We start from the raw sequence: 121,896 nt of genomic DNA, 5'->3' as shown, positions 1-121,896 counted from the left end.
TTAAATGGTTAATATTTGATGAGTCTCAGGGAATGAATGGTACTTTACCCCCGCAGAGTAGCATGAACCTATGCATGAAGGTCTTAGCAGTACAATTATAGAGACATAAATTATTAATGAAGTTACATAAGAGGAAGCAACACATTTGGGGAGCACTTTTCCTGTGTGAGTGTTTGGTTGTGTTAGCATTTGGATATGTGTTAGTGTGAGTGTGTGGGCATGTTAGTGAGTTTATGGGTGTGTGTGCCAGTAGTGAATGTCTAGTTATGCTTGTGTGAGTGTTTGCTTGTGTGGCAGGATGGAGGTGAAGTAAATACTGGTGTAGGGGGTTGACAAGATAGAGGTGGGGTAAATGCATACTGATGGTTAGGTGTCAGGATAAAGGTGGGGGTAAATGCATACTGATGGGGAGGATAGAGGTGGGGTAAATGCATGCTGACGGGCAGGTGGCAGGACAGAGGTGGGGTAAATGCATAGTGATGGGGAGGACAGAGGTGGGGTAAATGCATAGTGATGGGGAGGACAGAGGTGGGGTAAATGCATACTGACGGCGGCAGTTAGGATTAGTGAACGGGACGCGGAGAGGGCAGTGTCTGCTGCAGGGCTCCCCCTGCCTGTGTGTGAGGGGCGGGCCGGGGGAGGAGTCCGGGCAGCAGATCCAGACAAACACAGTCACCGCCCGGGGCACCGCTCGCCTGCCTCCCTCCTCTCCGGCGCCTCTGCATTGCTCCAACCGCGGGGACCTGGCAGCCACCTGCCCATGAAGCGGACCCCTGCTGACCATGGCTCCGTCGGGCCCTAGCACCGTGAAGCGCCGGTGCAGGAGGTGTCTGTACTGGATCCCGGTGCTTTTTATCTCCATCATCGTCTGCTGGTCCTACTACGCCTATGTGATCCAGCTCTGCATAGGTGAGTGTGCAGGTGCAGAGCCCCCCCGCTGTATGCTTATACGTGTATTCATATTATAATCACTGGGGAATAACACTTGATGGGGACTCTACTATATGTCAGCATAGAAGTACACATAGTAATACCAAGTCCCTACTACAGCGTGTCAGCTTCTTACTCAGGAGTATTATTTAATATATATGTGTATCGGTCCATGGTATATACTAACACTTTCCTCACTTATACAGAGAAAGGACCACTTCTCATACATACATTCATCCTTACCCATACTGATGGCTTACTCAGGTACAGCTAAAATCCATAGGTTAAGGTGAGCAGCTACCTGCTGTGTGATTTTACACAACCAGGAAAGCAAAGGGTAAACTGTTCACTTAGCTATACAATGTTCCATCACATCACAGCTGAATGTACCGTTCTTCCGGTTGGCTAGTGTGGCTGGTATATATATATATATATATATATATATATATATATATATATATATATATATATATGCACAGTATGTAAACATATAAGTTATGTCCAACACATGCTGTGGGTGTTCTTTTGCATCCATGAACAAAATTTTATTAGTATTCAATCTATGCTACCAGCTTATATATGTTGACATGTAGGGTATTAAATAAAAGAAGCCCCTTCAGTTCATTAAGTAACCATCCTGAGTGTTATCAGCAGCGGGTATCTGTAACACGCTAACACACGGTATAAGCAGGGATTTGCCGATCTGCGTTGTTGATGTGTTTATTTGCTGTTTAGCGGCCGTTCTTTTTAATGCTACGAGCTGAGAGTCTACGTGAGGTTTGTTGGAGAAACGGGGATGTAAAACATTTGTTAAACCTTATTCTTCCTACCTGAAAAACGCCGGCATATTGCCCGATGCCTATTTATTGCTGTACATCTGTGGATGATCTTGTGGCAAAAGGTTAACAAGAACCGCTCACCAAATAGAAAGAGATTCTCATGCAGAGAACATATTTTTAGTCTCTGCAGAGCTTAAATGGGAAAAACAAGCATCCCCGCGCAGCATTGCCTAATGCATCGCCTAGTACAACCCCTGTGCAGCACCGCCTAGTGCATACCCGTATAGACTAATGCATTTCCCAATGCATCCTTGTGCAGCATCACCCAGTGCATCCTCATGCAGTTTAATGCATCACCTAAATTATCATGGTGCAATATCACCTAAAGCATCACCTAATTCGTCACGGGGCAATATCACCTAAAGCATCACCTAATTCGTCACGGGGCAATATCACCTAAAGCATCACCTAATTCGTCACGGGGCAATATCACCTAAAGGATTGTCTAATGCACACCTTCAGTGGCATCACCTAATGCATCACAGTGCAACATCATCTAAAAGCATTGCCTAATGCATCCCCACAGCAGCATTGCTTAATGCATTGCGTCCTAACATCCCTGCGCCGCATCGCCTAATGCATCCGCTTTCTCAGGTCTCAGTTCTGTGTGTGCTCCTATACACTTCACATATAATGTGTATCCAAACGTATACCTGATCGAGACGTCTCAGAGGGATTTCTGGCAGTGTCAGTGGGAAAGGACCTAAGTTGAGTGTGCCTCCTAACTCTCATCACATGGATGGTGACTGTTTGGTTTTCTGTGGGTAAGTGTGGCTCCGTCCCACCCAACAAGAAGCTGGGCCCATAGACTGCAGGGTCTCATGGTTCAATAGGTTTATTCACTAAAGTGAGAGTTTGCAGAACAGTTGAGGTTTCAATTCTCATTTACTGTTCAATACGAAGGGCCAACAAGAATCCTTGTGCAGCATCCCCGCTCAGCACCGCGTAATGTGGGGAACCGCTGTGAAGGGCTTTGAAAGTATGAGTAAGGATTCTGCAATGAATCTTAAAGTGCACAGGCAGCCAGTGAAGAGACTGACAGAGAGGAGAGGTGTTAGTAAAGCGATGGGAGAGGAAGATAAGTCTAGCAGCAGCGCTCAAAGTGAATTGTAGAGGGGTGAGAAAGGTATGAGGGACCCACTAAGACAGAGTTACAATAGTCAAGGCGGGAAATAAAGGCATGACCAAGTGCCTTTGTGGAATCTTGTGTTACAGGCAATGTTTTTAAGATGGAGACAGAAGTTTTTTGAAACAGAATGCATGTGGTGGTGGATGAAGGGTCAGAGTCAAGGCTGACAGCAAGACAGCAAGCGTGAGGGGATATGATTGCACCATTGACATTGAGGAAACCTTTTAAAGGAAGGTTAGCTTTGGAAGGAGGGAAGGTTAGTTTGCCAAGTAAAGCAGTGTAAAGTGAGAACAGAAGGGGTCCTAGAACTGAGCTTTGGGGTATCCCAATTTAGGAGGGAAGGGAGGGGAAGTGTTACTGGAGAGGGAGACACTGAACGTATGATCAGAAATGATGCAGAGAGCAGTGTCACGGAGACCAAGATTGTGAAGAGTTTAAAGGAGAAGATGGTCCCGTAGGATTAGAATAGAGTAGCACCCCTTGGATTCAGCAGTGAGTAGGTAATTACTAACTGAGAGTGTTGAGAGCGGCATCCAGATGCCGGGTCAAACTAACCTGATATTTTTTTTTGTTTTTGTAGCATTTTTGTTGCTGTCACCATGTTTTGTTAGTTTTCTATATATATTAGACTTGTGCATTCAGATTCGTACAAAGTCCCAGACAGCCTTCTGAACAAAAAACGCATATTAAATTACTTTCAAATATATTCATGAAAGCTACACAAAAAATATCTTGCCTTCAGGAGAGGCTGCAGTGAACAGATCCACAAGTGGGTCCACATTGACTTACATTCTCTCAAACTTCTACTTACCCTCTCACACTCTCCCTCACACTCTAAGTGTTTCTGCTGACCACTTCCGCATCTTCTATCTTCTGTATTCTCTATTCTATCTTTAATCCTTAATCTGCTATCTTCTTTCTTCGTCTGCATCTCCGCATACATAACCCAGCAGGACTTCCTCCAAAGTGGCAGAGCTGATCCTCCAATCTGAGAAGGGGATGTCACGAAAGAGTCAGCTGAGGGCAAAATGACGGAACTTGCGGTGACATCCTCTCCTCCGATTGGGGGATAGTCTAGCGCCTCCAGATGTGGAGGAAGAAAGAACATTGCAAATTAAGGACTGAAGATAGGAAGGAAGCAGTAACCTTGGCTGGGAAAGAGTTTCCTCACACAATGTACGAGCTCCACAGCGGTAAGCTGCGGGACTGCATTAGGTGGCTGTTGGGCCACATAGACATCCGCTCAGCCAACCACCGTGTACCCCTCATGACGAGTAGCACCCGGGACGGATTGCCAACCCTCCCTCCTTAGGTACGCTATTGACAACCAGTTATTAGGTTTAGGGGGCAACTACATTTTAACATGAGTGCTATGTTTTAAATAACTCTTTGATAAATTATTTGAATGATCTGAAACATTTAAATGTGACAAGTAAGCAAAAATAAATGACACCAGGAAGAGAGCAAATACTTTTTCACTACATTGTATTACTATGGAGAGGGAACTATTCAGTCTATAGTCTGAACATCATTTCTGCCGTGAAGTCCAAACCTTAATAAAAACAAAGAATTTGACAGCAGACAAACGTTGCATTGCTGCTGTTGCATTAGCATAATTAATAAGAACATATTTATTACAGAACAACAGAATATAAATAGCTGTAGCCCAGGTATGTGAATCGTAGACATCTTGCCAATGATTGTTTATTCTTAAAGTTAGCTAAAAAATTGGAAACAAATTATCTCAGGATTGTAGCAATACATTTCCTATGGTTCAGTTTAGGGCAGTTTAGGCATAATATGAAATCTTGCCCTTAATATCTGCAGCAAAGAGCGAGGCTACTATTCTCTGAGGTTTTTGACAGCTGCATTCTGCTGGGAAAAAAATCCTGTTTTAATTATATTTAATAATGTAATATAATTTTATTGATGTTAAAGAATAATGGGCAATTTTTAGTGCTTTATGTCATTTTTTTAATGGTGAGAGCAAATGACCTTAATATAACTTTGGTTAAGTTGTTAAAAAAAAAAAACTGATATTGGCTTATTAGTCCCAGAAGAGACAATTTGGTGAAGTAAGCGATACCTTTTAGTGGTCCACGATACAAGACAGAACATAAACTTTCAACACCTCGGATGTACTTAGCAACGTAGGAAATTGAAGGCCATCATTGTTGTAGCTTGATAAATTGCTTGACTTTCCTTGCTCAAGCTCCACACTGAGCTGATTCTTTATGGCAAAGCTAATGAACTCCTGCTTGAAATCTATTCCTCCATAGACTTTCATAGTCAGAGTTTTGCTTGGATTTTTTTGATTGCTCAGGGCAAAAAAAAGAGACAGGTGGTTTGTTTGAATGAAGTACAATACTTTAAAGGGACAGAGCAGAGAGAATTACCAACACGGCTCAAAGGACGCTGGGTCACTGTTGCAGAAATTCAATGTAGGAGGTGACCTGAAGCATATCGGAAAGCAGGCAAAGCTGGAAATAGACTCTCCACACCCAAATGTTACCTCTAGATATCACTTCTTTAATGCTCTTTACTTTTTAGTTGGTATTTAGATTTTTCTCTATTTGATTTTATGGCTCTACTGTTGAAGGCCATAGAATTCTGGTGTTATATGTAATAACTCTACAGACACATTGAGGACTACTCATTAAAAGGACTCTCCACTGTCCCAGACAGCCTCCCCAACAATGAACGCATACTAAATTACTTTAAAATGTATGAAAGCTACACAAAAAATCTCTTGCCTTCAGTAGAGGCTGCAGTGAACTGCCTTCTCCATTGTCTACCATTTCATGTCATTGATTGACATGATAAACCAATGTAAGTGCTACTATTTGTTAATGCACATGGTATTTTACTTTTTTGGTGTTTAATTTCAAAGAGTGAGGTTTTCTTTTTTTGTATCATTCTTTAATAGTTTTTTGTGCCCTTTTATTTCACTTTTGCAGCATATAATCACAATTTTTTTTTTATTTACCCCCTCGTTACTATTTAGCTTATACATTTGTCATTTGTATGTGTTCTAGCTCTGTTATCTTAGCCCAATGTACTAGACAAACACCTTGAATCCTTATCATCATACCTGGGAACTTTGTAAAGGAGCTCACCCTGAGACTCTTTAAATATTAACCCTTTAACATTCTAACATGCCGGTTCTAAGTAGTGACTCATCAAACCAACCAACTCTAATACCTGTCCTCGTGGTAACATTGACTTGTCGTGATTTAAAGATACACTTAATTCAGTTACATACATTTAAACAGGCATATCAACCATCGCATAGTAGTGGCTAAAGCACCATTTAGTATTGTTTAGACTTTGTTACATTTACTATTGGCATATATATTGGGGGGGAGGGGGGATAACATTTTTTATTTTTTTTTTGTTTTGTTTTTTATTTGTTTTTTACCATTATATTATGCGATGAGATCTATGAAAAATAGACAATATATCTATTTTTTTAATTTTTTTTCCGTTCACTATTTAATCATATATTTTTGCGCAAATATGATAAGATTAGGTAATTGATATGTTATTATCATAACGTTTGATGAATTTCTGTATTTATTTTATATTTATGCACCATTTTTTATTATATAGTATATATTTATATACATAATTGGTCATCAATATTGATATTGTTTTGCACCGTCGCTATTGCCTATGATTATAAATGCATTTATAATATTTTTTATTATTTTTTTATTTTTTTAGTCATAATTTTCACTCAATTTATTTATTACACATATGTTTATTTATCTATATGACCAATTGACTACTTGCACTGATATCAATTTTTGCACAACTATTTATTTACAAATATGTATTTCATAATAATTCATAGAAGTGATACATCTATTCTCATATATTAATGCACTTTAATATAACCTTTAACTTAGCACTACATGCACTTCATATTTATTCACTTGCAATAATTTTTATTTATGTAGTTATTTACTTTGGCATTATGGTTCGTTGAGAAATGAATGAAGGATCAGTTCCGTGCTGAATCCTAGTGCGCCGGCGCGGCGATGGACGCCCAGAGGTCCTGCTTTAGCCCGATGCTTTGACCTAGGTGCGCATGCTCGATGAATGCTTTCTCGAGCCTGCGCACTGTGGAAGAGACATCGGATGCGAGGCAGTGAATTGCTGGGCAGAGACACGGCATCGGCGCCAATTTGGTTTCAGCACGTAACTTCCTATGGGAGGGGTATATATACATCTACATGATAAGGCAATAACAGCAACCCCTTGAAAAAGGAGAACCGAAACGGCGTAGGGGAAGTGGAGGTTATAATTATGGGTAAGCATTATAGCACTTTATAGACATTTCATTGACTATTGGATTATTTGTGTATGTTTGTAACTTTACAAGGGTACAATATGTTATGGAATTAACGGGTACACTCCATAGTGAGTAATTGATAATACTGTTAAAGCGATAAAGCACCTTATTCTTTATTGATTGTCCATATGCACATAAGTCACTTTATATATATGTAATTATAGTTCCTCCTTATGCTCGGATTTGTTTTTAAGAGACCTCTGTTGTCCAACTTATGAAATGCTGTGTATGTTTTTATATTTTTTTGTATAATAAAACAATATAATTCTTATAATATAAGGGCTTGTTTAGAACTCTTTTTTTCTTGGTGTGCAATATATCTAGCTGGTAGATAAAAATATATATACTCTATTTATATAGGTTTTGCTGGGCAAGGGGGCAGTTGTCCATAGGCTGGTCTAAAATTCTTTAAACAACCAGTGGCCGAGAAACGCAACAGGGTCACCTAACTCGATGCTATGTCACCTGAGACCTCATGGTAATAAAGGGTCCACTCCAGGGCCGGCCCAAGACAAAATGCCGCCTGCGGCAAAGTTTAAAATGCCGCCCCCCCATTATCTACCCTTCCTCTCCCTGCCGCCCCCCCCATTATCTACCCTTCCCCCCCCCTGTACTTACCTTTCAGCAGTCCTGCGGTGAGTCTCCCTGCTCGGTCTCGGTGCCGGCTTGTAATGCTGAGCACCGGAAATGACGTCATCTTCCGGCGCTCAACATTACAAGCCGGCACCGAGACCGAGCTAGAGGGCTCGCAGAGGAGAGAGAGAGAGAGAGGGGCGCTGAGTGGGTACTGACAATTTGGTAAGTGAAAACCACTCGGCGCCCTCTCTCTCTTTTCGGTTTAAGAATAAATAAATAAATAAATAAAAAGGGCTTGGAGCGGCAAAGTGCCGCCCCTTCAAAAGTGCCGCCTGGAGCGGTTGCCCCACTCGGCTCCATTGTCGGGCCGGCCCTGGTCCACTCACATTGTGCGAGGTAAGATACATTCAGGAGGTTTTAGTGTGTTGTGTGCTAGTGCAGGTGACACAAGTGGCTGCAGCTAAGTAAAAAAAAATTGACCCCAGTATAGACCCCCGGCATTTAAAGGGTTAATAGAAAATCTGTTAAGCCCTCACCGCGCAGCCCCTTACTCTGTAGAGTGTTTGTGTGCGAAATGTTCTGTAGAGCTGCTTGGCTGCACTCAACTCGTGTTGATAGCTTAAACATTTATAACACACGACAAACAAAATACCAGCTAGATATCCCACAGAATGGCAAAAAATGCATTAAGAATGCAAACCAAGTATATTATTACAGAGAACAGCTGCATGTCTGGTACCAACAGTGGACTGGCAATCTGGGATTAAACTGTCCAAGTTTCATCAAAGCTTCCCTGTCTGCAGCCAGAAATACAAAAAACAAAGTCCCTCAAGCAACACTTTTACTTGAGTCTAAATTACATTACAAGACATTTGCATAGGTAAAGGGTAATATAAAAATGATTCTTAATACTCTTTGAAGAGCATACATGTATTTAATACAAGACGCTGGCCAGAGGGCACTTGCCACCCAGGTGGGCTCAATGGGGTCACGCAACACAGCATTATGAGACGCTCCTGTATTAGCACGGCTCAGGCTCCATGCAAGATAGGCGAGCATGTGTTTGGGGGATAGGCAGTGGTTGATTTAATATCTGGTCAGATCATATGAATGGATTTTGGGGCACATACTTCACATATAAAATAACAAGAAATGATATTTTAAACCTAGTCATATTTCAGACATTAGTTTTAATGAAGCTTTTATGAAGGACAGATTAAGTCACACAGTCTACACTAGATGTTATTTCATTCAGTGAATTAGACAACCGGGCAGCCAAGTCGCAAATTATTCTTGAATCTGAGAGAAATCAGATTGTTTCCCACTTTAGATGCGACTAGAAATTGTTTCAATGTGATGTTTTTGGGTTTTTTCTGGGTTAATACTAGGGTTGAATTGTATGGATTAGTGACTTTACTTTCTAACCGAAAAAAGAAAGTTATATATATTTTGCAAGACCTGATATATATATATATATATATATATATATATATATATATATATATAACTCAACAGAGGTTGCTCTAAAAGCAGGTCTGCAGGTGATAAGCTTATCAGTAAAAGTGAAACACATACTTGTGGAGTGTTAGAGGATAGACAGGACATTTCTGACTTGGACCTCAGTCCAGTAGATGCAGAGGTACTGCCACATGACACGACTGCCCTAAGTACCAATGCATTGTTAGAATGTAGCTTTTTTTGAGGGTTTTATTTTTTTATTTCAAACTGAACAGATATGAGTAATTCAACACACATAAAGTGCTTTCTAAACCGGGGAAAACAACCCAGCAATCAGTTCATTCTGAAAGTCTAGTAATTCATAGTACTTGTAACAAAAGCAAGGGGAAAGTAGAACCCTACCTTATGTGCTTCTTGCACATTTCTCCACTTAATCATAGGTAAGCCTGTGATTATGATTTAAAGCATGCAACATGTGTAAGGCAGCTTTCACTCTGCGAGGGCTAGAAACTTCCAAAAGCAAGAACACCAAAGAGAAAAATGGGATTGATCAGAGTCTTCTATAACATATATGGGTCATCTAGTTAAAAAGTTGTTATCAGTTGGCACTTGATACCAGCATCAACATAAAACTAGGTGTACTAGTCTCACAGATAATGCTTTTCATGCGCGTGACACATAAACGATATGATTCAGAAGACTGTGACCAATGCCAACTTTTCTTCGGAGTACAACTACAGAAAATCTTAACACATTTTAAAACTGTAGACAGTAGACACTACTTATAAACAAGATCTTATAGATTACAACCTTCAATTCTGATATAAGAGACATAAACCATTTTTTTAAAAAGCACTAGGGCTTCCCCAATAGGCTCCCCTATTCCCCAATTTTAGGTGAAATTATTCTAGAAAATCCTTGTTTGTTTGTTTTTTTAAAGACCTAAGTTTGGCGTCAGCGAAGTTTAAACTTCGCCCCAGGCGGCATTATGTCTTGGGCCGGCCCTGGGTCAGATAAACATTAAGTACCGAGACATCTTAAAGGAGTTCCATGGTTTCTATAGGGATAGACAAAATCATGTCATCCACGGCTGGAAGGGTGGTGATAAAAATAGGAGACTATGTCAACTGGAAACAAAATGGATTTTTGACAGAAATAAATCTTTTTATACTTGCTTCACTATTGTGGGTATTCCCCTTTCTTTTTATGACTTGTTTTATTTGATAACGCTTTTGAGTGAACGAGAGGGGGTCATCACCGAATGTTGCCATAGAGTGTTGTGATCCAAGGATCTTGTGTTGCCATCAAGGACGCATTGCTGCTGACGACCTGCAGCTTCAAACACACTGCCTAAGTTTGAGCGAAAGAGGACTGTTAGTGGATTTTTTGTTAATGATCTGGAGCAGATGATCACCACATAGAGGTTTCCTATGTATTTTATGTGTTTATTTTCGTTTTATATATATTATTATTATTATTTTTGTATTTGTAGCACATCTAATTTGAAGCTGACCCTTATTGGCGTTATTCGTATTCACTTTGTCAATAATTGTTTTCTAGTTGTGTGGGGTTATGGCATGGGGGTAGGAACCCCTAAAAATCTGGGGGGGGACAGCATTTTCCCCCATCAGATCCCCACATGCATGTATAGATTAACTGAATAAGACATACAAACCCTATATTTGCAGGTATATATAAATAATGTATGGAAACATAGCGTAGCAGATATGGATCAACAGAACAACACATAAAGCCAGCTTTGCAGGTATAAATCAACTGGAATTCACATATGAACTCAGCATTAATGATAGAAACCCCCTAAATTACAGGCATAGATCACAGGTTGCACACCCCAAAGGCCAGCCCTGGCGTCCACATTCCCCACATATAACCTGCCCAGCGCTCAGATTACACAAACAAATTACAGTCCAGAGTGAGCCAACTTTGTCCCCAAACAGCCCAGTGTGAGCCACCTTCGTCCCCAAACAGCCCAGTGTGTGACAACTTTGTCCTCAAACAGCCCAGCGTGAGACAACTTTGTCCCCAAACAGCCCAGAGTGAGCCAACTTTGCCCCCAAACAGCCCAGCTCACAAATAATTAAAGCAATTCATCCACACATTAATTCATTATTTCACTCATTCACACAATTCATCCACACGTGGATTAATTCATTCTCCTACTCATTCACACAATTCATCCACATATTAATTCATTCATTCTAACTCTTTATTTCAATATACTTACTACCCCCCTTTTGTTACTCTTATCCCCACTTCACCCCCTTCTCACAGTATCTACCCCCTCCTCATACTATCTACCCCCTCCCCACCCCCCTTCTCACACTATCTACCCCCTCCCTACCCCCCCTTCTCACACTATCTACCCCCCTTCTCACACTATCTACACTCTCCCTACCCCCCTTCTCACTAGCTACCCTCTCCCTGCCCCCTTTCCACTAGCTACCCTCTCCCCACCCTCTCTTCTCACTAGCTACCCTCTCCCCGCCCTCCCTTCTCACTAGCTACCCTCTCCCTGCCCCCCTTCTCACTAGCCACCCTCTCCCTGCCCCCCCTTCTCACAAGCCATCCTCTCCCTGCCCCCCCTTCTCACTAGCTACCCTCTTCCTACCCCCCCTTCTCGCTAGCTACCCTCTCCCTACCCCCCTTTGTAGGTTACTTACCGTGCAGTTGCTGAAAACGACCGCTCGGCACCCCTCTCTCTCCTCCTGCGACGTTTCTAGGGGGGGTTTCTTCATTAACGGTCCCCCCCGCATGAGTTACTGGGGGGGATCTGTCCCCCCCCGGTTCCTACGCCCATGGGTTATGGTGAAACTCACAAGAGGTTCTCCAGCAGATTACTTATATAATATCATTTTCTAGATTCCGAGCTCACTCCATTTGCTCTATATATTTTTCTTCAGAGTAGCCTTCCTTTTGGAATTTTTTAATAAGCTTTGCATACGCCAAAATGTGAGTGTAGCTCTAAAGAATTTGTGTCTTCAAGTGAATTTATTTGTTTATTATGTCTATGGCAGCCGCTTGCTATCGTTTTCATGTTATTTGGAGTGTTTTTATACTGCTTGGAGTTACGTTTGCTAACTTGTATTGTTGGTCTAGTGATCTTCCAATGTATATGTCACTTTATGACGATTATGAGACTCATGGAAGACCCCATAGACCAAATACATGTATTTTTTTGTATGTCTTGACTTGGTATGATAAAACATTAGGCATTACTTTTAGAGAGAAATTATGGGGTTAAATGGCAAATGCTGAGCAGCCACCAAAAGATATGGTACTTTTTTTTCATTAGGTTCCTATTGGTGTCCACTATGTTTCATAAAACTTGGTAAGAGGTCAGGTTAAAATTAAAATGTATTTTTTCACATATATATGAAATAATGTTTCTTTTGTCATTGCAAAAGTTGCTCAGCCATTGGTAAATTCAAATTCTTCACATAATGCAGATAGAGTAGTTTTTCTGAAATAGCCAAAGAAGTGCTGATAACTATTTGAATAATTTAAATGTACAAATGCTTGTAAACAGGTTTAATGGATAGTCAACCCAATTGTTTTAAAGGGAAGCTAAGCACTAAGTTTTTAGGCACTTAATGGGGAACGTTGATATATTAGTGTCACAACTGCTGTGACCCAGGAGCCACCACAGAAGTTCTTCACCCTCATACACTTAGCAAGGTTGAGCCCAAAGATAAGAGGACAGGGACTTTGATGATCCCAACAGTGTTGAGGCTCAGGTATAGGTACATGCATATGTAGGCGTATGTTGCAAAGCACTTGCTGGAAGTGTAGAATACCTGTATAGGTAGTGCCACAGCTAGATGCCCTGGGCAGGAGCCACAGGATGCCATGTCGGGTAGTAGGGAATGGTTTGGTACACCAAGTGGGTAGTCAGACAAAGCCAAGGTCGGTACACAGAACAGGTAGTCAGGATAGCCGGGTACACCGATTAGGTCAGCAAGGTACAAAATCCCAACGCAGAGAAAAGTCAGATAAGCCAGGAGTCAAAACAGAACCTTCAAGATCAGATTTGCCAGATACAAATAAGAGGACCACATTAGGGTGCTTCTGAATAGCAGTTCTGGGTTTTTTAATCCAGAGCCGAGCTTGCCGCTCCTTGTTTTGCATCAGAAATTGTCAAGCAGCCTTGTGCGACCACGCTGTAGATGGACATCGGGTAGGCGCAGGCAGAACAGAGACCTCGGTCTGCTTGGCCACTGGTAGCGGGTCTCTGCTTTGTGACAGTTAGTCCACATGCCAGTTAATGCCCCTATTCAGTAACAAAAGTGATGCTTCTAATTTCTTCACCTGATTATTTGAGTCAGATCATGCATGTGTCCAACATGCCAGATGCATGTAGTATACAGTATGAGGGTACTTTGTCAGGGAGATAGTCAAGGGTTTTTCTAATAGTAATTGCAGCAGATTGTACATAATATTTGGCTGTTTAAATCAATGTATTAGAGCTATTCACTATGCATTGCTGCATAAAATGTTTTTTGGGGTTCCATGTATTGGTCCATGTAATTAAGCCATTTATGGTGCATTGATTCTCCTTACCACAAATGCTGTGTGACATTTTGCTATATATTTTTGAGATTTCTGGAGATTTTTTACCATAATTATATGTTGAGCAGCATTGATGTGACTAATCCAACATTTGTCCTCAAAATGTCTTATTTGAATCGCAGCTGATGCATGAATCAGTGTTTTATAAGACATTTAGTTTTATTCTGTAATGTGAAAGTTTGTTCTACATCTTGTTTACATCTCCATACTTGTTATTTTTAATGCAGATACATGTTTTTTCCCCAATTGGTTTACGTACAAAATACAGTAATAAATGTATTCATACCTGGGAATTCAGTTTCTTCTTTCTGCAGGCAGTGGAGTGGTGTTTGGTCCACTGCCTGCCTGTTCCCCTCTCGCTGCGTGCCTGTTCCCCTCTCGCTGCGTGCCTGTTCCCCTCTCGCTGGCTGCCTGTTCCCCTCTCGCTGGCTGCCTGTTCCTCTCTCGCTGGCTGCCTGTTCCCCTCTCGCTGCCTGGCACTAACCCCACCTGTCATGTCAGGACTACTTGCCAAGCTGTGCCAGTGTGGAGGCCTCTAGATTTACTAACTTCAACCCGTTAACATATATATATATATTTATCAGACCACCCTGAGCAAACAGTATATATATCCTCCAGAAATTAGGAAATAACAAAGTGTTATCCTCTTTTAGGATATATGGATGCCCAAAGACAGATTTGAATAATTTATATTTTAATAACAAAAAGACAAATAAATGTTACATAGTGCCACAACTACAAAAAAGACATACAATAGAGTATAACAGGGGCGTCCAACATGATCGTGAGATCGGCAGCCAGGATCACAAGAGCCCTGCTGCTTACTTGTGGGAGGGTCTATTCTCTGCTCCAGTCCGGCCTCCTCTGTGGGGAGAACGAGGGAGGCCGCGCCCCCTGCTGAAGTCTGTGAGCGGCATCGAGAGCTGTAGAGCAGGTAAGGGGGTTTGGTAGGTTGTGTGAATGAGTATGCCTGATTGAGGGAATAAATCTGTGAATGAATGAATTTGTGTGTGTGTGTTAGCATGGATGTGTAAGTGCTGGAACCTAGGCATGATGGGACTGTGATTGCTGTTAGCAATCACACTCCAATCATGCCAAGTCAGCCAGTACATGCTGAAACCTGGCTAGCTGCCCCCCTTGTATATTGATGCTGCCAGCATTATAGGGTCTGCACTTACAGCCACCCTGTACCAGCACGTATTGGCTGACTTGGGATGATAGGAGTGTGCTTGCTAACAGCTAATAGCAATCTGCTAACAGCAATCACAGTCCCATCATGCCTAGGTTCCAGCATTTACTGGTTTCCTGGGTATAAAAATAGTTTGCTGTTAGCAATCACACTGCTATCATGCCAAGTCAGCCAGTACATGCTGAAACCTGACTAGCTGCCCCCCTTGTGTATTGATGCTGCCAGCAGTATGGGGTCTGCACTTACAGCCACCCTGTATCAGCATGTCTTGGCTGACTTGGGATGATAAGAGTGTGATTGCTAACAGCTAACAGCAATCTGCTAACAGCAATCACAGTCCCATCATGCCTAGGTTCCGGCATTCACTGGTTGCCTGGGTATAAAAAGAGTGTGTTTGCTGTTAGCAATCACACTCCTATCATGCCAAGTCATATTGTTGATTTGTTGGACAAAAAATACAATGCCCAGCCAACCAGTATATGCTGGAATCTGGGTATGCTTGAGATTGCTGTTAACAATCATAATATATAATTTTTTTGTACAATTTTGGTGTGTAACTTACTTTTATTAAAAGTGTGTGGGGGGGTCACCTTCAGTTTCGGCTAAGTGAACCCTGAATTTTCAGTTTTGGTCCAGAATTTTCATTTTAGTGCATCCCTAAAATAAATAGAACTATTTTATTTTTACTTATCCAGAATCCTAAATTTGTAGGCCCAGAAATCCCAGAAATCAGTGAGAGGAAAAGTAAAGGTTTTGTGTCATTTACTTTATTTTAATCTGCATATTTTATTAAAGGCCATATTTTCTCTCAGTGAAAAATGAGTGCGGCCCTCGCACGGATACAATTCTGATGAAGTGGCCCACTGCAGAAAAAACTTGGACACCCCTGGAGTATAAAGATAAACAAGGATAAAACACAGAAAATTTACATAAAACAAGTAAAATAATCTGTGGGAATTTTGATCCCAGGTTCCCATTATTATAGAACCCTTCTTACTTTTTCTCTGGGGGCCCAGCCATTTGGTGTCACCTGGGAAGGGTGAGAGTGTGTAGCCCGGGCACCTGCCTGATATTTTAATACCTCATATTTTGTGGTTATGGTACCGTATACGTTAATAACTCTGGGGTGATCTCGCCCGCCATGTTATTAGAAGAGTACAGGTACCAAACTCCCCCTACCAACCTGATAGCTAGGTGACCTATTCTTATTTCTCCTGTTTGATGTCATTCTGAAGGGACCGCTGTCAGCACACGGAACATCTTCGTGTCATGATTATACTATGGGAACCTAACCATATTTCTCAAATCATAACTCTGAAGATGCTTGGTGCTGTGTCACCTATAAGAGTTTATGGCATCCGGGACATGAAATCCGGTATCCTTTTGAAGATGCTTTTCCTGCCCCCTAATTTTATGGACTCCAGACAAGTATATATACATATTGAATAGCCTTTTTAGTTGCTTTTTATTTATTTCAAATATTGTGAAAATGGATCTTACCACATGTTCTGCTGAGCAATGGATTCGTATCTCCAGACCGGACATGAAGAAGAACTAATCCTGTAATATAGTTTAATTTAATGCATTAAGGGTTTTTTTCGGTGAAGAACATAAACAATGAAGCTCTGTGGTTCAAAGTAAACAACCCTTCTTTGTTCACTTAAGTAGGACATGTTTCAACACATGTGAATGGAAATCATGCGCACACTATGGCTAATTTACTAAGAACCAGGTTGCGGGGAAATTAATTCCCCTGCATTATTTATATAGTATGAATAGCACAGTATGCAGATAAACTTTCTGAGTCTCTTACTCGTCACCTAAGTAGCTTCTACAGTTTAAGAAAGTTTGTGAATTCCAAAAATGTATGGCCCCCTAGTCAAAATCTTTAGTAGTTAAAAATGTATTGGCATGTTTTGTTTTTTTTAATTCAAGGTTTTTCAAGCATTCAGTGCACATATTTTAAGCAGACGTATATCTTAGATTTTACAGAATGACTCATGGCTGTGTATGATCACTCTGTGTATACAGCTCCCTGGGCCAGTCAGGGGAGAGGATCACCCCAAAAGCGAGACAGTAGGCCAGGTACCAGAGACTGCGAGGCAGCCCCTGAAAATTGCGGAAAGGGTTAACAGAATAGTTTTTACTAAACATGCTGGTTTTTTTTTACAAGAGTTCTCTTATCACCTACACAACCTGTATTTGCAGTCAAGCTTTGCCACTGATATGATACAGCAATGCTGAATTCGTATCTGTAGGCTTGTTAAAGTTAGGGTTTTAAGTATATGAAAAGCGATATAATATTATATGAAATTATATAATAATGTACACACAGGTGTTATATATTTAAGCTTTTTAAAAGAGCCGCAGCAATATGGCTCAGACACATACAAGATGACTGGGACTGATAAAAGCAGCCTACGGCACACAATCATCACCCCCACTTAGTTTGCTTCTTAACCCTCAGCGCTGGAATTTTATGATGTCATGTAGTACCCCAGTGCTCTCATATTAAAAAAAAAAAAAGGCAAAAGAGATATGAATAGGATAAAGGTCTACGTCAGACCTCAATAGTGCCTTACAGACCTCTCGTCCCTGGTGGCTCTTGAAGGCCAAAGATAAGATTGAACCCAGGCAGCTGCCCTTTTTGCCCAACATTAAAGACATCCCAAGCACATAATACAACCGAGCACAAACATGGTTACATAAGTTAACATAGAAGAAACGAAAATATTAAGGTCCAAGCATATCAGGTCCAAGCTTACACGTTTACAAACAGTTTTACATTCTGTAACTTTGCTATTGCAACGTTTTCTGTTTTATTGAAGGGACAAGGCAAATGTTAACCGAGTAGGTAATGTAGGTCACAAAGGGTAAATGACGAATAGTAACTAGAATCCAGTAATACTGGTTCTCCATGGTCAGCGAGTATTAGCACATGCAGAACGAAATAGATATGCACATCAAGCAAGGAGTATGTGAGATGTTATCTGAATCAGCAAAAAATACCTTCCCTTCACAATGGGTAAGACGGGTGCTACTTGGACTGTGCCGATCACAATGACATATGCTGATAGGGGCTTTAGATCATTTTAGGGTTCTAATAATAATAATAAATAATTCTATGCTGTAGTATAGGAATAGTGTTTGAATGCATATGACCATTTTCTTTGGACATAAACCTTTATTCCAACACACTTGTTATGTACTTAAATGTGATTTCAAAATGTTAGCTTTGCGTCATCATGAACTATTATAGTCGGATAACAATATTCTGTAGGTTGCAATTTTCGGCTTATCGTTTCTATTACTTTCTCTTAATCACTGACACCTACTCTCTGTTCCAAGGCAGCGTTACTCACTAAACTCAAACCTTGTCCCGTATTCCAGTTTATTCTTCGTAAATAGAAACATTTTAAACTTTGTCAGTGGGTGATTTTATATATAAAGTTCTAGTTATAGTATATGCCGTTGTCTAAGGAACCAAGATTTGCAGCACCTTGTTCTTTTTATATAAAATGAGGAAAGGCACAATATCGGATTCATTAGAATTCTGGTATGTGTTGGCTGCCAAAATATCACAATTATAGAATCACAGTTGTGGGATTGTGTTCTTATTAATGAAAAACTTTTCAGTTTTGGAAAATTTTCTTCTAAATTCATTGGTGGCCAATTAGGATCCAGCTGTTGTTCCATGTCACGTATCGAGAGCGAAATTCTTAAAATAAAATGTCACTGATAATGAGGGGGCGCATGAACGACTTTGATCATTTAAAACTCAGTATGGGTTTAATCAAAGTTTTTACAATCAGTTTTCCTGCCTATACTAAACAAAAATGCCAACCAAAACGGTACTCAGTTGAAGAAAATGGTTATTCATTTCAACAGGAGTTTGCGAGTGAATTTGCTGGAGAGTTGAAGTCCTGACTTTCCTAATGCATTATAAAAAATCCATGTATGCCCTGTGTAATGTATAGTTAAATCAGACTTATTATACACAGCCGGCAGATACATTTTACCGGTGTTGGCACTTTATAGTTCACTGGACATGTTCTGTTTTGTATACTATAGGTATGTAACATCTCCTATTAACGTTGGACAAAATGTCCAAACATTGTTTCTAATTGAAACATAATTTACCCATGGGAGGAGAAATATACTAAATAACTATGCTTTTTTTGTTGTTACAGTATCCATGAACAATATTGGCGAGAAGGGTAAGTTTTTTCTGTCTGTTTACAGTGTGACTATTACTGGTGTTTTGTTGAGTAAACAGAGTTTATTGAACACGCAGAGGTCCCGGTTTTGGACACGCAGAGGTCCCGGTGAGTTTTCTGGGTACCGCTGACATTCTTATAGAGAGGAACTCCTGAGATGTGTAGAAAAAGATTCTCTTACACGCAATTGCATTTAAAATCCATTTGGTGTATTCGTTGAGTAATATAAATGTAATGGCTCTCTAACAGCAAACATCAAGCAGGTTGTGAGCGCAGTGTTTCCTATCCTCTTTTATATTGTACTAGACAAGCGAATAGATTCTACGTTACAGAACAGAGTTTCTCCTCTAAAGGGAAATATTTTATTATTATTATTTATGTAGCACCATCATATTCTGCTGCTTGCACAGTTGGTGAAAAGTAGTATTTTAAACAAAAGGTGAGGAGAGCCCTTCTCAAAGAGCTTACAATGCGAAATATCCTGGGGTATACCAGTAAATGAACCAACATCACAGAGTATAGCGCAGTATGTGAGACCAAGTAGACTGCGGAGGGGAAGACCTGCCACATGGGGCTAATCTCCAGGTCCGGATCGCCTCTTAAAAAGAAAAAGTGGTGTGGAGCCCCAAAATTAAGACTGCCCCGTGTGAATCAGGAACGTTTGGAGTTGTGCAGCTCAGGTCATAAATGGATAAGTACGGTATCTATTGTAATCCTTCTACTCAGTATGGCGAGTAGAATTAATTTACTAGTAGGTGTAACTTACTGTAGTTTGTGGGGTTCATGCAATCAGCGCAATGATGAGTATTAGCATTTTAGCCCAGAATCAAATCTGTCTACGCACCTACTGGTGAACTTCAAAATGATTTAACCCTTTAAAAGACTAATGGGTTGATTCTGTATCACCACTACTAACACATTTTGATTAGCAAACAGTTCTAATGTCTAGCCATGCATGGTCTGTACAGAGACTCGCAGTGTATCCTCATTCTCAGGTCTGACAATGAGAAGTTGTGTTAAAAAAAAAATTTTCTTTTCCTAACCATTATATTAGTCTGAGCTGTCCTAAATCAACAAAGGTAGAGCAACAAAATGCGTTTAAGTGTGTTACTGTGGGTGTGAGTGTTACGGTGTGTGTTTGTGTAAGTATGTTACTGTGTGTGTGGGTATGTTACGGTTTGTGTTTGTGTAAGTATGTTACTGTGTGTGTAAGTATGTTAATGTGTGTGTGGGTATGTTACGGTGTGTGTTTGTGTAAGTATGTTACTGTGTGTGAGAGTATATGTTACGGTGTGTGTTAGTGTAAGTATGTTACTGTGTGTGTGGGTATGTTACGGTGTGTGTTTGTGTAAGTATGTTACTGTGTGTGAGAGTATATGTTACGGTGTGTGTTTGTGTAAGTATGTTACTGTGTGTGAGAGTATATGTTACGGTGTGTGTTTGTGTAAGTATGTTACTGTGTGAGAGTATGTTACGGTGTGTGTTTGTGTAAGTATGTTACTGTGTGTGAGAGTATATGTTACGGTGTGTGTTTGTAAGTATGTTACTGTGGGTGTGGGTATGTTACGGTGTGTGTTTGTAAGTATGTTACTGTGTGTGTGTAAGTATGTTACTGTGGGTGTGAGAGTATGTTACTGTGTGTGTGTGGGTATGTTACGGTGTGTGTTTGTGTAAGTATGTTACTGTGTGTGGGTATGTTATGGTGTGTGTTTGTGTAAGTATGTTACTGTGTGTGTGGGTATGTTATGGTGTGTGTTTGTGTAAGTATGTTACTGTGTGTGTGGGTATGTTACGGTGTGTGTTTGTGTGAGTATGTTACTGTGGGTGAGAGTATGTGAGTGGTTAATATAAAGATGGTTAATCACATACCACCTTTTAGGTTATCTCGTGTCTTTAAGGGCCAGACATATGCCAGCGGAGTTTAATCCTGAACTGTTTGGGGTCTGTTCTGTAGTAGGGTTGTATTTCAAAAACATTATGAAAGTAAATCCCCAATAAACTTCTGTCGCAGGAAGAGCTTGTCAGGCCCAATATAATGTACACGTAAATCAGTGACATTTCTGTTCTCCCTTTAAATTATTCATTATACAGGGCCAGCTCAGCCATTCTTGCTGGCGAAACTTGCTGGTCCTTCTTAACTCCCTTTAGTGAATAAACCCCTTTGCTTTACTGATGACTGTAAAAAAATACATCACAACCCCTTTAATTTGATGATTCAGTGCTATCCGTTGTCATGCGTGTATTTGTATTAATAGCTTCTTTCTTCGGTTTATGCATTCAAATGTGTTTGGTTTGCTTTTTGGAGCTTTTTATATGCATCTATAAATAAATATTCAAGGATGTGTTTATAGCATGTTTGCTGCTTTTATTACTCCCTTCCATTTATTTTCCTACTGAACTGTTTGCCGTTTGAAACAATTTAATTTTGTCATGTTTAAGAAAAAGTAAAACAATGTGAAAATATGACTCAATTTAAATGCAATTCAGGGCTTTGATGGTTTTCTCTACCCAATTAGTGCCATTTATTCAAAGCGGAGTATTTCAGGCATGCTAATTTGAAGTACCATTTGCAACACGTGCTGCACAGCAATAGAGTTCTTCTTCTAAATGTATGTGTGTGTTCACAAAAACAGGGAGATGAATATACTAACCTCATGTACAGGCCCGGACTGGCCATCGGGCACACCGGGCATTTTCCCAGTGGGCCGGGCGGCCCAGGGCCGGATTGACTTAGGGGCTGATGGAGCTGCAGCTCCAGGCCCCTACCTTAAAATAAGCTCAGTCAGGAGCAACAACAAAAAAAACCCAGATGTTTTAATTTAAGCCCTGTGGGGCCGCGCACCCCTAAGGCCAGCCCTGGTGGGGGCTGCCCGGCCCCCTAGAGTGGCAGACCCGGTCGCAGTTGCTGCTTACTCTGGCAACAAGGTAAGTAGGATAAGGGAGGGGGGTGCAGTGAGAAGGGGGAGAGGGGTTAGATAGTGAGAGGGGGTACATATTGAGAAATGGGGAAGGGGGAACATAGTTAGAAGGGGCAGATAAGAAGGGGATGGGGAGAAGGGGTAGTGTGAATGCGTACAAGAAGGAATGAATAAATGTGTGGATGAATTGTGTGAATGCGTATGAGAATTAATGAATTAATTGTGTGGATGAATTGCTTGAATGATTTGTGAGACTGCATTAATGAGTATGTGTTAATGATTTGTGTGAATGAGTAAGTGTTTGTGTCTATCATGAATGTTTAAGTGATTTGGGGAAATGCAAAGATGGTACATGAAGGGTGGGCTTTAACAATAAATAAATATGTGCTGCTCAGTCTTAAATGCCCGGGTCTATTTTTTGTCCCAGTCCGGGCCTGCTCATGTACATATTTACGGGAAGGAATGCTAGTGCTATCGCATTAAGAAGTGCCTCTCCGTAGCAGCTATCCCGGGGGCCATATTGCCTATTTGAAATCCAATGTGCTGGATCTAAGAGGGCAACTGGCAACATGAGGCAATGATAATATGGATAGCAGCTTACTGGGCAGGCACTGGCTGGGGTCATTTAAATGTAAACCGACCCCTGTATGCGGCATTCACCCAAGCCAGAGCTGGATCTGACTGGGGGGGCAGTACGTCGTGTATTTGGCTGAATGCATCTCCTGCAGGGGATGTAGTTGAGGGGGGGGGGGGGCAGATGCATTTGGGAGGATTCTGCAGAATCCTAAAGTGCATGTGATGACTGGAGTGTCCCTTTTAACAGATTAGAATAAAATCCAATCGTTCCCAATATATTGCATTGAAAGCACAAGGTCAGCTTGTCAGTTTCACGTGGTATTGCTTCAAAAACAATGCATTCACACAGCTGCCATCTAATCCAATGAAAGAGAAACTATGCAGAAATACCTAAACACTGCTATAAATAATGGGTAGTTACATTTCAGGCTGAGAAGATGTCATCCTGTAGTGCGTAACAGCAATGAAGATTATATTGTCCAAAAGTTTATAAAAATTCCCTAATGGAGAAGAGGTTTGGGGAGTTAGCATTCCAATGATTCAAATCAGTAGACAAACCCAAATCTTAAAAAATAAAACCGAATCACCATCGTCAAACATATCATATAAACTAAGTATCTTTGGCCCAAAAGTCTGAGCTGTACCAGTGCTTTATGATTTCTCTAAGCAGCAGCCGGCATTGTGATTCGTGTTACAGTATGTTCTGGTTTTGATGTTTTGTTGCATTTTAAATGTGTATTGCTATTATAGATCACTGCTGAACCTTCCACTGGATACCAAAATTGAAAAATAGTTCTTGGACTATTATTGTTGTATAAATATATTGCCTGAGCTACTGCTGGATTAGGATTGATCCTCTGCAGGTTGTTCTTCACATACATATTCAGCAAAGTATGAAGAGGCTGAAGATGCTTTTATATTTATTAAAAAAGGCATGTCTGTTTTTCTAAAAGGAACCTGCTGTTTGCAAATGCTTAGATTACTAGATCTACCAAACTACTCAAATTGTACTTTCCTAGGAAATCACTTGGAACGTACAATTAAGGGCTGTACTATATGGACAAAAGTATTGGGACACACCCCAATTTATTGAGTTCAGGTGTTTTAATCAGACCCATTGCCACAGGGCAGTCTGCATCCACAAACATGGGGGGGGGAATGGATTGTTCTGAAAAGCTCACTGAATTCAGGCGTGATACTGTTGTAATAAGATGGCACCTTTGTGATAAGTCAGTTTGTGAAATTTCATCCCTGCTAATTATTCCAAAGCCAAGTGTAAGTGGTATTATTGGAAAGTGGAAACGTTTAGGAACAAAAGCAACTCGCCATGAAGCAGAAGGCCAGATAAAGTCACAGACCAGAGTCACCGAGTGCTGAGGTGCATGGTATGTAAAACTCACCTGCGCTCTGCTATAGCCGAGGAGTTCCAAACTTCCACTGGCATTAATATCGGCACAAATACTGACCTTCATGGAATGGGTTTCCACGGCAGAGGATCTGTATACAAGCCTCCTATCACCAAGTGCAATGCCCAGCGTCTGATCGAGCAGCGTAAAGCACACTTCAACTTGACTCTGGAGCCGTGGAAACGTGTTTTGTGGAGTGATGAATAGTGTTTCTCTGTTTGGCAGTCTGATGGGTGAATCTTAATGCTTCTGCAGACCAAGACATTTTGGACAATTCTTTGCTTTCAACTTTGTGGGAACAGTTTGGAGAAGGCCCTTTTCTGTTCCAGCATGATTGTCCCCCAGTGAACAAAGCAAGGTCCATAAAGAGATGGTTGGGTAAGTTTGGTGTGGAAGAAGCTGACTGGCCACACGTCCCTGACCTCAACCCCATCGAACACGTTTGGGATGAACTGGAATGGAGATTGCGAGCCAGGCCTTCTTGTCCAGCATCAGTCTCTGTCCTCACAAATGCTCTACTGGATGAATGGGCAAAAATTCCCACAGAAACGCTCCAAAATCTCTTCTCAGAAGAGTGGAAGCTGTTATAGCTGCAAAGGGAGGACAAGCTAAATATTTATGACATTGCATTCTAAATACATAGACATGAAGTCCCTGTTGGTGTAATGGTCACGTATCCCAATACTTTCGTCCATATAGTGTATATTTCCTGCTAGCTGCTTTTAAAACTCTCCTCAATGACTTAACTATGCATTATACAGGGCTTTGATATGAGTACTTATGAGTCAGTAATGTACCTTTTTATATAAAGATTACTATCTCTGCTTAGGGAAGTCATTAAAAAGATTTACAAAACTTTTTTTTGTCATACTAACAAACTATTCCAGTGGAAATTTATTTAGAGAACAGTTACTTTAAAGGGACCGTTCCACCCTCAAATAACATTAGTAGCACTTTTGTGTATGTTAAGCAAATAAACGTATATAGCATAAATTCCAATATTTCCTCTGAAGGCCTACCTCCCAACATATCAGGGAGTGTTGCCTGAGCCAGAGCGTTACTGATAACTTTTTACTTGACAGCGTATAGTGTTTATAAGAAGGATAGTGTGTTTGGTTTACACAATTTCATTATTTTTAGATTTTTATGGCTGTAGAACAATGTGTTAGATTATACCCACAGAACCCCACAGAAATGTCAGAGGAGGAAACAAAGTACTTTGAGTACCTAACAGGTACTAGCCGTCTTAAATAGGGTCACTTATGAGGTATTTGTGAAGCTTTTCAGTTTCTATGACAACAACTTTTTGCTTCCTGTTTTTGTGTTATATGACATGTGAGCCCAGCAAAATCATATGATCATGTGATCATGACCACCACATTTATAATATTTTTTTTTTTATAAATTTCACCTCTTTCAGGACCCATATTTTTCAGACGAGCATAAACCTTTGTTGCCCACTTACTTAGACTCCAAAGTGTATGACATGTATGTAACATTGTTTGAGCAGGGCCCTCTTCACCTGTTTTTTTTTTTGTTTGTTATATACTACTTGCTGTGTACTGTCTACCCATTGTACAACACTCTAGAATATGATGGCGCTATATAAAACAATAAATATTATTATTACCAAACAATCTAAACAGTGGGTACATAAGGTAAGACCTTGCGAGATTATTTCAAATGATTTATAAATTAAGTTTACAAAAAAAGTATAGTCCAGTGTTTTTTGTACTTATTGCTAAATAAAGAACAGTCTAATAACTAGACTCTATGAGATTTAAGGGATAAGTGCATTTCAGATTCCTCCACAATGAACACATTATCCTCTGTAAAATCAGAAATGAATTTGCGGCTTTTATCTGCACAGGGGATTTATTTTCTTTTTTTCTAATAATGTATCTGTGTGACATTCTGCTGCCTTGAAAGAGTCAGGCAATATTTATAAAGCGTGGGCAAATCACATTAAGCAAATCCATGAGCAAGCTGTCAATCAAGGAAATTAAATGATGCGCAGATCAAAACCAGAGGTGAGGGACACCAAAAAAATGTCCCTAGTTTTCTGGAAAATCTTTGTCTCCAGTGTCACACTAATATATATAATATATATATATATATATATAGTGAGCTGGGATCAGGTAACCACACAGTCTTAAGGTTTAAAATACCACATAAAGCTGAATTCTTTTTAGAAATTGTAGTCCTTTTTATTATAAGGTCTGCAAACAAACATAAATAAAACAAACAAAAAGAAAAGCCTTGCTCTCTGAGCACTTACTGGCAAACAGCCACTAACTCTCGTTGGACGGCTTACCCGCTACCAACAAAAAAACATTTAGCACAGACCTTTTCGTTTAGGAACCGTTCAGCCGATTCTTTAGGAGAAAATGCAGTCTCACTCACTGCTTGTGTTTCTCACCTGAATAACTTACAGGGCTCCTTTTTGAAGCAGCCCCCTGCTGCTCATTGGTAACAGGTGAGTAGATCTCTGAACCAGAACTCCTGGACTGGCTGCATCACCTGCTGCAAGTAAACTGTGGAGTGGAGCACTGGCCCTCCCTTCTCTCCAAATGCTCCACCCCAGGGACCCAAACGTAACTACAGTATTACCATTATTTTGTCGGTAACAAAACATTCTCCCTGGGGTTATCAAATACATTGCACTGCAGTATTTTGTGAGAAATATACATGTTATCCACCACCATGCCCTGTTCCCTGTCACAATATATATATATATATATATATATATATATATATCCGGATTCGTATGAATTGCAAATGTACCGAATTTCCGTGCCGTCATGTTGTCCTAACTTAGAGGGGAGAGGAAGTTCCCGCTGGGTTATGTCTGCGGAGATGCGGACAAAATAAAAGATTGCAGATTAAAGATAGAGAAGAGAAGAGGTGATAAAAGATAGGAGAGGAAGAAGACGCGAAAGTGGTCGGCAGAAGCGATAGTCGAGTAAGGAAACATTTATAGAGCTAGAGAGTGTGAACAGGAATGAGAGTGTGAATGTGGGCACCAGGCAACGAATTTCATTCCTGAATTAAAAATGCCCCCGAATTATTGGCCAAACCGAATAGACAGGGAATGCAATTAATGGGCCCAATACAAAGATAAAAATGTGTCAGAGTCATTTTTGGCCCGTTTGCACATGTTTAATAGAAATACTTACTGTGAAGTAAAAATGGACAAGTTTATTAGTTTATTTTTTATCATTTAACGACATGCAAAGTGAGTGAACAGAAGGAAAATCTTAATCAAATTTGGTGTGACCATCCTTTACTTCCAAACAACATCAATTCTTGCACACAGTTTTTAAGGTTGCTCCAAACATCTTGGAGAACAATCTAAGTGGATTTAGGAAGTCTCAGTTGCTTCTCTCTCTCTTCATTTAATCCCAGACAGACACGATGATGTTGAGACAAGGGCTCTATGGGGACCATACCTTGTTCTTTACGCTGAAGATCGTTCTTAATGACTTTGACTGTATGTTTGAGGTCATGGTCATGCTGCAGAATACATTTGGGCCAATCAGATGGTGGTATTGCATGATGGATACGTATCGGCCTGTACTTCTCAGCATTGAGGAAACCATTAATAACTCCATTTTGCTAAATGATAGAAAAAAAACTATTAACATGTCTATTTTTAAAAGCATTCTTACTTTATGCATTTTGTCTGTGTTTTGTCTTTAGTCTTGGTACAAGCTTTAAGATAAACATGGGAATCTATGTGGACTGAGTCCAGTCTCAGAAAATTATTTGATGTGCATAATTGTAGAAATTTCAACTGTTAATAACAGTAGTCACAAAAAAAAACACCCCACCTACTGCATTGATATTTATATATTCAAGATGCCTTTGTGCATTATATTTCATATTTGATAAACACACACACGTCCTTATCATACTGCATTGCAGTGAAGAATAGAATGTCTCGGCCCTACTGAAGAAAGCCTACCGGGGGAAGAACTTCATTAGTTAAGCAGGACTGAATAAACCTTGCTATTAGCATAGCCCGGTGTGGTTTCATATTAGAGAATGTTAGCAAAATATCACATGAATGCCTTCAGGCCTACAGATAAATATGGAAATAAAATGGAAAAAATCTGCTTTTGATTAATGCTACTGTATATTACTGTATGCAACACTGCATTTAATGCACCCAGAACACATCTTATCCCACCAAAGTGAACAATCTTTGTGCTTCAGCGAGTCCCTCTATAACCGTGCTCATTCCTGTGTGATTTTATACTAATTCTTGGACTATAAATATAAATTGACCCTGCTAATCCACATAAGCAGATGTTAAAAAGAATTTCAAATCATTTAGAATAGATCTTTTTCTGGGAATTTTGGCTTTCAATCATTTACATAGCTGCAAAAATGGCATTTCATTTGGAGAAAGTAGAAAACCTTGACACTTCTTGTCCTATTGTGCAAATCTTCCATATGCTAAGAGTTAAAAGTAGGTTTTTATTATATGGATGTTGGACAAGATCACGTACCTTTCATCTTCAGTTTACATTGGCGGATATTGCAACCCAAGATTATTTTTATTTATTTTTAAGTATTATTATGTTTACGACTGATTTGCGATCTTCACACTTTACTTAAAAATTGTGTACTTTAACCAGCCAGATAGTTAGGAAATGTAATATTGCCAGGGGAAATTCAATGGTCATCCATATAAATTTACTCTGGAGTGTAGCTTTTCATGGCTAGTCGAAAGCTATAAGCACAATGCATGTCACAGGTAAGCCCCAGCATCTTCTATGGTTCTGTGTATGTGTAAGATTATTCTTAATGTTCAACCCAATTTCACCTGCTTGCTTTCATACTATGTCAGTCTTTGGGTTCATTCGCTTAACTGTGAAGTTTGCAGGTGATTTGAAACATTTCAACTGATTCGTTTACTATGTTGTATTAATGTCCAACTCCACAGGCTTCTCCTACAATGTGTAGTTAAAGCTGTAAAATTACATTGTAAGATTGTAAGCTCTCCGGGCTCTCTTGTCTTCCAGTAGCAGTATGACTCACCATGTGTTAATATTATACTGTATATTGTTAATTTTTAATTTAATACTACTATTAATTTTCAGCACACCCCTGTTGTGATGGTGATGGTGCCCAATAAATGTAATTTGATCAAGTGTTGTAGTCACAGTTTATAGCATAAGTCCATTTATTCTTTCATTTCTTGTAACTGCTTTTTTTGCTTGTACTGTTTGTTAGTCAATTAGTGTAATTGTTTTGAGATTTAGTTTTAAAATTCACCTGATAGAAGCAGATATTGGGGCGGAGGAAGCATTATCTGATCAATTTCCCAAGCTGAAGGTCTCTTCTTTCTACTCTTCTCTGTACTTGCATCTATATACAGGGGAGTGCTGGCACCTTCTGGCATGAGGGAGGGGGGCAAGTACAGCTGAGCCCCCCCTCATCCCTTTGTCCCTTTCCCCCAACAATAGCATACACATTAACACATACACTTGCATATAACACATACTCACTCTAAAACACACTTACCCTAAAACATACACACTCCATCACATCCAACCCTTGTCTTGCTGGAGCTCTTCCTTCTGACTCCACTTCATACCTGCCTCAGCAAGTGGTATGGTCCAAGTCAGACTGGGCCTTTTTTAAGATTTTTTTTTGGACCACCCTAAGAGGCAATTGTCCCTGTGCCAGACAGACTCTATAACAAATAGCCACGATCACACATTTTTTGGTATTTCACGCAAGGCATCCACTATATACACACAGAAAGGCTGTCATAGAAGGGAAAACAGCTATCAGGTCAGCAACTCATCAGCAGCGTCTCCTGTACCAAACAATAAAAAGCTATGCTAGGTTTCCCTTTACTATAAAGTATGTATATATGTATATATATATATATATATACGTATATGTAATTATATATATATATATATATATAATTACATATACGTTTATCTCTAAAATGTAACTATAGCAAAACAACAAAAAATGGCCTTGCCTCCCAGGGGGGGAAAGTGTGTCATATTCTCTGCTGCTCATAGGGTTAAAAGAATCCAAACTTTTCTTTTCTCTCCGTTCTGCAGTGCTCTGCCTGGTAGCATATCACTTTTTCGTCCTTCTATTTGTATGGTCCTACTGGAAGACTATATTCACATTGCCAATGAATCCATCTAAAGAAGTAAGTTAAAGCCTGACTCGTATTCATACTTGTCATTTGTTGGTTGGTTATCGGGAAAACTGGGCAGACTACATGGGCCGCATTGTTCTTATCTGCCGTCAAATTCTATGTTTGGTTATCTTGATTGTTTGCTATGGGAACCTATAGCTTAAAAAAGCTGTGCTCACCCCGAACCTTTTAATTTGCCGTTTGATATAATTTTAGAAAAGAAAACCAAAATTGACATTGAACACAATGGCTAGACCTTGAACTTGTATTGAAAAAACAGTAGTAGTAATGGCTTTAATGGGATGCAGAGTATTAGCACAACTTTGTAGACTGTACAAAGAAACTATTTAAGATCCACAAGACCTGTGCAAAGAAATATAAAAACTATGCACCTTGGGATGCTGAAGTAAACACTGTGACTATATACAGGGGGGGGGGGGGGAGCAAAGTACAACCAGTGACAAATTGTCTGTCTTAATGCCAACACTTAGGCTGTAGCATAAAACCACGTCGTTACTAAATGGTGTGAATTTGTAGCTACAAGGTTTAAACAAAATGTAGCTGGTGGGATGAATTCTCACTCATTCTGTAGGACTCAGAGGACACAGCTGAGTCAGTGATGTCCGTTCTCCAAGTTGTATCCTCGCAATCCTGTCTGGCTGTCACGTATCATATCTGGAGCTGTATCCAGCTATCACTTGATCTAATGAATAGCCCAATATCATCTTTTCATTCTTCCATAAGAAACAGCCAATTATATAATAAACAACGACTAGAATTGGCGAATCAAGCCACATGGGTCATAAAAAGAAACGAATGTGTTATACAGTATATCACTGCTGGAAAATGAATTGTCCTTAGTGACAGGTTTGCTGTTCATACTGGTATTTAAAGAGGATGCAGCCAATTGAATTAAAACATGTCTAGCAGTGCTCCCACATCATTAAATATTTACACTGCTTGCTAAGTGGAAATCGGATGCCAGAAACGAAAACCACGCAGCTTCCAAGTCTTTGCTTTCTCCTGGATTTGCGTGCCAGCAAGAAGATAGATGCAATCATCTGAGTGCCATACAGCTCTTAAGAAATTGCTATGTAGGACTCTCAATAAGTCTTTTATTTTACATAATTTTCTTTTGTCAAAGGAACTATAATTCATAACCGTATGCCATTGCAGGAGATGCCGGAAGGAGTCCAGGGCCATCTGGATAAATATAATTATATATATATTCCTTGCTTACTGGATTACTTCAGTGTCTCCTTTTTGTAGGATTTTTTCCTTACAAAATACCAAAAATCAGCGGCTTAAAAACAGCGGTTTAAAATTATTTCAACATTGTTTGATATTAGTTGTAACTTTAAGGGAACAAGGAGAATTTAAGATGGTATATTTGTTTGGGGCTATGTTTTACATTTATATGCATTTTAATGTTTGCTGCTTTAGTTTCATTTGTCATATGCTGATAAAGAACTCCTGGAAAGGGAGCCAAGAGGGGAGTCCCAACAAGATGTATTGAGAAGACTAGCCAAGGACCTTCCGGTCTACACTAGGACAATGTCAGGAGGTATGGTTGTGTATTTCAATAATAAACTAATAAATCTGGACTAAATGTTGACTTCTCCATTTTGGCTTTATTTTTGTTGAATAAATCATGACACAGTATAATATGTCTTGTGGTGTTATTCATCTGAGGTTGTATTTACCTAACTTTTAGACCTGCTAAAGAACAGATGATTGTTATGCCCTGATATGCAAAACCATAACATTCAAAGAAGGTGTATGGTCTTTTTCACACGACTGTGTATATAATATATACTCATACATATATATATATATATACATACAAAAACATGCTTATATATTTCTTACAACCGGTTCTGTATACGTAATACTTAAGATGACAGTATTGTGGTTATTGAAGTTGATGAACATTAAGTTTTTGAGTGTTTGTTTATCCATGACCATTACTGGTGACATTGTTGGACACGTGAAGTTGGATGCACAGGCAGAAAAGTAATGCCAAAGTAAATAAAATACGATAAAGTCACGTGTGGTGTTTAAAATGTTCCGTATCTTGATTTTGCTACCAAATTGTATATCAGCCCACATGCATTATTTATTTCTTTACCCCACCAGCCATCAGATACTGTGACAGATGCCAGCTTGTGAAGCCGGACCGCTGTCATCATTGCTCAGTCTGTGATAAGTATGAAAACGTTCTCCCGTGATCATTCCTCCAAGATAGCAAGCCAACAAGATGTTAGCAAGTCGCAGGATCTTGGCCTACATAAATCATGTTTTTGTTTTAAGAGAGAGGTGTATTGACAGCTCGGCTCAATCTTGATGTTGATTCTCTTGAACTGAACGAAAGCCAGAGAAAAGTAATTAGTTGCAATCCGTAACTGGGTTATGGAAAGAAAAGATACATTTATGCGGAAAAAAAATATGGCATTTTGCCTGACTGACTAATTAGGAGTACTTCAAAGAGTCATGTAGAATATAAATCTAGGAGGATTGTTTTGTATATGTGTGTAAAAATCGATGGAGAGAGGAACAAAATGAACTGGTATTAATTGCATGAGTAATATGTTACAAATTTAGTCTCCAAACGATATTTACTTGGGCAGTTTTCCATTGCTTTTTTGTGTGTTTTTCCTATTCAGATGCATATTAAAAATGGATCATCATTGTCCTTGGTGAGTAGAAAGATGAAGTCCGTAAAGCCTCTTCCTATTGTAAAACCATACACATGTATTTGTGTGAAGCCCATTGATCAGATCTATCAAAGAAATGTAATGTAATGACAGTAGAGAATAGAACTCGGCAGTTATAGTATGTAAAATAATCTTAATATTTGTTGACTGTGAAAATGTAATTTCCTGAAATGAATGGAGAGGTGTTAATTAGGACAATGTGGTTATATCTAAAGCTGTTTTTGTCATGTTTTAGGGTGAACAACTGTGTTGGGTTCTCCAACTATAAGTTTTTCCTGCTTTTTTTGGCATATTCACTACTCTACTGCCTTTTTATTGTTGCCACGGACTTACAGTATTTTATCAAGTTCTGGACAGTAAGTTTTTAAAAAAATTATATATATATATATATATATATATATCTGTATTTACATAAAATATTTATATCTGTTATTTTATGGCCTAATTAGTTTTATCTTCTATAAAACATTAGCCTTATTTCTTTGTGACCATTTGCAAGAATGGAGCTTGAGTCTGGAGTTTATTCACTATACTCAGTTCAGGTGAGTCGACATGAGATAATATACTTAATTTCAGTTATTTAACTTCATTGCAAGAGAAGCTCAAATGGAAATACCCTCCATGGTGCAGAGTTAAGATGGACCTCCCAGTTTAATAAATAAGCTCCTATGTCTCTAACAAAATACATTATTTAATGTTTAACTCATTAATGATGTATTTGGCAGTGAACAACAGATTACATTGGCAAACTTTCCCTGAAAATGATCTGTTTTTATTCATTGTGAAACGATATACCTACAGTAAGATGGACCCTACAATGTTTAAAAGAGCTTTCATGCTGCGCCATGGCTTTAGACCTTCCTTTAAATATCTTCTACAAGAATACAACCTACTGGTGCGTCAGTGGGGTCATCAAAATATTGTGCCTGCCTTGGTGTGTATGTTACACTTTCATTTAAGAAATGTTTATTAACCAGATTTTAATGTATTTGGAAAATGAGCACATACGTGTAAATAACCTATTATTCATTCGTGCAGTATAGCACAATTCATACATCCTTATAGGAGGTGGATCTAGATATTCTAGATGGTTGTCCAGGTTGCATGTTGGGCAACAGAATTGCTTATCTGGCTCCTACACTTCTGTAGCTTTCTTGTCTCTGGCACGCCTTCTTGCTTCCAAACATAGGAGAGAATCCTGGATGGCACCTTAGGCATCTATTTAAGTTGTCAATAAGAAGGGAACAGCTTCTGGGACAAAGGCTTTGAATATTGTTTACTGGGGATTAAAATTGGCCCTGGCCAGGCTCTGATAAATAACGCACACCGTGTGTATCCAGTCGCCGGTTGCACACTATGCTCTTACACTTTTGGAGCGAGCGGCCATGTGTATCCGATGGGGGGGATTACACTAAGGGGTCAGCAGTAAAGGTACGGTAAGTGACCGGCGCTACTGGCCATTTGCCTATTTTACCAGCTAGGGCCTGCTGTCACGAGGATTGTCCACCTTGACAGCTACAGATGTACCTTTCTGATTGCTATTGCAGCCCAGAAATGCTGAATACTCAGAAGAAGGATCTAATTGGGTAACGTGTAACATTTACTAATGATGACCTTTCATTGCACAGCAGTCTCTCTTCCAGCTCGCTCCGTAGTTTAAAAAGGTCAGAACTCCTGAATAGATAAAGTATTTTTATGTTGCCCTTTATGTCTGATTATTTGAAATTCTTTTTATAATTTACAGAATGGTTTGCCTGACACTCAAGCCAAATTCCACATCATGTTTTTGTTCTTCGCTGCTGCTATGTTCTCTGTCAGCCTGTCCTCCCTCTTTGGATACCACTGTTGGCTTGTCTGCAAGAACAGATCTACGTTAGGTATGTAAAGAAATGACAATATTATTCTGCTCATTCGTGTGTATATGTGCTCAGATGAGTTCCCGTGAAACTTCCGCACAAAGTAATCCTGTGTTTTCATGAATACAGAGCTTCTCATGGGTTATATTTTGCCTACAGTAAATTCCACACAGAGAAAGTAATTGTAAATACTTCATGTGCTTCTCAGCTGATAAAAAACAATATCATCTTTGAGAGATCTGATCTACAAGGAGTTCCCCAGCGGTTTATTCAAGTAAAAAGTACACTGTGTGTGTGTGTGTGTGATAAGAATTTTGGAATTTGGTCAGATTGTTAATCTTTGCTCCAAGTTATCCCAAAGTACTTTAGATTGTTCGATTGCATAGCTTAATTGCATAGTCTCAAAAACTCCTTTTGTTAGTATTAATTAATTAAGATGGAGTGAGATGTGAGAACGTGGTGCTGACCACCATCTACTCCTTGTCATATGGATTGTAAGAAGTTGTTCATAAAATTTAAATACAAAAAAACAAAAAAACAATTACAGAATGTTATAAGAGAGAAGAAAAATAGACTGGCCTCGGAATTAGGGGAAACAATGAAGTCATGAAATATATGAGGGCAGAGAAGAACATATATTGATCCCAAAGAGCATTACATATACGTCAAACAGCTTGATATAGTATTAAAATCCATTTTTTCTCCGTGTTTTGCCTGGTGCCAAGTCATTGGCTTTAAAATGCATTGTTAGTATTTTCGTAAGGTTACTTTATCACACGCGTGATGTCTTTCTGCTAGAGGCCTTCAGAGCGCCTGTATTCCGGCACGGCGCAGACAAAAACGGCTTTAGCCTTGGGTTTAGCAAGAATTTGCGGCAAGTATTTGGCGATGAAAAGAAATACTGGTTGCTCCCTGTGTTCACAAGGTATGTCAAAAGATGGCTCCATTCATATAATTACTTGAATTCACTCTATATAAAGCATCATTTAGCATCATTTAGCATGGCTTGTCCGCCATTAGAAGGTTGCATTTCAAATAAATGTTTGTTGATCATCCTCCTGTTTTGATCATGGGCAATTATACATACCGGTAATTGTAAAAGGCATACTTACTGATGACCAACAAGGTTTTGTTAACTTGTAGCCTGGGAGATGGCTGTTCCTTCCCAACTTGCCTCGTGAATCAGGATCCTGAGCAGGCTTCCACACCTACTGGTTCCAATGTACCTGCAAAGAGGTAATGGTCTTTAATATTGGTGTAAATATCACCTGTATTCATGCATTATAGTGGCCAAAACTGCAGACAATAGTAGGAGGATTCGTCCAGTTGAACATTTTTCTGATTAAATTAGGCTTTTAAGGATATTGTGTGCTATTTGCTGAGGTCATTCTTACTAGAAGACCTTGTAGAGTTTGCACTGTGTGCCCAATATAATCTCAGGGGATTGTTTGGAAGTTTTTGGGGAATACAATTTTGTGTATGTATATTTTTACTCATGTAGATTTTTTCTAATGCTTCACAGTTTTTGGTATAATAAAGAGGAGGTACAATAACTGCAGTCATATAAGATGTTCAGTAGTTAAACACACTTTGATCAGGGTGCAATAGTTCAGAATACAACAGGAAAGGAGACCCCCCAGTCCCTAGTCTTTCTTTAAATCTCTGTGTATCCATGGCTTAGACGGACTTTGGGAGTTTTTGTGAAATAGCTAAAGGGCTATTCGTTGGCCACCCATGCTGTACATGTCCAGTTGCAAATGATTGTACCCAGACTTAATGGTTTTGAAATATTTTATTTATTTATTTTTTGCCAGCGTTGAAAATCATCCATTCCCAGCAAAGCCTCTTCGGGAATCTCAGAGCCACCTCCTGACTGATACCCAGTCATGGGCGGAAACCAATGGGAACAACGAGAAGGCAAAACTTGGTAAGATGCTTATTCAGTTATATTCCTTTATCAGCAACTGCCAGATAATATGATTCTAGAAATATAGGTCTTATTTCTTACTGTATAATATATTGTTTAATGTTGAGGAAGGCCCTCTGACGTATCCTCTGTTGGATCTTTCTTTATATGGTATCTATAAAGGGTGATGGTCTTTGTGGAGGTGAACAACCAATCTTGGTTCTCAAAGTATAAGCTAAACTTTTCAATGGCTATGAGTTTGAGTTTTAGAAGGATTCAGTATCACAGTCAGTGCAGAAGGTACTACTGATGGGACACTTTGGTCCATCCTACTGTTTCCTGCGTCAATAAACTTCTTAAAGTTCATAAGGATGCTCCAACAATCATGTAATACAAAAAGGTATTTTTAACTGGTAAAAGGGTATTTTAACTTGTACTGGAGTCATGCAGTGCCCTGTGCTTCCTCATCCACATCTACCTGGATTACATACAGTGGAGACAGGTTGAGCAGATCATCTCGTCCGGACTCGTGAAGCTGCCATCACAGCTATCCCTGTACCTCTACACTAAACCTTTATATGTGAAACCTACCTGTGTTTGCTCTGCTACTTCTGTCCCCCACATATTCTTCCCTATTCCTATCACTCTCAACCATCAAACTCAACCAACATGCTCAACCTAACCAATCTTATTCCTATCATCTCCAACCATAAACTCCCTCCCGTCTTTAACCGTGCCCTAACAAAGGCTCTCCTCCTCACTTATCACCTCTTCCTTTTCCCGTCTACAAGATTTCCCTCGGGCTGCCCCATATCGCCGGAATCTACTTCTACTGAACCTTCAGCATTCACCCTCCCTCCTGACATTCAAGAAACATCTCAAAACCCAGTTCTTCAGAGAAGCCGCACCATCTTAGCTGCTAGAACTTCCCTGTCATTGATAACAACCACCACACTACCTCTCACCCTTTCTCTGTGCCTTATGTTTGTCACCCCATTCCCTCAAGATTGTAAGCTTGCAAGCCGGGTTCTCTCCACCTAATGTATCGGTTTGTCTTGGTCTGTCAATTCTCTGTTTTGTGGTGGAATTTCAATAAGAATGCTACCAACACATTTATAAATATCTGATCGACACCACAGCAAATTTCAGTGTCTGCAATAGTGAGAACTAATATATTTTTGCATAATTTAAATTGTATTTAACGAGAATCGCCCACCAATAAATCACCATCTGTGATTTGTGTTGGGAGACATGTAAAATTATGTAAAAATAGTCCCCTTCAAAGTGGGCCAAACGCACCATCAGCACTACGAGAAGCTTCTGTGGACATGGCTGGGTCTACGTTGATCTCAGTAACAGAGGTAAAGTATAGAGATTTTACATGAAGTACAGTTTATTCCAAGTGCCTAGTGGTCCAGTGCCTGATGACGCCATCCAAAAGCCTGCATGACGTTTGCTTGGCAGGTCTTGTTCTCTAATATCTGCCGAGGTATAGGACAGCATATAACTCGGACCACTGCGGCCATAATCATAATGTTTGACTACTAGAGCAGTGATTCTCAGAGAAAAACTTTATTCAGCTCCCACTAGGAACAGACAGCGACCGCAAACCAATCAAGCAACTTGCTTTGCGGTCGGGGAGTAATACTAAAGTGCATGCCGGACCGGAGGCTCCCTGATGGCCCTGATTGTTGCGGCCGCGGTCCTGACAGCCTGCTGCTCGCGGATTGCCACTAGAATGTGTAAGGCAGCCCCAGGAAAGTGAAATTTTCCCGGTATGCCTCCAGTCCGGCCCTGACCCTCTGTGACCCAATGAAGACAGGGTCGCGACCCACTTTTGGGTCGCGACCCATGAGTTGAGAACCACTGTACTAGAGCATCCAAAATGGTACATTATAGATTTTTTAAGTAAAGCTTCTTTACTGACTGTGCAACGTTCAACGATTGCCTTTATTCCCCTTTTCTGTATTCCAGGTGCAGGTGCTTTGCGGTTGATTTCTAATGTTGATTACCCTGTCCTATCACAGACAACAGCTGACTGTATAATACATTATACTCGTTCATCCATATTTATATCCAAACCGCACAACGTTCTCAGTAGTCACCTTGGTTTAACGTTTAAATTCTGCAGTTGTGAATAATTTGTAAGAGAAAGGGTCTTTTAATATATATATATATATATATATATAAAAAAAAGGTACTCTAATACTTGGAAATGTCAGGAACAGCGTTTAAAAATGGTCTTACCCAGAATCACTTGTGTCTGGACAACCTCCCGCTGTTATAATCAGTCCTCTGGAACAGGCTGCACAAATCGGTCCCTGCAATTAACCAGAAGAGCTCACATATAGATTTGGCGGAAATAAACATATACCTTCTGTATGTAATGATGCTCAGCTGTGTGCTTAATAAGTGGTTAGATTTCCTTTGCTTTTCCTCTGAATAAATCGTTAATTTGCTATCCATCCTTTCCTAGGCTGATTATAGACTAATGCAGTCTTACTTTTCTTTCTATTTTTTGTTTAATATAGGGATGACTAATCCTGGATTAACTATAGAAAATGAAACCTAGGGCTTCTGGGTGCCGGCGATGGTAAAAGAAAGTAAGGACATGCTTTGGTATTCTTGGTCATTCTGTTGGCTTTGTATGTTTATTGTTATTCATTCGGTGGTAACATCTGGTAACTTTTAGATTTCATAGGCTTCCATAAATAAGTTGATGTAGGAGTTGAGTGAGGTTAGAGGTTTGCTGGAGGGACAGAGCCTTACCCAGAATTTTTATGTGACATTAACGCATGTTGTTAGCGGATTATGCATCTTGGTAAGGCCTTAGAGGAGCAATGCATTTTACTTCATTTATAACCATGATTCTGCAATGCATTCATACATTATAGTAACTTTATGGGCTGTAGAAGACATTCTGTGCTCCTAGGAACAAAAACCATAAGGGGCAAAGATATTTGGGCCTTCAAAAGGGACTGTCCCTCCTAATCAGGGACACTTGTGAGGAGTCAGAATTTAACTGATTTTAGGAAAATTACTAGTACCGGACTTGCGGAAACCAATGGATCCAATGAGAGAACTCCTCAAAATCAACATTCACAACAGTGATGGTAGTAGCATCAAGTAAAATATTCAATTGTCCATCGTACTTAAGATTAATGTCCATCAGTTGATTTGCTATTTTAATTCTACCCCGCAGGTTTGAAATCGGTCTCTAGGGACAAAGGCAAAGAAGATGTCACCCTCCCATTGGCTTATATTGCATCCGTACCATGGTGGATGTGATCACCAAAATTGGCAGCAGCGTCTGATTGGCTCTCTCCATTACTGCTTCAAACATGACTAACACTGAATCTAGTATTATATTAGCATCGGGAAACATGCACATGCCGAAATCCATCGTGGTTATTCAAGTACTATCATGTAAAGGAGAAGGCAGTCTCTATAGTACAAACAGTCCTGTGTTGTATACAATGTAAGGTTGTATTTTGACTGTGTTTTTATGAAATAGAGCACAAACATTATTGTGATTCCTCATCCAAGAATGAACATCCTTCTATATATTCTATTTATTGGGTGCAAATAGTGCAAAGTTTTGGAAAGGAAAATAATGACAACAAAGTATATGTAACAGCAGTATATATTGATGATACCCACTAACTGTTACTGATTATATCAATTATAAGATGATATCTGACAAATATAGAGTTTATATTTATTTTGTTTTTAAAAAAATCTGGATTATAATATATGAACAATGAACCAAAATATTGTTTAGAATGTATTGATCTATCCATTTTTAATCAGTATTCTGAAATATACGTAAAAATCTACAAAGCATATATATTTTTTTCCCTCTTAAGCAGTCGGCTTCTAGCTGAACAAGAAATCTGAGTTTAAAATCATTAAAACCATTAGTTTCCATGGAAGGTTACATTACATTTATTTATATAGCGCCAGCAGATTTCATAGCGCTGTTACAACAGAATCAGTAGAATCATTAAAAAAATACAGACAATATCAAACTGATAGAAAAGGAGAAGGTTTTTAGGAAGGATAATTTAATTTCCACTAAACCGCATGTTGCAGCATCTTCAGAAATGCCTGGGTTTTGAAGGAATGTAAGCAACATCTACTAATATCACAAATTCATATTGTAATTTTTTGTACATTATTCCCATTCCTACAGGACTGGTGAATAAGGTGGTGAAGACTGGGTTCAGAGCACAAATTGTAAATGTTTCTCAGCAAATGTAAATGATAGAATTGTTGCGTATTGGTGGACTGGTGGCTGGCTGTGTTGGGTTGATTTGAGCTATTCCTGGAACCATACTTTGCATGTTACAGATTTTACAATGCTTAGTGTTATGGAATTAAAGTATTAACAGTTGCACTGCTGAAACCCCCAGTGGTCAGTGAATATCATGATTCATCACCAATTCAGCATTAACCAGAGTCAATTCTTCAAAACAAAAAAAAGCACAAGACGACATCATACTATAACATGGGACATATAAAGCATGTCCCCAACATTGTGAATACAAACAATTCAATGCTTTTTTGCCATATAATGTGCTGTAACACTTTTAACCAATGGACCTGCATGGATCCGATACCCAGTTTTTGTATTTTTTCTTAATGAAAAGCTTTGCCTGGAAAATCTCATTCAAGACCATATAAAAGTGATTAGATAATCATCAGATATACTTATCTACTTATCGTCATCAGCAGAAGTAAAACATTCCGGCTACAGTTATGGGAATGATCATTCCTTATTTGATTTTAATAACAATGAACCAAAGAAGACACAAATGGAAGAAAAAACCCAGAAAAAACATGGAAAAAAACATACAATCTGTAGACAGTAAACAAATGGAATTTTCAACAGTGAATATAGCTTGTCTATAGTGGCCGAAGGTCCTTCTGGGTTTGTTCTGTCTCGGGGTTATGCCATACACTTTTAATACTACAAATTGAAATCAATTATTGTACAGGGTCATCTAATTTAGGTATTTTGGTCTATACGCAAGAACCCAAGGCTGTGATGACTTTACGATGGTCCCAGGAAGTTTTTCATTTCTGAAGACTGATCCATAAATTTAGCATATCAGCCTAGTTTTTACTTTTTCCGTCATACCCACTATGATTTACCTGAGTGGGTCCTGTGAAGATCTTCATTTATAGTAAATAATGTAAATTGCTCTCTTATTGTTCATTTTTTTAATGAACTTAGAAAAAAATAGGAATTCCATTACAATCCTAGAAAGAAAGACTGAGGAACGGTTACAGGAAAGATTTCATACACATTGTTAAATATTAAATATATTTTATTAGTATATAGATTGTGTTGTGCCAATCTAAATCAATGATCTAGACATCAGAAGATAATACAGAACATCCATGAAATTACATTCAGTTTTATGAAAAACTTTTACAATTTTCTTACAGAGATGATAGTATTTCCCCCCCAGAGTGTAAGCTGGAAATTCAGAAATTGTGTTATTAACTAACAGTTCTAAGAAAGGAAATACATCAGATCAAATAATCAGATCAGTCAAGAAGCTGAGGAATCTTCAAAGGAAACATCATTGTCTTACTCCATGGAATCCTTCAACTAAATAGCAACAATGGGAAATTGATGTGAACTAAAAAGAGGCTTTAATCTTAATACTTTTTCTCCTTTTTTATTTGCTCTTGGAAAAGGTCTGAACGTAAATGTAAGGTAGACGCCAAACTATTTTAAATGCTGTTTAAGATTGTTATCTTCAGTTTTGTTCATGAACGTGGACACTTGGCTTTCAGACTATTATCTATTAAAAATTAATAAATATTAAATATATCTAACAATTTTGTGGTCTGTTAAGTAATATTGTTGTGTGTTCTGATGTGATAAAAAGTAGAAATGTTGGGTTTATTCAGTATAAAAGATCAAGCTTTATATAATCCCTGCAGAGAATTACACCTTTTTTTTCAGATATGTTCTGTATTTGGCAATTTTAATTCCCCTTTTAATCTGTTAAAAGAAATTGAAAATAAATGCTACCCAAAATATTAAAAAGTTCTATTATCGTTTTATCTAAAAGCCATTTTATTATTTTGCTTTATACATTGCCTTTTTGCTTATTTTATTTTTGTAATTATGTCAATGTTTCTTGCATTATTCAAATATATTGTATTTTTTAAATCTTTTTTGTGTTAGTAAATCTTTAATTTAGTGACTGCTTGGAAAATTATATTTAGCAGTGATCTTATCACCATAGTAACCATTCAAACAGTGGAAAGTCTCCACTGATTGGGTCATTTCATTAGTTGCTATGGTGATAAGACCAGTTTTCACCATAGATACATCTATGGTGATAAATCTTCTTATTCCGCGAATATTCGCCTGTTCTCATGTTCTTTTTGGGCGAATGTTCGCGTACGTTCTTTTTTTTTTTTTTTAGCAGGGTTTAATATGGGGTTAACACAGTATAAAAATGCAGCAGCTTTCGTGCCAGGATTTTAAAACTCTGTAAGAGCTACTCTATTGGCTGCTTGCAGGGGGCTCCTCTGCCATGAACCAATGAAGGGCAACTGCTCTTCATCGTTGATGCCAGACGAGCCCCCGGTGGCGACCAATACAGTCGCTCTTATGGACCTTTAACTCATGACGCCGAAGCCATTAGTCCCCCTAGACAGAGTTGCTCCGAGCTCTACCTCCTCCTGCGCTTTGGCAGGTAGAGCTCGGAGCAACTTAGCTTGGGGAGACCATTGGTCTCCAGGAGTTTAAGGTCCATATGAACGACTCATTTGGTCGCTGGCAGGGTCCTCCTCTGGCATCAATACCGGTGACCAATAGAGTAGCACATTAAGACCTTTAACTTCTGATGCCGAAACTAAGCCTGGAGGGTTTCAAGAGTTGATCCCAAGGCCAAGTTTCAGCGTCAGGAGTTAAAAAGGAGTATAAACGACTACCCTTCATTGGCAGCTGCCCTTCATTGGGCAACCAACAGAGCCGCTCGTACGGACCTTTAACGCCTGGTGTGATCCTACGGATACCCATTCCCGTTTACCCCTGCGATGCTGCATAGAGAAGGTAGGCTAGAGGCAGTAGGAAGGGATCAGGGAGATTAGGTAAGAGATATTAACGAAGATGAACACGAAGATTCTTTATTGTGCTTCTTCATGTATGTTTACTCGCCGCCATATTAGTTTATTTGGTAGTCTGTTTGAACAACGAAAAAACACACTATTCGCGTTCGTTTTCATGTTCTCTTGATTAAGAATGCACAAGTCTACTTATTATGCCTGTTGCGTAACACCTTTGGTCTTTAAGAAATACGAGGCTGATGAGCAGGAAATATCGCAGAGTTGTTCTACACAGGAAGGGAAATACACAAAACATGTCATTCAAGTTTACTTGATATACTCTGAAAATCGGCAACAATATAAAACAGTCTTGTGTTTGTCTAAGTACAGGTAGGTTAACAAAGTTAAATATCAACTTTAAACATTATCTTTTATTTGAAAAATACACGGATCAGCCTTAACATTATGACAACCTGGCTAATATTGTGTAGGTCACCCTTTTGCTGCCAAAACAGCCCTGACTCGTTGGGGCATGGACTCCACTAGCTCTCTGAAGGTGTGGTGTGGTATCTGGCACCAAGACGTTAGCAGCAGATCCTTTAAGTCCTGTAAGTTGCAAGGGGGGGCCTCCATGGATGCATCCTGGTGCCATGTGTTCTAGGGGTAATCGACACACAGTTTTTATGTTCACATGCCCATTGTAGGCGCTTTTGGCAGTGAACAGTGTTCAGCATGGGCACCCTGACTGGTCTGCGGCTACGCAGCTCCATAAGCAACAAACTGCGATGCACTGTGTGTTCTGACACCTTTCTTTTAGAACCAGCATTTTCAGCAATTTGAGCTACAGTAGCTCACCTGTTAGAGTTGACCCCACAGGCCAGCCTTCGCCCTCCGTGTGCAGTGATGAGCCTTGGCCACCCATGACCCTGTCGCTGGTTCATGGCTTTTCCTTCCTTGGACCACTTTTGATAGGTACTGACCACTGCAGACCGGGAACAGCTGACGTTTTGGAGATGCTCTGACCCAATTGTCTAGCCATCACAATTTGGCCCTTGTCAAAGTCACTCAGATCCTTACGCTTTACCATGTTTCCTGCTTCTAACACCTTCTAACAACTTTAAGGACCAAATGTTCACTTGCTTCCTAATATATGCCCCCCACTGACAGGTGCCATGATAACTAGATTATCAGTGTCATTCACTTCACCTGTCAGTGTATATTTTAATTATAACGCTTCTTTTTCACCTACTCAATTAATAAAAACCTTTGAAAATGCGCTTATAATAAATAATTTATTTTCTTAAAGGAGAACTGTGCTCTCGGCTTTTAGCATAACCGATGTAATTTAATGCCTATAGCGTTCGACAATCAATGTAATTCTTGGTAAGATATTTACTTTAAAATCTACATCAGGGAAGCTGGATATGCAAACGTTCATCCTGAGAAGCAGCACAAAATTTCCAGTACAAAAGGCTTCCTTTCAAGCGCTTTATCAAAAAAGATATTTGTCATACTGAAACAGGAGAGGAACTTCTCCAAACTGTTGCCACAAAGTTTAAAGTGAAGAACTAATCTAAAATGTCATTGTATGTTATGGGGGCAGAATAACCAGATTTGGAAAAAAATGGTTTGGAAATAGCAAAACGCTACTTGTAACTATTGCCCTAGAACTTGCAAAAAATGGTGTATTTCTAAACTCAGGACAAATAGTAGATTCTATTTAGCAGGTTTTTCCATTAGCTTTTATAGAGGAGTAAAATATTTTCCTTTTTTCTAAATTCACCGTATTTTATAGTAAATTATATGATACAATCAAACAGCCATTCTTGTCCTGAAAAAAAACAGGTTATAACTTGCGTGTGTTCAGTAAATGAGAAAGAAGGAAATTACAGCTAAACACGAGCAGCCATTGTAACGAAGGGTACCAAAAAATAAAATCCGCCTTTGTCACGAAGGGGTTAAAGTCTTTCTCATACAGCGAGGTCTATGTATGAAGTGGATATAGAGACAAAAAGATGATCATTGTTAACCTTATTTGCATGCGCCTACCCAGAATCCATTGCTGTGGTGTCAGCACAAAAGGTTTAGGGGTTCCGGCTGGCGTGTAGATCAGTGCTTAATGCCTCTGCTACCCACTTCATTTCAAGCGAGGGTTTTTCTCATCACGTTTACCCCACCATAACTTATGTTGTGTGTCAAATACTTGGGGTTTTGTGCATTTATAGCAATATTTACCTGCTCTGCTTTTTGGTGTGTGTATGCATCAAATGATAGCAGTCCTGCGTTGTGAGTGGAGTGGTGTGATGATGCCTGACTTGGGGGGATTGGGTGTTAATTGAAGGGATCTATTTTACTGCTGACAAAAGTGAGCATGCTGTAGCTGGAAAATAAGAAACTGAGAAGTCTCTCTCTAGAGGGTACATTTGTATAGAATATTAGGTCAGGGTATGGGTAACATTGTTTATTCAGGAGGCTCAATGGATCATTCCTTTAAATACGAAATGCGGTATAAATGAGTTAACCATGTCTTTAATACTCTGGTTCCTCTTTCCCACCCGTCCTGTTTTTCTTTTGGCCGCACTCTTACTTGTATGATAGCCTTTGACTGCTCATGGGCAAGTGCTGGAGCAGCCATCAGCCATTTCTGTATACAACCGGCCTTCTAATCAACGATTCCTCCACTCAGTCCACTTTATGCGATACTCCAGGGGTTAATCTGGTATCTTCCTTTATTTCCTCTAGTATAGAGAACGAGTAATGATTTAACACTCTATAGTGACGTGTCATCTAGATCGAAAAAAGCATGGGGGGGGGGGATTATTTGGTTGCATCCCTAATTTACATACACATTTTCAATCGTTATAACTCCCAGAGTCACCACAACTGCATATTCACAGGGAATCTCGAGACGTATGTCTGGTGAGCGGCTCCGTTCCGCATATCCCTGCATAGTAACCGATTACATTATACATTTCAGCAGGGAAGGCATTTCAAACAGACGAAGTTAACAGGGATAGGTCGGGCGGTGGACATTTCATTGACATTCATGAGCACTGTGGCAATATAAAGGCGTCCTCAAAGGCATACCAAGAAAATCGCAGCAGATCCAGGCTAAGAGAGCAAAACCTGGAGCAATCTGTAGCGCTGATCAGTTGTTTTCTATGGTGAAGGACCGGCGTCATTGAAATGCATTGCGTGTATCGTCAAAGTAAGAAAACGTGAACACGGAAGAAAACTATTTCAGCCTTTATTTACAAAAAGCTTTAAAAACAAATAATATCCTTTTGTTTGCAAACATTGTTTTTCCATATGCTTTAAAAAAAGGACCGCTGTTACAATATTGTAACGTGAAAGAAAAAACAAAGATTTCAAAAGTATAAAGATTTGCTGGTATTTTCATAGATGGTGACAGTGTGTGGACAACACACACATTTTGGTTTTGGGAAAGATCAATTAGCCATTACGAAAAAAAAAATGTCTTGTACTACCAATTATCTTTGAAAAGAATGGCTAAAAATATACCTTACTGCAGTCTACACGGACAATATATAAAAAATATATTGAAAAGAAATTGTGAAAAACGTCATATTACGTGACAGCTGCAATACCGTCCAGCTACAACTTCCAACATTTTTGTTGTTACAACAAATAATTAACACATCTTTGTAGCAAATACAAAAAAGATATTGTGTATTGTTTTGTGTGAATCAGTACAGCGGAAATTTTGGATACTGTCTTTTTATTTTTGCATAATTCTGTTTTTGAATGAGGCTTTGCTTTTGTTTGTTTGGGGGTTTGTTTGTTTTTTGCTTTAGATGTTGGGTATTTTCAACAATGTATTTTTTTCTGAAAATCAAATACCTAGAATAAATATGATTCCTTAAAAAATAAAAATGGGGGTTATCTGCATAAACAAAAATTGGGATAAAAAAAGCATTTGACTCAGGGAGTGCATTTTATTATGGTAGAAAAGAGTCTACCAGGTCAAATTATCCCTTTAGCCTGAGAAACAAATTGTCACAGGCCAATCTGGAAACTAAAGGGTTCAACATGGAAGTTTTGCAGGGTCCATGTTCAGGATTTGTCATGGTCTCAGCCACTGTGTAAAAATGTTGTTCTGGAGGTTATGGAGACGTGTCTCCAGACATTCAATCCTTGAAAGCCAGAGAACTGAACACCAATGACCAACGAGTCATTCAACCCTCTGGTACCTAAAGAGGTCATCAGGCAAAACACTGGTGCCACTCCATTTGATGCACAGAAATTAAATTTCAAGCCTGAAGGAGATACGCATCAGCATTAAAAGACTAGGTTAACACAGCATCTGTGTAGTGAATCGGAAAAGAACTTGATGGTCCACGCTTGTAAGCTGCTGAACAGGGCTTGACGTTGCTTACTGCTACCAGTTCTGCCAAGTCATGAAAAAGAGAAGAAATTCGGACAACTTCTCTGTGTACCCCTTACTTAAGGATGAGATATCTCCTGATGCATCTAGAGGGAGCGAGAGTGTTGGATGACAGTTATGTAAGGCAAACAGAATACCGTGACACTGATTTAGGTAAAGGCCAGACAATTCCATGTTTGGATGAAGGCAGTGAGTGCCGAAAAGCAGTATTGTGGATGTCCGAGCAATTCAACCGGAGATAAAACATGTACAAAGTAGCTTGGCAATGAAAAAAGTGCTTATTGTTCCTCTGGATGTTACGATTGCTTGTTGGCTTCCTCTTCGTATGCATTCCCTGTCCCATTCTGTACATAAGACGCGCCGGATCCTAAACCATATAGATGGCCACAGTATTTAGCATCGTCTATGTGATCTTCAAAAAACATCTAAAGAAAGGTAAGAAAAAGAATATATACAACGTGTGGCAACTGTTCAAAGAGTTAAACAGAACTGTATAGCCACAAATAAGAGCTTTGATAATAAAAAATGTATGTATGTATGTATGTATGTATGTATGTATGTATGTATGTATGCACAACTGGCAGAAATATCTATTTACTATCCCTAAGTAGCCATAAGTCAAAGAATCTCAAGCACAACAAACTTCTCCAGGTTGGTAGACACAAATTATGACCAAGAACTAATTGAAAATCCATGGAATTCAACTGGCTCACAAAACTGCAACTGAATCCAGTCTGAGCTTGAGAAGAACTTGGTTGAGCATATGGTTTTCTCATTGCAGCCTCGTTTTTCTGAGGGCTGTAACCTACCAGCATCTAGTGTGGCATTCATATATGATACACATGTAATGAGAGACCCTGTCCCCTCCGATCCTACTGATACATAAAAGACAAGCATAAACGAGTGTCCTGGACATTCACATTTGTCCTCTGTTCCTTAAAAATGAATGTGAACAAGTAAAAATGAAAACGCTTGCTTTATAAGGTTTTCTTTTAGGGCACATTGTCCCAGGTAGAAAGGAATAACGGAGAAAATGTCAACTAGCAAAGCTCTACCTAGAATTCATACTAATGGCTTCTAACATGCAAAACCTACGTCTTCTGTGAGGTTTGTGAACAGTCTGGGGCTCTGACAAACTTCCCATGGAGTTTTAGTGTTTGTGTGCTATGCCTTTCACTAGATATCAACTACTTGGGTCATGTCATACTTCTCTCATTTTGAAGAAAGCCATTCCAGTCAGTAGCGAGTCCGAGCCAGCTTGATGCTGAGGTCCTATCCGCTCCAGTTCCAGCTGTTCTGCCACTTCTTGCAGCCCTCCCTGATGACAGCACATATTGAATTGTTACAATAAAAAACTACAGTTGCCCACTGTAAAATTATATATATATGTATATATATAAAAAATAGTATAATTACCCAAACCTCACTGCACACAAAAAAGAGCAGAATTGGAGACAGAACACAATAAAACAGGTATAGCATTAATAATGAATGTAACATTGCATTAATATGCAGCTGATAAACACTCTGTAAAGCAAATATAAACACCGACTTGATTTACCTAAAAGGAGGATACGGTATTTAATATCTAGAACAATAAAACGGCAAGAACCTAATAGAGATGGCAGTCCATGTGGCTGCCATTTTTTGGTGGCCAAGGACAGGAGACACGGAGTAGACTCCAACATTACTCCCGCTGTCTGATTCTCTCTCCCTTCCACTAAGACCTGCTCTGTAAAGTCACTTGAATTATATTTACTCATTAATAACCTACCTTTAGGTTTTTACAGCTTTTCATAAGATATTTGACATCATAAATCACAGGGAAAAAAAGCCGCAGGATTTCAAAGAAGTCAAGTTCTACCTCTGGCAGGTTTGAATTGGTCAGTATCTTTATTAGATAACCAAAGTCATAACCACTGCAACAGAAACAATACAGTAAGTATTAACAACCAGCAACACACAACGGGTTAAATTCACACTGGTCACAGAAGTCACCTGACCCATGATCTGTATATCTAAGCGGGTGCAATCTGGGATCCTAGATGCTGGAATTACATTGTTATCATGGTTTGGTGAAACTTTAATTTCTTCCTTGCTGGTTCATGTTTTGGTCTATAGAAGAGACCCTGGATATAAGAACACCAAGGAAGGGGGGGGGGGGGTCTTGCAATTAGTCTTGAAACAGATTTTATTTCTAACTTGCGTATGGCTATGAAGATGTCAGAAAGAGAATATTAGTTTCCAGGTCTCATCTTTTCCCACACCGATACTGTTACTGCCAACATCATCATCATTATTATCTTTTATTTATATAGCGCCGATTTACGCAGCGCTTCTTACAATACATATATTCAATGGGTCTGACAAGACGAGAACTGACAGACTAAGACAAACCGATACATTAGGTGGAGAGAGCCCGGCTCGCAAGCTTACAATGTTGAGGGAAATGGGGTGACAAACATAAGGCACAGAGAAAGGGTGAGAGGTAGTGTGAGGGTTATCAGCGACGGGTGAGAGGTAGTGTGGGGGTTATCAGTGACGGGTGAGAGGTAGTGTGGGGGTTATCAGTGACGGGTGAGAGGTAGTGTGGGGGTATCAGTGACGGGTGACAAGGAGGTTCCAGCAGCTAAGATGGTGCGGCTTCTCTGAAGAAGTGAGTTATGAGATGTTTCTTGAATGTCAGGAGGGAGGGTGAATAATGAAGGTTCAGTGGAAGTAGATTCCAGAGATATGGGGCAGCCTGAGTGAAATCTTGTAGACGGGAAATGGAAGGGGTAATAAGTGAGGAGGAGAGCCTTAGCCCATGGGCAGGACATAAGGATTGAGTTGGAGAGTATTTGCTTATGAGGGCAGAAATGTATGGAGGAGCCGTGTTATGGAGGGCCCTACATGTTAGTACCAGGATTTTAAATTTAACACTAATGGTAATTGGGAGCCAGTGGAGGATTTCACAGAGTGGGGATGCAGAAGAGGAGCGGCATCCAAGAAAGATAAGCCTAGCAGCAGCGTTTAGGACATCACAATAAACAGCAGGAGGTCACGTAGAACTTGCAGTCATGTAGTACGGCTGAACAGGTGTAAACAGGATTACAGACTTTTGGTTTTGTAATCTGTGATAATCCACTCAATCAGGCGAGACGGAACTGACAAGACCAAGCACGTGGAGGAGAAACCGCACGGAGTGAACACAACAGAGGTGACTTCTACTGATCGGGACTGTCCCAGGTTCTGGAGCTTCTTACAAACCAAAACATGGGCCTTAATAAATAGATGAACATCGCGGTGTTCAGCTCCAACTTGAGGCAGAAACAGATCATTTTCATTAACATTTGCCTGCTACAGATAAAGAAGTCGTATCGTTCTGCATGTCACCATTAGAACTGCAAAGTATTCTGCTAGGGTTTGTAGAACTGCAGAGACCTTGAAAACACACAGTCCTGCTCTGCTTCAGCTCCGAACCCATGAGAAACAAATAAGTATCACAAGTAATTGTAGCAGAACAGATCAGTACTCAATAATTCTACACAGCCCATAATGTCGGTATTTAGATAAGAGTGCACTAATGGCATATCTGTAAATCTATTGTGCTTCCTCTCATGTGGATCTATCAGATGGGAAGGGGTATAAAACTTGCTTTGGGAATCTGGACTACAAATTATATATGCAATAAAATGGTAACATTCCATTTTTTGTCATTTCCAGCATTGGTTTTTCACTTCTCTAAAGAGGAAAAGCAGACTCTGGTCATTAGAAATAGCCTGTTTTTCAGGACTGTATCGTGCAGGGAGTTCTGCAGGATCCTTTCCTCGCTCGGCTTTCTTTTGTCCTCACGCTGCATGGCTTTTGTCCCCCTTGCTATCAAAGCAAAATGAGTCTGCACAGTCTGCATGAAAGTGCACAGGGTTCATGCCTGCTGACCTATAACCTATTTATTTGGAGGGGCAATAAAAAAAAAAACATATGCTGTCCTAGTAATAGGCAAAGGGTGATCATTGTTGAACTTATTTGCATGCGCCTACCCAGAATCCCTTGCGGTTGTGGCAGCGCAATGAGATTTCTGAGGGAGAAACAAGCCTTCTGGCTTGTCTGGTGTCTGTAGATGAGTGTTTAATAATGCTTCTACTACCCCCTTAATTTTAAGTGGAAGGGTTTCCATCACCTTTACCCACCATAGCTTTGGTTATTGGTATTTCTAGTAATAGGAAAGCAGCAACGTTTCGTTTTTTCACACATGAAGGACCAGCCAGCCATTGCTCGATCTGAGCTGGGCTAAGTCAGACCACAGACTCAGCTCATAAACCCCCATACAAGCTGGGCTAGACTCACCAAAAATAAAGAAGAAGGCGGTTTTACCCGAGCGCGACTCTGACTAAAGTCCACAGAAGATGACAGGAGTTTTACAGTAATGTTTTAAACGCCTAAGGTTTCAGAACAAAAATGAAGTACTGATAAAACCTTAGGCAAGTTGTTGAATAATTTAAAAACACTTCTTATAAGACTAAAAAAAAACTAAAAAGCCATGCTTCAAACAGAGCAATACTTTTGTTTTGTAACCCTTAAAGGACAATGGGTTGTCCTTAAACCCATTAAAACAATGCATTGTGAGCCCGTACATGTACAGGCTTTGTCATTAAGGGGTTAAACATGTTAGGGAATACGAAAACACCCTTTGAGTAGAAGTTATACGGGAAAGTACAGTAGAGATACTTGTTCTAAGCAAATCAAGTGAGTAAAAAGCAGACCAATAAAATAATAATAATTGAAAACCACATAAAAATGAAAGCAGATTAGGATGGGCCAATCCTGATGAGACGCAGACAGAGTTATCTCAACCCAAAAAGCCCCAAAAATCTACAATACACACCTATGAAAAGAGAGCCACTTGACGCCTTCACACAGCACTACTCCTGAGGTCATAAACAACTCTGCAAAGTACTGCGTTTCGATGCCTTCATCTTCATGCTTCTTAAACTGGATCCCAGAGGTTGTGAGCAGCTCTATAGAATCCTGCGCGTACATGTCTTCCCTTAAATAGGAGGGAGAACGAGAAATGAAATTGTTAATAATAAAGTCTTTTGTTTTTGCGCACACCCACATTGCTATTCTAGAAAAATGCATTTCCTTTGTGGAAACAGCAGCAGAGAGAATACAGATAAATGGGAAAAATCTTCAAATAGAATAACGTCTTACTTATGTATCCAATGCACAGGTAAACCGGTGCCCCCTACAAGTTAATTACTAGCCATTTTAATATGGGTTTGAGTCAATTAAATTACTGGCATTATTTTAATAGAATTTGGCTATAATGGAATATTTTCTCCTATACAGGGGGTCAGCTATACTATGTATATATCACCCAAATGATGTCCTCGCTGGCACCAAAAATAATGTAATGGCAGGGAAGACCTCCCTAAAATTACAAATAAAGCCGCAATATATATTTTCCTGCCCAAAATTAAAATAAATCGTGAGATCCCAGATAAAATGTGTGGACAGGGAGAGCAAACTGTTGTGAAGTTGAAGCATTGTGACTTCAGGCCACAAGGGTCACAGAAATGACATTGTTTTTAATCTAAGTGTAATTATGCATTGGAAAAAAAATGTATAGCATTATATTTTAATAAAGAAAAAAATCTTGCATAGTTTTTATTTCTAAATTTTACGCCAAGTCTCCAGAAGTATTGTAAAGACTAAAAACTAAAATAACGGTTTTGTTTCCACATTCTGAAAATTCCCCAAAGCCCGGACTCACGTTAGATTAAATTTAAAATTAAACTGCCATGTTGAGGTTCCCGGCGGGTATTCTCCTTGTTCATTCATAAACGTCAGCCCCAGTTGGATGATCTTTAGTAAGTCTACGTTGCAGCGCAAAAGTTGGTATTGATAGTCAGCATTGCTCCTGAATTCCCCTATTGGTCTCGCAACAACCCCTGGAAACTCTGTGTCCTAGAAAAACAGAGACGGAAAAAAACAAAAATAAGAAAAACCTTCTGAAAGTAGCATATGCCATATGTCCAAGTACAAAAGGATTTTATATATAATATATACAGAGATATATATATATATATATACGGTATATATATATGCACACACACACACACTATCTGTATAAGAAATAAAAAGCATTTCCTCCGTGCACAGCACAATCTTTAAGTCTTATCTTGATCTGTACAAAACCATGTAACAATCAGGTTTAACTCATGAAAGGGAGAGCTGTCAGGAGAGCTGGCAGAAGGGTTGTGGTTATAACACATCCAGTTCACTTGCCATTAAAAAGAGCCAACCTTGGTATGTTTCTCCAGCACAAAAGACTGAGCTAGCCCTGTACAATGCATAATTCAATGAAATCCGACTTCATTATACATTATACAGGGCCGGCCAAACTCTTCCCGCACGAGAAGCTCCCAGGGCTTGTTGTATAATGTCAGGTCATGTCAGCAAACTGCAGATAGCTCCGCGTATTCGCATCAGCAGATCTGCCGTTAACCAGAAAGTCAGTGTTTTTGGGGTGTTTTTATGTCATTCTCAGGCAGTATTTGGGGTTCACCGACGACGGGATTCTATCTATTCTAAGCCAGCTGCTCCACACCACTCATCGCAGGCGCGTCCCGGGTGTACAGCGCCAAGACTTAGCATTTAATCGCACGCGTTTCATGGAGACCCCTTATCAGTCTCCGTAGACGTTCAGCTGGAAGTCTTGGGCGTTACCCCCGCCGTTTTTATCATAGAAATGAAACCGAAGTAATTCTTTGAAGAATCAGATTGCTTCTGGGCTGGGCTGCTCTGGACACATTGCATTGATTTTCGCAAAGTGATACTGAGACAAGCGAACCTTTGACCATGAATCGCTTTGCAATAACGCTTCACTGCCCTGGTTGCTATGGTGACAGCCACCTTTATCATTTTGCACCAGGACAGCTCCTCGCACATACCCCGATGTATACCGCTAATTAACCTAGAAGTAATTATCTCTTACAACATCACCAGAATAAAGCCCGTATTAGACTTTTCTCACAGTAACAAATTTTATTTTATAAAAAACATGATAAATCGTAGAAGAAGCAAAGGGAAAATAATCCCCACCAGTAGGACACACATATCCCAGCAGAGCAAACGACATATTATTTGATGCTTTGAGATGTATGTACAGAAAATTCAACCTCCGCTCTACGCAGAATAACCTAATTTTAAAAGGAATCGGTTCTAGCGAAACCCCTAAACATACCATTGCAACATAATTATACTTGCGTATAACTTGGCGGATTCTTCTCATCTGTTCATCCAGGTTGAAGGCCCAGACTTCGCAGATCCGCTGGCTGTGGTCCACCGTTGCAGCTGGCATAGTGGGGATGGGGGAGGGCCTCAGAGGCAGGCATCAAAATGTTACAGCCGACGACAGAAGAATCTCATAGGCGACGGTCCTCAAACTCACACGCAAAGCTAAAGAGAGGAGACGTTTCCCTTTTAAAGGTAATGGAGGTGCAGGCATGTGACGTCATAACATATTAAAGGGAAACTGGCAAACAGGAGCCTGTTTTGAGGCAATAAATAAAGCGGCCGATCAGTCTTTCCACTAAATGATGACGGGACAAGTCTAGATTTCACGGGGGCTACTGCTTATATAGATCGGTGCTGCAGGCAGTGACGTTTCAGTACTATGAGGGTGAGTAGCTGCCCTTCCTCTCCATGGTTTGATGACTTGTTACTGATTGGCTGCTTGAAGAATCCAATCAGTGGCAAGAAAGTGCTCCCATTAAAATCAATGGCGCTCTTTCTGTGCATGCTGGCATTTTTTAATTTTTAAGTTACCAGTACCAAGAAAATTAGACTTTCAGCTCGTTTTCCTACTTCCCCGGCTGCCTCTGCTAGAACCAGTTATCATTTTTATTTAAACGTATTGCACGAGTGCCACGGAAACCACGTTCAGATGGCATACATGTGATTGGCACCTGTTGCCCCCATTGACTAGCATGTGCAGAGAAGCATACGGTACCTAAGTATGCCCCCTACTTTGGGGAGATGGGGAGGAGATAAATGAGACAGAAATACATCTAAAGAACACCTGATTTTCATGCAGTAAAATGCAATGTGGCAACTCGTTTAACTTGGATTTAGCATTCATACAAATATATTATGATTGTGGGCACATTATTAAGGAATATTCACATAGATGTTATTACACAACACTATCATTTGCTATATTTTTCCCCCTTTTTTGGAAGCGTGTTTGGGGAAGCAGCCGTCCCTATGCCGTAACTGTGAATGTAGAGCGGTAGTGAATAAGAATACGTTAACTCCCGAGCCGCTGCGTATAATTTATCGTGGGAGTAGCAGCTTCTTTTAAGAAGGTTTCATTCTTCACTGGCGCACACGGTGGTCTTCCTCTCGCCGTACGAGATCTGCATTAATTTCTACGGGGCGTTAACTCTCTTTATACGTGTCCTGTACATTCCGGATGGCTTTTTTATAGTCCAGAGTGTCCATGTACAATTGCTTACTATTGGTTAATTTGCATATGTTAGGTTTAGAGGTTGCCGTCTATTGCGGGATACACAGGGTAGCTGAACTGCAAGCTATATGCTTTTAACCATCTTTTACACCTTTACATCAACTGCTGTAATAGCTGCTGTTTCAGGTTACTTAGTACAATACTTATTTCGGATCCCTGTGTTACAGAGGCCGGTCACGTTTAAATGTATATTAACGACCGCACGGGGAAAAGCTATTGCTCCATAAGCCTGACGTTATAAATACTCCTGACATGAGACCGGGCATCTCAATGAACCCAGGAGACACAGGGGTTTTAGCGCCGCCTCCATTGCGCTGATCCCGAACGTTGGGCAGCCGCACTCCGCTCTCGGCACACATGCATAGCGATGGTCGAGACGCATAATTACCTCTTGCCTGGTCCACCTTCGCGATCTTTCGGGCCCCCCCAGCTTTAGTCCGGCGTCACTAACGATATCCCAGGCCAATACGTCATCAAAGCGACGCGCCGGCCCAGCTGCTACATTCTGCCCATCGGGTGACCTCCTACGGAGGCGCTCGCTGATGACATCAGGGCCATCGGGGTGGGGAGGGGAAGAGACGTGTGGGCGTGCCTGCGCGAAGATCCCACCTGCTGGCTGTCAGATGTGAGGGTGACGTAAACGCTGCGTCATTTAGAGCGACCCGAAGAGAGGGACAAAGTGGAAGTGGGGATTGGGAGAGTGTATATATACTGCGTATACCGATATTCCACTGACCGGTGTTTCCGTGTCATGTAAAGCGGGCTTATCGTGCAATAAATTACCTGCTGCGAGCGACTTTATTATATAGACGGTCACCGCTAAACCGGACTTTGCCGCCGGGCAGCGCATAAACCATGGAGTTAAAGGCAAATGCATGTGAGGGAGTCGGCTTCTGAGGCCGTATCTGATGCCTGCTGGCCCTGGGCCTGGACAGCAGATAATACCGGCCTTGGTTCACGCTGTGACCTGACCCTCTTCCTTGGCGTTACATATTACCCCTGTGGGGGGCCGATCCTCCTTATTGCCTCCAGCGGAAGTGGGTATCCTGGGGCACTCGAGTGCTGATGTGCCAATGACCCTGATCCCCTGTGAACGTGAGAGACAGCAGCACCGGCTAATCTGCTCTCCTCCCTCCTCCCCCTGTCAGCCCCGACACAAGCAGCACCTCGTCAGCCTGTAGTGCCGCGGAGCAGCGAGCAGAGATTAGGATGAGCTGGCTCTTCTCTTCATCCAAAGGCTCCAGACCTCTGCCGCCTTTAACCAGTCTGCAGCAACAGAAGCAGAGACAGATCGAGTCCCTCAAAGCCTGTCACAGCAGGTGAGTAACCCTGTGCCCCCCCATACCGGTCACCTAACTCCTGTATGCCTCCCGCCACATGCCCTTTCCGCAGGATGGGGTCCGGAGCTCTCCTCTGAAACATTAATCCTGAGATTACATTACATTTATTTATATAGCGCCAGCAGATGCCGTAGCGCAGTTGCAATCGGGAATAATGTTGAGAAGGACAAGACGGTCCTGTTCATGTGAGCTTACAATCTAGTCGGTGGTTAAGGGGGAGAGGACTGCTTGGGTTGATCGGGTCCAGTGATCTGTAGATGAGCCCTTTTTTGATTGTTTATTACGTTTTACACGTCGTGTTACTTTATGCTAAATAATTCCGGGCAGTTACAATAAAGTACAAGTTATAGACAGTTGCAGAAATGTTGTGGTAGTTGCCGTCTGTCCCATGATGCCGGGCAATTCCCGTCTAATGGCAAAACCTGAGCTCATGGACGCTTCCGTCCTGCCTGAAGAGTATACAACAACAAAACCATGGTGTGCCCCCCCCCCTCCCCCCAAGCTTAGGCAGTGTACCTGTATGGATCTGAAATTGATTGGGAGCCCAGTGATGTCATCATGACATCAAAAAACGTATGCAAGGTCCTCAAAAGGATCTCGAGCCGAACTGCACTGGAAACAGCGCCAAAAAAAAAAATGTGTAAAATGAGGGGGGTTTTTTTATTACTATTAAAAAAGTGCCCTTAAACCCTACCACTACAAGTATAATCACATGATATCCGATGGATGACATTAACCTTTCATCTCCCAAGCATTTCATTTTCAGCTCTTTTTACACTTTGACTTGCTTCTCGTGGCTAATCATGTGACAGCACCGGCTGTTTATATCTGAGCTTTCTTGACGTGTTCGCGTTACGTGTACAATGTTTCTGATTAGAAAGAACATAGGAGCGGCATTTGACAGCAGATAAAAGCCGTTCGTTCCATCTAGGCTGCCAGTTTTTCTGTTGTAAAGAATCAGACGTGAATCATTCCTTGGTTTTTATCTTGGATCTGCGATTGCTTCATGACTGTCCCATGCATGATTACATTTGCTCTACCACTTCGGCTGTTAGGCCGATCCATTTATCTTCCATCTGAAGTGGTAGAGATGAGAATGGGGGGGGGGGGGGTCTTTAAACTTGCGTGGTATAGACGTATGGCTATCCTGAATCTGACTCAGTATTGGGGACAGATTAAAGTCTGAATGTTAATATCATGGGGGGAAGTGGGCAGACTAGATGGGCCAAATTAGTATTTCTTGTTTTATATAGCGCCATCATGTTCCGTAGTGCTGTACAAAGGGTAGACGGGAAATAACGAGTAGTATATAATAGAACATTACAGAAACGACATGCTTCTTATGTACAGTGAGATTGAAGTTGCTCGTCGCATGGCGGTTCAGTCTTCATTTCCTATTCCTGAGGAGAGCCGTGAAGGCTGGCATTATTTCGGGGATCGGTAGGAAAGCGTTCACAATACGGTGTAAACGAGGCATTGGTGTCGTCCCGGGAAGAATGCCTTTGGTGTCAGAAGGGTTAAAGCCGTGATGCTGCGTCCCTGTTTGTCGCTGTAACCTCTGGACTTCACGCTCTCTGCGTTCTGTCAGGAGGAGAAGCCGTGTAATGCAGTGCGGTGGAATATTCTAGAAGAAAAGCGTATATACGCTGATACAGGCGCTGCCGGCTTCTCTGTTTCCTAGAAGTTCGCTCTTGTTTTTTTCTGGCCTAATTCCCTGAAGTAACTTGTCTTGGCGAGTAAAGCGGCAGCTATTGATGTAACACAGGTTCTGCGGCGTCCCTTCCTGTAAGGCACGTTCTGCACTGCTCTTCCTGGGCTGTCGCGGGTTGCTGTGGCCCTCTCATGTCCTAGTCCTGAAAGCAGAAGCAGGAGACAGCGGCTGGAGGAGCTGCCGTCGCTCTGCCAGCCGGCACAGACTTCCAATCCCGAAACAGCCTCAAAGGGAGAATGTTTGGTCCCAGGGCTGGCCCAGCCTCAGCAGACAGTGGATCTCATCCAGGATTTTATATACGTGCTTTGGCGTGAAATAAAGTGTTTCCTCCCACCAGCTTAACTTTACTTGTCATAACTCCCAACCATCTCATTTTCTGCAGGGCAGTCCTGATCTGCCGCTATTGCCCTGCTAAGCTCACCCATTATCTTGCTTTTTCTGGCAGTGGGGATCCTCTGATTCCCCCAAGGATCGGTAAAATCGACACGTTTTTGTTGGGTCACCCCCCCCCGGCGCTATGACGCCGAGCACTGCAAAGTGGCTCTTTGGGTAAAGTAGGTGGACAGGCCTGCCTCCGGCTACACAACCCCACAAAGGTGTCCAGTTTGGGCCCCTGAAATTTTGTAAGGTATGCATTTTGGAGGAACAACCTCAGGAAAGAAGGTTCATGTTGGCCCAGTGTTAACACATATTTAGATAGTTCACAAGAAATTAGGATTTTGCTGTCACAGTTCAATAATTCAATCCTATTGTGTCACTGTAATGATGTCAGTGTTTATTATCATGTATATATGTTAATCCATCTTGTCGTGACACCACTCAGCGTCGTCCAGTACACGCTCCTATGTGGGCAATTCTCTCAAAGTAATGTGTAGAAAGTTACAATAATGTCTAATTTTACACTAAATATCAGCGTTATACTATTAGAATCATCGACACTGATTATATCATAATTCATACAGTAATGTTTCTGCATGCGCTGTGTTCAGTGCTTATAAATGAGTATTGAGTATTATGTTCTGTGTAACCTCCGTGCCAGTGTGTTTCCAGAAGTAAGCAGTGCTTTCCGGTAACTCATTGCACTTCCCCTCTACAGCCAAATGTGCAGCAATAAACCTGACTTTCCAGTAAAGAGTCCATTGTTTTACTTCTAAATAAGGGCTTGAAAGCACTAGGATATTATATGCTTCATTTACGCTCCGACACCTCCCGTCAGACTTTCTCCGTCCTCCGCGGCTCTGATGTCATCGTCTGCTTCTTTATCGCCTTGATGACTGATTTTTGGGTTTCGTTCCATTCGACTGTCTGGCTCAGTGTATACACTACCATTCAAAAGTGTGGGGTCAAACTTCATCCATTAAATTAACATGAAATGAGTCAGAAATACAGTGTAGACATTGTTAATGTTGTAAATGACTATTGTAGAGTAGTGGAGTATCTTCATAGGCGTACAGTGCCCTTTATCACTCCCATCACTCCTGGGTTCCAAAGGCCCTTTATCGCTCCTGGGTTCCAATGGCCCTTTATCTTTACATCACAAATAACTTATTGGATTGTTTAAAAGGCCAACTTGGCCCTGCTTGGGTGTTCATTCATGAAAAGTTCTATTAATTTTAGCCATTTTTAGAGCAAGGAAATGCCACTTGGACATCTTCACGTGTTTCCCGGCGTAATCATTTCGGTTCTTGCTTTTTATGCTTACTGCAGATACTACAAAGGGATGTTAATTATTTTGATTGCTTGGTCTCGTAAAATATACCAGCTCGCTACACCCGTTCCTCACAGACATGATAAATGAGCCAATAATCAATATTAAAAGGGAATGTTTATTGCATTTACGTTAAACTTGTTGCTTTTAACACCATCTTGTTGCTTTGATTTTAGGATAGGTTCTCCCTATGATTTTCTTCCAAGGACCAGTGTGTACCAAACTGGCCAAGTCCTAGGTAGGTTTTCCTTAATGGACACCCCTGGGACAAGTATCCTGTGGTACTATGGCAATGTCACAGTGCCTGTTAATAAATCCATCAGCAGGAGCAGTTCAGTCCCCACGCATACAGCTCCCTTTCCGTGTTAAACCAAGCATGAAAAAAAACCCATTTGTTTGGTTCTAAACCTCTATATCAGTGGTATGCTATGTTTGTTTATAGAAGATCAAAGTCTTGTGTTCATTTATTAATCTAAAGAGGTTACATGAATGAGTCCATTTAGTTTCTACCTCTGTCTTGATATTTGCTATGAAGGCTTTCCTGGCTCACCTGGAGTTTTTTTTACTCGCTGCTGGCGAAAGACATACAGATATACATCAGGACATAACAACAATCATCTGTTCCTTAGCAGGTCTAAAAATTGGTTAAATAGAACCTCAGATGAACAACATGATATTTTATACACTGTCATGATTTATTCAACAAGAATAAAGCCAAAATGGAGAAGCCATGTGTGAAAAACTATGTGGTGGTGCTCATCTAAGGTTGTATTTACCTAATTTTGAGACCTGATAAGGAACAGATGACTGTTATTATGTCCTAGCATATAAAATGACAGAATTGAAAGAGGATGTACTTTCTTTCTCAAACGACTGTATAAGCAATAATATGAGGATGTGGAGATATTCAACTATATGTGACCTTGGCCTTCCAGGAATCTTTATTCCAACAGTCACCACTACCATTTGTATGTTTTCTACGTCTATGAAACTGTTATACACTTTGCGATATTGTTTAAGTGTACAATAAACTATAACAAAAATAGGAATCAACTATAAAGGATTTCTAAACTCAACACCCTATACAAAAAATGTAAACATGTATAAGGTAGTACGGCTAAACTTAAAGCTATACCCGGATTTAGAGTAATTTCACACAGCTCCTTACTGTTTGGATGTCTGGTTAGAAGGGGAAGGTACCTTACTAAATACATATATTAACTCAGAACAGTTCCATATAACATTTTACAAACATTCTGTAGTGCTATATGTCTTATATCGCACCCATGATATGGGCACAGTGGAAGACTTCTATATGAATACAGAGACATACTGTTATAGCAAGCTTCCCGTATCCTTTCCCAACATTTGGTATACATGTTTTTTAACGTTCCTCTTTTTGTAAATGAAACATATATGGCGTAGCATAGCTTCATGTTTCCTGGAAGGTCTGTTTTTTGGTTTTTTTCTGGTTCCTTCTTGGAATTGACTTGCCCATGTGACTGTTTGCAATACTTCTGCTCTGAGCCCTTCCCAATAACTTTATTTACTGCACAATAGTAGAATAGAACCAATTTACTAATGCTAATTTTGTTTTATATATATATATATATTTACGAGAATCTACAAGAGTAGACTGATATGTGTTGTAGCTATAGCTTGGTGAGCTGTCTTGAAACCAACACCCTACTTGTTCTGGTTTGTGATGTAAGTAAGAGTACAAGATATCGCCAAGCTGACTCAAACTCCTACTCCTGGTCTGGATTTTGGTCATCATGAGCTTCTGTTTGAGTCAAGTCCAGCTCAGCACATTTCTCTGAAGTGGCTTTCCACCCAAGCTTGGCCCGTTCCACACGCCACCAGTGTCATTCCTACCCACGTCTAGTCGTAACAGTAGAAGACATGTTGCTTTCATGCTATTAAGTATTTCTCCCTGAGGGACTCCAGCCTTGGACCCCTTGCTCTAAAGACATACAAAAAGCATTTAGACACAAACATATTTTCACATCTTGGATCAAGCAGGCTTTGCAGGAACTGGAATGAGTTAGCCGTCCTGTTTGTCACCTGTTGCCGATTAAATATATATATATATATATATATATATATATATTACTCATGTACATGGGCAAACGTGGTGTACATGATACAATGCTCTGCATGTGACAAAGGGTGCTACATTGGAGAAACGGGGCTTAAGCTGCACCTTAGAATGAACCTGCACCGAAGCTCCATCAAAAACCATGAGGAAGAAAAATATTGCACCCGGTAGGACATCATTTCACACAGAACAATCACTCCATCCAAAACCTAAAAATTAAAGTACTCAAAGGAAATTTCAGAGACTCTCAGGAAAGAAAAACATTTGAGATGAAAATGGTAACACATTTTAACACCATAAAAGAGGGACTTAATGTGGATTCTGGTTTCCTTACACACTACCAGAACTTCATATGAACTTCATCTAGTCATCCAATGTCTAATTGCTGTTATCTTTGATGTTTTATTGTGGTTATTGGTTCCCTAAGTTTATTTGTTCTGTCCCTGGGTTATCTCTCCACCTCTCTGCATTTCTCACCTCCAGACCTATTATTTACGACACCCCACTCAACCCCCCCCCCCTCTTATACCATCACTTGTTTTAAGTTGTAACCTCTATCATGTTGATTAGTATTGCTTCGGACCTGATGAAGGGAGGATAACTCTCGAAAGCTTGTCTTTTTAATATTATGTTAGTCCAATAAAAAAGGTATCACCGCATCCTCTGCAATACTCTATTTTTTTACATCGTGTCTACTGGACTAATACGGCTTCACCCTTTTACATTATATATATATATAAAGTAACTAAACAAGCATAAGTGTCAGTGTTTAAGAGTGTTGATCTGGATCATGTGACTTTTTAACCTTTAGTCTATTTTCTTTCTACGTGTCTGATCTTTATCTGAGAACGAACTTTCTAGGAGTTCTGCTAACCGCTAATCCCAACCTGCTCAACTATCTGACTGTCTGTGTGTTTAACTCTGAAATTGTTATTCAAGCATTCGTTTATTTTTGCAGCATTGCTGAGATTCAGAAAGATGTGGAGTACAGACTGCCTATCACTATCAAAAACCTTACCATCAGTATAAACATGTAAGTAGCGCTCATTCTCCTGGCCATGGATGATTAACTTTAAGTATGTGATGTGTATAGTAATCCAATACCGACTAATGTGGGCGACGAAAAAATGCTTAAAAAATGATTGTTACAGAAGTCGTGCATTGAACAAAATTCCGATGCTGTGTTATATGCCTGTTCGTTTGTTTTTATATATATATTTTATATTTTTATTTTTTTTGCAGTTTGCTTCCTCCACAATTTCCTCAAGAGAAGCCCCTTATAAGTGTCTTTCCTCCAATTAGACATCACTTGGTGGACAAGCAGGGCATCAATGTGACATGTCCTTTAGTAAATAACGTAAGTCACCTTCACACACACACACACACACACACACACACACACATATATAAATTATATTGAATGTGTTCTGGAGTAGTAGTAATATTGTTGTGGCTATTCCTATACCTCATAGTTTGAATTGTTGCTTGAAATGAAATGCCGTTCTGCCTGCTCTCTTTCAGTTTACTATGCACTCGGACCTTGGTAAAATAGTACAGAGTTTGCTGGAAGAGTTGTGGAAGAACCCTCCTACGCTGGCACCTGCCTCTGCTTCTTTTCCTTAGTAAGTTACATTTTTTATGTTTTGTCCTTAAACTGCCGTTTCCGTGGATAAGTGTTACGTTTTACTGTTTTAAACCGATTTGATGCATGCGTGGGATTTCTTGCTGTTTCTTCAGGGTCACAGATTCACCCCCAGGATCGAGAGATGTCTTCTAGCTATGATCTTCTTCCCCCTGTTAACCCTGTCTTACTGAACTGTCCACATTCTATTTTCCCGAATCCCCATCCTGCTAGTACATAACATAAAATGCTGTATAAGTCCCAGACGTCAGGCATTTGGTCTCCTCGTATAAACATTCTCTGTGTCTAGGATATGGTGTTTGCTGTATATAATGCTCACACAGCCAAGGCATCTGCTCGCTGCTCCCCGGTCACTGCAAGTATTTTTACTAAATATATGTCAGAATAGGGCACATCCTACGTGGGCTGCCTTGGTGCTGACAAATGAGCTTTAAACAAAATACAGAAGAATCCCCATTTTCTTCGTGTTCATGTTTATTTCGGCGGTTGGTTTAGGAGAGTATTTTTCTCTTTTTCTTAAATGTGGCTGTGTTTTGGTCCTAGACACCCCCACTAGTGTTCAGTTTTCACTCCTTGTAAAGGCACTGTACTTTTTGGAGTATGAGAAATACCAACCATTTAAAAAGCAGATATTAACAGATACTTTTAGTTTAGTAAACTTTTTACTTATGAAAAAGACTTGTATTACAATACTTTCACTACTCCAACCTCCCCACACACTTGTAATATTTTTTCCCCCACCTTATTGTCATCACAGAGCCTGACTGTGGCTTCTGTCTGGTTCACTTTAGATACGAAGTCTTACACAAGTCACAATATGGTACATGAAATGCATTTGCATACCTCCCAACAGCCCTGGATTTTGTCAGGACATTCCTGATTTTCATCCATTGTCTCAGGTAGCTGCTCCACTATCCCAGTTTTTGCAGGCAATGTGGATCATGGGCGAGGTGGGGAGATCCTCTGATCTTCCCTGACCAGCCGTGGAATCAGCAGAGGTATGTTGCAGCTCCTGTGCGGCCGCTGACCATGACCCTTCCTGCCTCATCCTCACTTGAGTTGGCCCCTGAGATGTTGGGAGGGCGCTTTTATATGCTGTAAATCGCCCTCCTTACCTTTTTGTGTCTGTAAATCCAAATTATTAAAAGGTCCACTAATTATGTCCTGGTTACCCATGTCGGCTCTGCAGAATATGATGATGCTATATCATGTATTTATCAATGACTGTGAACTCATATGGTTATTCAAAGGCATTTTCTATCGCTAGATCAAGCTATTTATATCCTGCTTTTAAATAGTAGCTCCACTAGGAACGGAGGATTCATGTTAATCCCTTTGGCCCCTGCAGAGTAGGAAGCTGAATTTCATCCTTACTTAGCCTGTCGATAACCTTATCTGCGGTTTAGGTATTCTGTAATCTGATGGGATTGAAAGGTAACTCTGTGTTAAACTTGTGTACCTGTCTGTGCAGTGCGGCAGCACATGGACATGCTTTTTTTCTTATAAATTGAATTTTTTTATTTATTTTCCATTCCATTTTTTTTTTTTATAGACTTTTTGTTACATGTAGGAGCAGAAAGACAAAAAAGACCTGGCTACCCAAACCTAGACACTCTTACTCGCCCCCGGAGATCGAACAAAGCCTATTTAAACTATAAATGATGTCTTTATTTGGGAAGAAGGACAGAGAACTAGTACATAAACTCCACTAATCAGATAAATATTTTGATGTCCACAGTTCCCAGATTTCTATTTCCAAATGTCTTCTTATAGTAGAAGTATTGATAATCACTTTGTATTTTTACTTTGTTCCAGTTTGGTCATATAGGCATTTTCCAATATCTGGCCAAACATAGCTTAGAGGCCATAAGAATATTTATTTAGAATTAGGTATTTTAGATGTTCTATTTACTATTGATAAGTCAAAGCGGAATAGAAATAGTTGAATAGTTACAAATTGATCCCAAGACTTCTGTGTCGTCTTCCCGTTTGATAATTGATCTCATTACGCCTTTTATTTTTTTGCATATCTAAGACGGATTGAAATGATTTTATGCTACGTGTAATTGCTGTAGAATTTCTTTACAGAGCCATAACTGTGTCCGGATGGATAACAAAAGCATTATTAAACACTCATCTACAGACACCAGACAAGCCAGAAGGCTTGTTTTTCTCCACAGAGATCTCATGGTGCTGCCACAACCACAAGGGATTCTGGGTAGGTGCATACAAATAAGGTCAACAATCACCTTTTGCCTCTATATCCACTATATATATATATATATATATATATATATATATATATATATATATATATATATATATATATATATATATATATATAGAGGCAAAAGGTGATCATTGTTGACCTTGTTTGGTGCCTGTAGACGAGTGTTTAATAATGCTTCTACTACCCCTTTAATTTTAAGTGGAAGGGTTTTCCACCATAACGTTTGTTATTGGTATTTCTGATGGATAACCTAATAAAACATAGAAAGGGAGATATAATTAAACGTTTAGGCTGTATAGATGAGAATTCATGGCTACCTGTCTCCGGTGCTGTATACATTTGATGAATACAGATGCAGATTTTGACATGTTAGCTACCTCGTGACAGCCTCGCAGCAGAGGCAGACTAGTCCTCTTTCTGTGGCCAATATCCGGCTCCCCCGACGTGCTTAGTGAGGTTTACGCTCTGCAAATGTAAGCGTGTTCTAAAAAACCTGTCAACCGATGCCAAGGCACCAAAAGGTAAACCCACATTATCCAAGGTACAGGCAAGTCTCCCCGTGGAACTGGTCGAATTTATAAGTATTCTTATTATCTTTTATTTATATAGCGCTGGCTATTTATGCAGCGCTTCTTACAATACATATATTCAATGGGTCTGACAAGACGAGAACTGACAGACTAAGACAAACCGATACATTAGGTGGAGAGAGCCCGGCTCACAAGCTTACATTCTTGAGGGAATGGGGTGACAAACATAAGGCACAGAGAAAGGGTGAGAGGTAGTGTGTGGGGGGGTATAATGCACAGAGAAAGGGTGAGAGGTAGTGTGTGGGGGGGTATAATGCACAGAGAAAGGGTGAGAGGTAGTGTGGGGGTATCAGTGACGGGTGAGAGGTAGTGTGTGGGGGGGTATAATGCACAGAGAAAGGGTGAGAGGTAGTGTGTGGGGGGGGTATAATGCACAGAGAAAGGGTGAGAGGTAGTGTGGGGGGTATCAGTGACGGGTGAGAGGTAGTGTGTGGGGGGGGTATAATGCACAGAGAAAGGGTGAGAGGTAGTGTGGGGGGTATCAGTGACGGGTGAGAGGTAGTGTGGGTTATCAGTGACGGGTGAGAGGTAGTGTGTGGGGGGTATAAGGCACAGAGAAAGGGTGAGAGGTAGTGTGGGGGTATCAGTGACGGGTGAGAGGTAGTGTGGGGTTATCAGTGACGGGTGAGAGGTAGTGTGGGTTATCAGTGACGGGTGAGAGGTAGTGTGTGGGGGGGGTATAATGCACAGAGAAAGGGTGAGAGGTAGTGTGGGGGGTATCAGTGACGGGTGAGAGGTAGTGTGGGTTATCAGTGACGGGTGAGAGGTAGTGTGTGGGGGGTATAAGGCACAGAGAAAGGGTGAGAGGTAGTGTGGGGGTATCAGTGACGGGTGAGAGGTAGTGTGGGTTATCAGTGACGGGTGAGAGGTAGTGTGGGTTATCAGTGACGGGTGAGAGGTAGTGTGGGGTTATCAGTGACGGGTGAGTGGTAGTGTGTGGGGGGGGGTATAATGCACAGAGAAAGGGTGAGAGGTAGTGTGGTGGTTGTTATCAATGACAAGGAGGTTCCAGCAGCTAAGATGGTGCGGCTTCTCTGAAGAAGTGAGTTATGAGATGTTTCTTGAATGTTGGGAGGGAGGGTGAATGCTGAAGGTCCGGTGGAAGTAGATTCCAGAGATATGGGGCAGCCCGAGTGAAATCTTGGAGACCATTCCTGACCCCCTGATCTAAAGGTCAGTGAAGTGTTTCTACAGTAGTCTCTGAAGAAAATGAGGGGGGGAAAAGTTTGGGATAGTTTTTATTCATCTTCAGAGCCCCATATATCCATAGTCTCTGAGCGGTGAATAGTTGAGGTGAAAAATCTGAAAAGCAGCCGCTGCCAATTGCATCTTTCATTTGCAAAAAAAATCTAATATCCACTTTTATGGGTCCAAGCATTGTAGTGGGAACATTGTGTTCCCCTATTATTAATTTAAGACTAGTATTAATAGTTTCCAAAGCCAGTATTCCCAGTGTTCAGCGCTGTGGAATATGGTGCTTCTAATGAAATCAATGACAATACCAGGTAAATGTTTCTCCAATCATTGTGTAGTGAGTGGCATGAACAGTAATTGAGATTGTTTTTTATGTGTTTGTTTTTTAGCTTGTACGGCAATCCATCAGGACTGTCTTCTTACGCTCATTCGGGGTTTCCGTTTCTCCCTACTTACCCATCACAAGAAACAAATAGATCAGGCCCTGTTCCCGAACCTGTTCCTGCAAACTACAACGCTGCCAAAGCCGCCGCTCCTTCCAGCGGCTTAATTACAGACCTGCCTCTACCGGTCCCCACTTCAGAAGTAAGTTCATAAAGTTACCTTACGAGATTTGTATATCAGTGCAACGTGTGTGTGTGAGAGATCTTTGGTATTACGGTCAGTTTGATTCTGCTCATGTGTTTCTGTCTAGGTGGGATTGAATGGTCTTACATACAAGATGCCTGATATCCCTGAGACCTTCCCTGAACTCACGGCGTTAAGGTAACTCCTATACTACTTTTGGAAAGCTTCCCTTTTCATGTATTAATCAGAACAGCACATTTAATGTACATTATTATTTTAAACGTTTTCTGTGTGAAGTTCCTGACAGCACAAATGAAACGTATGACACCAGCTAGCTCATAATGACAGGGTGTTTCAATGTATCTACACCCTTTAAATTCCATCATAAAGGTTAAACGCCTGGAGTGTGATTTACTAACCTTTATTCTGTAACTAGGAGCACGATCATCCTGCTGTTTATAGGGCAGCTTCCGCCTTTGTTATTACTAAATACTTATTAAGTTAAAACTAGTTTTTGGATAATGCTTACAGACAGCTGCATATAGGTATTTCTATGTGTTCTAGCTATTATTTGTGTGATAAACGCTAGAAGTGATTCATCTTAATCACACAACCAGACACTCTGACTAATGAAAGGCTGTGGAGGAAAAGATTTTATTAGCATCGCCGTAAAGAATCAGCTCAATGTGATGTTGGAGCAGGGAAAGTCACCCAAAATATCACATGACTGATGAAGTTTATTGGAACAAAGTGGGATAAAACCAAGTTTCTGCCAATGCTAACTGACATTATTGTGTAGAGCACTGTATTTTAGTTCATGAAAGAGAATTTTTTGTACCGGTTTATTTTCATGCCTGTTGAAAAGAAGACAGAGCCTTTAGTGACATATCTGCCTATAACACCAACTGGCTAATCTAATAGACGTGGACTTTCCAGTTGGGGGTTGCCATACTTTCATTTCTGTGGTCCCAAATATAAGTAGAAATGTGGTTTACAAATTGTTCTTCCACGTTTTAGTTTGAGTACAGAAAGTCGGTAAAAAAGAAGAGAATGTAAAGGAAAGACGGATCGGCTTTGTTGGTGTAAAATCTTTCCCGCTGTTTAAACCGGATATCAACTAAACAAGTTACACAATTGACAAAATTGAACAGTATGGGCAGTTTTACACAATATGTTGTAATATAATGCTAGTGGGTTTACACCGCTGTGTCTTGTTGCTTGTACAGCGTCTCCCAACTCTCGGAAATGATAGAACAAGAGGATGTTCTGTTGGAACAGTTTGTAAATCTCCCACAGTTTAAACAGATCATCACAGACAAAGAAGACCTGGTGAAGAACATAGAGGAGATTGCAAGTACGACTTCAAGATCCATTTTATTCATCGTATTTCCAGAATGTATTGCATATAATAGCAAATTTTTTTTTGATACACGTGGAAATCTTTCCATCTTAGTTATTAGTATTCCATGCGTGTTAATGGTGTGCCCATGGAGTCATATATTTGTCATTGACATATGTCAGTCATCATGGACGAAACGTGCCAGGAGATCAATCAGGACCAATGAAAACACTGGCGTTTTGTATTAGATTAATTCCTTCAATAAAAGTTTTATACAAAGACCTAACGCTGCATGATTCTTCAATAAGGTAATCCTTGCTATCCACGGGCTGCTCTTTCATTATCTATATTATAACATTTCCGTACTAGTATAACAGCATTTGGGGTCCGACAAGCAAAATTAAATACACTAATGCCAATATGGACATGGTTTTATTCCATATTAGACCAATCTGTCTCTGCTGTGGCGTTCCGGAACCCAATAATCGGCTCCATGGTGTCCCCAATGAGCTTAGTGATCACCCCAGGAGAGCAGCGCTCCCTCCAGTTTGTATTCCCACACAAGCCAGCTGTTTCAGTTGTTTTTGATCTCCTCCGTTCAGCCCATTGCTAAGGAGTCAAAAAGTTACATACCTTGTCTGGATGGCTTAGACATAAACATATTAGCTTAAATATATTTTATTTTGCTTGCCGTGCTCTGCACCGTGGAAGGCTTTTGTAAGTTTTGATCCGCCATAAGCACAGAAAATGTGTAATGGTTACGATAAAGGGTATTATCCATAAAGCCGTCCTCGTGTTTAAGCGTACGATCAGCAACAAGAGAAAACCAAAAACAAGCATTTAGAAAAAAAATCAGTGAATTACAATGAGTAACTGTAACTGGCCGTTGTATGAAACTGGCTAGTCATTGACTGAATGATGCTGGATATCCCGAATCTGTATATAATTCATACCAAAAGACTTGTTTGTTATATCCTAGAAAAAAACCTGCAGCTGGAGCCCGTTCTAGAATCCAAACGACAGTCGATATTAGAAAAGGTATGCGTTATTGATGCTATTGCGTGAAGAATCTTTTATTTTTTAATCGATGACTCATGTTTTATTATTTTGTATGTTTTTAGTATGAACTTCTCACCCAGATGAAAGCAACGTTTGAGAAGAAGCTGCAGAGGCAGCATGAGCTGAGTGAGGTATGATGCCGCTTTCATTGAGAGTTTCATATTAACTGATAAAGGCTGATAAAATAATAGCGCATCTTCATGAAGCATTTTGGTCCTGTCTCCAGGAACATTCTGGTTGCTATGGTGACAACACCAGTTTTCAAACTTTGCACGAGGATCACTTTTTATATAGCCTCTGGATTTCTATTGAATGTAGCAGGCTAAGGTAAAATTTTTCCTTGCGTTCGCAGAGTTGTAGCCTGAGTGCTCTGCAGGCCAGACTGAAGGTTTCAGCTCACGAAGCAGAAGAAGAGTCTGACGGTATTGCAGAAGACTTCCTTGAGGGAAAAACAGAAATAGATGATTTCCTCAGTATCTTCATGGAAAAGAGAACGGTGAGCTTTTGGACCTTTTTGTGAGTGGGTTTTGCCATTGTTGATCCTTTTTATGGGTTGGTCAAAAATTGTAAAGGTAACAAGAAACCTTTTGTTTTTTTAATTGGGCAGCAGAAAAGTTGGCTGGAGTTGCAGATGGACGAGGCATTCAATGGATAGATCATTTATTATGCCCGTACTTCCCATGCACATCTCCTTGTAATTGTTAAATCTCTTTCTATCTCAAACCTATATGGTTGCAGGTGTATTTTTCACATTTATGTGTGTGTTATATGTTGTATTTCTATATAGATATTACATTATTATACATACTATATAGACATTACATGTCTGACCCAAACCTTGTTATAAAACATCTGATCCTTGGAAGGTTTTGTAGCCTAAAATGTTCTCTCTCTCTCTCTCTCTCTCTCTCTCTCATGCAGAGCTGCCACAGTAGAAGAGCCAAGGAAGAGAAACTTCAGCAAGCCCTATCGCTGCACAGCCAATACCATGCCCCGCTATAGGTATGCTATCACTTCATTCTTACGCATTATGGGCTGGGCTTTGCAATATGTCGGGTTTCTGCGATATTATTAGCTCTTTCCCCATCTCATTGGGGAGATGGGTCAGAAAATTATAAAACCACCATAACCTGGCTTGGTGAGTTATTCCCCTCTGTTATGGGAATATGTAAATGTATACAGTTATGCAAATACCCAAATTTAATTATAGATAAGTATACTGGTCAATCACATAAATATCAGTGAATATCTTGAATAAACAGACAAGGCCAAATCTCAATGAAAGTATAAACAAACCTTTACTAAAAATAAACAACAAACATCAATCAAATGTTTTAGACATACATTGCTGAAGAAACCCTATATATATATATATATATATATATATATATATATATATATATATATATATATATATATAATATATCATGTATAAGGAAAACCAAAACAGTATAATAGCTATACACACAAAATATAACAATACAAATATACTTAGCTCTATTAGTAGACTCAGCAGCTTACACGGGATAAATGGCTCAGCATAAAAGTTTAAACAATGAGAAGAGTTCCTTGCCGCATATTCAATTGAAGTACATGGGCTCCTCAAATAAGACACCTGGCTTCTTCTGACCCAGTCATGAAACTCCCTCTAAACTAACTGGTAGAACCTTAAATCCAGTATCCACCCACAGGAGTAACCCAGCCAATACCGAATGGTCATTTCTAGGAGGCGGTCACTACAGGTGGTTATTTGTGTAAGGGAGTGACCCAAAGATCCTCACTTCCTCCTAAAAGCACATGTCTCATTGAGTATGCAGCAGCCATCTTTACTCACTCGACGTCAATGAGCTCACTAGGCCCCCTGTAGGTCATATGTTATTTCGCATGCATGGGGACAGTCCATAATCAATACACCCTCCACCACCGTTTTTTTGTTTTATAGAGCGTATTGGAGAGCTCTGTGTCCTACTTTGGGAAGTTGGAGGAGGCTTATGTGCAGCCCTGGTTGCATCCCAGGTGGTGGTGGTGGGGTGCTTGAAGCAGGGTACTTGGGCGCTTTACAGCTCTTGTCTACTTACTGGCCTTCTGAGTCCTACTTCTGCTCTGGGGAGCAAGTCTGGATGCACATCCGCACGTAAACAGAATTCTTACCAGAGGATAGATTTTCCTTGTCAATTGCATAATAAAAGGGTTTTGTTTTTTTGTGTTGAGCTTTGACTTTGTTATTCATTGAGGGTAAGGGAGAGGTTCCAGGGGATTTTTTTAATTTCTTGCCCTACTTGGATAGGTGGAGCAATCTCCAGCACAAAACCATAGTTTATATTTGGTCTCTGGGAAGTCTATTCATCATTTCTGTGCGTGTGTATGGCAGAGCTCCAAAGCTGTGTGGACAGAGATGGTGCACACAATGTAAATGGAAGTTTGGGTGCGCGCTCGATCTCGGTCCTTTTCTCTATGCTGTCAGCCAGCGCTAAAAGTCTAGAAGAATATATAGGTAACGTTTTACTCACTCATGTGACGCATCTTCATTTGTAGGAGTTTCCTTCCTCAAAATATAACCCTGTCTCACAACATTATCAGTATTGCTCTAAATGCCTAGACATAACATCCTATATTATCAGTGGCTTTCTAGCTGGCCACCCGTGCTATAGGATGTCGCAGGAAAGCATAGGGTGTGTGTGTGTGGGGGGGGGGGTAGTATATATATGTGTATGTATAGTGCTAGAGTCAGTCTGTGATTGTACATGTGTATACTGTAGTACCAGCATGTATATGTGCATATGGATAGTGCCAGAGTCAGCATGTCCACTGTATTCTAATGCCAGATTCAATGTGCATAGTGTTGTATTGTGTATTTTTATATAGGTATAGACTTAGCCGGTGGGGGGGGGGGGTAGAGTGGGCATGTGTAGGGGGGAGTGCAACCACTAGCATGTATGTGTTGTGTATGTTATAGAGTATGGCATTGGCATGAGTGTGTATGTCAGAATATAGCGTGTGTATTAGCGTGTGGTGTTAGCAGGTGTGTACATGAGTGTAGAATGTTTTTGTTTGTTGGTGTATAAGACATGAGCGTGTGTGTGTCTGTTACTGCATGGTGTAAGTGTAACGGTTAAACATAGAAGCTTAGGTCTTTATGGTGTAAAATACCTCTTGTCACGAAGGGGTTAACTGCAGTGCCATACAAAGTGTTGCAGCACTGAAGAAAGGTATTTTTTATGTTTTAATGCCCCAACAAACATCCATTAACAGCAGACCAGAGGGTAATATATGAAAATAAAACACGCTTGGGGGGAAAAAAAAAAGTTGGCTCCTAAATTTTTGGGCTGGCTCCTAGATCCAAACCAAATTTGTCAACCACTGGCTTATCTTATATGTAGATGAAATCAGTTTAATTACTTAATTGACTTTGTTGTGTATAACCCTTGAGTAAAAGATTTTATTTAGAGAAAGTTATATTTAAAGACATCTATTCATTAAATTCCAAGGACTTTAGAAACCGTGGGAGTGCTTTATATATTCTCCTTTTGTCAAGCAACTGCAGACATCCATGCATTCAGTCACCGTTCCAAGGTAATGTTTGGAGCTTAATTAGGGGGCACTTACAATGCAGGTGAACAGCGGAGGTGAAAGGGTTCATCTTCGTGGAGGTTGTCTCCGTGTAGCCAGACACCTTCTTAGCACGATCACCTGCGTGTTGATCAACAGAGTGCGTTATACGCAATTCCTTTTAACATTCTGTTTCGAATAGTGTTTGAAATCCAGGTCATCAGTTTTCCATAGGATTCCCTGCTATTTGTTTTATGGTTGGTGCAGAAGGATTAGCTGTGTGTGTGTGTGTTGGCGCGTGTGTGTGTGTGTGTGTGTGTGTTGGCGTGTGTTGGCATGTTAAATGGCCATTATATAATGCTGTGCTCAATGCAGTTATGTTTTTACATTTCTGTAACACTGCTTATTGTAATTACTTAAAAACACTTAATTTAATGCTTGTGTTTCTCTTCCAGATGATTTGAACATTTCCCAGGAAACACTATGGTTTGAGTCTGAGAAAGCACATTTTGTATTTCTGATTTGAAAATGGGGAAAATGTTTGATCTACTTGACTGAATTATATTATGTGGGTAGAATCGTTTTTTGTACGACTTAACCTGTCATTTGCTACGTGTTCACTACAAGACACCTTTGTCATCAGACTTAAGACTGCATCCATTGTAATTACTTCTAATATTTTTATTTTCTGTAACCCATTGCAATGATTTATATTAAATATCTATTTAATGGCAGAGAACCTTGTTGTCTTTCTTTCACTAAGAATGGGTCCACTGGCTAATGGAAGGTCCTGGGTTTTTGGTATTGAAGCACATAAAAAGGTGTAAATCAGATGTTCTTGTCTTGTGTCTGATGGGTCTGCAAGTTCCCATGGGATTTTCTCAGCGGAGCAGCGACCGACTCGATGGGGACTTCATCATGAGTTGGAGATGGGTTAACCTGATTTCGAAGATTGCTTCCATGTTGAATGAACCCTCCTCTGTGTTAGGAAAACTCACTGTAGCCCATCTGCTAAAGGTATAACTGCATTTTAACCGCATGTTACCTAAAACCTAAGATTAGGGCAGTCAGACTGAAAGTTTATCTACATAGTCATCATTTGTATTCCTTGACTTATGTAATATCGACATACAATTTGAATTTTGGTCATAGTTTAATATATATTGCACAATAATTTAGCGCTGTAATAAGTGAGCATTACATGAATCAATATATCCACATAAATAGATTATCCATTGTAGAAAAATATGCAGTATAACCAAAATACAGAAAACCTTTCTGTAACCATAAAGCATATGAGAAACCACATTTGGAAAGCAAATATTTCAATATTGGATTATGGCAATCAATATATCACATGTAAACATGGTCTGAAAGGAAGAGCTACTCAAAATAAACCATATTGACTCCTACCTCTCTATTCTCTCCCGTTACCATTACTTTTCCTGTTTTTAGTTGTATTTTGTTCTGGGATTAGCTAATGGAAGCCTTCGTAGCTTTTTGTACAATGCTTTATCATCACAAACCTATTTCAAGACTGCCTTCCCTGTAAAGCGTACTGTGATACAAACTTGTGGTTTCTAGCCGTCCACACAATTAGTTTACTTTTTTCTTTTTGTTTTTTTTTTTTTTTTGCACAAAGATTGTCACAGGTAGAAGTTTCTGTGAATATTTTAACTCTAATTTAAGGGCAAAGCTCCTTACCAGGGTTTGCCTTTCAAAGTGTGCATTGAAATCAGTGATTTTAAAATGCAACTCTTGTAAACGTCTAGTTCCATGAATGTTTCCGCATTGCTGACCAGAGCTGCTTTACATCGAAGATTTGGGTCCAGATTCCTCATGTCTTCAATGTCCTCTGCAAACCATTTCCACACAGTAGATAATGCTGGTACCATCTGCTTGCCACAAATATCTATCTAGATAATTTGGGGCACAATGACATTTCCCAGGGGTCAGAGCAATATTGCTGGTCCTATATGTCTCCCGTGCATTGCTGGTCCTATATGTCTCCCGTGCATTCCTGGTCCTATATGTCTCCCGTGCATTGCTGGTCCTATATGTCTCCTGTGCGTTGCTCTAGACTAGCTTAGGCTGTGGAGTTAGGAAAACTTGGATCTCCTGACATGAACGCCAAACAACTCAAGCAGCTGCTACTATTTTATTTTGAATATTGCAAAATGTACATGTAGCATGTACAGTACCTAGTTTCAGTGCATGGGGGACTTTGTAATAATGACCTTCTTGTACTCAAACATGGCCGTCCTGAGATTCTTACAGTTATTTGGTGAAGACTAATGGTAAATTATAGGTGTTTATTCAATCACTTCACAATGCATTATGAAGCGCCGGGAAGCTGCTTCTGCAAGAAGTGCTGAGCGGGTGGTCCCTGATAATATATCCTTAAATGGACAAGTTTAAATCTCTTAACTTGTCTATGATTTACAGTTTTGGGAATAAACTTCCAAGTTTCCAAATCCCATCAACCTACAGATATTTGAATGCCCTTTGAGCCCATATTACACAAGTAACCCCTTAAAGGACAATGGGCGGTCCTTAAACCCATTGAAAACAATGCATTTTGAGCCCGTACATGTACGGGCTTTGTCATTAAGGGGTTAATTATTAATTAATAATTAAAACATGCAGGATCAGAAGCTTGCAACAAAAAACACATTCGGCAACATTAAGTTAACATTAAAATACATAAAAATATTTAGATTTGTAACATTTTGAAAAACGCGCAGCGGGTAAATGGAAGAGATTCGGTGGCAAAAGTTACAAAGACTATTTACTGGCAACTAATAAAATGTTGCCATGTGATTGCAACACTCACATCACTCCAACTAAGTCAGCGCAGTACAGGCTGTAAAATATTATGGCTCCTTACAAAGACAAGTGGAAAGAACGCAGCTACTTGACATTTAAAGATGTGCTGTGAGAAAGCGATGTGTTGTGAAGGATTTCACTTCACGATATAATGCTCTAGGGTCCTCTAACATACAAAAGCTATGGCGTCAAATGCACAGGACACACCTTGGATAAGATTCATAAGTTACTCTATGTACATATAAGAACATACAATTCAAGCAGCAAAATGGCCTAACTAACCATTGTTTAAAAAATAAATAGCTGTATTTATTTTGTTCAATTTGCAAACCCAAGCTTGTCAGTGTCAAGTGAGACGATATCACATCAGAATTGTTAATCTCACGGATGACTAATGCAATGTAATACTCTGTTCTTACCAGTCACATACGCTATACATTAATCTTACTAAACGTGTAATGGGCCTAAATGATTTTTAAATAACTGTGGATCTATCACCTTAAAAGCTTTTTAGCATAACTAAGTTAATGTAATACAATTACCTGTAGGGTTTTCGGTTGGTTGTCAGTGCAATTGTCGCGTTATTTGTATATAGAAAGGAATGAGGGGTAAGGGGACTAGGGGAATAATGCACAAAACATGTAAATAGGTATAAAACATAAAAGTGATGGGTTTTTTTTAGATTTCTAACCATTTAATTGACAAAGCACTTTGAAAATGTACAACCATATGTCTACTAAAACGAACTCTATGTTCTCTGATTGTTAACTGTAATGGTTAATACACAGAGGATAAACATGCATGGGATAGGCATAAGGTTTTCAGCAATACAGACAAGTCCACAGGCAAAATAGGGTTTGAAGGTTACAGTATAGGGCTGTAAAATTCTGTTTACATGTTAAGTATTTTGACTCATATCTAAAACATTATATACAAGATCTCAACTCCAAATCAGGACTGTCTTTAACATGGGGCAAAATGGACAGCTGCCCTGAGCCCAGTCATTCCTGGGGGTCTAGACAGAGCTGGCCCTTAGATGGGTCCCAGTGGGTCGATGGGACCCAGACGACACATTGTGGAGGTTTTGGCAGCCTCTAGAGGCTAACTCGACTGCCTGCCGCTAGAGGATCATGGATCTCCCTCTAACTGTCCCCAAATAAAGGCCGCGTAAGGCCTGTCCTTACAGACCTCTGTCTCACGGCTTCCTAGCAAAGCGTACCAGCTATTTATGAGAAAGGGAGGTAATGAGAAAGAAGCACTACTTTTTTCCCCCACTTATAAATGCATGTAACGCACTGCGATCGTCAGGTCGTTTCCATGTAATGTTGAAAAGACACAAAAGACGATGTGACGTGCTGACGTCATGCGGTTACGTGTCTGTTGTCACGAAGCAAGCATACATAAACATGGGAATGATTGTGCTGCAGCTATGTCCTTAAAGTCAGGTATGTCTGTAGTAGTTAAAACACTTAATTTTCCCGGAAGGAAAACGCTTGACAAAAAACATATTGGCGTTTTCCTTAAACTTACATTTCAACCTGTTTGTTTCAGAGGTTTTCTACAGCAGATGGAAATGATTCAACAGCACACTCCTGTTTTAGTAGAACAAATGTAAGTCACTAATATTTAAAGTAGTTACAAGAAAAGATCACAGAATAAATTGTGACAAATCATATTGGGATTGGATCTTAGCTCTCTGCCCTTCTACATTGTGGGTACAGATAAAAATTTTAAAACATATTGTTCCAAGAAAACATTGCACTTCTCCCTATATAAAAATAAATAAAAAGGGTTAACAAAAGCATCCCTTAAGCGTTGAGAAACACTGCTTCATCGGAATCTGGGTCCTTGCCACTGTCTTCACTTGGTAAGGAATCACCACCACTTGGTGACCTGCAACTCAAGTCCTCAACCCCCGACTCTTGGTCACTATTATTGGACAGGTCTGGGTCAGAGCTTTTCAAGTGATCCTGAGTGAGAATGAGGGCAGAGTCCTCCTCACCTTGAGAAGGGCTACGGGAAGGAAACGATTTCAGGTCGGTGCTATACTCCTGGTGAGTACTGACAGTTGTAGGTTTGGTGGTACAGATGTCTAAATGTTCATTCCGGTGTTTTTCATTCAATTTCTTGTAATTTGACTCCTGGCTCTCTAGTTTCATTAACCTCTAAAAGAAAAATTGAGACGTTACAAAAAAAGTAAAAAAAAAAAGTTTTCTGTCTAAAAATTATATGTATGCTCAGACAAGTCTCAACATTCCATCTTACAGGTCTAGACAGCTCTTGTGAAGTGGAGAAGTAGTAGAGGTTAATACAGAGAGGGAATTTAAACATGCATGGTATACCCATAAAGCTGTCCTGAATCTAAGACGAGATGGCCAAGATGGCCGAATAGTTCTTATCTGCCGTCTTCTTTGTGTCTACGTGATGGCATGTGTCAGAATTTCTCCCACTGGACGATTTTGAGGTCGATGATGCTCTTCAGACATATAAGATGTATATATATAAAATAATTCTGGTGCAATGTTGTCATATCACAATGGCAACCAATACTTCCTAACTGGACCAATCCATTGGTTGCTAAGATGAGAAAACCACTTTCCAAACGTTGCACCAGAATCACTGTATACAAATGAGTCCAATAATATATGGCAGTAGGTAAGGAACAATTAGCCTTTTTATCTAGGTATTTCTAAAACTTCCAAAGTTTTTTTTTGAACTTCCTTAGTACTCACTCCCCAACTGATCTACATTTTGCTAAACAGAAGGCTAGTAAATGATCAAGTTTATGTGGTTGTGCATGAGCAGACATACACTGCACAAGCTCCAGAACTGTCAATTAGTCGTGGAAGAAGGCAAGTAATCATTTTATTTTTTCTAACAATATATACATTAGCCAGCCATCGGACAGGGGCGATGAAGAGGAGATCTACTGGTGAGGTTAATAGAGTTCTAAATATCCAACGCTCTGCCTGGTGAGTTGATTTCCAGCATTCATGGTAATTAGGTAAACCCCATAATACATTATGTCTACACTACAGACGTTTGTTGATACCTTTTCCATAAACTCTAGCTCTTCGTCCAGCTGCTGCGTCTCTTCTTTCACTGCAAGGAGGTAATCAGTCACAGACTGGCGAGGGTGCATGCCTTTTTCAAAGCGATTATACAGACCCCTCCAAAACCTGTGAAAAGGATAAGAAGGTGTGATCACAAAGCTTCTATTCTGAAACACAGAACTCCTTTGTTTATGCTGTGCATTTTTAAGGCAACGCAAACCAAAAATTACATTATTACGCTCCAAAACAGAATAGAGTATGTGCAAGCAGTACGTAGTGCATATGAAGAACTCAAATAGCACAGTTTTCCCCAGCTGTAATAAAATTATCGAAAGAAACATATCTATCTATACACACACAGAAAAAGAATTTTAAATTTAATTTAAATACAGTCTTGGTTTATTCATACCATATAGTACAAGTTAATATTGTCCATGTATGATTTCCTACAAAGTAACAATAGGTGCCATAAAAAGTTAATATACTGTTCTTGAAAGCAGTGAGACATACTTGAAACTGCACGGAGAGGTGTTTGGACGGAGAGTTCTTTGCATCTGGCTGTGATCATTCCTGTAGAGCGGGTTCATGTAGTCAGAACGCTGCTTCCACAAGTAGGACCAGAGGGAGTAGGTTCTCTCTTGAATTCTGAATAAGCAAGGGAGAAAGAAAGAATATTAGCAGATTGTTAAGTTCATTGAGAGATAATGCTAAAATACAACCATGGTTAGGTCATGGTTTTACCAAACACTGGATGACTGCATGAACAGAAGTGATTTTTCAAGCAAAACAGCAAAAGGTGGTATGGTGGCACCCTTGGCCTCTACACACAATAGTTGCCATACATCAGGATATTCTGAGAGCTATCGTGTGATGGTCTGTTCACTGTTTTTCATAAGTTTGCCACAGCTAAAGCAAAAAAGTAATTTGTGGGTGTTAACTGTTTTATTTGGTCAATTGAATGTTCACCGAACAAATCAAAATATCAAGTTGAATTCTATAGAAATGGACAGCTCAATACATCAAAACAGCATCAGGTGTCAACAGACCCCAGCAAGTGTTCTTCTCAAGGCGGTAACGCATTAGAAAAGATTACGCCACAAAATGAAAATTCTCATTATTTTTTGACCTTGGGGGTATTTTGAGGGTATTTTACTGTCCCGTCCTTCAACTGAATAAAAAATCTAGGTGATTTCTGCACATTAAGCAAATATGAACAATGGGCACAGTTTTACAACATTACCGTTATAGGCGTTAAAACACATGTAGGTACACATATGCCAATACTTCCTTAAGGAGTACAAGTTTAGGATTTTATGGAATCCACCAAAAGTCATTCATAACAAAAAGCCAACAATGTGCCACATTCGCTGGGTTTTCGAAGTGAAGAAACAGTGGTTGAACACGGCCTATTTCAGCTTTGCTTTCAGCATTACATTCTATCACGAGTCCTAAACCTTCGCAGTCGTCATAATCCTGCCTCCATCCCAGAGTGAAAGTATCACACGCTATGTAATCTCACCTCATTTCCCGCCTTTCTTTCTCGCAGTTGCACAGGAAGTTCCCATACTGACAGGAATAAACGTGATGATGAATGTGAATCAGGAACCTTTCATTAAACTCAAACACACACGGGAACTGTTCCATGAGCTGCCAGACACATTCTATAAACTGGTCGATCACTGGAGATACTTCTTTCGGGTCTCCCTCCAAATTCCCGTACCTGAAAAGGACGTTTGTAAAGGCCCAAAATATAAACCATAGAATACAGATACCAACCAAGCTATCATTCCCGTAGCACTGCAACTACCTTACCATTTTTGCACGTATCGAGTACTAATACGTTTCACTCAATTAGTGGTTTGCATTAATCATGACAGTGCGTAATGCCATCATTTTAAGTACAAAGTGAGGAGAGCTTGGGGGCAAAGATACGAATAAGCCCCTGGTGCAGACTCACAACCCACAACCAAGGCAAGCCGATGGGAACCAATAGCATTGCCTTCGGGATATGCGCTTGCATTGATTATCCATGTGCTCGCTGTGATTTATTTTTTATCATTTTGGGATTTTTTGTTTAGTTACAGTTTGGGAGTTCTAAATTACTAAATCAACAATTACCTGTGAGTAAACTTGTGACCAAAGGAAATCCAGTCCTTTTCAATTAAAGCCTGTTAAATAAAGGAAGAATGTTATATACACACTTACAATGTTGTCATCACAAATGTTTCCAAATTATATACATTTAGTATGAACCGGTAGATAGAAAAGGTGGTTGGTTAGGTGATTCTGATTTGAGATGGGTCTTTTCATTATCGTGACCAATTGAACAATCCTGATTGGGCCATTCCATGGGTTGCTATAGTGATCAGAAAAACACACATTTTAAATGTTTAAATGAGTGTATTTTTTCTCATTAGTGAATAGCAAAGTAAAAACTATTGACATTCCCCAAGAATTATGGGTGATGGGGGGGTAACTTTCAGGTTTAATCACACTATTCCTTTACTAGTAAATTATATTCCATTTTCAGCTTCATGCTAAAAGTGGTTTTACTTTTAAGTAAATGTGATCCATCCCATTTCCTATGGGAAGCTTCTTCAGATTTGGCAAATAAATTATTTACCATGAAGCCCTTTAATGGCTACAATAACAACCCATATCCAAATGGAAACAGACAGCAAAATGGTTTCAGGGTCAAAGTAGCTGCACAATGTGAAAGGTTCACGTTGTGGTTTTAGACGCACTCAAACACTACAAATTAAATCTTGAGCTTTATGAAATGCAAAGGAAGAAAGGGCGATCTTACCATGAATCCTTTGATGGTTCTGTAATAGGGATCCAGAAGAAGACTTGCAATGGAGCAAACCTGGGATGTTCGATCCCATCCGTCTGAACAGTGTACTAGAACGCTGGTTCCTTCTTCTGATACAGCCTGAAAACAGCAGCATTCACAGTACAGACAATGAACACCAAAATTCCTAACAAGAAGAACTGCAGTTCACCACTGCCTTCACTAAACATTAGCCTTATGTTTGCTGTTATGACAAGGATTGATAAGATCATATAGTCATCTACATACCCTACTTACTTACTTTTCAGGTCCAACTGAAACAGAATTTGGCAGCAGAAAAGAACCATTTGGTCAATCTACTGGGCTGTAAAAACCTCATACCCTTTTGTTAATCTTATGTCTATCCCACATATGTTTGAATTCCCACACTATGTTAACCCCTACCATTTCTGCTAGGAAGCTGTTCTACCACCCTAAGCCACTAACCCTTAGACCCTATAGATTTAAGTTAGGACTTCTAGTCCTAACATTTCTCTTCCTTTGAATTGTAGTTTGTTGACTCCCTGTAGGATCAGAGTGAAAAAAGGAGACTCGAAAACATACAAAGCTTCAAACCACTTAAATGAATATCCATAATACTTGGGTTATAAAGCTGCGTGAAAAAGAAAGTACATCCAACATAATGACATCATCTGTTTCTTAGCAAGTTTAAAAATTAGGTAAATACAAACTCGATGAACAGCGATGTGTAAAAAACAAGGTACACCTGTATGAAATTAAGGGTGCCTTTAAAATGCTTTTGGGAAGGTTTGGGTGTGTGTAAGATAAGCTGATTTTACAATGTAAGGCAGTGAACAGAGTTTTGGGTCAGGAGACTCCACCAAGGCAACCACCAATTGCCCTTTGTAGCCATAACCTTCAACATATTAAGTATATGGCAATGTAAATACCTTTGCAATGAAGATACCCGCATCCAGTATAGTTTTTATGTGCTTCAACCATCCCGACGACTCTAATCCCCACAGAAAATCCCCCATAGAAGGAGATCGAAGCTCACAAACTGTAAAAGATTTTAAAAAGAAAAATCTAAATAAGGATTATATTCAGTGGCTTTCATATTTAGGGGGGGCACATGGGGGGCCAGGAACCAAAGTAGGGGGGCCAATTATAAAACGGTACATATAATATATATATATGCGTTAGACTTGCATTTTTAACTACTTCATATGTACGTATCTTTTTGAAGTGATTGAAATATGATTTTAAAATAACAGCTGAACTGGCGTTATTTTTCATTCTTTAATTTTAGACCCTGCTGCCGATATATAGAAATATTACACCCTGCTTCCGATATATATTAATATTAGCCCCTGCTGCGGATATATACTTATATTATACCCTGCTGCCGATATATATTAATATTAGACCCTGCTGCCAATATATATAAATATTAAACCCTGTTGCCAATATATATATATTAGCCCCTGCTGCCAAAACATATATAAATATTTGCCCCTGCTGCCAATATATATATATAAATATTTGCCCCCGCTGCCAATAAAAATATAAATATTTGCTCCTGCTGCCAATTATATATTAGACCCTGTTGCCAATAAAAATATAAATATTAGACCCTGTTGCCAATATATTTTACAGTGAAAAAATTGAACCCTACCCAAGCATTTCCTTGGGCCCCGCTCAATGCTCCCTTGCATGCAATCACTCCCTCCGCTACCACACCAAAAAAATATATTTGCTACACTGACTGCAGATCAGGGGAAGACAGTGAGAGTCAGTCCTTCTGACTGCACCATGACATTGAGAGGTCCTCTCCCCTGTAATCATCCCTTTGTCCCCTCATTCACTAAACCATACCGCTCTTTTACTTATTTGATCTATACCTTTACTTAGTTCAGGTATAGATCAAATAAACAACATATGGACAACATATGGAAACAGCACGTGCATGTATAGATCAACCGAATAAGAAATACAAACCCTGTATTTGCAGGTATACATAATGGAAGCATAGCAGATACAGATCAACAGAATAACACGCAAACCCAGCTATGCAGGTACAGATAAACTGGAAATCACATAACAACGAAGCATTAACGGTATAGATAAAACCCCCTAAATTACAGGCATAGCTCACAGGATGCAGCTCACCAGCTCTGGTGTCCACACTGCCCACATAGAACCCGACCAGCACCAAGATAACATTAACAAATTACATTCGAGAGTGAGCCAACTTTGTCCCCAAACAGCCCAGCGTGAGCCAATTTTGTCCTCAAACAGCCCGCCCTGACACCAGTACAGGCTCTGCAACACGGACACCCAAACAAACACACCAGGACAGGCTCTGCCACACAAATACCAGGACAGGCTCTGCCACACTAACACCCAGACACACACACCAGGACAGGCTCTGCCACACCAACACCCAAACACACACCAGGACAGGCTCTGCCACACCGACACCCAGACACACACACCAGTACAGGCTCTGCCACACCGACACCCAAACACACACACCAGGACAGGCCCTGCCACACAGACAGCCAAACACACACACACACACACACACCAGAACAGGCCCTGCCACATCAACACACACACACCAGGACAGGCTCTGCCACACAGACAGCCAAACACACACACACCAGGAAAGGCTCTGCCACACAGACAGCCAAACACACACACACACCAGGAAAGGCTCTGCCACACAGACAGCCAAACACACACACACCAGGAAAGGCTCTGCCACACCTACCCCCAAACACACACACACCAGGACAGGCTCTGCCACACTGACACCCACATCCAAAATGCTTTCCACACTGGTTTGCAGTTTGTTTTTCTCCCTTGTGTATTGATGCCCCCGCCAGCCCCCCTTTGGTTTTAATGTATTTCCCCCCACACCCTTGTGTATTGCCCCATGTGGATTTGTGCCCCCAGCCAGCCCCCTTTATACATTGTGCCCCAACACCCTTGAGTATTGATTTTTGTGATGTCCCCAGCCAGCCCCCCTCCCTTGTGTATTGATGCCCCCCTTTGCATTGTTAATGACCCATGTATAATGAACCCAGCCACCCACCCCCCACCTTTGTGTATTGATTTATGTGGTGCCCCAACCACCCTGTTGTGTACTTATACCCCCTAGCCACCCCCATTTTGTATTTAAATTGTTGTCCCAATGCAGCCCCCCCTTTGAATATGGCTCCCCTTCCTCCTATTACCCCAACTTTTTTTTTTTTAATACTTACGTTTTTGCCGCATCCTTCACTGCTGCTGTTCTCCAAGGACACTGGGCGGCACTGTGCAGGCACGCTGGCTGCTTAATGATTTTAAAGCAGCCAGCGTGTCTAACCGCCGCTTTAAGACTCACAGCCACATCGGCTGCAATGGCATCTCGGTCTGCCGGCCACTTCGGCCGGCCCACTGCGGATGCTGCGGGCATTAAAGACGGCCACTTAAATGGGCGGCCGTTTAATGTACATTCAGGGCTGCCTGGGGGGGGGGTAATTGCCCCCCTGCCCAGCCCCCCCCCTGCCTCCGCGTCTATTAAAAAAAAAAAAACGGCGTTTCAATTGGGGGGGCACACGGGGGGGCACAGCATGCTGTAGGGGGGGCACAGCATGCTGTAGGGGGGGCACAGCATGCTGTAGGGGGGGCACAGCATGCTGTAGGGGGGGCCATGGCCCCCTCTGGCCCCCCCCTGCCGACGCCACTGATTATATTTACTAACTGTATTTTTTTTTTTTACAGCAAACATAAATCATAGATCAATACATTGCTGATACCTCAAATCTTTGAAATCAGAGCAGCATCTCCATCCCTTCATTATAAGTCTACCTGATTCTTCCCTCTTGTGGGACAATCTGTGATTCGCATGAAAGATGCCTTTTTCCTTTAGAAATAGGACTTCCAGAGGAAAATCCCAGAAGTGTACAGAACAGAAGAATATAAATGGACAAGGCTCTTGTCACACAGTTAGCTTAAATGTGCTGTTCCACATAGATATATTTTCCCCAATATATTTTTTTTTATATTATTGTGTACTAATATGGAATATATCTTAAATAAATTTATTCTTAAATATTCATGTTTAAAACATTTCAGCAGGGCCTCTGAATCCGGTCTGTATTTAGTGCTAAGCCTATCCATCTCTGACATTACAGTAAGGGCGTTCCTGTTAAGCTCTTCTAATAACTCATCACACACACACACACACACACACACAACACCTCACTCACTGGCCATCACTGCGCAAATGTGGCTCTGTAAAGCACATACATGAGCATGAAATAGCAGGCAAGAGTGACTGCTGTAATGTAATCCATAGAAAAGAGCTTTGGAGAAATTATAGGACAGGTTTCTAGCTAACTGTAGTATTTTAATTATCTTTTAACCCCTTTTAGGAGCATTACTGAGAAAAACTAAATGTTTTGTTTTCCTTTTCTGCATGATTATTAATTATTGTTTTATATAGCGCCATCAAATTCCATAGCACTGTACAATGGGTAGACAGGACATAACAAGTAGTATGTGTGGAGGTAGCATGCAGACTATGTCAGACACCATAGGAGAATTATAACGTAATTATATTAAAAATATAAATTCCAGTCATTATGGGTGTAAAAGGAGTTAAAGTGACCTGACATAACTAAACAACATTTGGCCAGTTGAATTTACATCCTCACAGAAAGGACAGGAGGAGAATTATTTAAGTGCAAATGTAGCCCTACCCCGAAGCCCACATCAAAGGGCAATTGTAATTCATGTATTACATTGTCTGTATGGTCTGATTGTAAATAATGTGTGATAGTGTTAGTATTGTCTTTTGATGTTGTATCCCTAGGATTGTATCTATAGGATTGTAAATTGTATGTATTGTCTTTTGAGTAGGGCTGAAACAACTAATCGATAAAATCGATAATAATCGATAATGAAAATCGTTGTCAAACAGAGATCGGATTATAACACTAGAATCCAGATCCCCCGCAACGCTGCAGGGGACCTGGATTCCCCTCACTGTCGGCCGGTCTCTCACTTCCGTCTCTCTCCCCCTCCCATACACCCCTGTGACTCCTCCCCCCTCCCATACATCACTCTGCCTCTCTACCCGGCTCCGTTACTGACTTCATAGAAGCCTCAGCGTAAGTAAAGGGCAGTAACGGAGGCTGTCTGTGCGCATCGTTTAGACCCCCACCGGCTGACAGAGGATCATCCTCTCTGTCAGCCGGTGGAGGTCTGCATTGCTACCGTTACTCACCTTCACTTACGCTGAGGCTTCTATGAAGCTGCAGTGAAAGTTCCTGTCAGTAACGGAGCTGGGTAGAGAGGCAGAGCGGTGTATGGGAGGGGGGAGGAATCAGAGGGGTGTATGGGAGCCACCCTCCCACACACCACTCTGGCTCCTCCCCCTACCATTCGGCACTCTGCCTCTCTACCCGGCTCCCTGTCTTGTGAACCTCCGTGGCTGACATGAGGCAAAGTGATGTATGGGAGGGGGAGGAGGCAGAGTGGTGTATGGGAGGGGGGAGGAGGCAGAGTGGAGTATGGGAGGGGGAGGAGACAGAGTGGAGTATGGGAGGGGGAGGAGACAGAGTGGAGTATGGGAGGGGGAGGAGCCAGAGTGGTGTATGGGAGGGGGAGGAGCCAGAGTGGTGTATGGGAGGGGGAGGAGCCAGAGTGGTGTATGGGTGAGTTATAGTGGTGTATGGGGGGTATTATGAATTTCAGGGCATATAGGGGGTATAAGGCATATCGATATTAGGCATATCAGGGGGGCATAAAACATATCAGGGGGTAAAAGGTATATCAGGGGGCTCAGTGGCATATAGGGGGTATAAGGCATATCGATATTAGGCATATCAGGGGGGCATAAAACATATCTGGGGTAAAAGGTATATCAGGGGGCTCAGTTGCATATCACTGGCATATAAGAGGTATAAGGCATATATGGGGGCAGAGTGGCAAGCTGGGGGTCAGATGTGCATAACCGGGGGCAGTTTGGTAAATAAAAAAAATTTAAACAAGGCTTTTTTCTCATAGTTTTTATTAAATATGAAAAATAGTTAACATATGAATTAATATTTACTAATAACTTTGTATTAAGACCTAGTTTGAGAAACACTGTGTTTGGGTTCTTGTAGCTTTTATTATTATGTCAGTAAAATAAGAAGGTGAATAGAGAGAGGCCATTGTGATAAAGAGATGAAAGTGTAAATTGTACGGTTTTTATTACATTATTTTAAATTGAAAAAAAATTAATTTTTTTTATCCGGTTAATCGATTAATCGAAAAAATAATCGGCCAACTAATCGATTATTAAAATAATCGTTAGTTGCAGCCCTACTTTTGAGATTAGTTTATCCATAGGATTGTAAATTGTATGTTGTGTGATAGTGTTAGTATTGTCTTTTGATATTGTTAACCAATAGGAATGTTAATGAAATTTACCTTTGATCCCACCCTATAAGAACTCCCTGTATGTCCTTAGTTTTGTTACAATCTTTCCATCCTTGCTGCAGTTAGTTACAATCTTTCCATCATTGTTGCAGTCACAACTTCATTACCAATGTAACCCTGTGTGTTAGCCTTCATAGGCTTTATCACAGCATTAAACCCTCCATTTTCCTATCAAAGAAGTATTTTCTTGTGATTATTCGAGCTATGTGGATTTAAGTTATTAACCCCTAGACGAAGGTGTGTCGGCACCTGGAATCCCCTTTTCCCCCAAATATATCCCATTTCCGACAGTATGTAATATAACAAATTGACTTACAGAGACAACAGGTAAGGGGGGCCCGGCTCAAACGGGCTTACAGTCTAGAGTGCGGAACTTATCTAGGGATACGTGGAACAGCTCCTTTAAAACATCATTGTGTGCATCCGATAATAAAAACAAGAGGGGCTATTTGGAAACATTTTGGTTTGTTCTGTTTTATATAGTTTAGCCATGGCTGTTGAACATTTTGTGATAAAGAGACAATAACGCATCACGCATGTGCTAAATAACATAAGACCAGCTGGGTAAATAGCGGTGTAAAAGCTGTTCTCTTGGATGGCCAAACCTTGGTCCCTTATTTTTAGAATTAAAGTCAGCGGTGTATTTACCCTGGAAAAGTATGTAGCAGAAGGTAAATTCTACACTTTCGATAATGAAAGCTTCTTTTACAATATTGTGCAAAAGGCAAGCCCCCCACAGCAACGTTTCACCCTTGGAGGAACTTATACTAACAAAGCTTTCAGGGAATACTCGGAAATAAAGGTTTAGATGACTTTTCCAATTTATATACTACAAGTCTGATTTAAATAGCTAATGCACAGTTTACCACAGTCTTGAACGTCTTTTTATTTGCATTTTTAAAGAATAACACAAAAAGAAAACAGAATAATTCAAATTAAGTAGGGCATAGATCGAAAAAGTGACACAGTCCAATACAAAACAAGTAGAATATAAACTTTGCTCTGCATATCAATTGAATTTGTTGTTCAGTAGTAAATTTATCTGTTAGAAACATATGAACAGATAATTTCTATTTGTCTGTCTTTTAGGTCAGTAAATCCAAAACAACAATACACCAAAAATCAAACAGAACAATAAAAATCCATGGATAGAAAAGAAAAACAGCAGCAAAAACCCGCTGCCAACCATTCTCCAGCCACCCTAGTCATCTTTTACTTAGAGAAGTCCAGTACATAAGCCCAGATCGTGGATACCTCTATGACTGTCCCATATGCATGCTTAAAATTCCATTAAGTGTTTGCCTCTACCATGTTTACGGGAAGCTCTTCCATTTATGTACAACCCTCTCGGGTGTAAACCTACGACCAGGTGGCACATTTAATATTAATCGTAAGCTTTGTTGCATGGCCCTCGGTTCATAAATGGTTGCTAGAGTTTAAAAAAGAAGCCTCTCTTCTGTAAGCTAGCGTCTAAACAAGCCATTCAGTTCAAAAGTCTTGCATTTTAAAGATAATTTTAAGCAAATAAGCTGCCTATTTGAAAATGATTGTCAAGTTCTGATATGTTCCCATTTACCATTCAACTAACTATTTTACAGACAAGGGCAGGTTCGCACAAAACAGTATGTTGAAGAAAAAGATGTCATTCTTATACATCCTTCTAGCTGTATATAAACACCTTTGATGTATTAAACCGCATTCAATCACAGGTTAGCCTGCGGTTAGTCAGGAAGCTTGAAGCCAGAAATAGTACATTCTAAAGGGTCAACAAAGATAAATCTATACAACGTTGAGAAAATTCAAGCGGATACTTGGGATTCAATATTAACCCGACACATACAGGGAATATTTACCATGATAAAAATAAATCACAATGCATAAGGCGAACCGCTAGATATAACATGTCCACAAATATTCCCGGTAAGGGAAATATCCAGCTATGACCAGAGAAAGAGATCAGAAGAAACTAAGAGCTGAAAGGAGTGATGACCTCTTTCCAGGACAACTATAACCAAACATAAGCATTTCCTTGACATCCTAGGTAGAGTAGGGCAAGCTGTAGGAACCTCACCCAAAAAAAGCACAAATTATGCAACAGTTGTACCCAACGTAGCCTTCGTGGACCCCCAACTGGTTTTCAGGGCCTTCCAGCTATCAGCACAGACTGTTCGAAAAGCCACTCAGTCTTTCTCATGGATAGAATTACACTTGTGAAGAGCAACTTGGACATTTGTGACAACCTAAAGAGGGGGAAAAGGGTCTCTACAGTAAGAACAATAAAGATGTAGAATTCACTACCTACACAGGCTGTTCTATCTTATTCAATGGATTCCTGTAAATAGAGGCTGGAGGTTTTTTCCGCAAAGAAGAAAATACAGGGATATAAACAGGTTTTAAGGACAGGATTAGCTAGGTGAGAAATCAGAAGGGCCGGCCTTTGGGGTGTGCGACCTGTGCGACCGCACAGGGCGCCACACTCCAGGGGGCGCCGCCGCCACCGTAGCGTACCGCTGCCGCCAGGGGGGCACCCGGCACCCCTCCAGAGACGGACAGTAATGTCCGCCGCTGGAGGAGCAGGCTCGCAAGGGAGCGGTATCGGAGGTCTTTAACAGACCTCCGGCTCCCTTGAGTGATTTTAAGCCGGTTCAAGGATCTCCCTTGAACCCGGCTTAACATCACTCAAGGGAGCCGGAGGTCTGTTAAAGACCTCCGATACCGCTCCCTTGTGATCCGCGCGGCAACAGCTGCTGTGCGCCGGGGTTTGTTGTCAGACCATACCTGGGAACTTCTTGGCTCCAGCTACCCGGAGCCTTCCCTTGCAGGATGCGGCCAGAACTGCTCACTGACGTCGGTGGGCGGTCCCGCTGACGTCGGGGGAACACCCCCATGTAAAGGAAAAAATGGGCGGGGAGCGGGCATGTCAGGACCCCGCTCCCACGACCCGGAGGATTCAGGTCTTGACCCAGAGAATCGGAGTAGCAGCGCTCACCCGGCAATCTCCGGGTCAAACCCGGCGAGTTCCCAGTTGTCACCGTACCCAAGGCTGGGTACCCCTGTTTGAGGGCTGAGGAATCACCAGTCAGTCCCTCATACGGATAGCACTCAGCTATCCACGGATCATCCAGACCACCATTCGTAGTAAACCAAGAAGAACTCTGTTTATTACAAACACACAGAATTTATATACAATCTCAATGCAATGTGTACCGAACCCAACCCCCAATCCCATCAGCCACATCCCATCACAAATCCCATCAGTATACAGGGGATGTATCAGGTGAGGGGATTACAGAATACAATGAGTTCCCCCACCTGTGTTATCCCCCCTGTAGTGCGGGTGCCGTCTGGGCAGACAGGGCTGTGCTGGCTGATTAAGAGCCCCAGCCAGATTATAGGATCGTCTCTTTGAAGGCTGGGGCTGAATCCACATCAGTCTCTGGGCCGGTTACACAATAACACACAATATAATATATTACCGGGTCACAGTATACAGAACCGGACACAAAAGTGCTCCGTGACCCGGCTAAACTTCATATGACACATGAGCCAGCTAGCCTGGCCCTGTCACAGATCTCCCCCTTGACCAACGGTCCGGCAGACCAGGCAGATCCACACGGGTCTGCTGCAGGCTGTCCGAGTGGACAAAGTTCAAAGGTGCAGGCCTTAGTTCATGGCCCCCTTTGTCAGAATCATCCATTGAAGGTGGGCCTGGGCCCTGGTTGCCCAAAAGGATAGTCAGTAGTCCTCTGTGAATTGGAGGACGGTTCCAGCTCAGCCGGGGGCACATGGCTATCCCCCTCACCGGGGTAACAGGGGCACGTGGAGACTCTTGCTCCCTAGTCTTGGGAACTGAGTCTGGGGCAGCTGCCAGGCCAGGGTGGTTGCATGGAAGGAAAACCCTGCTGATCGGGCCGGAGGCACTCGGGGAACCAGGGAAACACGTAGAGGTAGTAAGCGAGGCCTCTACCGGGACACTGGAGTGACCTAGGGGACACTCTGGGACAGGAACAGGTGCCCTTACAGGGTTATTGGGCGAGCTAAGCAGCTCTGCGGGGTACTCAGGGGACCCAGGGGAATACTCCGGGGCAGGGACAGGTGCCAATACTGGACCACCGGGAGGGTTAAGCAGACCCTCGATCTTCCTCTCTGGGACAGGTGCCTCTGCCTGGGCACGGGGAGAGTCAGAGGAACACTCTGGGACAGTGACCTGGGCTTCTAGGAGGACACTTGGGGAACCAGGGATCACTTCGGAGAACACAGGGATAGGAACCAGGGCCTGCGCCAGGCTACTGAGAGGACCCAGGGAACTCGGCAGCCCCTCTGGCGTCCTCGCTAGGTTAGGGAATGGTGCCTCTACCGGGTCACCGGGGACTTCAGTGGGAACCTCTGGGGCAGTGACCCGGGCTTCTCCCAGGACACTCGGGAAATCAGGGGGACAGTCTGGGGCACTGGCTTCTACGGGAATAGCTAGGGGTTTGGTGAGGGGGATTGTGCCACTTACTCGGGCGGTGGGGACAGTCATCTCTTCTGCCAGGGTAGAGCAGCCAGGGTTGTTGGTGAGGACTTGGGTCGGAGCTTTTGGCTTCCTCCTCCGCTTCTTTTTGCTGGCGAGGACCTCGGTTCTTCTCGCCAGGGCAGGGGCCGAGGAGTAGGTGAAGAGGACCTCGGTCCCACTCCCGCAAGTTGTAGTACCATGCTCCCAGTCTCCTTGGAACTCCTGGAGCTCCACTCTCCGCAGCAATTCTTTATAGTCCCTCTCGAGCTGCCATTCCTCTTGGACCAGGCAATCCATAACAGCCTCCAGCTCGGGGGGAATAGTATAAACCAGGACTTCTGCACGGTTGTCCCAGATTGTATCCCTGCGGTACTGGCAGGGGCTTCCGAAGGACGAGTCAAATTGGAAGGCATCATATATCAGTCCTGGGTCGACGGGGCTATACAGCATCAGAGGGTCGCTGTGGTCTTCACCTGCTAACTGCTGGGAGAATCCCTGGTAGCGGCTCTGGAGGTCGAGCTCTGCACATATGAGACCCCTCAATTCGTCTTCCCACTCCGGCAACGGGTTCTCCCCCAGGAGTGGAACTCGTATATCCCACATTGTCATGTACTGTGCCCAGTACGTTTCAAAGTGGGGATGGGAGAAATCATCCCTCCAGTCTACAGGCGCAGACTCTAACTGCCATTGCTGGTGTTCCAGCTCACACACCTCGGCTGTAACCCGGTCTGTCTCATCCTCTGGTTCTCGGAAGGGTTGGATATCCTGGTATGATATTTTGGTGGTCTGTTCCCCTAGTCTGGGAGATACAGACCCACTCTGGCTCAGTTCCTGGTGACACATTTCAATCACCGTCATCACTTGCTCCGATGTAGCCCCTCCTGGGTACAGGGATAAGTGCCATAGAATGTTCTTTTGTAGAGCACTCAGTCCGAGGCTCTCCTCTGGGGCATCCTGGTGCCGGTCCATCTCTCTGCAGTCCGCAATCAGAGTAGCCTTTCCTTTGCTACAAACCTCCAGGAGCTCTCTTGGTGTCTCTCGTCTGCAATCCCAGTTGGTGGTTTGGATTTCACCCAAGTCGTGGGATTCTTCCCACCGCTGCCAACCAATGTTACAGGGTCACCGTACCCAAGGCTGGGTACCCCTGTTTGAGGGCTGAGGAATCACCAGTCAGTCCCTCATACGGATAGCACTCAGCTATCCACGGATCATCCAGACCACCATTCGTAGTAAACCAAGAAGAACTCTGTTTATTACAAACACACAGAACTTATATACAATCTCAATGCAATGTGTACCGAACCCAACCCCCAATCCCATCAGCCACATCCCATCACAAATCCCATCAGTATACAGGGGATGTATCAGGTGAGGGGATTACAGAATACAATGAGTTCCCCCACCTGTGTTATCCCCCCTGTAGTGCGGGAGCCGTCTGGGCAGACAGGGCTGTGCTGGCTGATTAAGATCCCCAGCCAGATTATAGGATCGTCTCTTTGAAGGCTGGGGCTGAATCCACATCAGTCTCTGGGCCGGTTACACAATAACACACAATATAATATATTACCGGGTCACAGTATACAGAACCAGACACAAAAGTGCTCCGTGACCCGGCTAAACTTCATATGACACATGAGCCAGCTAGCCTGGCCCTGTCACACAGGTATGTACACAACGTTTGAATTTCCTTTCACTAACCTCGCAGGTTAAAAGTGCCCAATTGGTCTTCCTTGGTTTTCTACAGAGATCAAGCTAGAGATCAGGTTTCTACTCATAACAGACCCCTCAACAGCTCGTAAACCAGACACTTTAATGTCAGTTAAGCTTGTTTTCAAGTAGTATAGATAGATATAGATAGTAACGGGATAGTAAAAGAATGCGTTCCATGTTCTAAACAGAATTAACCACCAACTTGCTTGGGATGTTTAGAGCTTCCTTCCAATCAGTGCCAAGATTTTCCTTGCAATACAGAATATTGACCAAGTACCTACAGCAGAGGAGCGGTCAGATCTCTGGACAATGTATGGTCACAGATGGGGTTCATGTAAGGTCTCAAAACGGAAGAACTTTAACTATCAAAACTCTTCTGCTTAAATTCTGCTTTGTTTATATTCAAATCAGAGTATTTATCTTTAAAAAAGGAAAGTGAGCATGTCGGAGTTATTTACCCTACAAACCTATTGACGTAGATAATCTAAATTTAGCTTCAGTAACACACTTGTACGTTCCACTTTCTTGTAAGATCCTATTACCTGCTGTTATCGGATGTCTTCTTGTGCTGAAAAAAAGTTATTGGAAACCTGGACCAGCCCACAGTACTGGAACCAGCCGGCAAAACACACTGATCCTAAGCAAAGCCGTCAGAGGCACGTCCAACGAAAACAAGTGTTTCAAGGAGACATGTTCTGCAAGGGACTGCCCTTGCTTGGCTTTATAGTGTGTCCAGTTCAACTGGATTATTAAATATACAACTTCAGGGACTCACTATTTTCTCACTTATTCAAAACCTCGCCTCTGTTTTCACCTGAACTCTGCTCTCGGCTCTCGGAGTATTAGACATTTAAGGCCCCCCCCAACATTTCAGGTGTCTAAATTGGGATATAATTATATATATAGCACAATCCATCATTGCTTTTTCACTTGCCTTGGCCAAGCAAAGGAGTTCAGGAGGCAGTGGCGGAACTACCGGGGTCGCAGGGGTCGCGACTGCGACCAGGCCCCGGCGGCAGGGGGGCCCAAGCCAAGGGGCCGCCCGAAATCTTTTTTCCGTTTTTTTTTTTAAAAATAAGGCAGGGGCGTCCAACATGCGGCCCGCGGGCCAAATGCGGCCCGCGAGACCTCGAGGTGCGGCCCGCGTAAGATCGGCAGCCAGGGCAACCGATCTTACGCGAGCCGCACCTCAAGCCCTGCTACTTACTTGTGGGAGGGTCTTCTGGACTGCACAGAGGAAGCGGAGTTCACGTGACATCCTACTTCCTCTGTGCTTTAGCAGAGAAGGCAGAGGGAGGCCGCGCCCCCTGCTGAAGTCTGTGAGCGGCATCGAGGAGCTGCAGTGCAGGTAAGGGGGTGGGGAGGGTGTTTGAATGAGTGTGTGTGATTGAGGGAATGAATCTGTGAATGAATGATTATATGAATAAATGAGTGTGTGTAAGTGCTGGAACCTAGGCATGATGGGACTGTGACTACTGTTAGCAATCACACTCCTATCATGCCAAGTCAGCCAGTACATGCTGAAACCTAGCTAGCTGCCCCCCTTGTGTAGTGATGCTGCCAGCAGTATGGGGTCTGCACATCACTTACAGCCACCCTGTACCAGCATGTACTGGCTGACTTGGCATGATAGGAGTGTGATTGCTAACAACAATCACAGCGAGCACAGTCCCATCATGCCTAGGTACCAGCATTTACTGGTTGCCTGGGTATGATAGGAGTGTGATTGCTGTTAGCAATCACACTCCTATCATGCCAAGTCATATTGCTAATTTTGTCCAATTGTGTGTTACCTACTTTTATTAAACATGTGAGTTTTTATTATTATTTTTTAAAGGTGGGGGTCATTTTCGGTTTTGGCTAAGTGAACCCTGAATGTTTTGGTCCAGAATTTTCATTTTAGTTCATCCCTAGAATAAATCTAGGGAATCCTGAATTTGTAGTCGCAAAACTTTCAAGGCCCAGAAATCAGTGAGAGGAAGAGTAAAGGTTTTGTGTCATTTTACTTTATTTTAATCTGCATATTTTATTAAAGGCCATATTTTTTGTCACAGTGAAAAATGAGTGCGGCCCGCGCACGTATACAATTCTGATGAAGTGGCCCACTGCAGAAAAAACTTGGACACCCCTGGATTATGCCCTTTGTACATGAGCCCCTTTTTCTTAGATTTTTTTACAGATATGATTCAATATGTAAATTACATTTGTTGAATTAGTTGAAAAAAAATTGTTGGGTAAAAATCAGGTTTTTTGGGGGGGGCCCTTAACAGATTCTCGCACCCGGGCCCTGAGGCGTCTAGTTACGCCCCTGTCAGGAGGTCATTTAATTCAATACGGTTGCCAGAAAACATAATATAATGCAACCACTAGAACCGTTCTGATACTGATCTAGTCATGGAAAACGGTGGATGTTTCTCTTTAAAACCACATATCATTAATGCATTACCTTCCAGCATCTTCTGAAGGCTGTTCCTCATTACATGGATGTTCTCGATTCCAATAAACTGGAATTTGATATCTGAATAATTATCTTCATTCTCATAACCTTTCCCTGCTGCTCTGTTTGCCATTGCGTTCAGCTGGAAATAAACACAAACAAAAAAGGAACAATACATTTATATATGTCCACTTCCAAAACGTGGATTGTATGTTTAAAGATGACCTTCTGCACACCACTATTAACATTTCTCATTAATCAGGGGTTTTTGCCCCTATAGAATAAATACAGATCATTCTCTGTAAACGCGAGAGACTGTTGTGAGTTTAAGTCCCAACTGGTCAACTGTTTCTGAGATGCTGGAACCATCATGTCCGGCTACAACAATCATACCACAGCCCAAGTCACTTAAATGAAATGACTTAAATCCCATTCAGGTCTACAAGCTTCACATTTTGAGCTGCGGCTACGTGATTTACTATTTGGATGATTGTACCTGATAAAGCTGCCACTGACTGTAAAAACACCAAAATTATAAAACTAAGACTCGTTCTGTCCAGCAGGGGGCAGTCTATCATTTGTTTCATCAATTGGCTACAATGAAGAGCTAACACTACGTCACCCATCAGCAACTATTATTGATTACTTGTTGTTAAGGTTTAACGTCAGGAAATAGCAATGACTTAATGAAGAGAAATAAGCACTGTAGTCTGTAGCACATGTGCGTCTTCATTTTCCTATGGTAGCTATGCACCACACATTTTTGTAATAATAATGTAAATTGTTGGCCACCAGAGATCACAGATCATCTTGTTTATTGTTGCTTCATAAAAAAAAACAAAACAAAAAAAAAACGTTTGGGGGCACAAGGAAAAAAGGCGCAATGCCAACTAAACAAAATTTACCGACACCCGAGAAAAAATGACTTTCCACAGAAATGTGTATTTTTTTTTACCATCATTATTTATTGATTAACATAGTACCATGTAAACAGGACCTAACATAACAATACTTACAAAAAGATAAGGTGCGTAAGACCTCTCTCAAAAGAAGAGAGCAGGACCTATTTGTTGTTCACCTTTAGATCTTTCTGTCAGGTTAGTTTAAAGTTGCCATTAATAAGCGTTAGTACTTGGTAATGCAGAATCGCGCTTACTTTTGGCCGAGTGTCAACCACGTAGAGGAAGTTGCTTCCAGGGTTTGCTTTTCTTATAGCCTGCAGCATCTGCTCATCTTCAAGACACCGAGCACTAAAACCAGACAAGGGCTGACTGCTCCGACAAATTGAGGCCTAAAAGGAGGAACACTAAGCTGACATTACACGTATATATGAAATGTCTGAGGACTGACGATTAGCCTGCCTTGGCCTGCTGCAAAGTAATAAAAAGCAGAGACATATCATGCATATTGTATTCTCAAGACTTTATACAAAATGCAAATTAAAATTTAGCGATGCACGCCATGGTGGCGTATCAACGTACTTATCAGCAGACGAGCAGCTCGACAGAATATTCCAGTGCTTTAAAGACCAGTATTTTAGAGTCCGGACAAAATGTCTTCCAGGCTCCTTTTGTTACATTGTACAGAGTCGTCTGCAACATCTTCTAACATTTATATTACGCTGTTATTTCCTGTTGAAGCCAATTACGCCGCTCTTATCTTCATCTCATTCAATTATAAACCTCTTTGCAAAGGCTGACAATGAGCAGCCAGCGAAGGTAAGGTAGACTGTTCCTGATCATAAATAGAATATATATGCCCTCCTCAAGAGAAAGGTAAACATTGAAAGGCACCTCTAAGAAGTATATGATATAGCTTTTTAAAATATAGCTATACAGACACAACGTACTGATTATTGTATTATTTTTGAGATGCTGATTGACTCTCGTTTTCTGAACTAACATTTGCACTGGCACTAGCATTTTAAGGGACTCTACTAGGGAGCAGTAAAGCTAGGGGGGGAAAAAACATATTTAATACATTTCTCATTAAAGACAACAGCATGTGTTATATGCAAATGTAACTCCTGGTTTAGTAAATAAGCTCCATTTGCATGCTAATGAGATGGTAACAACCTGCGGGCCTGCTTTTGTTCGATATTACAGTTAAGTGTTCGGGGGGGATAAAAACTATCAAGAGGTTAACACTTGAAATAATTAAGATTAAGATTGATTTGATCATTCAGCAGCACAGGGAAAGGATGTTTCTGATGCTGCATTAAGTTAAAAGTGTAGGTGCTGAGCAGGTGGAACAGCACCTTTAAATAACCTTTATGGTACAAGTAGATGGAAAGCACGGATATCAGTAGACCCCAGATTAGGTTTGACAATGCTGCTTCCACTCTTCTTATTAATATTATATATTTATATTGACTTCTCCCTGCCTTCCCGTTAAATCCAAGGTTAAAATCAACAGCTCAAAAACTCTGCATCACCAGCACTTTTCTAAGTGAATAGAAAGCACATAAAAAAACAAAAACATACATCAGGTGAGGATAGGACCAAATTAAAATATTTTTTTCCTTAAATACTGGCTCGCTGCCAAAATTTACATACATTGTTATCGTGGCAGTAATATGAAAGAGCAGGGAAGCGTCCTCGACTTCGGAATTTTGAGCTGCCTACAATTGTTGGCACATTAGCAGATTTGGGTACATAGAGCTCTGTTGGGTATGTGTCACATACCTAAAAAAAATAGGAGAAAACGTTTAAATATATGTAACATGTACAGTAAGCTATGTCATTAATGCCAAATTCAAAGTGACCAGTCAAGGCTTCAGCAGCCTATGTTACTCTCCAGCTAGGTACAATTGTTTGAAACCTGGTAGCCTAACTCAACTGTTCCCAATCTGAAAAAAATACACAGAGCAACAAGATTGTCTACAAACCTAAGAATGAATAGATGTACTCACACACCTGATGGAATTCTGCTTACTTTTTGCACTAGAGGGGTATTCTGTTCAAGGCTAACTAAGCCTAGGGCAGCAGACCTAGGGGCAACAGCAGCCCTTCTGCCACAAAACCAGGGGTAGACCATCCGCTTAGGTGATTAGGCTCCCCTGTGTGCCACTGTTCAAGAACGATTTTTGGTCTCCCCATCTGGTCCATTTATACCATAGGAGGACTGTGCGTAGCAAACACAATCTCCATGGCACAATGGTGCATGTCATTAAGTGGCGAAGTGTCGGATAGGAATTTCATCCCTGGCACTAAATGGTATCCATGACCGACCATGGTGGGGGTGCTGTCCTGTGACATGACACTTTCTTTTTTAAATGTTTGACATACAACAACTTTTAATCAAAATAAACAAAAAAACCCACTCTATAGTCACGGTTGACATCACTAAGTTGCCACAGGCTGTTTGGAAGACCCATTCGATTATATTCTTCCTTCAAATCAATTAACTTCCACCCTTCCTCCCGCTCTTCTTTGTTCAGCTTTGGGTTGAAAGAAAAGCAATATAGCTCTTCATATTTAACTGGCAGAGAAAAAAAACAAACAAGCATGGACAATGTTAATACAAAATGTTTCTGTTCACAACAGTAATAAATAGAGTGCGCCATAGATTTTTGGAAACATAATTATATAATTCTCCTGACCATAAGAGAGCACCTATATTCTGGATCAGCCCTACCTGGCTTATTAGTTGCAATGTATTAACTTGTACTTAACCATGGGAACAACAAAGGTGGCCATTTTTGGCCCCATGCTGCACGTGAAATACAATTTATCTAGTCTGAGGCTCAGAGTTATACATCTGATCCAGAGTTTAAGGTACTAAGAACTGCTGAAACAGGACTGAGGATGTATTTATTTATTAGAGTTGGACAAGCCAATTAGGGTACAAGCCCAATGGTGGACTTGGCCTGCCTTGAGGCTACTTCTGCTTTTTAGTCCTTAAGAAAGTACCTTAGAACCTGGGCATCAAAAGGCTGTGTGGGTTTGGCAAACAGGTCCAGGGTCTGGCTAGGCGTGGAATTACAAATGTAGCCTCTTGGTAACATACCTGGTCGCGAGAGTCGAACCAGGGATATATAAATATCATGGCAGTCTCTTTCCTGAGGAATAATAAGCTGGATGACCTGGAAGTTCTTGCAGCGAACAAGCAATGGACAGCCAGAAGTAGTTGCTGCCTGCTTTTCAATGCTTGAGATTTGGCTGTGAAGGATCTACAAGAAATAAAAGCACATCAATCCACAGAGTTCTCATATAATGAGTGTTCTAAAGGAATACCAAATCGGTCCAGTGGTTAGAGAGAGAGAAAAGGGAGAGAGAGAAGAGAGGAAAAGAAGAGAAGACAGAGAGGGAGAGATAAAAGAAACCAGGAAACAGCATGGGGTTATGCAGAAAAAACACAATGTGTATAAAACAGCCACGATAAGCATGCAGATGGTATAAGGCTGACAAAACTGTAATCATTAGACAGAAGGAAAAAAAGTGGATAATGTAACCAAAACAAATTGGGATGATGAGTAAGAAGTAAAGCTGAGAATAAAGAGTAAGGGGAGAAAGACAGAAAGAGCTTGTGAGTGGGAATTTAATGGGTTAATTAAACTGATGGGAAAACAGATGAGACAGGAAGGAAACCAAGCTAGGGGGAGAAAATGGAGAAAGAAAAAAAAGGAGAAGAGAAAAAAGGACAGTTGTAAAAAAACAGGAAAAGGAAGAAGGAATATGATATTACAGCATGAGATGTCCTGCTCCGTTTAGACATGAAAATTGATATTGCTTTGCTGGTCCTAAGAAAGGTAATCCAAAAAGGATTGTGATATGTATCAGTGGACCAGGATTCATAGAGTAAGAAGAGTCACATAAGTTTTCAACATCTTAGAGTTTAGAACAAATGCCTTTGGATGGCTGTGATTAGGGGACCAGATGCCGACATAATGCCTGCCAAACCAGGAGAATATACATGGGGGAAGAAAACAAAGACAAAAACAATAGTGTGATATTGTCAAAAAGATAAAAAAAAATAAATGTATATGGTGTAAGTTCCACTCACAAAAGGACTGGGTAAAGCAGGCTCATCAAATTTCAAGCTTCTAAAACTGTATTCTGTAAAAGCAAAAATAAACCAGGATGGTGCAGTATCTTCAATAAGCTGGTCTTAAAAGATCAAAATACACAGGGAGAAAATAAATTGTATTACCATACACCGGATGCTTTACTTCCGCATGTTTTTGCACAATACTCTTTGAGTTGTGCTACATCTCAATTGTAAGTGTATTTTGATCTTTTAAGATCAGCTTATTGAAGATACTGCACCATCCTGGTTTATTTTTGCTTTTACAGAATACAGTTTTAGAAGCTTGAAATTTGATGAGCCTGCTTTACCCAGTCCTTTTGTGAGTGGAACTTACACCATATAAAAATTATTACCATACATCTTTTTGACAATATCACACTATTGTTTTTGTCTTTGTTTTCTTCCCCCATGTATATGCGCTCCATTATTTCTGGTCTGCTTCTGTATACACTTTGAGGAAGAGTGTTGTTTGGTAGCTGCTTTCATTGTGGGGAAGTATTTATATTTATTTTCATTTAGATTTTTTCACACGTGGGATTTTGGTTTTCCATTCGTGCAAACCAGGAGAATGATGGATCCAAGCCGTCCAATCCATTGGTGAAACCATGAACCTACAAACTACAACGTTTCTCCATTATGCCCTCTTCACAAAAGGACTCCATGAAACATAATGTGAGTTGTGCTTATTTGCCCTTAAATAACTATAACCACATTTTCCGTGCATTTTTTCTAGTGCTAGTACTTTCATGTGTATTCATGACTTGCTTATCCTTTTTTGCAGCACGAGTCAGAGGGAGGAAAGCTCCCTCAATAAAGTCTCATTAGACCCCTGAAACTCTCGCCAAGCGCAGGGAGCAGGAGATCCGCTTGGCAGAATATTTTTTTCCTGAAAGCCAAGTAGCTGGAGGGAGGGGGGGTGCATATGGAGTTATTTTGTAGAATTTGTAAGGGTGGCCTAATAAAAATCTAAAGGGACCACTCAGCTTGGCTATGTGTTAAAAATAACAGCGATAGATTTCATTTTGTTCGTTTCTAAGATGTGCCAATTAACCTTTGATTTGGTTCCAGTTTTGGATTCTGAAGCAATCAATACAAGACATTTTTAAACGCAGTTAGCGTTCAGTAATTTACAGGTATGTCAGTATGTGGTTGTCTGTATTAAATATCATCCATCCAAGTGTAAAAATCAAAATAAGCAAAATATTGTAAAATCAGTTTCAGGTGAAAAACTGTGTCGACTTATCTTGAAAAGACAATGTTTTGTTCTAATGTCTAGCGGGAGGCCAGAAAAGGGCAACATTTCTATAGATCCAAGATAAAAAGAGTATTCTGCACATAAAAGTATTTATTAAATGTCAAAACTGAACATACCCAAGTTTCTTTGCGTGTTTCAGATATATTTTCTACAAAAATGACATGTGTAGCCGTAAGATACAATGTTCCCAGTGCTGGCCTCCTGGAGGAGTTCCGATCAATCAAACAAACATTTTCAACCTGCAACACAAAAAGAGAAGGGCTAACTTGTGTTGACCATATTTGTATAATCACATGTAGCTTAGCAAGAAAAGTACACGTGCGCTATACATATGATATTCATAAAATACCAATGTGACAATCATTTAGGCATTTACCATTAAGAGCCATGGTGCTGTCCAGGTAGACTTGGCACATCATCTTATCCCTGCCAAGTTTAGTGCAAACGCCCACTGTGAGCTACAAAGTTACAGATGAATTGGTAAAGCCCAATTCGGATTGAGAATAAACTCATGTGACACAAAAGTAGGCACCGATAGGCTGTTGCAGGGCCAGACCAGAGACGTTGAGGCGGCCCTGACATGTTAAGGCCAACGTCTGACAAACAACGTAAGCATGACCTCCATTTGGACATGTACGCCTCACATTACGCTTTCATGATCACGTACATGTGGTGAGGCATATGCCTAGCCCAGTCTAGGCCTCGGCTGTTGCCACATGGTCCCACTTCAGCAGCACATTTGTGGTTGGGAAACAAATTTAAGTAACTTAACTTACGTTTTCTCTTCTGAGCTTATTAACAAAATGTTTGCGTTAGACAAAAAGAACCATTAGTATGAAAACCCAAGAATCATAACCTTGAGTTTCAACACAACTTTGCTTCAAGCTGGAAGCTAAGGTCCATTGGAACCCTGTTGACAAAAATGCCTTGATCTCTACTCCAACTCCAGGTTGGAAGAATGAATTTCCCAACTTGGTCCAGTGAGTTTCCCCATAATTTGTAAATGCATGTGTTGAATGCGTAGCAGTGTCATTGTTTCCAATAATTTATCAGTGCCACCAGGACGCAAAAGCTATGTAACTGTCTTTGGTGTTGGAACGACCTGTAAGTGTGCATTCTGAACATATGACATATACATACAAATTACCAGGCCTTATAGATACTCAGCACTGCCAGCTAAACTCATCACGTCCTTACTACATTCTTAATTTCATTTGTCAAGCCCAGTTTACTTTATACACATTATAACATACCATCAAAAGTGAGATATAATATCCAAATATAAAAGAAAAACTTAAGGCTTAGAAACAAACCCATGCCAAAGAAGAAAAATAAAAATTATAAAGTGTAGGCCAGCATGGCACAATGAAAACTGCCTAAGCAACTGTATCAATTCGTACTCGGCAATATTCATTGCGTTTTACTCATTAAGGTAACTTAACTCCATGAGTCAACTCCTCTCAATAATCTGATGATGTAATTTACGGAAATCACCCCTGCAAGATACATAGTTACATTTCAGGGTAAGGTACAAAAGGTCCATTGTTGTCTTAAAGTGCATCTGTGAACCATTACTGTATTTAGACATCAGAGCCAATTATCCTTTGCACTGCTCCTCCAGGACAATAAACTGATTAGATGCTAGAGCAAATTGTGTAAAATCACTTAACTAAATTCCTCTCTTCCAAATCTTCCTTTCTTCTAGGGATCTCTCTCTTTCTCTCATGTCCTGTATTACTGCTTGGTTGCTATTTCTACTTGGATGTCATAATGCTACCTAAAAGCTTCTCTGTCAAGACATCATCACCCCTTCCACTTTCGGTTGGTGTCCCCCAAGGTTCAGTCCTTGGCCCTCTGTTGTTCTCTCTTTATACTTTATCTCTTGGCAAAATAATGAACTCATTTGGCCTCCAGTATCATCTATATGCAGATGATACCCAAATCTACCTGTCTTCTCCTGATCTTTCTCCATCTCTCATGTCCCGTATTACCAATTGCTTGTCTGCTATTTCTTCATGGATGTCACAACGCTACCTGAAACTTAATCTTTCTAAAACTGAACTCATTATTTTCCCTCCACTACCTGAATTCTCTATCACCATTAACAACACGACTATCTCTCCTACTAACCAGGCCCAATGCCTTGGGGTCATCCTTGACTCTAACCTTTCCTTCATCCCTCACATTCAGTCCCTCGCCAGATCCTGCCGCTTGCACCTAAAAACATCTCTCGCATCTGCCCATTCCGCAAGCAAGAATCCGCAAAAACGCTGATTCATTCACTTATCATTCCCCATCTTGACTACTGCAACACTCTTCTGGTTGGCATTCCACTGTCTCGACTCTCTCCTCTACAGTCTGTCCTAAATGCTGCTGCTAGGCTCATCTTCCTTGCATGCCGCTCCTCTTCTGCTTCCCCACTCTGTGAAACCCTCCATTGGCTCTCAATTACCTTTAGAATTAAATTTAAAATCCTGGTACTAACATATAAGACCCTCCATAACACGGCTCCTCCATACATTTCTGCCCTCATAAGCAAATACTCTCCTACTCAATCCTTACGTTCTTCCAATGGGCTAAGGCTCTCCTCCTAACTTATCACCTCTTCCTTTAACCGTCTACAAGATTTCACTCGAGCTGCCCCATATCTCTGGAATCTACTCCCAAGGAACCTTCAGCATTCACCCTCCCTCGTGACATTCAAGAAACATCTCAAAACTCACTTCTTCAGAAAAGCTGCATCATCTTAGCTGCTAGAACCTCCAATTCTCGTCTTGTCATACCCCTTGAATATATCTGATGCCTTGAGGTCATTTTTGATTTAGCCCTCTACTTTCTTTATGCCTCGCCAGATCCTGCCGCTTGCACCTAAAAAAAAAAACGTTTCTTGCATCTGCCACAAAAAAAGGCCACAAAAACCCTAGTTCATTTCCTTATTATCTCTCACATCGAACACCGTTCTGGTTGGTATTCCTCTACCTTGACTCTCTCCGCTGCAATCTATCCAAAACATGTTGCTGATAGGCTTATGTTCCTTACATGTTGCTCTTCTGCTGCTTCCTCACTCTGTGAAACCCTCCGCTGGCTCCATATCTCATCAAGAATTACATTTAAAATCCTCACATTAACCTAAAAAGCCCTACATTGTACTCCTTCCCCATATATTTCTGCCCTTATAACAAGATACTCCCTGCTAGATCTCTACGTTCTTCTTATGGACAAAGGCTCTCATCCTCCCTGACCTCTACACTTACAAGACTTCTCTTGCACTGCCCCATACCTCTGCAAATTCACTTCCACCAAACCTTCAGCTTTCACCCTCCCTCTCAAAACTCATTTCTTCAGAGAAGTATACAATGTTATCAGCAAAAAAACTTCATTTCTTATCTGCCACTAAAACAATGTTCACAGCCATCTATGGATGCGTCTGTCCCTCTTCCTCAATACCTTGTATCCTTCCACACCCCATCCCCTCCATACATTCAGTTTATGACTCTATTTACATAATGTATCAGTTTGTCAGTCCTAGTTTGATCATACCAATCGACTGCGTCTATTGTAAGTAGCCTTGTGTAAATCATTGGTGCTAAATAATAATACGGTAATACCCCCTAACATGATTTTGAAGCAGAAATGCATACAAGCATGTCAATAAATGTTTTATTAAAAGGCATTAAAAATAAATTCAGTGGTAGTGCCCATGAAAAGAATCAAAAGTACATAACGTAAGCCTTTGTAGTTAAGTCACCAAACAAAGGTCATCCTTATCAGCCAAGAAATTATTTGGCCAGAGCAGAACATATTATCAGTTTTTTATGTACCAACCTTAACCTTATCTTTGTGTTCTATATCATGCTGTCTGCCATTTAAACCATTACCTGTACAACAGTGCCTATAAGTCACTTACTGCATCAAACCAATCTGTAGATCTAAACTAGTTAAATTGCGACCTCAATAGTTTGCGTTTTGGTTATGCATTGGGTAATGCAATATACTTCCACAGCATCTTGATCTGGTATTTGTGATACGTCTTTATTGCTTTAGGTTACAAATTTACAAGGTCATGATGATTTTCTAAAGCACAAAAGGACCACATCCCCAAGTTGTATGTCATCTCTGAGCACAGGCTCAGGTTCCTTGCTTACTCACTAATGTTCCGTCTACACTCAGGTCTGAAGCATGCGGAGATGAATTATTGTGCTGTGATAATGGGAAAAGGACTTAGTTCAGTTCATTAAGTTAATAATTTGTAGTTTCAACTCCACTATATATTATGAAGGTCCAACCTCAGTGAGCTTATGGTACAGGAAAAGATTGTATTAGGTATAGTTAGTGAGATCTCTTCAATGTCTCCTCGCCCGTTTCATTTTGCATTATAGGTGGCCAGCTCAACCCTTCTGGAGAAATCTAGAGCATTATGTTTTTCATAATTAAAAGTGATGGATTTGAAACTACAACTCTCCTGCCAACACTCCCAGTGATGTCCTCAAAATGCAATGCTTGCCAGTTTATCCCAAATAAAACCCTGGTTGCAAAGCATCCATAGCACCAATTAGTACTACTTCACTTCCAGACACTGACGGGAGTACGGCCACCAGAATACAGTCACATATACTGCTTGATCACTGGTATCAAAGTAAATTCAGCCAATAAAATTCCAATTGAAGTATCAAATGACTGACGAATCAAACAAACAGTGCTGAGGCAACTTCAGGGACACTTAGATGGGACCATTAGTGGTCTTTATCATCAACAAATATTTGACCACTCTTAAATTGTAAAGCCTTGGCAAGACCATATGCTTCCCGTGTCATTGTACAGCCTCTGTGTGTACAGTCAGCTCATGTAATACAAACACTTACATATATATACCGTAATAACCAAAGTGTGTATCGTCTGAGTGTGATAACTCAAGGTGACGCAATGTCTACAGCTAGTACCAAAACACAAACAGAATGTTTCTCCAGCGTTACACCCATCACATGAAAACCCCAACATCAGGATTTGAAATAATCTATTTCTATCCCTGAACAGATTAGTATTCAGTGTTTTGACATCTAGCTTCAACAGCAATTAGATAAAAGAATCTCACAAGTGAGAATATTATCCGGTACAGATAACGAATTTACGAATAACATCATCATAAAGACATCTCATTAAGCCAAGCAGATGCATTTAACATATTAGATGTTCTATTATTATCATCATTATTTAGTGAGAGAGGGCTCTTATCTGTTGGCCATATGAGAGCCTCTTTGCAGATACAATCTCCTTGGCTGAGGCCTCTATTGACCTCTGAAAGCTCACTGTATTTACTGTCATCATCATGGAACCAGCAGCAGTCTGTCTCATCTAATGAGTATCACTGGGAGCCACCATCCGTGAATAGGCAGCATGTATCATCACAAGGACGTCGTGCTGGAGAGCAGCTCCGAGGCACCACGAATCCCTGAAACCAGCACGAATCCCCGATTATAGAGACCGGGCCCGCTTCTCTGTAACATGCATTGGACCGGATCCCGTACCGTGCACAACACACAGACACATAATCCGGTGATCAGGTGTCACCAGTCCATAAGGAAATCGAGCCTCATTCATTTACTGCATGGTAGAGTCACCCTGCTGCCTCCCCGTACACTGATGCCACGAAGTCGGGTGAGTCGCTGCACGGTGCTGCCGCTCCTCCCCCGCCCACTAACCTTAGGCAGCCTGATGTGTTCCATGGCCTCAGTGCTGATCGCCGGAGCCGTGCTGGTCAGTGCAGAGGGATCCCGGTAGCCATGGGCTGCTCCGCCGAGGTGACGCACTCAGTATGTGGACGGTAATGGCTTTATTCGCAGGCTCCGCCCCTTCAGGTGCTGCGGGTAATGTGTTGTCACAGCCATTAACCAATCACATGCTGGAGTAACGGGATGTGCGTGCGGAATGTCACACCGCCGTGTGTGGGGAGCAGCCGGGGACCGAGGGATGCTCGGCGCTGGGCTATGTACACACAGCGTGCAGGGCTTTCCGGCTAGGAGGCCGTTCCTTATACATTTTTATTTGTGTGTAAACATGTATGTATAATATATATATATATATATATATATATATATATATATAAAAACATGAATATACATACATAACACAGACACGCGCATCCATGAAGTAAACATAGCATGTGAATTCTACTTAACCCCTCCAGGACCAGAGCTATTTTACGCCTCAGGCCTCGGAGCAACGTTTGTGTTTTTGCGGTCCCTCTCCTGTTTCAGCACTAATAGGGCTTTCTTTTGAGATATCAAAAAAGTGGGGAGAAATGTAAAAAACAATTATATAAATTTCACTCGGCTAAAGCCAGTGGGCAAAAAGATACCCTAAATATATATATTCATTAATTTATTAAATTAGTTTTAATACCTAAAAAGTTTTACTAGTAAATATTTATTAATATGTAAACTATTTTTTCATATTTAGTAAAAACTATGATTGAAAAAAATTTCTTTTTTTTTATTTCCTTTTATTTGCCAACCTGCCCCCCGGTTATGCACATCTCACCCAAGGCTTGTCACTCTGCCTCCCTGATATGCCTTATACCCCCCTATATGCCACGTGCCCCCCTGGTATGCCTTTTACCCCCTATATGCACTCCACCCCAGATATGCTTTATACCCCCTATATGCCACTGTGCCCCCTGATATGCCACCCCGCCCCCAGATATGCCTTATACCTTCCTATATGCCATTGTGCCCCCTGGTTTGCCACTCTGCCCTCTGATATGCCTTATACCAATATGCCTTATGCCCCCTATATGCCACTGTGCCCCCTGATATGCCTTATATCCCCCTATATGGCACTGTACCCCCTGATATGCCACAAACCTTCCTATATGCCACTCTGCCCCCCAGATATGTCTTATACCCCTTATATGCCACTGTGCCCTCTGATATGCCACTCTGACCCCTGAAATGCCCCCTTGATATTCCTTAAACCCCCTGATACACCACTCTGCCCCCCATACTCCCTGGTGTCTAGTGGGGGCTGCCGGCGAACCTCTGCTGCTGGCCGGCACCGGAAGGTCATGTGAAGCGCCAACGGAAGTGAATGGCAGTAGCAGAGGTTGTCTGCGCACATCACACAGATGTTCACCGGGGAGGAGTATCCTCCGTATCGCTGCAGGGATCTGGATCTTAGTGTTATAATATGACCTCTATTTGTGGTCGGATTATAAAACGAGGGGTATTTTTCAGAGCATTTGCTCTGAAAAAACCCTCATCTTATATTCGATAAAATCGTTTAAACTAATCGATAATGAAAGTCATTGACAATGATTTTCATTATTGATCATTATCGATTTTATCAATTAGTTTTTGCAGCCCTACTCTAATGTCCATTTTCTTAAATTATCACCCCAAATTATATTCAGCTATTTTCCACTTTATAGAGAGAAAAAAGAGGTAATTAAATTGACCCCTAACAGCAAAATAATATGCTGAAAAATACATTAAGTGGCAATATTAACCATATGATTGAACTAAAAAGGGAATACATAAAATAAATAGAATATTTTCAGTAATCATAGGCATTGCTACAAGAATATTCCTTGCCTCCCCACCGAATTTGGAACCCCCCAGCTGCAGGACCAAATGGTACAGTGTCATCTAGACGTATGGGCACACTGGGCAGATGCCCAGGGGCCCAGCGGTGAATCACGCTGCTGCCAGACACTAATTAAATACATCTGTCTAAACAAACAAAAAATGCAACATGGACTTTCAATTGTAACTATCTCCTGAATTACAAATGTATCTTATTACACTTCCAAAGTTCTCATGCACTAAGCTAAACAGTCCAATTAGGAAACCATATAGTACAGTCTCTGTTTAAAGTAAATCGCCTCAAATCATCTGTATGCGGGATCTCGATGGAACTCCAGTAAATATCTATCCAACGATCAACACAATATACTACTGTATTTCCAGTTGGTAGTAAAAACCACCGTTATCTTATGGCATTGGGACTCACGCAGAACAAAATTCACCCAGTATCTGATCTTGTGTCATTGAAGGGGTTAACACTGCACAATCGCTGTTATGGAACGATCATGCATCATAAACAAAGTTGTACTTGGGTATAATACGTACCCCCATTTCAGGACTCTTTGAAAAGAGGGTAAATTGTACGTATTATACCCGAGTACTTACAGTATTTATTCTCTTCACCAAAGGAGTGAATAGACACAGGGAATCAAGAGTCTTCTATCTCGCTTTTATGATCAGAGTGAGCAGGAGGGAGGCAGAGACAAATGCAATGTTAACAAATACAAATGCATGCATGTGATCATTTTAACACTGAATGGGAAGGATAGGCTGTAGACCTAAGCAGGAATGATTTTAGCGTTGAAGGGCCAGGTAAATCACAGCTATCGTAGGATTGTTATTTCATGACGTACTTGGCACATCACTGCTCACAAAGGGGTTAAAATCAAATCAAAATATTGGAGATTGGGTCACACTATATGGTCATAGATTGCATCAGTACAGGGGAACATCCATATCATCACACCATCCACACCTCACAGCCTTGCTTTTCTGGAGTAACAATATTACTGCAGGATCACGCAACATCATGCCCATCATATTTGCGTGCTCAATAATTACGAACATCAATTTATATACAAACTAAACATAAAAAGCATACACATTCAGATTGCAGAATAATAATGACTATTAAGTACATGAAACAAAGCTTTAAATTGCTTGAGAGTCTGATTTGGGTTACATTGCAGTGCAATCCCACTGATTCAGCTTCTTGGTAATCAATATAGCCATGTAAAATTTGATAGGACTCGCCAAACTTGGGGTACTTTGACGTAGTGGTGGGCTAAGCAATATATGGCCCTATAGTGTGATGGAATCCCTAATATTTATGACAGGTGTTTTTTGAATGGTATTCGCTGGGTATGCGCGGAAATCTTGTCTTGTTCTATCAATTTATATATACTGACACATTCTGATTACTTATTATTATCATCTTTTATTTATAATTGTTTTTTCTAATTGTTTACAGCTTGGTTGGCTTTTTATTATGGTTATGTTTATTTTTTTTTATAGTATTGATCACGTAATTGTTCTTGTTAGCCTATTTTGTGAATCATATTAGTCGGCAGGATTTATATTCCAGGGATGAAATAACTTGATTGAATAGAATTATCATGTATATTATAACTAAAAAGTCCTGAGTAGCTCTCTAGTACCTGGTTTTTCATTATATATATATATATATATTTGGATGATTCTATTGCTCAAGTGAGCTGTTGTGAATATTACATTTAGCATAGCTTTATCCTTACCCCATACATGTTTATATGCCCCTACTGTATTAGCCTCTACTACTTCTCCTGGGAGGCTGTTCCACTTATCTACCACTCTCAGTAAAGTAAATTACATTTTTCTTATTATGCCTTTTTTGTTTATAACTAATATGTTGTCCTCACTGTGATGTTTTCTGAAGGACAGAAAACTGACATTACAGCTTTAATTGTAGTTATTTGTAAAATAATACCGTAAAGCATTCCTGTTTACTGTCACCATTCCAAACAGGATAGACATTGTTATCACTACCAACACCAACTGAGAAAAGCAAGCACATCAAGCACATTATTAATAAATCTTCGCTCAGGTGCATCCCATGACGAAGTCTCTTGTTTGCCTCTGAAGCACATACCCTGGTCAAGGAAACCAACCTGCTCTTGTTCCAGACAGCATGTACCCGGGGGAATGAAATTTGTTATCACTTTTACCTAATTTTCTCTACAGATTCTCTGCCTCTAATCACACCCTGACTCAGCCAAGATATTGAAAAGTAACCAGGAAGGAAAAGGGGAGCTGTGGATGGAACCCTGAAGGTGTCGGGGATCTGGGCAGGGGAGGGCTGGCAGCCTAAGGCCTGGGGGGCAAGTCTAGTCAAGTGGCCTGTTGCGCCACCGAATCAGCCCACTATATATGCCCATCTTTTCCTGATTTTCTAACGCATATTGATGTAATGTGATGGGACTGGGAGTAAAAAAAATGATGTTTAATACATTAAAAAACAGCTAATCTTTGTAACAAAATAAAATTTAAATATGGAAAAATTGGACCCTAGGCATTTCCTAAACAACACATGTAAACAGCACGTGCATGTATAGATCAACTGAATAAGAAATACAAACTCTGTATTTGCAGGTACACATAAATAATGTATGCAAGCATAGCATAGCAGAATAACACACAAACCCAGCTTTGCAGGTACAGATCAACTGGAAATCACATAACAACTAAGGATTAAAGGTATAGATAAAACCCCCTAAATTACAGGCATAGATCACAGGATGCACATCCCCAAAGCCAGCCCTGGTGTCCACACTGCCCACATAGAACCCGACCAGCATTAACAAATTACAGTCCAGAGTGAGCCAACTTTGTCCCCAAACAGCCCAGGGTGAGCCAATTTTGTCCCCAAACAGCCTGCCCTGACACCAGTACATGCTCTGCAACACCGACACCCAAACACACACACCAGTACAAGCTCTGCCACACAGACACCCAAACACACACACCAGGACAGGCTCTGCCACACCGACACCCAGACACACACACCAGGACAGGCTCTGCCACACTGACACCCAAACACACACACACCATGACAGGCCCTGCCACACAGACAGCCAAACACACAGACACCAGGACAGGCTCTGCCACATCAACATCCAAACACACACCAGGACAGGCTCTGCCACACCGACACTCAAACACACACACACACACACACACACACACACACACATACACACACACACACACACAGACAGGCTCTGCCACACAGACAGCCAAACACACAGACACCAGGACAGGCTCTGCCACACCGATATCCAAACACACACACACCAGGACAGGCTCTGCGACACCCACATCCAAAATGCTTTCCACAATGGTTTGTTTTTCCCCCTTGTGTATTGATGCCCAGCCAGCCCCCCCCTTTGGTTTTAATGTATTTCCCCCCACACCCTTGTGTATTGCCCCATGTGGATTTGTGCCCCCAGCCAGACCACTTTGTACATTATGCCCCTTGTGTATTGCCCAATGTGGCTTTGTGCCCACAGCCAGCCCCCTTTGTACATTATGCCCCAACACCCTTGTGTATTGATTTATGTGATGTCCCCAGCCAGCCCCCTCCCTTGTGTATTGATTTATGTGGTGCCCCAACCACCCTGTTGTGTACTTAGCCACCCCCTAGCCACCCCCATTTTGCATTTAATTGTTGTCCCAATGCAGCCCCCCCCTTTGAATATGGCTCCCCTTCCGCCTATTACCCCAACAATTTTTTTTTATTTTTTTTATACTTACGTTTTTGCTGCCATTCTTCACTGCTGCTGTGCTCCAGCGTGCTCTTCTTGCTGTCCCGAGGAGCTGTTCCGTGTGACTCCGCCCCCTTGAGCCGCCCATTACATTGACGATGTGACGTGCCACTCAAGGGGGCGGAGTCACACAGGACACTGGGCGGCACTGTGCAGGCACGCTGGCCGCTTAATGATTTTAAAGCGGCCAGCATGTCTTACGGCCGCTTTATGATTAACCATTGCAGCCAATGTGGCTGTGACTCTTAAAGCGGCCGTAAGACACGCTGGCCGCTTTAAGAGTCACAGCCACATCGGCTGCAATGGCATTTCGGTGTGCGGGCCAGTTCAGCCGGCCTACCGCGGATGCTGCGGGCGTTAAAGACGGCCCTGGTGTGGCCGAATCGGCCGCTTAAATGGGCGGCCGCGCGGTCGTTTAATGTAGATTCATGGCGGCCTGGGGGGCAATTGCCCCCCTGCCCCCCGCCCCAGCCCGCCCCTGGATCTGGGTAGCGGGATCTTTGTCCTGTGGTAAAGACAACTTTGTATAAAACGTTATACTACGTTGCCCACAATACTGTCCATTTCTTCTCATTACTCTGTGTCAGATGTGAGCCTAGTGTCAGTGACACCTAGGGTTGCCATGTGTCCCACAATTCATAGGACAATCTTTAATCACCTTGCTGTGATAGGAACAGTTGAGATCAGGGCGGGCCCAAGGCAAAATGCCGCCTGGGGCGAATTTTAAAATGCCGCTCCCCCCCCATTATCTACCCTTCCTCTCCCTCCGTCCCTGCCGCCCCCCCCCCCCCTTGTACTTACCTTTCAGCAGTCCTGCGGCGAGTCTCCCTGTTCGGTCTCGGTGCCGGCTTGTAATGCTGAGCACCGAGACCGAACAGGGAGACTCGCCGCAGAGGAGAGAGAGAGGGGCGCCGAGCGGGTACTGACAGCTTGGAAAACCACTCGCGCCCCTTTCTCTCTCTTTCGCTTTTAAAAATAAATAAAAAAAGGGCTTGAAGTCATATTGCATTCAGTTATAAGCCACCAATAAATTGGGAGAAAAGATGTCTGCAAGTCTAGAGACAAAAAATATATCAGGAAAACCATGTAATACCATCAATGTTAAGCTTTTAATAATATTAAAAGCTTAATATTTAATCTTAGTTTAGATAAATTTTTGCATTAGTCAAGCATACTTTACGTTAATTTGTGCGTAACTTAAGGCAATCATTAGTTAGTCTCTTTTGTAGCTTGCTTTGCCTTTTATATGTGGTAGCATGTAAGTTAACTGGGGTGGGCTTATGCTATATATTATATAAGTATTTTATTTGTATGTATTTCTGTATCTTTATATTTTATATTATTTAAATGTATTTGTCATTTTATGTATTTAATGTTTTTTACTGGGAATCTTTGTTATTAGGTACTAGACTTGGGCACCAGGGGGCTCTTCGTGTTCGTCTTCGTGCTCGTCTTCGGGGAAAAAAAAATCTTCGTATTCCGCGAATATTCGCCCGTTCCTGTCTTCTCTTCGGGCGAATATTCGTTTTTTCTTCGTTTTTTCCGGTTAAGGGGTTAATACGGGGTTAACGCAGCTCTGGCGCCAGTACTTTAAATGTGTGTATCAGCAACTCCATTGGTCGCCAGCAGGGGGCCTCCTGCTGTCGACCAATGATCACAGTACCATATATAGCTAATATATTCTCGGGCAGAATATTCTGCTACTCAGTGTAAAACCAACAGAGGGCAGCATTCTGTCCGATGATATATTAGCCATATGTGGCAGTGTGTTAATTTTCATTTATTAATTATTTAAATAAAATATATTTCCATGATCCGCTGGTCTCCCCACTGCAACAGTTAAATGTCCGCACTCACGGACATTAATTTTGTCGAATTTACAAACTCTTTTTTTCTATTTATTTTGGGTTTTTTTGTATTAAACTGTTAGACGAAAGGATCATGGGAATAAATGCAAATGAGCACACGGCCCCATATGGCTTATATATCTTTGGACAGAATGCTGCCCTCTGTTGGTTTTACATTAAGTAGCATATGTTTGAAATCCAAAGTTATTCTGCTACTCAACGTAAAACCAACAGAGGGCAGCATTCTGTCCGAAGATATATTAGCCATATGTGGCAATGTGTTCATTTTCATTTATTAATTATTTAAATAAAATATATTTCCATGATCCGCTGGTCTCCCCGCTGCAACAGTTAAATGTCCGCACTCGCGGACATTAATTTTGTCGAACTTCCAAACTCTTTTTTTCTATTTATTTAGGGGTTTTTTTGTATTAAACTGTTAGACTATGGCTAATATATCTTTGGACAGAATGCTGCCCTCTGTTGGTTTTACGTCGAGTAGCAGAATAACTTTGGATTTCAAACATATGCTACTTAATGTAAAACCAACAGAGGGCAGCATTCTGTCCAAAGATATATAAGCCATATGGGGCCGTGAGCTCATTTGCATTTATTCCCATGATCCTTTCGTCTAACAGTTTAATACAAAAAAACCCCAAAATAAATAGAAAAAAAGAGTTTGGAAGTTCGACAAAATTAATGTCCGCGAGTGCGGACATTTAACTGTTGCAGCGGGGAGACCAGCGGATCATGGAAATATATTTTATTTAAATAATTAATAAATGAAAATGAACACATTGCCACATATGGCTAATATATCTTCGGACAGAATGCTGCCCTCTGTTGGTTTTACACCGAGTAGCAGAATAACTTTGGATTTCAAGCATATGCTACTTAATTTAAAACCAACAGAGGGCAGCATTGTGTCCGAAGTTATAGTAAGTTATTTATGCTAAGTTAAATGTCCGTACCGGCGACTTTGTTGGTCGCTGGCACTGACATTTAACTGACACAGCGGGGAGACCACTGGTGTCTCTGCTGTGTCAGTTAAATGTCCGTACCGGCGACTTTGTTGGTCGCTGGCACGGACTTTTAACTGTTGCAGCAGGGTCCCAGGTTATTTTTTTTTTTCTGCCTAGCAACTAGTGGTAAGGGGCCGTGCGAGTGAGCCTATTGGTCGCTTGCACAGCCCTTTACCCTACGGATTTCTGCTCCCGTTATCCAACGCAGCATCGCAGGGGTTAACGGGAGCGGAAATCCCGCGATGCTGTGAAGATAAGGTAAGTTAGATGGGGAAGGGACCGGGGAGAATAGTAGACGAAGGCGAAGATTCTTCGTGTGTGAGTCTTCGTCTTCGCCTACGTTTTACCGGCACTGTCTTCTCTTCTTCATGTCTTCGGAACGAACACGAAAACGCACTCTTCGTGTTCGTTTTCATGTTCGCCCGAAGACGAATGCACAAGTCTATTAGGTACTGACTGAAAGTTATATTCAGGAGCCACAAGGGGGAGCCTATTAGATATCAGTAGCACCCCAACCCCAGACACATTTACTTTTTACCTTAGCCTTCATTGGTATCAATTTCAACGTTAGTATTCTCTGGGATGGCATCTTAATGTCTAATAACACACAGTTACATTCACTTAGAGATTAGCAAATGTCGACATAAAAAGGTTTGCAAGAGTCTCCTCCTCCTGTACCAGTATTACTGTATCATGTTTTAGTGTTTAGGTCAATTTTGTATATTGTTCATTTTCACCCTCCCTCTATAAAAATAAATGTATTGTTGAAAGTAAAATGCTGCTAAGCTCTACCTGCTATGCCTGCAAAAATGACCGTAGCTGCAGAGGTAACTGGTATGGGATGTCTGGAGCGCTGCCCTCGGGCAGCACCAAGTCAAGAGACACCTCTGTTCTTCGCACACGCTTAGTTTGCCTTAAGGTGGAGAGATCACACTTTTCCTTTACTTGGGGGCACTTCCAGAATATAGAGTAAGGGGTTCAGTTTTGTAATGCTTTATATATTTTATAAAACCATCCCTGGTTAAAGAAGCCAGTGGGTCACTCTGCTATACATTCCAGATGGTATTATTGTATGATACTCTGATGACCACTTTTTGACCAATGTATGCAACATACATTAATACACAATTATTCAGACGTAAAATTATTTTTTCGACTGTGCTTCAAAGAATGATATTTCGCTTTCAACAGCCAAAAAACCTTAATTCAGTTTCTAGTTGTTCACTAGCTGAAGAAGTTCCCTTTCTTATCCAGACCTGCCTCTTCCTAGGTTTTATTTGAAGCTTAACAAGGACACACAAATAAGAATGAAACAACACTCTTTTGAAGGCTTTGCAGTATAAAGCTATTCAACAATCATTTGTTCGCTAAAATGTAATTTGTTACACATAGAAACTAAACATAAAACCTATTAGTGTCAGTGCTATCCCATATCTTCCGTTTCATCTTAGTGGTTACCCGTCTCAGTGACTGCTTTGTACCCCTTTGCTCTTGGTACTTTTGTCATATAGGTGGCAGGACCATAATCTCAGACTTTGAGTCTTGCTACTGGCTTATGGCCTGGGTGGACTTCCCTATGAGATGTAGTCATCATCAGCCAATGGTGTGTCCTCGTCTGCTCCGTCTATCATCAACCAAACTTTGCTAGGTGCCCAGAAGGCATGGATGAGGCATTTGTGCATCATTCTATTAAAGTCGATAATTTAAGTGGGAGTTCTTGAGAGATTTCTCTCAGAGCCATC

The 121,896-nt window shown here is 40.9% G+C and overlaps 4 protein-coding genes across 5 annotated transcripts; 2 read left to right on the top strand and 2 right to left on the bottom strand.

Annotated features, from left to right (window-relative positions):
• The first annotated feature begins 782 nt into the window (after positions 1-782).
• Positions 783-39,396, top strand: LOC149285599 (palmitoyltransferase ZDHHC2-like). Its single transcript, XM_089495157.1, has 12 exons — positions 783-909; positions 19,253-19,279; positions 30,266-30,360; positions 31,792-31,912; positions 32,485-32,554; positions 33,012-33,044; positions 33,298-33,418; positions 34,807-34,939; positions 35,717-35,843; positions 36,062-36,154; positions 36,733-36,845; positions 39,356-39,396. The coding sequence occupies exons 1-12, from the start codon at positions 783-785 to the stop codon at positions 39,394-39,396; spliced, it is 1,101 nt and encodes a 366-aa protein (XP_089351283.1).
• A 9,200-nt stretch (positions 39,397-48,596) lies between these two features.
• On the bottom strand, positions 48,597-55,645 carry LOC149285598 (CCR4-NOT transcription complex subunit 7). 2 transcript variants are annotated; one of them, XM_089495158.1, is made up of 6 exons: positions 55,529-55,645; positions 54,056-54,249; positions 53,168-53,407; positions 50,075-50,219; positions 49,508-49,618; positions 48,597-48,725 (listed from the first exon to the last, which is right to left on the bottom strand). In XM_089495158.1, the coding sequence occupies exons 1-6, from the start codon at positions 55,643-55,645 to the stop codon at positions 48,597-48,599; spliced, it is 936 nt and encodes a 311-aa protein (XP_089351284.1). The 2 variants fall into 2 exon arrangements, with proteins under 2 accessions (XP_089351284.1, XP_089351285.1); XM_089495159.1 differs by having other exon boundaries at positions 53,168-53,329.
• Positions 55,646-58,021: 2,376 nt separating this feature from the next.
• On the top strand, positions 58,022-73,292 carry LOC149285597 (vacuolar protein sorting-associated protein 37A-like). Its single transcript, XM_089495195.1, has 11 exons — positions 58,022-58,131; positions 64,628-64,702; positions 64,912-65,026; positions 65,191-65,291; positions 69,715-69,910; positions 70,020-70,090; positions 71,119-71,246; positions 72,211-72,269; positions 72,353-72,421; positions 72,643-72,786; positions 73,212-73,292. Exons 1-11 carry the CDS (start codon positions 58,022-58,024, stop codon positions 73,290-73,292), a joined length of 1,149 nt encoding a protein of 382 aa, XP_089351321.1.
• Positions 73,293-80,473: 7,181 nt separating this feature from the next.
• LOC149285596 (phosphatidylinositol-3-phosphate phosphatase MTMR7-like) lies at positions 80,474-111,631 on the bottom strand. The gene is made up of 14 exons (XM_089495140.1): positions 111,608-111,631; positions 106,025-106,147; positions 103,634-103,796; positions 102,948-103,105; positions 102,181-102,309; positions 100,782-100,916; positions 99,635-99,767; positions 85,460-85,569; positions 84,525-84,650; positions 83,837-83,886; positions 83,238-83,438; positions 82,229-82,363; positions 81,718-81,844; positions 80,474-80,830 (listed from the first exon to the last, which is right to left on the bottom strand). Exons 1-14 carry the CDS (start codon positions 111,629-111,631, stop codon positions 80,474-80,476), a joined length of 1,971 nt encoding a protein of 656 aa, XP_089351266.1.
• Between the last annotated feature and the right edge of the window lie 10,265 nt (positions 111,632-121,896).

This window comes from Sceloporus occidentalis, unplaced genomic scaffold (assembly GCF_023333645.1).
Source record: "Sceloporus occidentalis isolate IW3139 unplaced genomic scaffold, rSceOcc1.0.p SCAF_77, whole genome shotgun sequence".
Lineage (NCBI taxonomy): Eukaryota > Metazoa > Chordata > Lepidosauria > Squamata > Phrynosomatidae > Sceloporus > Sceloporus occidentalis.
This window is presented reverse-complemented; position numbering and strand designations above follow the sequence as displayed.

What these genes read in the sequence shown, in the direction of transcription:
- LOC149285598 (XM_089495158.1), bottom strand. Translation starts at nt 55,645, where the DNA reads ATGCCAGCTGCAACGGTGGACCACAGCCAGCGGATCTGCGAAGTCTGG. An exon ending in AAAGCTGTAAAAACCTAAAG is followed by an intron (nt 49,619 to 50,074) that starts GTAGGTTATTAA and finishes TGCTGTCATCAG; the next exon opens with GGAGGGCTGCAAGAAGTGGC. An exon ending in CTTTCTTCAAAATGAGAGAA is followed by an intron (nt 48,726 to 49,507) that starts GTATGACATGAC and finishes ACCTTTCTTTAG; the next exon opens with ATGTTTTTTGAAGATCACAT.
- LOC149285599 (XM_089495157.1), top strand. Translation starts at nt 783, where the DNA reads ATGGCTCCGTCGGGCCCTAGCACCGTGAAGCGCCGGTGCAGGAGGTGT. An exon ending in CAATGAATCCATCTAAAGAA is followed by an intron (nt 30,361 to 31,791) that starts GTAAGTTAAAGC and finishes TTGCTGCTTTAG; the next exon opens with TTTCATTTGTCATATGCTGA. An exon ending in ATTTTATCAAGTTCTGGACA is followed by an intron (nt 33,419 to 34,806) that starts GTAAGTTTTTAA and finishes TATAATTTACAG; the next exon opens with AATGGTTTGCCTGACACTCA.
- LOC149285597 (XM_089495195.1), top strand. Translation starts at nt 58,022, where the DNA reads ATGAGCTGGCTCTTCTCTTCATCCAAAGGCTCCAGACCTCTGCCGCCT. An exon ending in CTCAAAGCCTGTCACAGCAG is followed by an intron (nt 58,132 to 64,627) that starts GTGAGTAACCCT and finishes TTATTTTTGCAG; the next exon opens with CATTGCTGAGATTCAGAAAG. An exon ending in CATGTCCTTTAGTAAATAAC is followed by an intron (nt 65,027 to 65,190) that starts GTAAGTCACCTT and finishes GCTCTCTTTCAG; the next exon opens with TTTACTATGCACTCGGACCT.
- LOC149285596 (XM_089495140.1), bottom strand. Translation starts at nt 111,631, where the DNA reads ATGGAACACATCAGGCTGCCTAAG. An exon ending in AAACACGCAAAGAAACTTGG is followed by an intron (nt 103,797 to 106,024) that starts GTATGTTCAGTT and finishes TATTTCTTGTAG; the next exon opens with ATCCTTCACAGCCAAATCTC. An exon ending in AAAGAAAGGCGGGAAATGAG is followed by an intron (nt 82,364 to 83,237) that starts GTGAGATTACAT and finishes TTGCTTATTCAG; the next exon opens with AATTCAAGAGAGAACCTACT.